Here is a 121896-nt window from a genome sequence, read left to right as displayed (position 1 = left end):
CGGCCCAAGCTGACACACCCGCGGCAAGGAGACGCGCCCGCGCCGCCACCCCCCTCTAGGAGCCTTGCGCGGGATGCTACTGCTGTAGCGGCTCCCCCTTGAGAAGCGCGGGGGGGGGGGGGACGCCGGCAGCCAGCAGCCAGCAGCCAGCCTGCTTCTCCATTGGTCGGAGGCTTCTCTTCCTTTGGCCAATCAGCACTTTCCGGGGAGGAGGCGAAGGAGACGTTCTCGGGCGGCCGCTTGTCCCGGGTAACCCTCGCCTAGGAACTTCGGGAGCAGTGGGGGCCGGCGGCTCCGATTTCGGTGGGGCCGCGCATCCGTTCTGGGTTTCAGTCAGAACCGGCGAGACCTCTGAAGGAGCTATCCAAAGCGCTGAACCCGTCCTCCAAAATAGCTCCAGCACCTTGGATAGCTCCTTCACGCTTCTGGCTGGTTCTGGCTGAAACCCGGAATGGATGCACAGCCCTACCGGAATCGGAGCCGCCAGCCGCCGCTGTTCGGAAGATGCCTTCCACGGTTCCACCCAGTCAGAGCGTCGGTCCATTTAGCCCAGTAGTGTCGAGTCGACACGCTCGAGTTTTTCCTGCTCTGCCTGGAGAGGCCGGGGATCGAACCTGAGACCTTCTGAGGAACTACTAGTTGCTGCTACGGCTAGGAAGTTGTCGGTCCGGCAGTCTATGCAAAGTACGCTCTGTGCAAAGGTGGTCGATGCCCCCTCGCCTCCCCCCCCCCGAATTTTCTCATGCCACTAGCCGGAAGAGTGGGGGAGAAGAGGCCTTTTGGCGGGGCGCGAGGCTCGCCCACCCCACTCCGGCACTCCAAAGACTCGATCTTGCACAACGCGCTTGTTTCCCCACTGAGTTCGATGGGGCTTACTGCCAGGTAAGTGCTTCCGAGCGCTTCCGAGTAAATGTGCCTAGGAACGCGCTTTCACGGGGCAATCCTATGCACGTCCATTGAATCCAACGGGGCTTGCTCCCAGGTAAATGGGCATAGGATTGTTGCAGCCTTCATTGGTCTGCGCGAAAAAGCATCTCTCAGGTGCCCTTGTTATTGTGGGTGCTGCATCACTTCCATGGATTTCGGAGGAAATCGCCTCCGTCTTGAAATATCAGCAGGAGGAGAGGAGAGAAGGAATCGAAACAAGGTTGACACAAACCGGGGTGCTCCTCAAACGCGGGAAGTGGAGGAGCCCCACTGTTGTGGGGAGTGACACAACAGTACTACAAGAGAAATCTTTTCAGAAATTAGTTCGAGAGATGGGGAAAGGGGGTTTCCTTACTTACCCCAGGGTTTGATTTATGACAACCCTCAACGTGTCTTCTGTTCAAAGCTGCTTTTTCACTTCTTCCCTAGGAAGAGCAGTTTGGTGTGTGTGTGTGTGTGTGTGTGTGTTTAACAGGACAAGAACGTTGCCCCCATCTTCATTAAATCTTGATAATAAATTTCTACACTCTGGTGTAAAAATTCTGACCTATTCTGAATCCTGACCAAACCTGGAATTCATTTGTGTATAACATAACGGGCGTTCAGGCAAGCATTCTCGCACATTTAGTGTATGTATGTGCAGACAGTGGTATTCTATGCCATGACCCCAAACTGTGATGCACCCACCAACCCCCGACCCCCCGTGGTTGCACATTCAGCAATAACGGTAAACCATCCTGGCTGCATATGTATGCTCAGGGTTCCCGACCAGGCCCTTCCTCATTAATGTTATACATGTGGCTGTTGGGGGGGGGGGGATGGCCAGGAGGAACGGTGATGTTTGAGGGTATGGGGAGTAGGCGTGATCCTACTTCCTCTGTAAACATGTGAGAGAGTTCATAACAATGGTTCGGGGCCAGGCTATCTGAAGGATCACTTCCTCCCATATGTACCTGCCCAGATCCTAAGATCATCCTCAGGGGTCCTTCTCCAGGAGCCGCTGCCAAAGGAAGTGAGGCAGGTGGTTACCAGGAAGAGGGCCTTTTCTGCTGTGGCACCACAGCTGTGGAATGAGCTCCCTAGAGAGGTTTGTCTGGTGCCTAGGTTGTTCTCCTTCCAGCGCCAGGTGAAGATCTTTGTATTTTCCCAGCATTTTAGCATCCTAATCTTTTAGCTCTGGTGTTTTAAATCTGTATTTTAAATCTCTGCATTGTTGCTAGGTTTTATTCTGGTTGTACTCTTATATTGTGGTTTTAAGCTTTCACCTTTTTATTTTTTTATGCTGCACTCTGGGGTTTTTAATTTTTGTGAACCACCCAGAGAGCTTCAGCTATTGGGCAGCAAAGAAATGAAATAAACAAACAAACATCAGAGCCATGCTGGATCATACCAAGGGTCCATCTAGTCCGGTATTCTGATCACACAGTGGCCAACCAGCTGTCAACCCAGAACCCACAAGCAGGACACAAGTGCAAAAGCACACAGACAATATACACAAACAACATATAACTAAAAACAACGTTTAACTGTCAGTCATAACTAAAGACACATCCAGGACCAAGTAAAACTTACATGCTTCCAAATGTCTGGGGAAAGAGATAGGCCTTAACCTGATGCTGAAAAGATAATTATGTTGGTGCCAGGCAGACCTCATCAGGATGCTCATTCCACAGAAGGGGGGCCACTACTGAGAAGGCCCTCTCCTTCATTGCTGCCTTCCGAGCTTCCCTTGGAGGAGGCACTCGGAGGAGGACCTGAGATGCTGAACATAGCATGTGGTTACAATATGCTGGTATTTTGGCCCTGCCCTTTTTGCCTTTGGCCCTGCCTACCACTGGAATGTGGTCCCTCCAGCTCCTCCAAAATGGAGTTATCCAATTCTATTTTCTGAAAGTTCTCCAAAATGGAATTTGCCCCTCAGGGTGAAAGAGGTTCCGCAGCACCCCTGCAGTAGTGGAAGGGAGGGGGCAAGGGTGACAACTGAGAAAGTAGAAAATAGGTGAAGCAATGGGGTCAAGGTATGCGTAGGTTTCATATTTTAGCAGGAACATAAGGACTGCCTTTCTGCATCAGGCAAAGATCCATCTGGTCAAGCGTTCTGTTCACAATAGTGGCCAGCCAGATAGCTCTGGAATCTTACAAAGCAGAGCATAGTGGTGACAGAATGCTCCGTTGGTTGTCTGCATCTAACACTCAGGGGCAGGCTGCCCATGTAACGTGGCAATTCCTTTTCCATATCATCATGCCTAAGAGCCAAACTACACATTACATGAAAGACTGGTTCTTTATATCCCACTTTTCCTCCAAGGAGTTAGAGGTAGGATACATAGTTCTCTGCCCCCTTCCCACTGTTATCCTTATAACAACCATGTGAGGTAGGCTGGGCCAAGAGATAGTTAATGACTGGCCTACTGTCACCTACTGAACTTCCTGGCAATTGGAACCCAGGTCTCTCCTAGTCCGACACTGAAGCACTGCATCACACTTGCAATGGTTTTGTTTGTTTAATGCAGCCATGCAAGGCTGGCTCAAGTCATTTTGCTGCCTGAGGAAAGCCCAAGAAGGCGCCACCTCCTGTTCCATGTTCAAAAGCTGACTGGGCTGGCAGTTGAATCTTTCTTCAGCACTGGTGATGGGACAGCATCCTCCACCGCACCTAGTTTAAGGGACACAGGGCAGGGTGCTTGCCCTGAGTCAGCTTCCTCACTTTGCCTAATGGTAGGGCCAGCCCTGCAGCCATGGAAGGGTGGCATGGCTCTGAATTTGACTGGGGCAACAGGATGCAGGAGGGGTGGGAATGTTCAACCCTTTGCCCTCATGCCATTTTCTCCATCTAAATCCCCCCTGCCCCGGCTGCTGCTATCCCCACAAAGAGGAACAAGAGAGATAATTGTAAATTAACAGCAGCTAGGGATTGGGGGAGTGGGGAGGAGAGAAAAATTAGATCTGAGAAATGGCAAGGAAGAAAGGGTTAAACGCCCCCTCCCACAGTGCTGCTGCTCTGATCAAATTTTTCCATGGGTGGTTTAAAATAAAATAAAATCCAGTCATGGGGCTCCCATATAACATGTAGTCTGGCCCTAGCAGCCCTGGATTACATATATTCCCCCTCCATGAACATGTGTAATCCAGCCTTCCCCAGCCTGGGGTGGCTGGGGAAGGATGAGCTAATTCTATTTAAAGGAGCCAGAAAGAAAGGATTTTCTGCCCCTGCCAGAAGAGGGGAGTTCTGCTTCAGAGGCAGAGGCTGAGCATCCACCCAGTCCCAGAGAGCATTGTCACCTTAAGAGGCAGGTCAGTAAGGCTCCTTTAAGATGAAGTACCTGACTCCAAGGAAGAACTCTTCAGTGTAAGGATTGTAATATGTGTCAGCTGAGCAGTGGATGGGGCGCACAAGGCCCTAGGAATATTAGCCTGCATTTTCTGTCAGCATTTTGCTGAAAATAACACTGGTTCTTATCTCCAGCTTCTTGTATTCTGATCTTAACTCATGTTTGGGTCTCTGTATTCTCACCCTTGGGCTTCTGCCCGATGCTGCCTCTGGATTCTGTTTATACTTGTCTGCCACTGGGTATGCTCGACCTTAGTTCCATCCCTGACTTATCTCTGGAAAATAGTTTGCTAGTAACAACTCTGCTTCACTCTTGGCCCGCTTAATTGACTCCTCCACTGCAATTAACTCTGTGTGTGTTTGTATAGCAAGGAACTGAACGGGAACTACGAGTGCTCCAATTTAACTTTCTGGGAATGCTCTTGAGTGTGCTCAATGTGGTTCTGACGCTTTATTGCCAATTTAAATGGCAGGCGCCAGAAATTGAGGGTTTTGAGTAGGCTTTGATTATGGGCCTTGCTGGGGCACTAGGAGCTGCCCAAGGATGCTGATGCCAATTCTGCAGAAGTGCAACAGAAAATAAAAAGTGTGTGTGTTGTGCACATGAAAGGGACAAGAGCACTTCCACATTGTGCAAATATATTACCTGTACAAGACCTAAGGCATTCCCCAACCTGGTGCCTTCCATATGTGTTGGACTGCAACTCCCATCATCCCCAGACAGCATGGCTGGAAATGATGTGAGTTGCAATTCAATACATCTGGTGGGCACCAGGTTAGGGAAGGCTGCCCTAAAAGCTTAACATTACACCTGAAATGAAATGGTTTTCAACAGCATGTATTCATTACTCCCATGCCCAACAAATGGGTTCTGAGGCCAACAAGAATAACTTAAAAGACTACATGCAATTCTTTTTCATTTACTGTAATAACACTTGATTTAGAAGCATACATGTCATTGAGAGCAGAATGCATTCTCAAGTGTTCATTCTCTATGGATTGTTAAGAAGCTACCAGGAGAAGAGAATAGGTCAAGATATATAATCCTGTTACATTAAACACCATTTTTCTCCCTTCCACTTTATTATGCTACACTTCATTTCATATCTGTATTATCTGAAGATTTGTTTTTGTTATGTTCTCTACAAGCAGTTCCTGAGACCATCTATCCTCCTACACTTTTTCCTTATCTTTGAGCCTTTAGATGGGAAATGCATTGTCCGTTTCTCTTTGCTTGCTTTTGTTTCATTTTCAACACTTCATTTTCGAAAATATCTGTGTTTCTCCCAAGCTGTTTGAAGGCTCCTCAGGCTTTGGGTGATGAATCCTTGGTACCAAAGATTAGTGCCTGCCTTTAGGGCCCAATCCATATTGAGCATCTTATGCACGTCCCACTGAAACACAAGAGACAAATGTACTTAGTGCAAGCACTTGCTGTAACTCTGTTTTGTCTCGTTACGATCAGAGGCTCAAACTATTTATATCTTTTAAAGAAAAAGTTATTGAGCTAGCTTTAGACATCAGAGCCTTCAAAATTCCAGTAAGAGCTGCTTCTTCTGTGTGTGTTTTAAAGATACACATGTCTAATTCTGCCCAGCCATACACTTTACACTAAAAGTTCTTCTTCCATACAAACCTGCCAATCAACTGAAATCACCTGTGAATAACTAAGCCTAAATCCATGTTACTTCAATAATTGCACATTCTTCCCCTGTGTTTACCCTTTCCTCTTTACTTTCCTCTGTCAAATTATTGATTGTAAGCTCCTCAGGGCAGCGATTTATCTCCAGAGTTTGCACCTGAACTTTTAATGGTGCCTAAGATCCTTTAGAGTGCAATCCTATACAGTGCAATCCTATGAATTCAGTTAGGCTTCCTCCCAAGTATGTGGATTTAGGATTGCAGCCTTAATCTGGCTTTTAGCTGCTGTTCATGTTTATTGATGTTTTGGGGTATTTTGATATTTTTTCTTACTTTTTTTTTTTTTACTGTGGCTTGCATGTTGCAAGCACAGTTTCTCAATAAATAAGAATTATCTGATGGAGCACACACGATATTTTGTACTTGGATGCACCTACTCAGGCATGAAAAGTGAAGCGACAATAGACTCTGAATTTCAAGAATTATACACTGTTCACGCAATGGCTTTATTTATTTGCAAAATGTATAGATGGCTTCATGTCTAGCAAGATTCCCGAGTGGTGAACAATAAAAAGAAAAATCAAAATACAGAATATATATTTTTTAAAAGATCAAGTTACATGTATAAAACCAATAAAAGCATGGCTGGTCATTCAGGAAATAAAAATGTATTTAGCAGGTACTGAAATCAAAACAACATTGGTGCCTACCTGACATCAGCTGGCAGGGAATTCCATAGAGAGAGAGTCAGCACACTAAAAGCTCTACTCTGAGGGGACTCCAAACGGACTGCATGACCATGCGGAACCCCCAGAGTGCCTCATCTGATGACCTCAGTGACTAGGCAGGCTGGTAAGGGAGAAGGCACTCTCTCAAATTTAAGCCACGGAAAATGTCAGATAAAGGCCAAAATCCAATATGATGGGCTAATCTTAGTGGGTTTGACCATTTAACTCTGTGTTGGATAGCAGCCATTCATCGAGTATAAGCTATTTTTATTTTATGATTTGTACCCTGCCTTTTAACACACACACCCCCCACCAAAAAAATGGCACTCAGGGCAGCTTACAGCCACAATTAAAATTGTTTTTCTGCTGAAGCTCCCAGAGTGGCTTACCAAAAGTTTAAAAGATTAAAAACACACACCCAAAGTACAATGAAACAGGAAATAGCAGCAATAGCATTCCAGCATAAACATGCATGTAAAACTAACAGCTCTAAAAGCCCTTGGCGAATGAAACCATTTTCACCTGATGTAAAAATGAGAGCAGGGATGGGTCCAGGTGACTCTCCCCTGGGGAGAGAATTCCAAAAGTGCTGTGTGCTGGGACCATAACTTAGATGGCCCTTTCTCCGGTCACCACCTGTCTGACATTCGATGGCAGGTGGACTCAGAGAAGTGCCTCAGATGAACTGTGTTCAGAAATTGACTGGGAGCCAGAATAGCTGTTTCAGAACTGGTGATACATGCTTCATTGTTAATGAGTGAGACTGACAGTTGAATCCTATGCATAGACTGAGTTCACACAACACGATAACCCACACTTAGTGGTAGAACCATGGGTTGTTTGTTGGTGGTAGAACCATGGGTAGAACAAGTGGTAGAACCATGGGTTGTTTGTTGAACTGTGGGTTATCGTGCTGTCTGAACCCAGTGTGTTTTCTGCAGGGTGGCTTATTTGTCTTGAACAAGCCACCCTGAGAACCCGTGGTTTGTTGTTGGGTTGTGAACTGTGGGTTGTTTGTAGTTAACAAAATATGGTTTCTTAGAACAGCTGGGTACAGGCAATTATATGTGGTGTATCTACCCCGGAATCCTACTGCAGCCCATGGATTCTGGGTGGCTTGTTACCCATGGCAACAAGCCACCCTGCCTGGGTTTGCGTGTCATGATAAGCTGCAGTGACCACCCACAATGGCATCCAGCACACCGCAACCCACCATGGCTTATTTAAGCCACGGTAAGTGCCAATGATCATGCAAACCGGCCCAGAGCATGTGTATGAACTGTGAGTTTAGCTGGACTAGAAGGAATAAGGAAGGGGTGCTGCAGGGCTCCAGCCAGTTGTGTGGGATTCTAATATAGGGTCAGTAGTTGTGCTACCCGGGTTGTCCATCGAACCCTGGCTATGAATTCCACAAAAGTGTTCTGTACAAGGTTATACACAGCTCGCCTACAGAACTCCTAACACTGGCCTGCACAGGGTTCTTCATAGTGCAACAAGTCAATAAAACAGGGATGGGCAACGTGCATCCCTCCACGCCATTTTGCATTGTCCCTGCCATAGTGCATAGTAAATGCATGGTACCTGAGTACAACATACGGTCTGCTTTAGGAGACTGCTTGTGTCTTTGTAAATAAACAGATATGACCGATCTCTAAACCAAACCCCTCATTTATCCAAAGGGAAGTTAACATTGTTGCGCTGTCCCTGCACTTCTTACCACTCAAGGAAGGGGGTACATGAAAGTATAAAGCAGCTTTCAGGTTGCGGCAATTCACAGGGACAGGAAAGCACATGTCCATAAGCTTCTTTGAATTAAGTAGCTACTGTTCTAGGGGCAATCACTGGAATTTTAAAAATGGCTGCCTCCTATGTTTTGGGTTGTAGTTTTTGTGATCCTCCCAGAAAGCTCCGACTATTGGGCAGGATAGAAATGAAACAATAGTACACACTGTATGAACCATATTTGCAATTTTAGAAATGGCCTATGCAAGACAAAAATGGGTTCTTCCTTGGGAAGGCAACCTTGGATTGCAACCAGGGCTTCACCGGATGTGCAGGATGTGGGGGAACAAAGAAGAAATGTTTGGAGACATTTTCAAATTATTATTCATTAAAGCTATTGAGAAGCTTTCCCAAGCCTGGAGACAAAAAACCCATATAGTTTTTTGTTCTCATTTCTATGCATTGCAAATATTTTTTACATTCCTTTATAGTTTAAAAAAATGATAGAACTTCTAATTAAATGCTGTCTTCTTAAGCATAACACAACTGCTTTCGTCTGTTGACTGGAAGCACAGCATCTCCATTTTGCTTTAATCCCCTCTTCCTGTCACGATGCATTCCTCCAACCAACTTCAGGATTACCAAGGATCTTTCAGTCACGTTGACATATATTCAAAACATCTCACTAAAATTAATCCATTCTGAATTTCCACTGCCACATATTGAATATGTATTAACTCTCAAAACCCCTCGAATCCTGGAGGCCTGATAATAATGCGTAGGTGGGGAGAATGTTTTGCTCTTTCTTAAGTACCTGTTTCTTCAGAAGCACCCTGAACAATATTAATTTTAGTCTGCAATCCTATGCATGCTCACCTCTGAGTAAGGCCCATTCAACATAGGAGGGCTCACTTCTGAGTAAACACAGTTCTGAGTCACTCTGTTCTCTGTTGTTCAGTAGGGTAGGATTCAAACCAAGGGGTTCAAATTACAGGAAAGGGGATTTTGCCAGAACATTAGAAAGAACTTCCTGATGGTATGAGCTGTTTGACAGTGGTTCAGTCTGTCTTGGAAATTGGTGGACTCTCCTTCATTAGAAATTTGTAAGCAGAGGCTGGATGGCTGCTTCTCAGGGATGCTATAGCAGCAGGACTAGATGAACTCTGAGGTCCCTTTCCAACTCCATGATTCTATGACTGGGTTCATACAACATGATAATCCACACTCAGTGGTTGAGTATGGGTTGAATGTGGGTTATCATTGAACCATGGGTTGTTGCTGAACTGTGGGTTATCGTGTTGCTGTAAAGAAATATGCAATGAGAACATAGCCACATATATGCCCACTGGGCTCGCTCTGCAGGAAGCCCTGCCGTGGCCACCATCCTGGACGACTGGTCCTACCACCAAGGATCCTCTTGCTCATGTAAGCTGCAGGGCGACACCCACAGTCTTCTTTGGTGCAGAGAAGGGAAACTATACTCCTGCCTCTGCATTTTGTTTGCTGCAGTGCCTGCCCACTGCGGCTTGAATATTCACAATGGTGGCCAGCACACATTGGTTGGTGCTGGCAATCATGCAAACTGGTTCTTTCTCTCTCGCGCTCAATGCACCCCAATTCAGTTTGCAATGACAATTCAGTTTGCTACATTCATCATCATCATAATCTAATTTATATTCAGCTTTTCCACAAAAAGTGCCCTAAGTGGCTAACAAAACAGCACTACAAAAACAAAAAACCTAACAAGACATCAATACAATAATAAACAACTCCACTAATACTAACATTATAACATTTCACACTAATTACAAAATAGGCAAAAATCAAACAGTTCAACTGTCCTGGCCCAACAATTGAAGACACTTTCAGGTAACAACACACCTTTATTTGCTAGAGAAAACTCTGCAGTGTGAGGAGTTCACTCTCTGTGCAATGAAATAAATTCCCCCTGCATGGTAGACACCACTAGTTTTTTATTAGGAAATTGATTACACAGCCACCTGATCATGTGTAGAATGCTTGTTGACTAAAAAGGAAGTCTAGTTTAACCACAAGTTCTTAAACTGTTGGCGGGCCTGTCTGGAGAATGGTGACATACAGGAAATTTCCTATTTCATAGAATCATAGAATAGTAGGGTTGGAAGGGGCCTACAAGGCCATCGAGTCCAACCCCCTGCTCAATGCAGGAATCCAAGTCAGAGCATCCCTGATTTGGCTTGTTCGCATGTAGAAACTTTTGCTGGTTAGGCAAACCGCTTTTCAGAACTTTGTAGATCTTGCATTGTTTGGAAAGAGAGGGTGGGAGGTGGTCATATACACATTCAAAAATTCCTCAGTGAAGATACCCAGGCCCAACCTTCGCTGGGCCTCAATAAGGCTTCCCTCTGGTCTATTACAGTTGGCCATAACACAATATCAATTATTATTTTTCAGTAATGAATAAACCAGAGCCGAATAAACTAAATTTTTCCTATGCATTAAGGCTTTAATAAACACTATGAACTACAAACAGCTATGCCAGGAGAACAAAGTTAAGAAAATAGCAACCAGATTTCTTATAGCTACATTCTTTCATTGAGACTATGTATTTTAAAACACCGTGCATGAGGAATACACAAAGAAGGTTTCTCCTCTAAAGGTCTGCCAGTGATGCTCTTTTTATGCCTATGTTTATCTTTGGTTTTTTGCCTTCCATGTTCCAGTCAAGATGGTGGAAACGTTTCTCACTACCTTATCAAAGATTTGATGTGTGGGTGGTTAAATGGGATATAGCTTTTCTTCCTTGAATATGCGAAGAGGACAATTCTCCTTGCACTCCCAAGTGCTTACATAACGTAGACCAGCCTGTTGTCTCAGAAAGTCTGGCCAAGTTGTTTGATATAGATCAGTATTCGTGATATTCAGCTCTTAGAATCACAGAATTGTAGGGTTGGAAGGGGCCTACAAGACCATCGAGCCAACCCCCTGCTCAGTGCAGGAATCCAGGTCAAAGCATCCCTGACAAGTGGCTGTCCAGCTTCTTCTTGAATGCCTCCAGTGTGGGAGAGCCCACTACCTCCCTAGTATTCATGCCTTATAAGCATGGAACAGGTCTTTGTTAGAATCACTTACAACCTTTATATTCCAGTTTATAAAAACATAAATCTAGCTCCTGCTACATTCTTTTAAAGGATCTGGGCTCCCTAAGTAGAAAACTTGCTGTTTTGTGATGTTACCTATGAGACTGCATGTTGATGAATCTGAATATATTAGGTTTCTATTTTTTCCTTAAAACACCTCAACAGTTTATAGCTGTCATAAATCAGATGCTTGCAATCTCTTTAAACGGCACAGATAGGTTAATATCTTTCCCACAACCAGTTCTACGGAAACATACATACGTAATAATTAATAAAAAACAAATGGCTTCTCCAGTTCTAAACAATCAAGAAGGGAAATAAAATATACTATACAAAAACAATGTGTAAGGATAACACTTCATACTTAATCTTATCATCAGAGTGATAGGCCAAAATAGGCTGGTGATGTTTGATACCAGTTCCTGTCCCACCCACAAAAAGATGGTCTTAAATCCTCTTGTTTTGAAGCATAGAATTGGCAAGAGAGTGGCTTCATGAGACATGCAGCACAAAAGAAATAAGGTTTTACACCTCTAGTTTATAAAGAAATGGCTTTTAGTTGTTTTACACATATTTTAGTTGACATTTTTATTTCCTTATTTATATAATTCTGCCAAATACATTAGGTGACATTTTCATTTTCTCACGTGTATATCATTCAGCCAATTTAAAGGGGCCTCAGAATAGGCCAGATTTCTTCTTCTTACATCCTGTTTCGTGAACTGTTAACACTACATCTCCCAGAAAGCTGTGCTTCAGCTCTGTTCAATACAGGCACCACTATACATAAGAACACAATATCTAGCCTGGCTTTCATCCATCTTAAGTCTCATCCATCATCATGCAGCACCTTGCTGGTCCAGTGTTTTAGCCTCAGGCAGTCTTTGAAGGGGTTGGTATGACAGCAGGGGATTTGCAATGGAAATTGCGGAGAAATGGTAGGGAAGGGTTTTTTTTTGTCATGAACTAGACAACAAATGTTCATGTGCTGAAGTCCTTTTTTAACATTAAAAAGCATGTTTAAGGGAAGGGAATTAATGTGTAACAATTTGTCACCTCAAAGCCATTTGCTGAGTTACAGCAGAATTACAAAAGGAACCAAAATTAATGAAAAATGTATTTAAAAGACTTGGTGCTCTCTCTTTGTTTTCAGCAAATAAATGAAATAAATTTGCTTTCAGTGAAGTTTTGTTGAATAAGGTTTCAGCCCACAAGAAACATTCAGAGCCACAATATGAAGCTGTAAAGGCAGGAGCAAAATAATGGTAGTGATGGAGCTGCTGACACAATCTAACTGCAGCTGTGCCAACAGGAAACCTAAAATAATCCCAAATATTTCCAGCCGATTTTTATCACAAGAAAGGCATAATTCTAAAGCCAGAGGTTTGGATCCATAGAACTGTGAGTGAAAAGAAAATAGTTGCTAGTTCTGTTTTGCAAACACTTGTGCAAATGCTAGCAGAGTGAATGCTAAAATAATTAAGTACTAGAGCAGGTCTCATACTTCTGCTTGTACACCTATTTGGCTTTGGCTTTACAAGCCAAACATTTTACGCATGTTTATTCAGAAGTAAACCTCACTGTATTCCATGGGGCTTGCTCCCAAGAAATTGTGCATAGGATTGCCGCTTTAGGCAGTAATTCATAGCAGTTAGTAGGGAGTATGCACCATATAATGCATAGGATTGCAATGTTAGTTTCACTTTTCTTGTGCAACGTTCTAGCACAAGGTGCCAAAGTGACTTCCACAAAACCATGTGGAAGAGTGCCTTTGCATCTCAGTCAAAAAAATGATTGGAAATGGAAATGACTGAGTTGCATTCCTATGAAATAATTAGAGCAAAGGGGTTGGTAAAATGAAATTATAAGATAAACATTTTACTAATGCTGGTGGTTCTCCAAACTCAAACCTGTGCTGAGCATGCAGGGTATCTTTCATACTGAACATAGTGCACAGTGTTGCAACAGGGCCTCTTTCATTATGGCACAATAACTGCTCTCGCTCTCGCTCTCTTTCTCTCTCTGGTGGTATGTGGTAGAGCATACATAGTGACCAGCATTCAACAATCCAAACCCTGGTGATTTTGCAAACCTGTTTTGAACCTGGATGCCGAAAGTCATTTTGGGAGGGTAACACATAGGGATGTGGAAATTGATGAAACTCAAGCTGGTTGAGGTTCTCTAAGTTCCACCTCAAAGCTTGATCTGTCTTGTGTCCCTATCAGATGTGAGCTTTCTTCTTTCCTTTTTGTGTGAAAATCAGGAAGGACTTGGGTGCACATTCAAAAATAAGCAATCTTTTCCCGTTGATCCTATCGACGGCAAGCTCAGGAATGTACAAGCTTTGACTGCCGATGTTATGAACAAGGTAAATTCTTATCATTAATGAACTGAAACAAATTTCTCATACATCGCTGGTAACATATAGGTGAATACATATTTTCCATGTTTCTTGTATTGGTGATTTCCTCTCTTATTTTTCTCACTTCAAAAAACAAACGAACAACCTTTCATTAAACCAATTTCATCGTTTCCTGTCCCTCTGCAAACCCTCAAGCTTCACAGAGCTCTGTTTATTGCTTTGGTATTAAAAAAAGAACACCACAGAGGATCAAAATATCAAGGACATCCTAGGGCGGAGTTCTTGTGCTCTCAATGTCACTCTGGCTTTTCCTCCAAAAATGACTCCTTTTCCAGCTTCTGTTCAGTACAGTTCTTTGAACGGTATGGTCCTGCTGTGACACCCATTTATTTATTTATTTATTTTCAAGTTTCCTGACTGCCTCTCGACTTCAATATTAAATATAGTATATAGATTAAATACTGAACTTTGTCTAAAAACACTTCGATGAAAAATAAATCTCACACTGAAAACCATGTCACTAAAAATAGCCACAGACAAAAATACCATGCTTGCCAGTTGAGAAGCAAGACTGAAAAAGTTTGAGCAATGAAAACGGTTTTTAATCTGATGTCTAATGTTATACAGAGTGGAACCTGGGCAGTGTCCCAGTGGAGATATTCCGTAACTGTGGCTTAATTGCTGTAAGGCTTAATTTGAGGTGGTGGTGGTGGTGGTGTAGAGAATGGCATCTGCTCAAGGATTCACCAGCTGATCTCAGCATTTATCTTGATGGCCAATGACTATTAACAACAACAACAACAACATTTCTATACCACCCCATAGCCGAAGCTCTCTGGGCGGTTTACAAAAGTTAAAACATTAAAATACAATATACAAAGTTTAAAAACCATTCACATCAAAGCATGCAGACAATGTATACAAACAACATATAATTAAAACAACTACACCATATAACTAAAAACAACTACAATTCCCCTTATCCCTAGCAGAAAGTGCCAATAGGTAGGAATTGTGGGAGTTATTTATTAATTTAGTTATTAAAAGTATTTATAAATCACTTCTCTGCCCACCAGGGCCCTCAAAGCGATGTACAATTTAAAACAACACTACAGTAAATAAAATCACAACAGATTAAAACTTTAGCAAAACCTTCTTTAAAATAAGCCAAAGCGCAACATGAAAATTCATCAAAGGCCCTGTGAAACAGTGCAGTTTTTACGGCCTGTCTACAGTTTGGTAGGGATGGAGCCAACTTGACATCCTTTGGGAGGGAGTTCCACAGCATGCTACAGAAAAGGCCCTGTCTTGTGTATCTATCAGCCTTTCCCTCTCTTGGTGGTAGTCCTTTGATGAAGATTGCAGATTACAGGCAAGTTCATATGGGAGGAGACCGTCTTTCAGCTATTTTGCCTCCAAACCATTTCGGGCTTTATAGGCCAAAGTAGCACCTTGAATTTGGCTCTGAAACAAACTGCGACACCATTGCAGATGGCAGAAGAAAGGTGATATATCGTCTCTGAAGACAGAGCTAGATGATAGCCCGGCTGCCATCTGTTATACTAGTTGTAGTTTCCAAACACGTTTCAAGGCCACTCCCACGTTGTAGTTTGACACCCATGACCCCAGGTGGAAGACAATGCTATAGCCATTTCTGAAGCCATGCAAAACCTGATGAGTGAATTTTCATGTTTTAATGTTTCTGTATGGAAAGGCTTTTGTGAATCCCGGAACTCCTCCCTTGATCTCAGTCTAGTTCTATTCATGGAAAACTCTCTAATCTGCTTCATCTGGGGAAATGTCTTGATATCTTGATGTCACATGCCATGCACACAGTGGCATTCCATGTGCAGCTTGAAGTCCTATTGGTTGCAGTGATGCAAGTGTTTTAATTCTCTAAGTGTGGAGATACCAAAGGCTGGCATCAATGGTTGGGCCCCTGCCAACCCACATCCTACCAAAGTTCCACTGACTGGAGGTGCTCCTCCTCTTCATGACTGCAACCTGCTTCTTCACCTGCCTCTCACTCTTGCCCAGACAGCAGGCATGGTGAGAAGGAGAAACAGTAGCTGCCACTGCCTACTTGCTCCCAGGCTTTCTGCCTGTCAAGCAAGCAAGTGGTAGCAATGATGAGAAAGAAGATGAGGAACAAAGTGAAAGGGCATTGCTTCCTCCATGGGGTCTCTAAATAACATTTTCCTATCCAATATCGGAAAGTGGTGTTTGGACTACACCATGTTAAAGGTGGAATAGCCCCTACCACAGTGTGGCCCTCAGTGCAGCAATTTACATTTCTTCATACATTTCCAGCCCCTAGAGCAGCCTTCCCAAACCTGCTGCCCTCCAGATATTTTTGACTTGAACTCCCAACAGACCCAGACAGCAAGGCCAATGGTCAGGAATGTTGAGAGATGTAGTCTGAACACCTGGAGGGTACTAGTTCAGGAAGACTGCCCTAGATACATATTCCTGTGGTACCGGTTTAATGTTAATAGTGTAAGGATCTTTCAGAGTGAGAGAGAGAGAGAGCGCACATGAAGGAGACCAGGCGTTAATCCACATGAATCAAGTGTTTACTGCTAGATCAGTTATGGTACCTTATGGAAATAGTTTACAAAGAGACTTCCAGTTGGAACCAATGTCGTCCTGGCAGCTTCCCATGGGCTCTTCATGGGAGCTTTCTCAAACAGCTTTTTAAAAGGTTGAAAAACTTTTTCATCTCCCCCCTGGAATTAAAAGGGGGGCAAGGCAGCATCTGGATAACATCTTGGAGAAAAGTACTCCCCCACGAGATAGCGCGGGGGGGGGGGTGGATTCCAGGATTATTTCCCCAGAGCTTTACCACCGCAAAAAGCTGTTCTGAAACGCCTATTTAATAGGAGAAAACAGGGCTGACATGTTCCATTGTAATATATGCTTTAGGAAATATCAACAACTCCTGAGGGATGATTTAGGAAATATTAACAATATTTGAGAACATCTGAGGACCTGCAAGATCTGTTTGAAGACAAACATGGCTACACCGAAGAGAAGAAAGGGGCTGGCATCACCGCCAACTCCCCCTGTACCTCCTGTGTCAAAAGTTTCGAAAACAGAAGATATAGGGGAATTATTTACTCTGATAAAGACTTAATCTTCGCAATTGACTGAACTTAATGGAGCTAAAAGGTTGGATTTAATCCAAAATTCCATCACTGCCTTGCAAGGAGCTGTGGATCTAATTAATGCATCTTGGCAAAAAATAGAGACGAAAATTAACGAGCTAGAAGACCGAGTGGCAGGGAATGAAACTACAATACAAGTTTGTTTTAAAAATGTCTCTGACAGAATTTCTCCACTGTAGGCCTTCATGCGCAGATCCAATGTACATATTATTGGGATTAAGAATCTGTCTAATGATGTAAAATTGCCTATTTTTGTGGATAAACTTTTGCATGAGATATTCCCTGTCCCATCTGATTATTTACTTGATATTGAGCTGGCTTTTCATGTGCCAATAGGGATGTACGAAAGTCACTTACCATTTCGCGGATCTGCTTCGCGGTGGGGGGGAGGCACTCCGTCCCTCTCCCCAGAATCCTCGAAAGGGGGGGAGATGCTCCGTCCCTCCCCCTGGAATCCTGCTGGGCCGGCTCCGCTCCGCGGGGATTCCGCGGAGCCGCCGGCCAGCTCTGCCCACAGCCGGACATCCGGCTGCTGGGCAGCAGGGACGCAAATGGCAGCGGCTGTACTGTACCCTGTACTTAACTGTGATAGGCTACGTAAATATTTACGTAGACTATCACAGCAAAGAAAAAAAAACGCGTACGCAAATGGCGGTGGCTATGGCCGCCGCCATTTGCATTCGCTATTTTTAGCCGTTCTAGCCTACGTAAATATTTATGTAGGCTAGAATGGCTAAAAATAGCGAATGCAAATGGTGGCCGCCATAGCCGCTGCCATTTGTATTCGCTGTACCCAGCAATGGCCGCCCCCACCACTGCCCCCGCCGCCGCCCCTGCCCCCACCGCCACCCCTGCCCCTGCCCCCCCCACTGTCGCCCCTGCTGCCCCCGCCGCCACACCTTCTGCCGCTGCTCGCCACCGCACCTTCTGCCCCTGCCCCCGCCGCACCTGCCACCCCCGCTGCCGCAGCTGCCGCCCCCGCTGACACACCTGCCACCACTGCCGCCCCTTCTGCCGCCGCCCCTGCCACACCTGCCGCCCCTGCCCCGCCCCTTCCGCCGCCGCCCCTTTCTCCACCACCACCCCTTCCGCCACTGCTGCCGCCCCCACCACACCTGCCGCCCCCACTGCTGCCCCCGCTGCTGCACCTTCCGCCGCACGTGCCGCTGCCACTGCCGAAGCCGCCACATCCGCCGCAGGTAAGCTTAGTCCCGGGGGGTTCCGCGGGGCGGGTAGGGAGGCAGGAGGCCATTCCGCCACGGATTCCGGGGGGCCGAATGCCAGTGCATTTGGCCTCACTGGAATCTGTGGCGGAATTCTCCGCCATCCCTACGTGCCAAATGCTAAAGGGACTGACTATACAATCATAGTCCAATTTGCAAAAGTCTCCACAAAGAATTATATCCTGCGTTTGGCAAGAATGGGTGGAAGCCTTTCCTGGAAACAAGATAAAGTTATGTTATTTCCAGACTACATCAAAGTAGGGATGTACGAAAGGGACTTACCTTGTCCCGCAGCTTGCTTCGCAGTGGGGGGGAGGCGCTTCGCTTCTCCCCCCGAAGTTCAGGTGAGGGGGGGGAGGCGCCCCACCTCGCCCGGCCGAAATTCAGGCTGGGGAGAAGCGCCCCGTCTCCCCGGCTGCGAAAGAAAAAGTGAAAACAAACAAACAAACCCCGTGATAGGCTACGTAACGATTAACGTAGCCTATCACGGCTAGATTTCCAAAGTCAGCCATGATAGGCTACGTTAATCGTCACGTAGCCTATCACGGGTGACTTTGGGAAAAAAAAACGCGTACACAAATGGCGGTGGCCCATGGGCGCTGCCATTTGCGTTCCTTATTTGGGCACATCTAGTCTACGTAAAGATTTACGTAGACTACGGCGAAAATAAGGGAACGCTATTTGCGTTGCCCTTATTTTCACCGTAGTCTACGTAAATCTTTACGTAGACTAGACTTGCCAAAATAAGGAACACAAATGGCGGCGCCCATGGGCCGCCGCCATTTGTGTATGCGCTTTTTTCCCCCCCCCCAAAGTCACCTGTGATAGGCTACGTGGTGATTTACGTAGCCTATCATGGCTGACTTTGGAAATCTAGCCGTGATAGGCTACATAAATCGTCACGTAGCCTATCATGGGTGTGTGTGTGTTTTTTTTTTTTGCTTTTTAATTTTGTAATGGCGGTGGTGGCAGCCGGTCAGGAGACCGGCCGCCGAACCGCCACCGGGACCCGCTGCCAAGGGGGACATTCGGCCACGGTAAGTCCCATCCGGGGGGGGGCGGGGGGCCGGCGGAGAATTTCCCCAACACTTTCAGGGGGCCGAATGCGTCGGCACTTGGCCTCCCGAAGATTCGTGGAGAAATTCTCCGCCATCCCTACATCAAAGAGGTGGCAAATAAAAGAAGGCAATCCATCAAAGCGAAAAATATGACAAAACAAATGAACTTTCAATATTACTTAAAATATCCTGCTACACTCTGCATTGTGTCTGAAGGTCAGATGAAGAAGTTTCTAAATCATGAAATGGCGGAGGCATGGCTAAATGTATAAATGCGTGAGATTTCTGTTACAACCCCATGAACTGGAATCTTTAAACGAGCTCTATTAACTGTTTATGTTTAGTCTACATGATCCAGGCTAGGTCAGAAGATAAATGATTATACATATATTCGTTTATTCTCTTTCCTCTTTCTTTCCTTTTCTTGCTTTTCTTTTTTATTTCTTTATTCCAAAATAGACATGATATGCTGTATTTAAATATATTGTTTGAGGGTGTATTGTGCACATGTATTTCTATATCTCGTATAAAATATATTACTGATTGTTGAAGGTTTATTTTAAGTTTTATTAGTATATAACACTATATTTCTTTTTAATCATTATTATTATTAAAAATAATAATATAGGCTACTGGGAATGAACTGTAGGCCTGTTTCTTTGATATAAGATTGATGATATGATATTGAAATGTAAGGTTGTTAATTAAACTGTAAGATTGTTAATGTTATAGATATAGTTTTTAAAAGAGAATTGCATCGGAGGCCGGGTATTGGAGTTTAAACTTAATCCTTTAAAGGAGAGGGGGAGGGAAATAAATTTATTTTCTTTTTCTTTACTCTGTACTTGTTTTCCTCTTTTTTTTTTTTCCTTTTCCTTTTCGTTATTCTTGTGCCCTCATAAGAATATTGTATTGCTGGGAAATTGATCAGGTTGTTGGTATTCTTGGTATTGTTTATCTCATTTATAAAGATAAAATAAATAAAAATATATTCAACAAAAAAAAAAGCAAATAGTTTACAAAGATATCAATCCAGCCAGTAAATCTTACATAGTTCTCTCCCACTGACCAAATGAATGGTGGAATGCTGGGGATATTCTTAACTCATAGTGTGTTCATAGGATGGCATGAGTACAAAGTTCAAATGGCCTAACAAACCTTATATTTATACTCTTTTCTAGAGCACAACCCTTGAGCCATTCCTCCTGTCCATGCAACAGACATTAACCAACTATGCTTGGAATAAAAGGTATATTGCTTTTTTGGATAGGTTTGTAAATGGTAAGTTCCTGGAAGTTTCCAGAAGTTCCTTGGGGTGGGGGCGGGGTGGGGGACTAAGTTAGGCATCATTGTTATCATGGCCTTGGTGTTTATCATTTAATTGGAGCCATTCTGCTGTAACTCACTCTTCCTAGACAGCATCTCATTATTTTTGGCAGTTAGTTGAAACATCTGGCAATAGCTGTCCCATCTCTGAGAAAAATGAGTTTCTTTCATGAAATGGCTCTTTTTATTTTCTTTACTGAAAATGGGTGAAGCAGGTCTTTCCGGCAAATAAAAATGGATAACACCTGCCCAGAGTTGTGTGTCTTTGTCATACTAGTTTATTTTTTAGATTAGAATGAGATGATATAGTATAGACCTATCTATATGATATGACATGACACAATACTTGTGGAAGAATTAGCTGCCTTGTTAGATTAGTGCAATCCTATGTTAATTCACCTAGAAATTAATCCCATTGTGTTCAATGGGTACTCTCTCTTCTGCATAGCCTCAAGCTGCAATCCTATAAACATTTTCCTGGGAGTAAGTACAATTGAACTCAATTGGGCTTTCTTCTGAGTAGAAATGTATATGAGATTGCACTGTAAGGAATTGTTTGCAGGAAAACTTTTTTCTTTTCTCAGAATAAAATAATAGTCCTCCCCACCTTATTTTAAGAGACCATGGTCATGAATATTGCTTTCCTAATGCAATATTGGATAGAAAAAGATTATTTGGATTATTCTGATATGTCATCTTCTAGAACTTCTTTCATTTCATTAAAATGGATGCAGTTTCAATAAAAATCACACCGTTTTTAATTTTTTTCTAGATTAACTAATTTGGAAGATTAATTGGCTCTGTACTGTCAATCTTGGAAGTGGGTTAGGTGATCATTGCATTAAAATGTATTGAGAGAATGGGAAAATCCTTTTAACTACTTGCTGCAGGGCTGTCATCCATTTGCAGACATCTTAGTTTGATTAATGAAAATTGATTATCTAGTAATCAACTAATCAATTAAATTATCTTTTTTTAAATACCTTTTATTCTATTTTTTAACTTTATAAATGAAATAAACAATACCAACAACCTAATCAATAACTACAATTTCCCAACAATACAGTATTCTTAAGAGGACACAGCAATAATGGAAAAGAAAGAGAAAACAGAAGAAGGAGAAGGAAGGAAGACAAATGAAAAAATATATTAAGAATTATTTAAAGAAATTCAATTTAAACTCCATTACATAGAAACTTCAAATCCCATTCTGCTTAAAAATTATACCTATAACATTGGCAATATTACAATTCAGTACAGAATAAATAATCAACCTAACATTTCAATATCATATCATCAGTCTTATAGCAAGAAAGCAGGCCTACAATTCATTTGCAGTAACCATATATTGCCCTTCAGCTAACATATAGTAATAAAGGTTAACAATTTAACCAGCCAAAAATCTTACTAACCAGTAATAATGGTAATAATAATTTTAAAAAGGAGATGATACATAATAATAACAAAAAATCACTAATAAATTTTATAATGTTATATAATAAAGCTTAAAATCAACCTCACAACAATCACTAATATATTTTGTACTAGATATATAAATGAGTGTATACATTGTACAGTATATCATATCCATTTTAAAAAGAAGGGATTTAAAAAAAAGAGAAAAAGAGAGAAAAAATAAAAGAGGAAAGAAAGAAAAAAACATCTCCGGCCTAGCCTGTATCTTCCAGTCTAAACATAGCCAGTTAGCAAAACATGTTTGCAGATTCCAGTTCATGGTGCTGGAACAGAAATCTCACGCAATTTTCCATTTAGCCACGCCTCTGCCATTTCATGATTTAGAAACTTCTTCATCTGACCTTCAGAAAAAATGCAAAATATAGCAGGATATTTTAAGTGATATTGTAAGTTCATTTGTTTTGCCATATTTTTCACCTTGGTAAATTGCCTTCTTTTATCCACAATTTCTTTGATGTAATCCGGAAATAGCATAACTTTATCTTGTTTCAAAAAAAGGTTCACAGCCTCTCCTGCCAAAGGCAGGATATAATTTTTTGTGGAGATTCTTGCAAATTGGACTATAATTGTATAACCAGTCTCTTTGGCATTTGACACATGGAATACCTGCTCAATATTAAGTGAATAATCAGATGGCACAGGGAGTATGTCATGCAGGAACTTATCTGCAAAAGTAGACAGATTTACATCAGTGGGTAAATATTTAATACCAATATGTACACTTGCCCTGCACGCTGACGCCTCCAGTTGAGAAATTCTGACAGAAAAATTGTTGAAAAAAGCTTGTAACGTAGTTTCATTCCCTGCCAGCCGATCTTGCAACTTGTTAACCTTCACCTCCATTTTTTTGCCAAGAAGTGTTAATTAAATCCATAGCCCCTTGCAGGCAGTGATGGAATTTTGGATGGTATCCAGCCTCTTAGCCTGTTCCGCAAATTGCAAGGACAAAGTTTTTATCAAAGCAAGTAACTCCTCTGTATCTCCACTTCTCGAAGGCTTTGCCAAGGGAGGTGTGTGTGTGGGGGGTGGAGATCCTTTTTTTTTGCCTTGGTGTAGTCATCCTTCTCTTCAAACAAATCTTGCAGATCTTAAAATATTATTGATATTTCTTAATACCGTTCCTCAGATGTTGTTGGCGTTTCTTAATCCAAAAACTACAAAGGAGCACGTCAGTCCTAGTTTCTCCTAATTAATTAGGAGGTTCAAACAGCTTTGAGCTATGATTAAGCTCTGACAGACTAGCCCCAGAGTACAGCCCCCCTGCTACCATGCCGAGAGAGCTGTTCTTCCAAAACTTCATCCAGAGCTGCTCCTGCCTCCCCTATTAATTCCAGGGGAGAGATAAAATGGTTTTTCAACCTTTTAAAAAGCTGTTTGAGATAGTGTCTCGTGGAGACCCCGCGGGATGCTGCAAGGGCAACATTGGCTCCAACCAGAAGTCTAATCAATTAAATTATCATAAACATTAATAAAAGTAAAAGCAATAGTTCTTTTTTAAAAGTATATTTTGGCTTTAAGATGATGCATTGTTTTTAGGTGAGACAGACTGTAGTTGCTTGTGGGAGCCAGGCATTCACGCATATAACACCAGTACTGTACCAGCTGTATTGGCAGTCTTTGAGCTCAGTTTAAAGTGCTGGTTTTGACGTTTAAAGCCCTAAATGTTATGGGACCAATTTTTAAGCCATAAACTGCATGAGTCTTAAGATCAGCTTCAGAGATCCTGCTTAAAGGCCAATCATCAAAATCCATCACACTGGAGGATGCTAGACTGGTGGGGACTTTTCAGTAGTGGCCTTATACTTTTGTTTTCTAAAAATACTATATCCTGTTTTTCCAAAGAATGCAAGGCAGATAACAAAGAAAAACTCTCTCTCTCTCTCTCTCCATCCACCCATCCACCTATCAATACAATATAATCAAGATACGATAAAACACTAATGCTGCATCTCAGGGGCCATAAGATATGAGGGCAGAGAGAGAGAGAGAGAGAGAGAGAGAGAGATCTGCACTCAGAGGGGAAGCCTGACCTCAGAATCCCCCACTCCTTCCAACTTCCATGGAAATCTCCACAGCTGGTTCTTCTCTGATGTTGGAATTCTGTTCCCTCCTAGTCCTCAGTCATGTGACATCCCCAAACCAGCAGTAGATCTACACCAGCCCTGGAACTGACATAGATTAATTCCCCCCCACTGAAACCAATGGGATAATTCATAACAAGAAAAGTGTGTTGGGGCAGGGTGGGGGAAAGCCCCAGAAAAAACAACCAACCAAAAATGCTGCTCTCACCTCCCTTCTGCCCTGTGGGCATGAGCCCAACAGGGCATTAGATACAGCAGTGTGTCTGTGCCTGTCTTTGGATCTCTCCAACGTGGCAGGCAGGATTATTCTGCCAGCTAACAAACCAGTCAACAAAATGTTCAGCCCTATCTTGATAGTGTGCAAAAAGATGCTTCCAGCTGCAATATAAGTCCCACTGTATTCAGCTGGGGTTTACTCCTGAGTAGATACATATAGGATTGCACTGTAAGCTATGTCTTGTCGCAAACTTGGCCTTTGCCTGGAACAGATTTAAAGAATGTACACTCTGGAGCTTTAGGCTCCAGATAAAACTTGGACTTCTGCTCGCAGGAAATATTAGGATACTTTGTGAGTGCAAAAATATGTGCCCAGTATATTTAAAGCAGTAGGGAGGGATAGGAAATAATTTTTATTCCATGGTGCTGTGCTAATTCAAGCCCTGACATTTCCTTTGAATTGATTCATTTCATGGGATCTTTGATTTCATAGGCTTTCGCTGTTCTCACACATGGTGTTTATTATAGTGGCTTTTAAAATTTTCCCACATAGGTAATTCAGATGAAAAAAGCTACCTTGAGTAGAATTCGCATTTGATTTTAAAATGGTTATCTTCAGCTTTCAATCTCACATCAATCTAACATTTGCAGGGCAGACATTCTAGACAAAAGGTATTCATAAGGCATCACTTATGAAAATACTCTTTTGTTAGCCATTTAATTTTGTTTCAGATCACAGAAGGGCCACAGTATATGTGACTGCAGCAGATGTGTATTCCCTTTCTTCTTCTTTTTTAATGCTACAATTTTTTCTCCTTTGACATAAAGTGAATTCAGAGTGCTTCAATCCTAGGTATGTTGACTAAAAAAGGAGATGATGATGATGATAATAATAAATTATGTACATTTGACTGTATACCATATTATATTAGATAAAGAAGAATTACTGTGTACTGGATAGGGACATATCCTCCTGAAGAATCCACCTTTGTAGATGTTGAGAGCTCACTTCCATGTCTTCTGCAAATGTGACTTAACACATTGCTCCTGGTTTTCCCACAAACTAATCATTGCTTTATATGTATATATAAAATATGACTTTCCCCCCACCCCACTCCAAGAAGTTTCCAAGCAAAAACACTTATCCAATTTAGCCAGAGTGAGGTGGCAGAGGGAGATGGCAGATGGATCAGTTTATATTGCAAGTGGGGGATTGAAGTTCCATTCCTGCGGGTAGCGAAGCAGCACATCAGGGTGAAACATATTACATATAGCATCTCCCTGCTGTGTTGGCTTACATGAACTACGTCATTTAGGCTGCAATCCACTGCCCACCTACTTGAGAGTAAGCCCCACTGAACTCACTGGGACTTATTTCTGAGTAGACATGTATAGGATTGCCCTGTTACGGACGTTTTTTTTTAATAGGTGGGGGCACAAAAAAATATGACCCCTGCAACTAGGGTGAACACTTATGAATCACCAAAAGAGGAAATGCATCACTAAAAAAAAAAAGGGAACATTGATTTGCATAATATTTGCATATGCATATATTTAGATAGACAGATGCAAATTTAGAAATCACTATTATAATTTAACTAGCAATACACTACATCTCGCCATAGTGTGAAAGACTGTGACCAGGTGACCTGTGTGCCTTGCTCAGTCTGCTGTCCAGGTGTGCTCGATGGGCAACTTCAAGGCCCAGCTGTTCTGTCGATGGTTCATTATCTTTAAACCAGACTATGGCAGTATCCCATGGGGCCACGCTGCCTCCACTGGCTCCGTTGCGCTTGTGGGACCCACTGCTTCTGCGATGGATCTTTTGTGCTTCTAAAAATAACCCCAGAGACAAGTGGGAATGCTCATTTCTGAATCAAGACAGGTCAGTGGAACTCCCTTCTGCGAGCTCTGCTCTCCAACCCCGTTCCAGAGACTGGCATTTCCTCCCATTTCAGGTTATTTTTCAGAACTGCAAAAGGCCTGTTGCACAAGCACGGGCACTGTAGGATACTGCCCTTGGTTGGATAGCCAGATAGGGGACACCTTCAAAACAGACACTAGTTTTCTGGTAGCCCTTCAAATAGTGAGCTGTCCTCTGTAAAAGGGGACACATGGCCAATCCTAACTGCACCCACCATCTAAAATAGGGTAGTTCAGAAATCTGTGATCTCATTGTATGTAATGAATAGAATGGCTCTTAGATCCCCATCACAAAATACATTTGCACAGTACTTTAGCCACTTCAACATGGCTTCTTCTCATTCTGAAAGGATAATATGAGAAGCTTTAGGCCACATAAGAGGAGCCCTTGCTGCTCCTCTCCATACCAATTTTTAAAAAATGGTTGACTCTTTTGCTTGTTTGCTGTTTGAATAGTTTTTATGTCTCTTATCTTGTAATTCTATTGTTATTATATTGGATTTGTCTTTTTATGATGTCATGTACATCGCCCTGGGATCCCTTGCGTGTGAACGGCAGGTTATACATTTTTAGAATAAATAACTAATAGTATTGGAGCTGAGAAATGCAGTTCATATATATGTGGGTGTATTTATATGCATGTGTTGTTACTGCTTCGATTTGTTGTTGCTCAGTACTTTTCATTTTGGCCAGTACCTTGCACTATCAGCCACACCATTTCCCAGGTATGTCTGAATTTGTTGCTATTTGTGTTGAGCCATGATGCTAGCCAACTTCGGCATTTTCTGAATTTTACAATTTGATTTGCTTTCTGAGGAGTCTGTGGCAGTAAGCCTTGAATAAGTATGAAATCACTAACAATCTGATACACAAATTCTCTGAGGCTCAGTAGATACTCTTATAGGAATGTTCTGCTCTGCTTGGTTCAGCTTTCTTGCCATGTAACTTTTAGACTACACTGGAACTGAAATAATTTAGAAGTTAGAAAAAAAGTTAATCTTCAAAGCCTGCAGTCCCTCTACCCCCAAAATGAAAATTCAGTTAGACTTTCCTACTTATGACCAGAGAGCATGCTCTAAGCTTCTATCCAACTAAGAAGAGTCATGGAACTTTTAGTACACAGAGACGAAGTGATGCTAACTGAAACTTTCAATTGGTTCTAAACCTGCCAAAGCAGTCATGTTTACTCTGTGGTAGGGAAAGAAAATGGCAAGTTTGATTTTTAAAGGAGTTCAGCACTAGAGCAGAACATGGTGTATCTACCTATTATTATTTTTGTTTGTTTTCAATACTATGAAAACTGAAACAGAACCGTTGTTTTGTTCTAAGACTTAAAATCAAAGTCAAGGCTACAAATTACACCTCAAAACAGATCACTCCCAATCTTCTTTCTTCATATTTGATCTATATTTTACATTTTGAAAAATATAGATTTTACATTTTGAAAAAGTATGGTACATATACATGCAAGTGTGTATACACTTGTATGCAAGTGTGTGTGCGCATGTAAATGTTAATCCATAATCTATAAATTATATGCAAAACAACTGCATTCAGTTAAGTTCTGCATCAGTCAGCCATAGAAATTATAGATAAAAAAGTGACTGACAACAGAGATATAAACTTAAAGGGTTGGATCTAGACTTTGAAATCTACTCTAAGGGCGCAATCCTATGGCTGCTAGACAGCAGCTAGACAGCCATAGGATTTTTCGGTTTTTGGGAACTGACCTCGAAGCCAGTGCTCCGAGGTCAGTTCCCAGAAAACTGCCTCCCTGCTCTCGCCCACACCGCCTCGTAGGAGGTGCAGTTCGTCCCCAGCTCTGCACTCAGAAGAGCAGCATGGAGCAGGGGGAAAGGGGGCGTTCCTGGGGGTGGGGAGGGGTGGGGACAGTGGAATCATTGCGATGACACTTCCTATGCTTTGTCCAGCCTCCCCCCTCCTGCTCCGTACCGCTCTGGCTAGACGGCCAAAATCAGCTGTCTAGCCAATAATGCAGGGCGCAGAGGAGAAGATCCCCTCTGTACTCTGCCTGCCTTGCATTGGATAGTCGGTCGCCTCTGAGTTTGGAGGCTGCCGACTGTCCTGATAGGATTGCTCCCTCTGATGACCAAGTATAGATCCAACTCAAAATTATTAAGTTAAACATTTCTGCTTCCATTTTCATGAGTGATACTGAGACCTCAAGAAACCTTCATTGTACTATTAGAAGTACTATTACCAATATTCACAGTTCCATTATGAAGTATGGATTCTTGGTACAGCTGAGACCTGCAGAAATGCAGAGATAGACCATAATGGGTCTTAGAACTTGTTTTCAGTACCAGTGATCACTCCTGGAAAATGGGAATAGACACAATACCTTTCAGTTCAAGGAATATGTCTTCCCAGCAGACTTCAGATACAGTCCTCATTTTTAAAATTAAGCGTTTAAGAACCCACTCTCCCTCTTTCCTTGCTGGAAGATGTTTTTCAGAAGTACATGGATATGTGCCAAAATTATGCCACTCTTCCCCAACCTGGTGCCTTTCAGATGCATTGGGTTGGCTGAGACGGTGGTAGTCATAGTTCTACACATCTGGAAGGCACTAGGTTGGGGACACAGCTGTTTAGTGCATTGAAAAATCACCCCATTATGTGTTCAGATAGAACAAAATTTCCACTGGTATTCCTTGCATGTCCAGAGCATGTCACGATTAGTTTCATTAGAGCGTTCATTTTCATGAAGGTACATGTATTATTTGAGTCATTATACACGTATTCAAATAACTAATTATACAGATTAAAATATACAAATCAGCTATGAGAAATGAGTTTGTCATAGGATTCTTAATGCTGACATGGAGTGACATTTATTTATTGCTTTTATTCTCATTGGATTGGCTTTCTTGCTGTGTTAAAATGAAAGCTGAGTAATATTTATAGGAGCAGTTAATTTGGACTTGGAAATTAGCTTTTTTCAATGAACTATCCACAGCAGGACCATATTGAATTAAAGTACCATACTTCTTTGTCTAGGAAGGAGCAAAGGACAATGAGACATTACTCCCCACCGGATTGTAGAGCTGCTGCTGGTCAAATCAAATCAAGAAGGAAAAACAGCTGATAAAACCTTTTCAGGGTTTTTATAAAGTCCTACAGCAAAATGAAGAGCAAGCCATTTAAAACAGTAGGAGGAAGTTTGCACAATATAAGCATATGAGTTTGCAGTTGCCTTATTTATGAGCTATACCATTCTCCCACGTCGAAATTGCGAACGCTGTTCTCAAATTATGGAGATGACTTATCCATCAGGCAGAGCAATCCTCAGGGCCCAAACAGACATTACTTTAAATCCTTATCTAGCAGCTAGGTCTTTTTTTACATTTACTCTAGAGTAGGTGCAGGGCCCTCTGATCTAGGTTGGAACTCTGCAGGTGGGTGGGTGGGTAGGGCTTTTAAGATCTGGATCGGGGGCCTGCACCTTGTTGTTCAATGGTTCAGTCGTGTCCGACTCTTCGTGACCCCATCGACCATAGTATGCCAGGCCTTCCTGTCCTGCGCTCTCTCCCGGAGCGTGCTCAAGTTCATATTCATTGCATCAGTGATGATATCTAGCCATCTCATCCTCTGCCGTTCCCTTCTCCTTTTGCCTTCAGTCTTTCCCAGCATCAGAGTCTTTTCCAGAGAGTTTTCTCTTCGCATTAGGTGGCCAAAATATTGGAGCTTCAGCTTCAGTATCTGTCCTTCCAATGAGCACTCAGGGTTGATTTCCTTTAGGATTGACTGATTTGACCTCCTTGCAGTCCAGGGGACTCGTAAGCATCTTCTCCAGCACCGCAGTTCGAAAGCATCAATTCTTCGGCGCTCAGCCTTCCTTATAGTCCAGCTCTCACAGCCATACATTACTACTGGGAAAACCATAGCTTTAATTAGACGGACCTTTGTAGGCAAGGTGATGTCTCTGCTTCTTACTATGCTGTCTAGGTTTGCCATAGCTTTCCTCCCAAGGAGCAAGCGTCTTTTAATTTCATGGCTACAGTCACTGTCTGCGGTGATCTTGGAGCCCAAGAAAATAAAATCTGTCACTGCTTCCATTTCTTCCCCTTCTATATGCCAGGAAGCGATAGGGCCAGATGCCATGATCTTAGTTTTTTTAATGTTGAGTTTCAAACCAGCTTTTGCACTCTCCTCTTTCACCCTCAACAAGAGGCTCTTTAGATCCTCTTTGCTTTCTGCCATTAGGGTGGTATCGTCTGCATATCGGAAGTTGTTGATAATTCTCCTGGCAATCTTAATTCCGACCTGTGATTCATCCAACGTGTGATTCGGCGTTTCTCATGATGTACTCTGCATATAAGTTAAATAAGCAGGGTGACAATATGCAGCCTTGTCGTACTCCTTTCCCAATTTTGAACCAATCGGTTGTTCCATGTGTGGTTCTGACTGTTGCTTCTTGACCCTCGTACAGGTTTCTCAGGAGACAGGTAAGGTGCTCTGGTACTCCCATCACTTTAAGAATTTGCCAGGGTTTGTTGTGATCCACACAATCAAAGGCTTTAGCGTAGTGAATGAAGCAGAAATAGACGTTTTTCTGGAATTCTCTTGCTTTCTCCATGATGCAGCGAATGTTGGCGATTTGATCTCTAGTTCCTCTGCCTCTTCTAAACCCAGCTTGTACTTCCGGTAGTTCTCGGTTCGCATACTGCTGAAGCCTAGCTTGTAGGATTTTGAGCATCACCTTGCTGGCATGTGAAATGAGCTCAATGGTGCGGTAGTTTGAACACTCTTTGGCGTTGCCCTTCTTTGGAATTGGAATGTAAACTGACCTTTTCCAGTCTTGTGGCCACTGTTGAGTGTTCCAGATTTGTTGGCATATTGAATGCAGCACTTTAACAGCATCATCTTTTAGGATTTTAAATAGCTCGGCTGGAAGACTGTCATCTCCGCTAGCTTTATTGTTACTAATGCTTCCTAAGGCCCACTTGACTTCACTCTCGAGGATGTCCGGATCAAGTTCAGTGACTGCACTATCATGGCTATCAGGGACATTAAGATCTTTCCTGTATAGTTCTTCTGTGTATTCTTGCCACCTCTTCTTAATCTCATCTGCTTCTGTTAGGTCCCTGCCTTCTTTGTCCTTTATCATGCCCGTCTTTGCACAAAACGTTCCCTTGAGATCTCCGATTTTCTTGAAGAGATCTCTAGTCTTTCCCATTCTGTTTTTTTCCCTCAATTTCTTTGCATTGTTCATTTGAGAAGGCCTTCTTGTCTCTCCTTGCTATTCTCTGGAACTCTGCATTCAGTTGGATAGATCTTCCCCTTTCTCCCTTGCTTTTCGCTTCCCTTCTTTCGTCAGCTACTTGTAAAACCTCATCAGACAGCCACTTGGCTTTCTTGCATTTCTTTTTCTTTGGGATGGATTTCGTTGCTGCTTCCTGAACAATGTTACGGACTTCTGTCCATAGTTCCTCAGGCACTCTGTCTATCAGGTCTAATCCCTGAAATCTATTCCTCACCTCCACTGTATATTCATAAGGGATATGATTTAGGTCATACCTGAATGGTTTAGTGGTTTTCCCGACGTTCTTCAATTTAAGCCGAAATTTTGCAAGAAGCAGCTCATGATCTGAGCCACAGTCAGCTCCAGGTCTTGTTTTTACTGACTGTATAGAGGTTCTCCATCTTTGGCTGCAAAGGACATAATCAATCTGATTTCGATATTGACCATCTGGTGATGTCCATGTGTAGAGTCGCCTCTTGTGCTGTTGGAAAAGGGTGTTTGCTATGATCAGCGTGTTCCCTTGGCAAAACTCTATTAGCTTTTGTCCTGCTTCATTTTGTACACCAAGGCCATGCTTGCCTGTTATCCTGGTGATTTCTTGACTTCCTACTTTAGCATTCCAATCCCCTATGATGAAGAGGACATCTTTTTTTGGTGTTAGTTCTAGAAGGTGTTGTAGGTCTTCATAGAACCGATCAACCTCAGCTTCTTCGGCCTCAGTGGTTGGGGCATAGACTTGAATTACTGTGATGTTGAATGGTTTGCCTTGGATTCGTACTGAGATCATTCTATCATTTTTGAGATTGTACCCCAGTACTGCTTTTCCCACCCTTTTGTTGACTATGAGTGCTACTCCATTTCTTCTCAGGGATTCTTGCCCACAGTAGTAGATATGATGGTCACCTGAACTAAATTCGCCCATGCCTGTCCATTTTAGTTCACTGATTCCCAAGATGTCGATGTTCAGTCTTGCCATCTCATGCTTGACCACCTCCAGCTTACCTTGATTCATTGATCTTACATCCCAGGTTCCTAAACAATATTGTTCTTTACAGCATCGTATTTTCTTTTCATTACTTTAAATCCTTATCTAGCAGCTAGGTCTTTTTCACATTTACTCTAGAGTAGGTGCAGGGCCCTCTGATCTAGATTGGAACTCTGCGGGTGGGTGGGTGGGTAGGGCTTTTAAGATCTGGATCGGGGGCCTGCACCTACTCTAGAGCAAACAAAGGAAAGCTGCAGCTGCTAGGTATGGATTAAACATTATGTTTGTTTGGGGCCTGATGGGGCCAGTGGGGAGCCATGATATGGATCTGCTGCCTCCTCCCCAACCCTGCCAGCTCCCACTGGCCAGAGTGGAAGGTGATGAGGCAGTTTTGCCAGGCAATTTCGTCTGGAGGAGCTGTGTCTTTACAATTCCCCCTTCCATTGGCAGCAGTGTGTGTGTCTGTGTGTGTGTGTGTGTTGTGTGTGAATTAGCTGTGCTGGTTCTAGGGCTAGAGTACTTGACAGGCCTGGATTGGGCCTGTCTGGGGGAACAGAATGGCTCTGGATCATGCAGGTTGAAAGCCATCCCCTCCCCATCCCGCCCAGAAAGGAGTCCATTTCAGGGCTTTCTGCCTGTTAGCACTGGGAGGAGAACCACCGACAGCTACTTTCCGCCTGCCTGGGGCTTCTGCTGCAGCACAGCCTCCTCGCCAGCAGAGAGGCTCCAGTGAATCATCCTAACCTGCTACAGCCATCAGCATTAGCAGGGGGCATTTAGGATCGTGTTCTAAGTCATGACCTTGTCCCAGCAACATACCTCTGCTCCTTCATGTTGGCTAGCACCAAGGTTAGCAAACGTGTTACTCCATTGTTCCTGCAGCAAACATGTAGCCGTATGCCTACTTGACTATAAGAAGAGCTCTGTTAGATTAGACAAAATATCAACTGGGGCTGTAGTCTCATGCCTACTTACCTGGGACTAAGCTCCATTGAATTCTTTGGGTCTTGCTTTTCAGGAGACATTGATAGGTTTGCACTGTTCATCCAGCATTCTCTTGTTGGCCACGTGCTTCCGCGAAGTTTACAAGCAAGCATGAAGGCATCAGCCTACCCTTGGTGCTTGGCCCAGCATCAGAAACACACTGCTTCTGAACATGGAAGTTTCATCTGGCTATCATGGCTAACAGCTGCTCAGCTATTAGCCATGAATTTGTCTAATTCTTCTAAAAAGCTGTCTAAACTAGTCTTCATTGTACATCTTGTGGTAGTGAGTTCTACAGAAGAATATATTGGCCAGGTTTGCATGATCAGTGGGGGAAAAGAAGCCACCATAGCTTCTTCCCCCACCCCCATGCGTGCCACTTGTGTGCCCACCATTTGCCTAATTACCCGCTACATGGAGCAGGTTATCGTGTTATCCAAACCTGGTGCGGTGCACAGCAGGGGTTACTTCTAAACCACCCCACAAACCCTACAACAAGCCATGGCTTGTTTAAAAGCCGGGTTTAGAAGCGCACCATACCAGGTTCGGACAACACATTAACCTTCCCCACTGATCATGTGAGCCATTGTTAAAAATGCTCATCCCAATTCTCTGACCAATGAGAACTGCAGGGGTGCAAGTGATCTGGTTTCATAGGCTGCTGGTTGCCTTGGAATGAGGTCACTGGGGGCTTATGGTGTTTTTGTGATGTATTGTTTATTTACACCCTCCCCCCCAAAATTCTTTTATTATTTAGGATATTTTTGGATTGCCCCTCTGCATAATGAGTGATTAAGGTGGTGTACAACAAAACAATGCAAAAAATAAAATATATAAAAATAAAAAAATAAAACATTTTTAAAACTGAGGATTAATCATATAAAGAGAGAGCGGCATTAACTATTAAAAGCATGGAGGAACAATATTTTCACCAGCCACTAAAGGACACTAAAGGGGACACTAATGTCCCTGGGGAGGGAGTTCCAAACTGGGATGCCACTACACAAAAGTGTAGTATTATGAATGCCCACCAAAGTGCAGATACAGACCCAATTAAGGACATTTGACTGAAGTACCATTCCCAGACGTTGCTCTGTACGAAAGGGGAAGGAGAGCCTGATTTCCTATTGTGTTGAGTGGAATAATACCATATGGCAAGAAGGTGAACCACCTTTTGTTTGGCTGAACCAACTGGTGGCCACCAGCAAGAGAAGGCAAAATGCATCGGAAGCTTCTTTATATTTTTGGAGCGTAAACAGGATGGTAGAGCGAGGCCAATATCAAGAAGAGAAATATAAAGTGGAGGAGGCATTGCAAAAAGGGCAAGTAGTGTACACAGGAATAAAGAAGCTGAGGATTCTTTCTGCGGCAGAGTTTGCATCCCTGAAAAAAATAACTTCTTCTACAGTGAGAACCATACTTCATCTTAAGGCAGATTAAAAGTTGGCTGATTTGACTTGGGCTCAATAGAACTCAATAGTACTGTTGGAAAGGCTCACAGCAATAGGATCTATAGTCTTCCAGGAATCCACACTACCCTAAGATCATCCTCAGGGGTCCTTCTCCGGGAGCCCCTGCCAAAGGAAGTGAAGTGGGTGGCTACCAGGAAGATGGTCTTTTTGGCTGTGGCCCCCCAGCTCTGGAATGACCTCCCTAGAGAGGTTTGCCTGGTGCCTACGTTGTTCTCATTCCGGTGCCAGGTGAAGACCTTTTTATTCTACCAGTATTTTAGCATTTTAGCTTCCTAATCTTTTAGCTGTGGTGTTTTAAATCTGTATTTTAAATCTCTGCATTGCTGCTAGGTTTTAGTCTGCTTGTACAGCTATATTGTGGTTTTAAGCTTTTATATTTCATATTGTTTTTTTATGCTGCACTCTGTAGTTTCAATTTTTGTGACCACCCAGAGAGCTTCGGCTATTGGGCGGTATAGAAATGAAACAAACAAACAAATATTCTGAGGGTTCAGTGTCTTTATGTGATGGCCCCGGTTCTAAGCTGTCTTCTTGCCACTCTTTAATACTTTGGGGCTGCTTCTTAGCATGCCTGGCAGCACCAGGCAGCATGATCAGGCAGCTGCCAACATCCCAGCACTGCTGTGCTTCCCCCTTTGTCCATGGCATCACCTCCGCTTCTGCTTCCTCCATCAGCCCTGGTGCCGCATCGTCCTCGTCTCTGCCCCTGCTCTTTGCAGGGAGATCCTGCCTGCCCATCTGTTCACTGATACTGTACTTGTATAAGGCAGAGGGACAGGCAGATGAGTGAGAAAATCCAGGGATGTTTGTTCCCCATGGCATGATGGGGGCATGCTCACGGGCCCACACATACCTGGAGCCAGGACTGACTCACAGGGCACTTCCTGGGAGTTTAGTTGGAACTGATGAAATGGGATGCACCCTTGTGGAGACTGCCTGGGTTTGTGGTCTTGGTCTTTAGGGGTCTGATGCAGGATTACTGGTTGTGTCCTGTTATAGGAATCTCCTTGCTTCCACTGTGTATGCTGTACTTGCAAGAACACCAGCAGTTTTCAATGTTCTCTCTCATTACAAGCAAACAGACCCTAAAAGAGGCCACTTCAGGAATTTCCTATTGCTTGGGAAATGGGGACCCCCTTTTATTTGTAACAGTGAATTAGTCTTCTAAAATGAGATTCAAACAATGATTACTAAACATCTGACAATCTGAATCATTGTTTTTATCAATAATTTCCCCCTGAGATGGGCATCTCTATACCAGCCTAAAAACCTATATTTAAAACGGGGCTTTCTGCTTCCATTTTAAATGCAGGATCACAACGACTCCCTTTTTCATGTGCTTCCTTTCCTCCCTCCCCTCCCCCTCCTTATCTGAGTCTTCCATTCTCTTTCATTGCTCTCTCTCCTCTTCTTGCCACTTTTCCTGTTTTCATAGAGGGAACTCAAGTGGAGCACAACGGGGTAATTTGATAGCTCATTATTTGCGATCTATTTAAAAACAGAACAAAGGGCATTTGGTGCAGGAGACGCCTTGAATGATCATAGCGTCATGTTAAAAGCCTGCAAACTTCTGTGAAGGAGACATCTCAATCACAGGATAAAAACTCCATGTGAAGGAGCCCTAAATGCTGCTTGCATTTAATGCCCCCCCCCTGCTAATTTTACCTTTCTTCTACCTCCCAATGTTATCCTAACACTTGAGGTGAAAAGTATTTAACAGGGGTGTAGCCAATCTAAGTACACCTTCTCAAAATACTGAACAAGGGTGGCATATGCTTTTCTTTGACTGTGTACTGTTCTTTGCTTTGACATGTTCTCAAGAACCCTCTGCTACAGAGGCATGATGTGCAGTGCCTCATTCAGTCCTGAAACCATCCCTTCAAACACATTTCCAGTTGCCACCCTTTATGCACCCCCCTTTTGTGATGTTTGACTCATTGTGAAAGACATGAAACAATAATGTAAAATTATACCTGGATATGCACAGTTATCAAGGAAAGAGGCGAGGGGGAAAATGTTCTTGCAAGACAATAAAATCATATTAAAGCTGCTATGCAATAAAACAGACATGGTACAAAAGTCTGAGAGCAGAACATTCAAAAACCAACAGTCCCTTATTAAAGTGGATGGGAGGGAAAATGACATTGTAGCAGCCCCTTTGAATAGCTTCCATTGTTGCACTGGATTTCTGATGGGTACTAACAGCTGTAAATCTGTACAGAGTCAAGCACCATTTAACAAGCACTGAGGAAATAGTAACAGTGCTTGTGCTTTTCATGCCGCACATCCCAGATTCAGTCCCCAGCATTTCCACGTAGTAGGACTGGGAAAGACTCCTATCTGCAACCCCAGAGAGAGCGGCTGCGAGTCAGTGTGGATAATACTGAAGTAGATGGACTTGTTTTTGACTCTGAAATAAGGCAGCTCCATCCTTGTATCTATGTCTATTGCTTTTGCAGCCACACTATGCAGAAATTGTAGAAGAAATCCTACATTAAACTTTAGGGCTTCATCCTACAAGCCTTTATGCAAGCATCACACACAGTCCATTCCACTGACTCTAACTCAGGTAGGGATGTACGAAAGTCACTTACCTTTTTGCGAATTGTGTTCGCGGGGGGGGGGGGTGGAGGTGCTCCATCCCTCCCCCCGGAACCCTCGATGGGGGGGAGGAGATCCAGTCCTCCCCCCCAGAATCCTGCCCGGCTGGCTCCGCTCCGCAGCCGGCCAGGCCCGTCAGCAGCCGGAGTTCTGGCCGCAGACGGGCTGCTGCGGACGCAAATGGTGGCCGCCGTAGCAGCCGCCATTTGCATCCAGCCAGGCAGCTGTGATAGGCTACGTAAGTATTTACACAGCCTATCACGGCTGGGCAAAAACACACACACAAAAAAACAGCGTATGCAAATGGCGGCGGCTACGGCGGCTGCTATTTGCGTTCCCTATTTTTCGCCATTTTAGCCTACATAAATATTTATGTAGGCTATTACGGCGAAAAAAAGGGGGGAACACAAATAGCGTAGTGGGCGCTATTTGTGTTCCTTTTTTTCCGCCGTAATAGCTTACGTAAATATTTATGTAGGCTAAAACGGCAGAAAAAAAAGAATGCAAATAGCTCCCACTACGTTATTTGCATTCCCCTTTTTTTCACCGTAATAGCCTACGTAAATATTTACGAAGACTAAAATGGCAAAAAATAGGGAACGCAAATGGCGGCTGACATAGCCTCCATTTGCATACACCGTTATTATATTTTTTTGCTTGGCTTGCCGTGATAGGCTACATAAATACTTACGTAGCCTATCACAGCAAAGACCAGGATGACAATGGCGGCTGTGGCAGCCGGTCGAAAGACCAGCCGCCGCTGCCGGACCCGCTGCCGGAACCACTGCCGGAGCCACTGCCTCCTGGAACATCCGCCCCAGGTAAGCCTCGTCCTGGGGGAAATCCACGGAGGTTGGCGGTGGGTGGCAGGCCGTTCTGCCATGGATTTCGGGGGGCCGAATGCCAGTGCATTCGGCCTCACTGAAATCCGTGGCGGAATTCTTCGCCATCCCTAAACTCAGGGGCAGAGCTAGCCCAACCATTAGGCGGAGTGAAGCAGCTGCCTCAGATGGCAGATGCTGGGAGGTGGCAGCACAGTGTTAGAAGAGAGAGCTGTATGCCAAGTGGCCTGCCAGTGCCCCCTAAGCTAGCTAGCTTGCCTTGGTGAAAAGCAGTGGATGTGATACACCATGGCTGCGTGATTATGATAATTCATAATCAACCCTTCAAGTCCTGTCCATATATGCATGAATGTGTGATTTCAATAAATGGGAAAAGCCCATTTAGCTTGATCCTGATCCCAAATTTCTTTTTCCATCAATAGAACTGAGATGCATACATGGGAAGTGTCAGCCACAAAGGGAACCTCAAGCTGGATTCTGTTCTTGTTGTATAATGAAGCTGCATTTACAACACAGCAAGCCCACGCCTCATTCTTATGCAAAGAGAGCAAAACTGATTTCAATTCTGAAAAGCTGAATTGTGCTTTTTCTTATGCTCCAAGACAGATGTTTTTGTGGAGCATGTTCTCTCTCTCTCTCTCTCTCTCACCCAAACAGTGAATTGCTTTGATTAAACTAGTGTTAAGCAGAATGATTGGCATCAGAATGTCTCCTCAAAGCTGGGACCTTTTCTTCTTCTTAAAGTCACATCTACGGTATCAACATAAATGGGGGGGGGGTGAGGCGGGGGGAGGCAGGGAGGGAGGGCTAGTGGAATGAAGCAAAGTAATAACTGCATTGATTTAAATGGCTTTACTCTAGATTTATATGCTTGTGATCTGGGATCAGAATTTGATTTCTGTATCTTTAAGGACAGATTTGAGGAAAATAACTTGGACAACTTAAAGTCTGTTATTCAAACCATAGGATTAGCCACATCAAATGTGGCTAATCTAATACATCTAATGACATACATACATCTAATGCATACATCTAATGACTTGGTGCAGGTGTAGCCTAGTGGTTCAGGGTGTTTTTTTAATTATCTTATGTCTGGCCTCCTTGTTCCACCTGATTGAAAAACTCACCAAGGCAGTTACTTTGTGGTGAACAGTTGGCTGCCTTAGGCTGCCTTTACATTAAAGAAAAAACCCGCAGTCCTGCCATTGTGGAGCCTTTCCACATTTACAGCGGGCTCCCAGAGATGGCGACCACCGTGATTGCTGAGAGGGGAAGTTTTTACTTTTCAAGGTTCCATAGAACTCAATGAGACAGCGCCATCTAGTAGCTGTTTTAATAGTGGAACAATCCAGCGTGTTTTAATACTTCATTATTTCCAGATCTATTTAACATGGAATAACTGGGAAATACCTCTGGATGTGCCCTGGAGGTTAACGACTTATGACCTGCAAACTTCCATGAGTGAGCAATCTCAATAGCAGCATTAAACCTCCATGTGAAGAAGCCCTTAACTGATGAGAGAGTTAAAATGATTTGGTACTGCGGAGAAGTGTACCTGGAAAGATTTTCCAAGATAAACTCAAATCATATTGATATATGGACAGAGCTACAACTCTGACTGGTCATGCAAGCATCCAGATCTGCAGTGACCATTTGAATAGGCCACTTGATGCCATTGATTTGTGGTTGTTGTTGTTTTGTGCTGTTGCAGTGAAAACAGTAGGCAGTGCCATGTTTCCTACTAACAGCTAACTCAGCTGGTGAGTGTCACCAAGACTGTAGTCCAAACTGGGCCCCTACAAAACAAAAAGGAGGTATCAGCATGACTGGGGTGGGGTGGGGGGAACCCTGATGTTTGCAGAAGTACCCTCCCAAACAATGGAATGAGGACTGAGCCTACTCAATATCCCTGCTTGGAGGGAATGGCTGGTTGGAACCCTGAACAGGGGTTTTCCTTTTAGGGGGGAGGATACACCACAACATTTTGTTACAGCATCCACTTGTCCTGTTTATTCCACTGGCTGTTCATCATTCCCCTTAAAAGAGAGGAACATGAACAGAAAGGCCCCAAAATTGTTTACTAGACTACAGTATGGCATCTAAGTCGATTCTTATTCTCCCGGTCCTCACCTTGAATAGTTTCATTGTGTGACGCTGCTATGTTGGGCAGGGAAAGAAGATGAAAACAAGTGTAGCAGTGCTAGTGGATACTGTAGCCTTGGGCTGCAGTTATATCCTTATAGCAGTGGAAGGGGCCCGTAATGGGATCTGCAGTGTGCCTTTGATTCTATGGCACATAGGAATCATAGAATAGAAGGGTTGGAAGGGGCCTACAAGGCCATCGAGTCCAACCCCTTGCTCAATGCAGGAATCCAAATCAGAGCATCCCTCCCTGACAGACGGCTGTCCAGCCTCGTCTTGAACACCTCCAGTGTGGGAGAGCCCACCGCCTCCCTAAGGAATTGGTTCCATTGTCGTACTGCTCTAACAGTCAGGACATTTTTCCTGATGTTCAGCTGGAATCTGGCTTCCTGTAACTTGAGCCCATTATTCCATGTCCTGCACTCTGGGATGATCGAGAAGAGATCCTGGCCTTTCTCTCTGCGACAACCTTTCAAGTACTTGAAGAGTAGTATCATATCTTCCTTCAGCCTTCCCTTCTCAAGGCTAAACATGCCCAGTTCTTTCAGTCTCTCCTCATAGGGCTTTGTTTCCAGTCCCCTGATCATTTTTGTTGCCCCCCTCTGAACCCTCTCCAGTTTGTCTGCATCCTTCTTAAAGTGTGGTGCCCAGAACTGAACACAGTACTCCAGATGAGGCCTAACCAGTGCTGAGTAGAGGGGAACTAGTAGTTCCCAGGATTTGGAAGCTATGCTTCTATTAATGCAGCCCAAAAGAGCATTTGCCTTTTTTGCAGCCACATCACATTGTTGGCTCATATTCCGCTTGTGATTAAGCCATTAGAGTGAAAAATAGTTAGGTACCTAGAAGCCATACACACATATATCTATTTCTGAACTTGCCGGGTTGTCTGATATTAAAGCTGCATCCTATTTATACCAACCTAGTATAAATAGGATATTAAAGCTGCCCTTTCCCCCACTACCGGAATGTGGCCCCTGAGAGCTTCTCCCAAATGGAATCCTGCCCTCTGAGAGAGGTTCAGCACCACTGCTCTGTCTGAATTTGATCCATTCATAGTCTTTCCCCCACTTCTAGGCAATAGTACAACAAACCAACAATAGCCTTCCCTAATCATCTCTGGCCCTGTTCAGGCATTCATACTCCTGCATTCCCCATCGCATGAGTGGAGGCAACAGGGGTGCACTAACTGGCCTGCTCGCCTCCATTCCTGCTGTCCAGCCTGCTGCATGCCAGAGAATGAAGGTGTGTAGAAGGGATGATGCCTGCTCTGTATTAGTAGGCTCCCTGCCTGATTAAGTACATTAATTCTGCAGCAGGGACTTCTAAGAGCCTTTCTACATGAGGCTTTTATTGTGCGCTTGTGATTGCTCACTCATGATAGTTTGTGGGTCCTTTACATGACATCCTCCTCTTCCAGGGCCTCTCTTGTGCTTTGTGGCCATTATCACATTTTTTCCCCCCTAATGAGGAAAGTGCAGTATTTTTTCTGAATGGCCTCTATAACGCCATAGAAATTTTGGGTAATTGTGCAATTCCACTATACCACAGTGCCACCTAGTGGTTGTGTAATAGAACATATAAAAAGGCAGAGAAAGAAAACCCCCAGAAAACAAAACATGTAAAGAAGCCGATCTTAACCCCCCAACGAATCCAGAAACAGAAGCCTTTGTAAAAGTGTGGGTTAAAAGCTTCATGTAGAAAAGCCCTACATTACAAGGAGGGCCTGCATATATAGACCCTGCTGCAGACATCTACTCTGCAACATGTGGAAGGTGGCGAACACACAGTAGAAGGGATGAGGCCAGCGCATCTCCATTGCCCCCTTCATGCGATGTGGAACGTGTGAGTATGAATGACTGAACAGGGCCAGTGACTTTCATGTCACCAAAAAAAGAGGCATTCATCACCAAAACAGAGGACACTGATTTGCTTTTTTAAAAAGAAGAAAAAAGAGGCATATTTTTATTTGTATGTATAGATACAAATTTAGAAATAATAATAATAATAATAATAATAATAATAATAATAATAATCCTGAACTGATTATTATGATGATTTACATTTCTATACCATCCCATAGCCAAAGCTCTCTGGGCAGTTTAAAGAAGTTAAAACATTAAAATACAATATACAGAGTTCAAAAGCCATTTACATAAAAGCACACAGACAATATACACAAGCAACATATAACTAAAAACAGCTTTGAATATATAACTAGAAACAACTTTGAACAACTTTTGAATAACTAAAGACACATCTAGGACTGTTAAAAACTCATCAAGTGCTGCCAAATGCCTGGGAAAAGAGATAGGTCTTAACCTGGCATTGAAAAGTTAACAACACTGGTGCCAGGTGGACCTCATTGTGGAGCTTGTTCCACAGATGGGGGGGGGCACCACTGAGAAGGCCCTCAACTTCTCTGGCTTCCAGTCTGTTTCCGGGCACAATTCAAAGTGCTGGCTATGACCTATAAAGCCCTATATGGCTCTGGTCCAGGTTATCTGAAAGACCGTATCTTATGAACCTGCTTGTGTCCTGAGATCTTTTGGGGAGGCCCTTCTCTCAGTCACTGGTATGTTTGGTGGGAACCCGGGAGAAGGTCTTCTCGGTGGCTGCCCCACGGCTGTGGAACACCAGGGAGGCTAGGATGGCTCCCTCCTTGATGTGTTTCCAGAGGCAGACTAAAACATTCTTGTTCCAGCAGACCTTTGGGACATAGTTGGAACCTGGGGGTAAGCTGCTAAAATGCTATTTTAAATATGCTGTTTTAATGTTTTAATATAATTTTAATTGTATTGTTGTTTAATTTATATTTTAACTTTTGTATATTTTCTCTTTTTTAAATATATTTTTTATTTATTTTATATGAATGAAATAAACAGTACCAAAATTACCAACAGCCTCATCAATGCTTCAATTTCCCAGCAATACAATATTCTGATGAGGACACCACAATAACAAAAAGAGAAGAAAAAAAGAAAAAGATAAAGGGAAAAGGGAGGAGTAAAGGAAGCGAAGAAAAAAGAAGAAAATTCCTTCCCCTCGCTCCCCCTCCCTCTCCCTCCCCCCTAACGAATTGAGTTTAAGCTCCAATACCCCCCCAGTCTCCAATGTCATTCTGTTTTAAAGACTATATCTATAACCTTAGCAATCTTACAATTTAATAAACAACCTTACATTTCTATAACATATCGTCTTATATCAAAGAAAGAGGTCTAAAATTCATTCCCAAAAGCCTAATATTATTAGTAATAATTCTATCTATCTATCTATCTATCTATCTATCTATCTATCTATCTATCTTAATATAAACTTTCAACATTCAGTAATATATTTTATACTAGATATATTATCTATTTTAAGATAAAAGGAAGAAAAAACAAGAAAAAATAAGAAATGAAAGAAAGTAAGCAAATAATTTATTTTCTGAGTTAGCCTGGATCATATAGGCTAAATAGAAACAATTAACAAAGCTTGTTTAAAGATTCCAGTTCATGGGGTTGTAACAAAATTCTCACGCTTCTTTACGTTCAGCCAAGCCTCTGCCATTTCATGATTTTGAAACTTCTTCATCTGACCTTCAGACACAATACAAAGAGTAGCAGGATATTTTAAGTAGTATTGTAAATTCATTTGTTGTGCCAAGTTCTTTGCTTTGATAAATTGCCTTCTTTTATTCACCACCTCTTTGATGTAGTCTGGAAACAACATAACTTTATCTTGTTTCCAGGAAAGGCTTCAAGCCTCTCTAGCCAGACGCAGGATAAAATTATTTGTGGAGACTTTTGCAAATTGAGCTATGATGGTGTAATCAGTCCCTTTAGCATTTGGCACACAAAATGCCTGCTCAGTATCAAGTAAATAATCAGATGGAATAGGGAGTATTTCAAGCAAAAGTTTATCCACAAAAACAAGCAATTTTACATCATTAGGCAAATTTTTAATCCCAAAAATATGTACATTGGATCTCTTCGTGAAGGCCTCCAGTTGAGAAATTCTGTCAGAGGTGTTTTTAAAATAAGTTTGTGTCATGGTTTCGTTTCCAGCCACACGGTCTTCAAGCTCATTAATTTTCAACTCCATTTTTTGCCACGACGCATTAATCAAATCTACAGCTCCTTGCAGGGCGGTGATGGAATTTTGCATTAAATCCAGCCTCTTGACTTGCTCCTTAATTGCGAAGATAAGGTCTTTATCAGCATAAATAATTCATCTATATCTTCTCTTCTTGACACAGAGGATTCGGGGGAGTAGATGCGAGCTCCTTTTTTCTCCTTGGCACAGACATGTTTCTCTCAAGCAGATCTTACAGGTCCTCAGATGTTCTCAAATATTGTTAAAATCATCCCTCAAAGGTTATTGATATTTCTTAAAGCATATATTATATGGAACACGTCAGCCCTGTTTTCTCCTATAAAATAGGAGTCTCATCACAGCTTTTTACATTGGTAAAGCTCTGGGGAGATAATCCTGGAATCCAGCCCCCCCCCCACTATCGCGTGGGAGTTACCTTTCTCCAAGATGTTGCCCAGAGCTGATGCCTTGTCCCCCCTTTCCATTCCAGGGGGGAGATGGAAAGGATTTTCAACCTTCTAAAAAGCTGTTTGAGAAAGCTCCCACGGAACCCTGTGGGAAGCTACCATAGCGACATTGGTTCCAACCAGAAGTCAACTTTTGTATATTTTCATATATTTTAATTGTATATGTTTTAATTTTTGTAAGCCGCCTTGTGTCCCAGTACTGGGAAAAAGGCGGGGTATAAATAAATATTAATAATAATAATGATGATGATGATGATGATGATGCCCTGTCCTCGTTGCCACCTTCCGAGCTTCCCTCGGAGGAGGCACCCGGGGAGTACGGATAGGTTCATTTCAGGAGAGGCATGCCATCAGGTATAATAACTAGGGACATTGAAATGGTCCTTGTCATATGACCTACCAACTACATTCAACAAATGCATGCCAGTACCGGTGCTACGGACATTCTGTCTGGAAGCCATCGGTAGGCCACTTGCGCATTGCTGAAATGCATCACCAAAAAACAGGGCAAAAGAGGAGGCAGATTTGCACAACATTTGCATATGCTAATTTATGTGGATAGATGCAAATTTAGAAACGATTAAAGAAAAATACAATATATCTCACTATAGTCGGGAACATTGTGGCTGAGTGACCTGTTTGCCTGCTCAGTCTACTGTCTAGGTGCTGTCCATGCAAGGGCAAAATCAAGGCCTCTCCTCTCCCTTCAAATGGAGAACTGTTCTCTGTAAAATGGGACACATGCCCACCCTACCAGTATTCATTCATTCCATTTCTATACCACCCAATAGCCGAAGCTCTCTGGGCGGTTCACAAGAATTAAAACGAAAAAGCACATAGTAAAACAATATAAAATATAAAAACATTAAAACCACAATATAATAAAACCAGAGTAAAGTTTTCAGTATGTCTTGAAAAATGAAGAACAGCCTTTAGGTCAGGGGTGGGCTACATGCAGCCCCCTGTCTTTTTTTTACTGCCCCCCACTGCCAGCATTGCCAAAATTCCACATCACTGTGTCAGAGGGAGGACTACAAATTAGCCCCCCTTTTAAAGGATGAAGTGGCGGTGTTCCACTGAAATGTGGCAGTGCAGTGGTGGTAAGAAGGGTCTATTTTAAAGCTAAATAGCCACTTTTTTGTTGCCACCACAACACCACAAACAACTACTTTATCCTTTAAAAAGGGGGTTATTTTGCACTTTTTCTGCACTGCGGTGTTGCTGGATTTTGGTGGCAAATTTAATGGTATGGCAACAGGGGCAGCATCCCTCCGAACCCCAGAATTGCCCCCCCCCCGCTTTAGATGATCACCAAAACCATTTTTTTTCAGGGAGTCCCCTGAATTCACACACCCCACCCCTAAGATTAAAGAAAAGTTATTACCTCTTGCATGCACCTTTTTGGTTCAGTTTTGTTTTTCTCAGGAGACCAAACTGGTAGAAGAGAACATTCCTTGTCCAGCCACTCCATTTTGCTTCCTTTAACACGTGCCTGCCCTGGTGTGGACTGCGCTATGTGATAACATCTGCAAGTGAATTACATTAATGCAGAGATGACTTCTAGATTATCATGGGGACAAAAAAAGCCCCTATTCTATAGATGGAAAAGGAGGTGGGAGAAACACTTTGTCAGAGTACAAAAAAGAAATGATTGCTCATCTCAAAGCTGGGAGTATGAAATGAATACATTTATAAGCAGTGCTGTGCTCGAGGCCACTATTATTCTTAATTATTTCTCTATTCATATAAAAAAATCACAATGAGTGAACTCAAAGCAATAATAAGGAAACTCACTCCTGCCTGCCTCAATGTATGAAATTAATCTCTCTACCCATCAGTCATTCAGAGTAGAATTCCAGGCTTCTGCTGAAGCCAATACAAGCATATCTATAGTTTGTTTCTCCTAGTTTTTATGTGGGTATAGGTCCAAATCTACTTTTGTCCTATTGAATGGAGCCACAGCTGTACTTCTACATGAAACTGCCTTCCACTCATGGATGGGCTGTTTTACACCTTGCACTACAGCATTGCATGAGAAAAGTGAAAATAATGCTGCAATTCTATGCACTCTTATCTGGGAACAATTCCTATTGAACACAGCAGGACTTACTTCCAAGCAGACATATATAGGATTCCTAGCACCAAAGGCCTCTTTAGTCCAGCATCCTGTTTCCCACAGTGGCCAACCAGATGCCTCTGAGAAGCCCACAAGCAGGACATGAAAGCCATAGCCCTCTTCTGCAGTTATTCACGAGCAACGGGTATGCAGAGTCATGTGGCCTCTGATCCTGGAGTTTGTATATAACCATCATCACTAGTAGCCATTGAGAGCCTTATCCTCCCTGAATTTGTCTCATCTCCTTTTAAAGCTGCCTAAATTAGTGGCCACCACCACATCTTTTAGTAGTAAATGCCATAATTTAACTACCTGCTGTGTGAAGAAATACTTCCTTTTGCCTACCCTGAATCTCTCACTATTCAACTTCATTGGATGATGCTGGCATCTAGTATAGTGTGAGAGGGAGGGTCTCTCCACTTTCTCTACACCATCCATGCATGCTTTTATAAATCTCTCCCCCCTTCACTAGCCTTTTTATTTAAACTAAAAAGCTCCACACATTGTAACTTTTCCTTGTTGTAAAGTTGCTCCAGTCCTCTTATCATAAAGCTTGCCCTCTCTAGCTCTACAATTTCCTACTTGAGATGCAGAACCAGAACTTTACACAGTATTCTAAATGGGTAGGACCATAGATTTATATAAAGGCATAAATGGCAGTTAATGTTCAGTCCTTTCTGTAATGATCCCTAGTGTGGAATTCACCTTTTTCATAGCTGCTGCACACTATATGCTATTTACCCACAGCCCCAAGATCCTTTTCCTGGTCAGTCACTGCCATCTCAGGCCATGTCAGTTTAAATGCAAAGCTAGGATTTGGGAGTGGAGCTGAGTGTGCATCACTGTACACTTATACTGAACCTGATTTGCCATTTTATCACCTATTCTGGAGGTGCCTTTTTGAAGCTCCTCACCCTAAATAATTTGGTGTCAGCAGGAAACTTGGCCACCTCACTATTCACCCCGAACTAGCTAAACAGCACTGGTTCCAATATAGGTCCTTTGGTGACCTTAATGTTTACATCCCTCCATTGTGAGATAACCTAGCCACGTTAGTGCACATGCTGGTAACATCCCAATTAGACTACTGCAAGGCACTTTACATGGGGCTGCCCTTGAAGACAACCCGGAAGCTGCAGCTAGTGCAAAATGTAGCAGCTAGACTGTTGACTGGAACATCACGTAAAGATCACATAACACCAGTCTTAAAGGAATTACACTGGCTGCCAATATGCTTCTGATCAGAATTCAAGGTGCTGGTGATGACATTTAAAGCCCCAAGCAGCTTGGGACCTTGATATTTGAGGGAGCACCTCTCCCTATGTATGCCTGCCCAAGGACTGAGATCTGTTAGAGGAGCCCTCCTCTGCATCCCACCAGTGCGTCCCACCAGTACACTATGGTGGGATGTGGGAGAGGGCTTTTTCTGTTGTGGCACCCTAGTTGTGGAATGCCCTCCCCTTGGAGGCCTGATTGGCACAGACGCTGCTTTCATTTTGGTGGCAAGTTAAAACATGGCTTTTTACCAAAGGCTTTGAGGGCTAATTGGATTCCCTGAGTTTGCACACTGTTTTAACTGTTTTAGATTTCAAATTGCTATTAGCTAGCTTAATGATTTGACATGTTTTAGCTATTTACATTATTTATTGCTTTATACTATTTAAATTGATTTTTACCTGTACGCCGCCCTGAGATCTTAAAGATATAAGGTGGAACACAAATATTTTAAATAAAATAAATAACCATGACTCCTACGTTTACTCAGGAGCTTTTGGTGAGGGATTTTCTCATTCATAATACTTGGAGAATCTGCACTGTCATAGTTGTACCCGCCCTGGAAAACTGCAACTAATTTTCTTTCTAACTCATCATTCTAATCATATAATTTCCTTTTTTACCCCTTCATTGGCTATTCATTACATTTGGATAATAACCCAGACATGAACTGAATTTAATTCAAAGATAAACTAGGAGATGTGCACCTTTCCTCATTTTTAACATTGTGTTGTGTCGTAAAGAATGGTTAGAGGGTGTTTGTCAGCCCTGCCAAGGACAGTACAGTGACTCCTTTACTGCCACTAATAGGGTAGTGGAACTTGGTTCCATAGCACCATATAGCAGAGCATTAAAATCATTAGCAATAAACTCAATGAAATGCCCTTGGTTAAGGTGCTCTTGATTACATTATATATCCTGGAAACCAAGAGGGCAAATTAAAAGTCAGTTGATCACTCCAGATGCAAGCCATGTGGGCCAGTAGTAATTGACCATGGCAGTCCATTCCATTGAGCAAGTATGCCAATGTTCTTTTGATAACCTTCCTTGAAAGAGAACTGCAGCAATTAAATGCTTGTTGCCTTGCATGTATGCATTGTTCCTGTAAGGTCAAAGTGGATCAACATAAATAGGCTGGATAGTTTTTATGGCACATGCATCAAAGGGTTACTGCTAACTTTCTTCTTCTTCTGCAAACAGTACCAGCACACCATGTTCTCCCTTGCTCACCAACAAGCAAAGGGAGGATGCAGAAAGCACTGCCTTGCTATGTGTTATCCAGATAGGACTGGACAATCCCCCCGGTCATCTTATGTTTTGTTCACTGCAAAAGAAAGTCACAGTATCGGCTGGCTCATGAAAAGGGGATCAGAGGGGTTTTTGAAAGGATGTGTTTTTGTGGCCAAAAGGGGTGACAAAAGGTTTGTGACTTTCATTTCATTTGGAAATCATTACCTGCAAAACGAAGGCCAAACCACACATAACATGGAAAATCCATGATTAGATCTCCTGACCTTTTGTTTTTTGAAACAAAAAGCAGCTGCAGAGGGCTCGGATTTTAATTAGAGCGCTGGACTCTTCCTTAGTTCTAAGGACTCCTCTTTAACTCCCCTACCCCAATGCTGGTTTCTAAATTGCCTCTCCTTCAAGCTGTTATTACTTAGCATCTGAGCTGAAGAACCCCCAGGCACAATACAGGTCACTTGTATTTTTCTACTATGGGCTTAAATAGGAGCTTGGGAAGGTAATTTGGATAGCAGAAATGGTACTGGGGAGAAGGGTTAAGCACCCATTCCTGAGCACCACTACTCCAATAAAAATCGGAGCTACTGCCAATTTCTTTAAAGTTAAAAAAGAAAAAGAAACTTGGGAGAGCTGATCTCCCATATCATGTGCAGTTTGGACATGACTTGGCTCTTTTTGAAGAGCTCAGTGTATAATGATTTGGGGCTTCTTCATCCCTGCCTCCTTGATTCTGATTGTTAGGTTGCCTTCTCTTATATAATTATCTCCTGGTCGCTGACAGAGAACAGTGGAAAAAAACAGTGCGTGCACTCAAGCCTATGTAATCCAGAAGAGAGCGCTGACAGTGAGAGACATGAAAGAATCAGACTGGTCATATAGATGACTTTCCACAGTCTTTGCTGTGAATTATGGAAGAGTTAGGTAGAGACAACAATAGATGTGAAAACTCACAACACAATTTGCTGTAGATTGGCGCTACAATTAATGGGCCAGTTTATACTCTACTGTGTGACATGAAGCAATGTTTCACTGTCTGTTGAACTCGGAGCATAACTATAAAAAAGAGATTGTGTTACATGGGTAGAAACATCTTTGTGTATGGTAACAGGTTTTCATTGACAATGACAGTTTTACGTTGTCTATTATTCACTTCCTCTATCCTATACATTTTTATTCCCTCGGTATAACGAGGACCCTTAATCTTTTGTCTGATGAACTGAAGTGAAAAATTTCTTATCTAATGATGCTACAAAGCAACCCAATTACCCATTACTTTCCTCTCACATTGCACAATGGAGAACTCTACAGATTGTGTAAAAACCTCCTGATAACGTTTAGCACGTTTATAGCGTCTGCCAAGTTCAAAGTACTGTGAAAACAACCAATCCTCCATAATCCTCTTTTAAGAACAGGGGAAATATTGTTCCCATTTCAAAATGGAGAAGCTGGGTAACAGAAACATCCTCCAGTCTATGCTCTCCCTCTCAATATCTTTCTGTGGCCTTGCCTTTATTTCCAGTATACACAGTGGGTTAATATCAAGTAGAAGTTGATTTAAAATGAAGTTGACCTCCCGCATAACCTTATGTCTCACATTTCAGTATTGAGAGCTAATATTTATGAATTGTCCCCAGTGGGCTGGTTCACACAGTCACCTTGTACAGATGGGAATATGTGAGGCACACACTCTTCAATGTTCCCCGAGTTCCACCTTGAAGCTCGGTCCACCTTGCTCCCCTTTTTGTTTTCCATCTGTTTTCTTTACATTTGAATTGGAAGAGTGTGTATTTTGGATACTTTGAAAGTGCACCCAAATGCACAATCTCCCCATAGACTAAAGTTTGAAAATGCTTTAAAAAATGTGCATTTAAAAAAATGTGCATTTTGAAAAGTGCAATTTTTTGAATGGGCGCACAAGTTTGGGAACATGTGAACTTTTCCTGAAAAATGTGGTCATGTTCATATTTATAGGTGCAAACGGGGCAAATTCAAATAAAAATTTATTTATTTATTTATTTAATTTCTATACCGCCCAATAGCCGAAGCTCTCTGGGCGGTTCACAAAAATTAAAACCAAACAGCACACAATAAAACAATTTAAAATATATAGAACATTAAAGCCACAATATAACAATGCAACCACAATAAAACCTAGCAGCAGTGCAGGAGTTTAAAATACAGATTTAAAACAGCAAAGCTAAAAGTTCAGAAAGCTAAAATGCTAAAAATGAAGTAAATCATAATTGTCATGCATCCCTTGGTGATGACTGTCTCCATGTGGTGGTGGACATAGTGGTGGTGGTGGTGGTATGTGTACTCAAGTGACAGGAAGCCAGATTCTGGCTGAACATCAGGAAAAACTTCCTGACTGTTAGAGCAATACGACAATGGAACCAATTACCTAGGGAGGAGGTGAGCATTCCCACACTGGAGGCATTCAAGATGAGGCTGGACAGCCATCTGTCAGGGATGTTCTGGCCTGGATTCCTGCATTGAGCAGGGAGTTGGACTTGATGGTCTTGTAGGCCCCTTCCAACCCTACTATTCTATGATTCTATGATACTCTGGTTACTCTACAGGCTAGGGGTGTAGAACCTTGGGACCAGGGACCAAATCCAGCCTTCTGGGAGGCCAAATCCTGCAACAGTGCCAATAGGGACCAGAAAAAAAAAAACAGCTGCAAGGCTGGAACCCAAAGTCGAAAAAGAAACAGCTGCACCCATTGAATTCCCAACGCATTTCAACACTTGGCTTTTATCAAGGGAAAAACTCTTGGAGATTCTTTTGGAGGATTCCCTCTCCCTTGCTTCTTCCGAAGAAGACTCCAAGAGTTTTCCCTTGCTTCTTCCGAAGTCTTCTTTGGAGGACTTTGGAATCTTACGATCACCTGATTAGGGAGCAATGTGTTCTTGAGTTTGCAGCTTGACATTTAATATATGTAACCTGTTAATGGCCATAAAAAGTATATATCATAGGATTTACTCTGCATTGATGGAACGTGTTAGAATACGCGGAGGTACCAAGGAACAATTGATCATCCAGTAGGTACTGTTTTATTATGAATAAAAGGTGACTCAACAATTGCCTTAGGTGTGGAGAGAAAAAAAGGGTAGATTTGCAGATCTGCTGTCTGTGCATTTGGGCTGGTGCTGGGTGCTGTTGAGTTGACTTACGTCATAACTGGATGTGCCATCTGCCTTGCTTAGATATTGTTGTTTTAAAATAGCCATGGCTGGAGCCCCAAAGTTGGATTGGTACCATGGAATGGGAACCTTTCACACTTTGTCCCTGCTGCAGACCTGATCAGAATACACCACCATGCCTGCTACTCACAATGGGAGGACACTTTCCACTAGTGCCAATGGGAGCTTTCCTCTCATTGTGAATAGCAGGTGCAGGGAATGGAGCTTCCAATTGGAACCATTTCAGGGACAAAGCATTAAAGACCCTCTTCCCACATTCCACGGTCTTTAGACATCATGTCTAGCTTCACCTTTTTATACATGGATGTGGGTGCAGATCCTCAGGGATCAGGTTTTACACCTGTGTGCAGACATTGATGCATATGTGGATGCATATAATGATCATGTTGGCCAGTCCTAGTTAGTGCTTAGCAGCTTTATTTCGAACTATCTGAAGTTTCTAAGCCATCTTGAAAGGTAGCCACATGTTCAGTGCATTACAGTAATCCAACCAAGAGGGTACCAGACTGTGGATAACCATCTCTGTCCAGATAGTGTCACAGCTGGTATATCATCCTAAGCTGATAAAAGGCGCTCTTAGCCACCAAGGCCACAAGTGACAATGATGGATCCAGGAGCACTTCCAAGCTGCACACCTGATCTTTCAAAGGGAGTGCAACCCACTCCAGAACAGGTTGAACACTCTTCAACTGGGCCCACTAATAGTATCTGCATTTTGTTTGGACTGAGCTTTAGTTTATTGGCCCCCCTCCAGTCCATTACCCCACTCAGTGCCTAGTCATGAACAATGTTAGTGGGGGGAAAGCTTAATTACCTGTGTGGGAATCTGAGGAATAGTTGGTCATGTAACTGGAACCCTGGAAAAGAGCTGGTCATCAGGAATGTATGTATGTATGTATTACATTTCCATACTGCCCGCCCACCAGATGTTTTGGACTACAATACCGATGGGCAGGGTTGATGGGAGTTGTAGTCTAACACATCTGGAGGGCACCAGGTTGGGGAAGGCTGGTAGGGGTAGAAGAGTGAAGAGAGACATTGCTGACGTTGAGCTTAGTTATGAGAAGGATGTAGTATGAAGTTTGGGAAAGAGTAGTGTGTTAACCATTTATGAATGGCAGTAGGCTAAACAGCTGTTCTATCAGCAGTGGTTTGCCTTCCCTACAAGGCATGCCAAGCCAGCAGAACCTCAATGCAATCCACTTTCACCTGCATTTGCTTCTACTAACCACTTTCACCTGTATTTGCTTTTAATACACAGCTACAAATACTAGCCAATACCTACACACCCCTGTATAATTCTAACAGGTCTTCTGTAATATAATGCAATAATTTGTGTGAAGCGACTGACAAGAATGCTAAATACACTGAGGAAATGCAGTGGCTGGAACACAGATAACTGGGAGGCAAGAGGCAATTATGTCTATGATTAGAAATGGCTTGCCTTGATATTTATTTATTCATTCATTCATTCATTCATTCATTCATTCATTTATTTACAGTATTTTTACCCTGCTCTTCAGCAAAAGAAAAAAAGGCTCACAATTTGTGAACCATTTAAACTCTGCCCAGGATAGGGTCTGCAGTGTGGGAAATGACCATTACCCAGGAGATCTAATTGTTCTTGAGTGCAAATTATTAGATTTTTTTTATTATTTATTTATTAGCAATATTTATATACAGCTTCCCATTCTAAACAAATGTTTTGTTAGATAATGATATCCTATTCTTTCTTTGAGAAATGATCCAGATTTGATCCCTTTGGAAAATAATGGCTTTTTTTGTGGGGGAGGGGGGTGTTAAACTGACCAGCAGCTTTAATAAATTTGGGAGGAGGAGGATTGTTGTGGTGGGAGCAAATGCCCCTTTGGGGGGAATGGGAGCATGTGCATATGCATGGTGTTTTAATTACAACAATTTTGAGATATCTTTTGGCAATGGAAAAGCCCCATGGTTCCCAAAGACAACACCGCATCAGATCCGAATGTGAGGGAATAAAATAAATGGTGTGTAGGCAGCAGCTTGGCAGCTATTCAGTTTGCTTACAATCTTGACAGCCATCTCTCCCTCCCTGACGGTGAAGCTAACGTGCCTCAGCAGTAGCAGCAGCAGTACGGACTGATTAAATCTCACTCTTCCTGTCAGGAAATTTTCGGTGATGCCTTGTCTCACAACTGCATTATGTCTCATTACAAGCCCACTCTGCTACAGAGATTGGACTTCAGTGGCCGTGTTGGAGAAAACGCCCGGTGTTGCTCTCGTTAAAGGCCCCCTCTCCATTGACAGACATGCATTTTTGGTTATCCTTTATGTTTTGGCAATAAGCACTTCAGGAACCTTTTCCTTAAGGCTACCCGCATAGCCATTTCCTTCCTAGGATCAGTTCATAGCAGTGACTGGGTTTGCACAACACGCTAACCCGCACTCAGTGGTTGAGTGTGGGTCATTGTTGAACCATAGGTTGTTTGTTGAACTGTGAGTCAGTGTGTTACCTGAAACCAGGACATTTTCCACAGGATGGCTTGTTAACCATGCAGTGTGGCTTATTTTTCTTGAACAAGCCACCTGGTTTGTTGTTGGGTGGTGGTTAACAAACCACACTGCAAGGTTGACAAAGCACCCTGCGGAAAATGTCCTGGGTTCAGACAACATGCTGACCACACCAGCACCAGGCTGGGGAAGGTTGCTCTAACCACTACACCACATGGACGTTGGGTACAACTGATAGACTGGGTTGAGAGCATATGGACAGAGCAGTTGTGGTGTAAAAACAGATGGAGAATGCTGAAATTCAGGAATCCCCATTCATAACACCTTCCTCCGGGTGTGGATAACCAAACCATTCTAGTTAGTTTACATCTAGTGTTCATGACCTGTCAATTTCTTGTTAGTTCTTGCCTCTTTACTCATCTATATTGGCTCAAAGAAAAACTTGCTTCCTGATTGCGTCATTTCACCAACCCTATTATCACCCTAGAAATCTAACAGAGCAATATAATTCCTGTCTAGAAGCCAAGAGCACTATTTCAGATTGTGTCTGGGATGTGTGTGTGTGTGTGTGTGTGTGTGCGTGTGCATGAATGTAATTCAGCAAGGTCTAAGGATCCATTCCTTAATTAATTCCTCCAAGGTTAAGCTTTGAAAAGGCAATTTGTTGTGATTTATTTTTTATGCTTTCTAATAGTTTGAATTAACAATGTTAGCACAGAATAAATGTATTCATTTATAAAGCATCAGGATATGTGCCTTGGCATGAATACCTAACACATAGGTCCATTCAATTTATGAACATTTAATTGGAATAAACCAGGGTGGCCATGTGTCCTGCCTTACAGAGGACAGTTCTCTATTTGAAGGGCTGTCAGAGGACAATCCTTTTGAAGGCATCTTTTGTTTGAAGGCCTGTCCAGTCTAAGTCCAGTTAAAAGATAAAGATAAGAAGGGAGAGCAGGGGTCTTGAAGTAGCTCATCAAATGTTAGCACTTGGACAGCAAACTGAGCAGGCCCGGAAATCACTGCGGGGTTCTTCACACAGGGGCAGAAATCCGCATCAATACCAGGGCTTCATCTGGTGTCATCATGGGATTACATCGGGCACCTTTACACAGTTATTTCTATCTCGATATATTCTGTTCCTTACCTTTTCATGGGGTGGCTACTTTTCCACAAAAAGCCATTACACGCACTGGGAGCATCGTGAAATTTCCTCCGTGGTTCCTGCCCCTTTCCCTCCCCTCTAGGGATGTACGAAAGTCACTTACCTTTTCGAAGGGTGACATTCGTGGTGGGGGGGAGGCGCTCCGTCCCTCCCCCTGAAATTCTGGCTGGGGGGGAGGCGCTCCGTCCCTCCCCCCCGAAATTCTGGCCGGCCGGCTCCACTAGTGGCCGGACATCCGGCTGCTGGCTAGCAGGGATGCAAATGGTGGCGGCCATAGCCACCGCCGTTTGCGTCCCTGCAGTCAGCCGTGATAGGCTACATAAATGTTTATGTAGCCTATCATGGCTGATTAAAAAAAAAACAAAAAAATGCGTGTACGCAAATGGCGGCGCCCATGGGCGCCGCCATTTGCATTCCTTATTTTGGCACGTCTTAGTCTACGTAAACATTTACGTAGACTAAGACGGCGAAAATAAGGGGAACGCAAATGGCGTAGCATCTACGCTATTTGCGTTCCCCTTATTTTCGCCGTCTTAGTCTACGTAAATGTTTACGTAGACTAAGACGTACCAAAATAAGGGACGCAAATGGTGGCACCCATGGGCACCGCCATATGCGTACGCGCATTTTTTTTAAAAAATCAGCTGTGATAGGCTACGTAAACATTTATGTAGCCTATCACAGTGTTTTTTAAAAATCTAGCCGTGATAGGCTATGTAAATCTTTACGTAGCCTATCACGTGTTTTTTTTTTTAACTGGAAATGGCGGTGGCGCCACCACTGAACCGCCGCCGAACCGCCGCCGAACCACCACTGGAGCCGCCGCCGCCGCCAGGAAGATCTGCCCAAGGTAAGTCCCATCCCGGGGGGGTGGCGGAGGGGTGGCAGACCGTTCTGCCACCGATTTCGGGGGGGCCGAATGCCAGCTCCCAAGTTCTGTGGCGATATTCTCTGACATCCCTACTCCCCTCACAGATTACTGGTGGTTTGGTTGTGATTGACAAGCAGTGCGAGTGGACAGCAATCTCCACTGAACTGCCCGAGCCCCACACCCACGGGCACTGGTTTCCTGGTGAAGTGCTGGAATGCTGTCATGCTGGCCATTCTGTGATGTGGAGTAAGCAGCTGAAGCTGGGAGCAAAAGTCAGTGCATTATATTTGGTCATGGCATGGTGGCAAGCTGGCATGGCAGCAAGCTGGCTGTTCAGTACACCGGCACGCCCACTACCCCAATGTCACTGCCATCGTCATCATGACCGTGTCCCCAACAAGCCCCAACAAAGAGGGTTTTTCACGCTACGGGAGAAGTACACAGGTAGGCCACGGTGCTCCTGTTGCGCAGACTGAACAAAACACTGCATTTTTTCCTGTTTGGGGATAACATGGGATAGGCAGGGGGAAATGGTGGGGAAATCACTAAAGGATTACGATGTCATGTAATGGACCCGCAAACTTCCTTCAGTGGCCAATCATGAATTTGCGCTAAATTGCAGGTGTAGAGAATGTGCAGAGTCACTTTCTTCCCTGTTAAGGTGAGATGTATTGTATTTCTATTTAAATTATCACTGTTAGTTCTGTACTTGCATCTGTACATATTAGCACATGCAAATTTTGTGCAAACTTCTGCCTTCTTTTCTGGGTTGATGTATTTCCTCTTTTTTTTGCTAGGATGGAAATGGCTGCCCTAGAAGAAACCTCATTGAATTTGGTGAGACTGACCTGGGCAAACATGCATAGTAATATGAGGCATCTTCTGTTAAGCTGTAACAGTGCATCATAAAATGTGCTCGACACTACCCTGTGGCTACACATTGCAGTGGCAAGATGGGTAATGGTAGACAAAAGACATGCTGTGGAAAGCTTTTACTGTTACTGCTTTTCTCATTGAGGAACCTATGATAAGCTTTTGAAGAACCCCAGCACAGGTTCCCTATGAACACAGCTGGAAAACCGCAGTCAAGACACCCTCCTCACCCCCCACTGCCCCAGAAAAAGATTCAGCAGTGAGTAAAAAGATGTAGCCAAAAATATAAGAAATGAAACTGCAAGGTATATTTTCCTCTGCAGTACTATTTGCACAGAAGATAATAGATAAATTCTGTTAGGCTGGGGACAGTGTTAAAAATGAGTAAGCTGGTTTGATGGCAGGAAGCCCTTTTTCTGGGAACCCCTGTGTAAGGTTTCTGCATGAAAATAAAGATAAGTGTTTTAAGTTTGCTGATAGGATACAAGTAGAAAGCCTTGTTTACAAGTTCAGCATTATTTTAGTTGGATGAGAAAGAGATGTAACAGGAAAATTAACTTTTATTAGTTCCCCCCACCCCTTCATAATTTGTTTTCCAGCCATTTTCTATCAAGGTACAGAAATCAATAGTGGCACATTGATAGAACCCAGATTGGTCTGAAGCTCTACCAGTATCCTAGCAGTCAAGTGTGATGTATTTAATTCATGGAGCACTTATTACTTTCAAGCTTTGCTTGTCAACAGGGAAAAATACGGATGTGAAATGCAATCAAGCAGCTCTGAATAGAACAGACAAATCTTTCAGCATGTTTATTCCCTTTGGTTTAGGTTACCTTTCCTTTGTCCTTGTTCTTATACCTTTCTGCCAGTTATATAAGTATAATAGGATCAGCATAGGAAGTGGCAGCTGCTTACTTATGGGATCCAAGTATGTCTGCCAAAATGGGGATCTATGGTTTAGAGGATAGAAACTTGACTTGGAGCTGGGCTCACTTCCCTCCTTCCTTTCCCCATTCCCATAAGCCCGGAGCTTCAGCAATTCCTATAATAGGAAGGGTTAGTGATGTACCTTACAGGGTTGTTGTGTAAATAAACCCAATAAAATTGGAAAGCAATAAAATGGTAAACACTTTGCAATTAAAGTAAATAGCAAGCACTATGATCTATCAAATTGCAGATGACAGGATCAAAAATCTATGTATATCTGGACGAATGTTTGTATACCAGGACTAATCATAATGAAAAGTCTGAAAATAGTGAAATAATAATGGGATTGCTTTTGTCAGCATTTCACACTGACAGAGCATGCCTGTACTGGGTGATGGGCAGCAGGGGAGGGGGGAGATATGCCACCATATCATATGCATACTCAGTCTGGGGGGTGGGGTGGAGAACATACAACACAGAAAATCTAAAATGGCATAAAAATGACTGACACACTCATAGCGTCCCTGAAAATGCCACCAGTACCCACCAATCAGGATATGTGCCAGTGACAACGCCCATGTGCTGTCCACAAATGGGAGCACATCAATCCACACAGGCCAAGCCAGGAGCATGTCTGCCATATCACCATACCCTCAACACAGAAGAAAAATAGAAGAGTAGATAGTGGCCAGAGTCACAGCTATTGGTGCCTTGTGGCACTGTCTAGTAAAGCAGGCAAGATGCACAAACATGCTCAGGAATTGGCTGGTTCAAACCTTGCCCTGCAGCCCCCATCCACCCATGAAAGAAAGTCATACAACGAGGCAGAAGCAACAAGCAAAGGAACACCATAGTACAGTCTGTGAAATAGTCACAAACATGCTCAAGCATTCACTGGTTCAAGTCCACCCAGGGATTTTCCTCCCCCTTCTCAGTACCCATTGCTTACTGAAAGGGGATGCCCACTACAGTTGCAGAGACACATGAACATATGCACACATGCGCTCTAAGGGGAAAACATTGTATACCTTTCCTGTGCCTTGATATTGGCTACGAAGGTCTGGGACAAAAGAGGGGGGTCTGGGGAGAAGTGGACAAGGACAACATGAGTCTCAAGCATCAGACGTCTCACCAAGGGAATGTGTCTCATCCCCTGGGCTACAAACCATGCAAGAAGTATCCCCCTATCCCTCTGGGATGGGGAGTGGTGTGCCCCTTCTGTGATCACCATGCTCTTCCTGGCATGACTGCCTGATCCATGTCATGTAATAAAGGGGGTGGGGGAAAGGATGGGAGCACCAAAAACTGAAGGAAGCAAAAGGAGAGGCAAGGTCTCAAAACAAATCTATACCAATTAGTAGGAATCCTTGTAAAACACCAAAGAGTCCAGTGTGTTTTGGTTAATGATAACCTTCTTCAGGGGAATTAGAAAAACATAACAACAAATGAGTTAACCATTGTATAGTATTTATACATAAAGTTATTATAATAATTCTATTATAGCTGGTGCCTATGTTTATAATCATTTGTATTATAGTTCAGTGTGAACTGAGGCATCTGAGGCATTACTCTTGGGCACTTTCATAAGTTAGGTATGAATATTTTGAATTATTAAAACACATTTTAAGAACAGAAATAAGAACTTTGTAAAACAAGGCTGATATAGTATCATAGAATAGTAGGGCTGGAAGGGGCCTATAAGACCATTGAGTCCAACCCATGTTTCACAGGCCAGGTGGCAGCACATGGCAGCTTCGGACAGCTACCAAGGCTCTGGTTTCCAGCAGGGCGCACCACTGAAGCTTGATTTAGGGCTCCCTTTAATTCCTTCCACTCTCCCTGCAGTCTGACCAGCAACAGGCAGCTGGGTCTGGGAGCAACCACTTTGATTTTTCTCTGGATGCTGTTGTGCTCATGCCCTACTCGTGGCTTCCTGGTTGACAGCTGGTTGGCCACAGTGTGAACAGAACGCTGGACTAGATGGACCCTTGGTCTGATCCAGCATGGCTCTTCTTATCATAGAATCATAGAATAGTAGGGTTGGAAGGGGCCTACAAGGCTATCGAGTCCAACCCCCTGCTCAATGCAGGAATCCAAGTCAGAGCATCCCTGACAGATGGCTGTCCAGCCTTGACTTGAAGGCCTCCAGTGTGGGAGAGCCCACCACCTCCCTAGGTCATTGGTTTCATTGTCGTATTGCTCTAACAGTCAGGAAGTTTTTCCTGATGTTTAGCCGGAATTTGGCTTCCTGTAACTTGAGACCATTATTCCATGTCCTGCACCCTGGGATGATCGAGAAGAGATCCTGGCCTTCCTCTCTGTGACAACCTTTCAAGTACTTGAAGAGTGCTATCAGATCTCCCCTCAGTCTTCTCTTCTCAAGGCTAAACATGCCCCGTTCTTTCAGTCTCTCTTCATAGGGCTTTGTTTCCAGTCCCCTGATCATCTTTGTTGCCCTCCTCTGAACCCTCTCCAGTTTGTCTGCATCCTTCTTAAAGTGTGACGCCCAGAACTGGACACAGTACTCCAGATGAGGTCTAACCAGTGCTGAGGAGAGTGGAACTAGTACTTCCCGGGATTTGGAAACTATGCTTCTATTAATGCAGCCCAAAATGGCATTTGTATTTTTTGCAGCCACATCACATTGTTGGCTCATATTCAGCTTGTGAGCGACAACAATTCCAAGATCCTTCTCGCTTGTAGTGTTGTTGAGCCATGTATCCCCCATCTTGTAACTGTGCATTTGGTTTCTTTTTCCTAGGTGCAGAACTTGGCATTTATCCCTATTAAACGTCATTCTGTTGTTTTCTGCTCAGCGCTCCAGTCACTTTGAATTTTGTTTCTGTCTTCCAGGATATTAGCTATCCCACCCAATTCTGTGCCATCTGCAAATTTGATCAGCATTCCCTGCACCTCCTCCTCCAAGTCATTAATAAAAATGTTGACGAGCACTGGGCCCAGGACTGAGCCCTGCGGTACCCCACCCGTTAGTGAAGGTCCCCTTAATAAGCACTCTTTGAGTCTGATTCTGTAGCCAACTGTGGATCCACCTAATCCTTGCTTCATCTAGCCCCCTTTGAGCTAGTTTGCTCATCAGGATATCATGGGGCACTTTGTCGAAAGCTTTGCTGAAGTCAAAGTATATTATGTCTACAGCATTCCCATGGTCCACAAGGGAGGTTACTTGATCAAAAAATGAGATTAGATTCATCTGGCAGGATTTGTTCTTGACACATCCATGTTGGCTTGGAGTAATCACTGCATTGTTTTCAAGGTGCTTACAGGCTGATTGCTTTATGAACTGCTCCAGAATTTTCCCAGGGATTGATGTCAGACTGATTGGTCTGTAGTTCCCAGGTTCCTCCTTTTTGCCCTTTTTGAAGATAGAGGCAACATTAGCCCTCCTCCAGTCATCTGCCACTTCACCCGTCCTCCATGATTTCTCAAAGAGAATAGACAGTGTTTCTGAAAGTTCTTCTGCCAGTTGCTTTATTACTCTAGGACGCAGTTCATCTGGCCCTGGAGATTTGAACTCATTCAAAGTAAATAGGTGTTCCTTGACCATATGCCTATCGATCTCAAGCTGCAATCCTGCCCCTTCGGCCTGTACTTCACCTTTCTCAGGGCGGGTCATAAACCCTCTTTTGGGAGAAGACTGAGCCAAAGTAGGAATTGAGCACCTCTGTCTTTTCTTTGTCATCTGTTATCATTTTGCCATCCTTTATTAATAGCTGAACAACCATTTCTTTCCTCTGTCTTTTACTATGCACGTAGCTGAAGAAAGCCTTTTTGTTGCTTTTAGCATCCCTCGCTAACCTCAGCTCGTTCTCAGCTTTAGCCTTCCTGACGCCATCCCTGCAATTCTGTGCTACCTGCCTGTACTCTTCCTTTGTTGCTTCGCCTTCTTTCCACTTCCTATATGTGTCCTTTTTTGTTTTCAGGTCATCTCTAAGCTTTTTGTGAAGCCACACTGGCTTCTTCTGTTGTCTTCCACCTTTTCTTCTTGTTGGAATTGTTTGTGATTGTGCCTTGAGAATTCCTTTTTTAAAAGCTCCTACCCATCTTGGACTCCTTTTCTCATTAGAGTCGCTTGCCATGGGACCTCACTTATCATTGTTCTGAGTTTATTAAAATCAGCTTTCCTAAAATCCAGGGTGCACGTTTGACTACACTCGGCTTTTCCTTCCCTTAGAACCAAGAACTCAAGTACAACATGGTCACTTTCCCCCAGAGTTCCTGTAACTGCTACTTTATCCACTAAGTCATCTCTGTTGGTTAGGATCAAGTCAAGGATAGCCGATCTTCTAGTTCCTTCCTCTACTTTCTGTAGGAGGAAGTTATCCGCCACACAAGTCAGGAATTTCCTGGAGGGGCCATGTTTTGCAGAATTTGTCTCCCAACAAATATCAGGGAAATTGAAGTCCCCCATTACTACTACATCATGCTTCCTTGAAACATTGGCTATTTGCTTTTCAAAAGTTTCATCCTTGTCTTCTCCTTGATTGGGTGGCTGGTAGTAGACTCAGACCACCAGGTTCCTTTTATTCTTTGCTCCATCTATTTTGATCCAGATGCTCTCGATGGGGCTACCAAGCTCATCCTCCTGTATTTCTGTGCAGAGATATGTATTTTTCACATACAGTGCAACCCCACCTCCCTTTCTGTTCCTCCTGTTCTTTTTGAACAAGTTATATCCTTCAACTGCGGTATTCCAGTCATGGGAGTCATCCCACCAAGTCTATTATACCTATCAAGTCGTAATTTCCCTCTTGTATTAAGAGTTCAAGTTTGTTCTGTTTGTTTCCCATACTCTGGGCATTAGTATATAGACATTGAAGACCATGTGCTTCATAATCTGGCTTTCTTCCTACATGTCTGAAGACTATTATTGGGCGCTATTAGAGCTGTTCTCTAATGAGCCTTCGTCCATTGTTACCCCTAACTTTACATCTCCCTTCCCCATAAGATTCAGTTTAAAGCCCTCCTGATGAAGTTCTTCATGCTGTGGCCAAACACATTCTTCCCTTCCTTTGTGAGGTGCAACCCGTCCCTTTCCAACAGCCCATCTTCCAGGAAGTATAGCTCATGGTCCCAGAATCCAAATCTCACTCATTGGCACCACCTTCGTAGCCAGTCATTCACCCAGAGTATTTTTCGTTCCCTTTCTATCCCTCTTCTAACTACTGGAAGGATGGATGAGAAAACTATCTGGGCCCCAAAGTTCTTGAGTTTCCTTCCCAAAGCTTCAAAGTCTGACGTGATTTCTTCGTAGCTCCGCTTGGCGGTGTCATTTGTTGCCACATGGATAAGAAGAAAGGGATACCTGTCAGTGGGCTTTATGAGTGCAGGCAGCCTTTCAGTCACATCTCTAATCTGTCCTCCCGGAAGACAACATACCTGGCGAGTCCATGGGTCTTTGTGACATACTTGGGTTTCGATCCCACGCAGCAAGGAGTCTCCCACTACTACTACTACTCTTCTCTTCTTCTTGTTGTAAGCCTGGGTTTCATCGCCCCTGCTTGACTGACCTTCAGCCTCTTGCTCACTCTCATGCAGGTTCCCTGTGATTCTTCCTCTGCAGGCTGTCCTCCAGTCTCACCCTCAAGTACCTGGAATCGGTTCCACAGCTCCACTGCTTTCACTGGTGCAGAGTGGCGTCTAGTTCTTCTTCTCCTAACTGTCACCCTTTTCCAAGGAGTATCCTCTACTCCATTTTTCCTCACGTCAGCATTTCCCACTTCTGCCTCAGCTTGCTGTTGCTCTTCAAGCTTCTGGTCTTCCCTTTGCTGCTGTAGTTCCCCCATTCTGTCCAAGAACTCTTTGTGTTCTCTTATTCCCCAGGGGGTTGACAGTCGCCGCTCCAGTCCTCTTACTTTTTCTTCCAGCAGCATGGTCAACTTGCACTTGTTGCAGGTGTAGCCCATGTTGTTCTCAGGCAAGAAAACAAACATTGCACACACCTTGCAGGTCACCACCACTGGAGAGTCTTGTCCTTCCATTGCCTCTTTTCCCTTTTTGTGTCTAGCTTTGTGATTGTTCTAGACTAGCCTGTGCCTGTTCCTCTACTCAGTAGAGGTTAAAAGCAGAGTCCCACTGGTGTGGAAGTGTGTGTTACGAGATAAATAAATGAAAAAAATGTTTGTTAAAAAAGAAGAAAAAATGTTAGGGCCTCCCCCTTGACCTCCCCTGCCGAACCCCCCTGTCCAACTCCTGTTTGCTCCCCCTGTCCACTCGCTCTGGTCGCTCGCTCTCTGGGAGCTTGCTTGCTTCTATAGTCCCTGGACCAGCTGGAGCAGCTTGCTCTGCTCTGCTGTGCTCTGCTCAGCTGGGAGGTGGGAAACAGACTGAAGCTTCCTGCCCACTTAGCTGCTGGGAGTACTCAGGCCACACACACCCAATTCAGCTGGAGCTCTCAGGAGCACCTGGTGAGCTCACAGCCACTCTATGTTCTTCTTAAAGACATTACATTGGGGAGCGCTGTGGGAACCTAAAATGGTGGATCCCAGCCATACTGCCCTGATTCTTCAGAGTGCTGCTGCTGCCATGTTAGTCTGCCAATGCCCCTGACATAACAAGGGCCCCCACCAGAGGGCACTTTGGTGAGGGCCCCTCAAACCTGCAGCCAGTGCTCATGTTTCAATGCAAATTCACAAGTGCAGAGGGAGGAGCTTAGTGGAAGCTAAGTAGAGTTGAATGGGATCCATTCTGGGGGGCCGTTATATTTGTATATATTAATTGATATGTATAGATGGAAATTCAGAAATAGTTACTATACTTTAGATAGAAATAGAAGACTGCTCACCCTGTTGGGGAGGTCTGTGACCTGTGTGCCCAATCAGTTCAAGCACTAATGTTGATGGGCAACTTCAAGGCTCAAGCTCTCCCTTCTTAAGGTTTCGTATCTTTAAATTGGACTTGGTATGGTCAGCCATTCAAACAGAGGACTGCCCTAGTAGGACACATGGCCACTCCAGATGAATTGGAGTTCAAATTTTAATTGGCAAATCCTCCCAATTCTTAGGATGTTCATATGTTCTCCGAAATAACGCCTACTTGGGGGTTGTGTGCTAAGCACAGGACTCTTCGATGCTATGTTGTTTTGTTTCATTTGTTTGGTGAGTTTACTTTTCCACTTGTGAAGATTGTACTCAGTGGCATAAACAAATGTACTGAGCTTGAAGCCAGATAGTTTGAAACAACAGCATCAAAAGAGGCGTGAACTTCTCACCCATTCATAGGTTGTTCATTTTATAGGCTATTAGTGTTCATTTACATGGCAACCCTATTAACAAGCAGCCCTAAATCACAATTCCAAGATTTTCCTCTCTTGCCCTCCCCACTTTCTTTCTTTGAGGACAGCTGAGCTCTGTTTTGCTTTACATGGAGAAGACACTCTAGACTTCCCTCCCCACCCAAATCAATCTGACAAAATCCCAAAGGGCTCCCATATGTCCCATGGCAGCTTAGTGAAGTTAATGGGCAGGAGGGAAGAAAAGCAAAAGAGGGGTGGGGTGGGGTGGGGTGGGGTGGGGTGGAAGTCTTTTCTCTAAACTGCTTCTTCCAACTTTTTAATCCTGATTTATCTGATATATTCAATGGGTGTGCAGTTTAGCTGTCCAACATCAAATGCATGCCTTCTATAAATGCTGGGATTTGGCTTCCCACCCCCTGCCAAGATACCGCCACAGACACAGAGGCCTTTTCCCTTTCTGTTTCCTCCCTGCAGAAAATACATTTTAGCAAGTCAATAGTGAGATGTACCATATGCTCTGAAGCAAGCAAGCAGGCAAAGTCATCCTCTGTCATGCCCGTATTTGTTTAGCACTTAAGTCTGATTTGCTCTTAACTGAGTAATTTTCTTTCAGGGGAAGGTGTTTTTTTTTAAGGGTGGAGGGTGCTAGCTAAATATTAATATGCCAATGATTTCAAAAGGCTATTTAGAAGTGTAAAGTCCCAAAGGAAAATGTGATGATTGATGCATATTTGCTATGAAGCAGATTTCTTTTCCTACAGTACTCAGAAAGGAGCTTTAAATGGGGAAACCGAAATGAAGCAGAAACGAAAGAGAAGAATTCTTATAAACAATAACAGAAAAGGGGCAGAGAAAATAATTGAATGATACTGCAGTGATGAATGGTTAAAAAGGACAGTAAAGCAGGGGAAATCTGACATTTAAACCCAGGCTCTTAGCCGGTGCCCATGGCAACTTCAGTGATGAGATGGTAAAAACTATTCTATCCTTTGATTGCTTTCAAGGATAATCCTCCCCCACTTTCTTTCCTGGCAACCATGACAGATTCCCCCCCCCCACACACACACACTGCCACCCCGCCCTCCTTTGAGGATGGTGCAGGACTTTCATAATGACACTGATAAATAACAAAATGTTAATGTCTTTTTGGACAGCTTCTTGGGAAATCTGATCTCCTTTGGCCACATTTTCACACATCCCTACAACAGGCCGTCATGCACTCTTCCTGTTGAGACATGCAGGTATTTCTGAGCATTTACTATCTAGGGTTTATGCCATTCTGAGATTCTCTAAATGGCATCAGGCATTAAATAAAATTCATGTAAAGGAAACCAGCCTCAGTTGTTCTGTCTAGCTCAGCATGTGGCATTCACGCTTTCTAAATTTAAATAAGGTTCCCATCTGTCTTGTCATGCGACAATCTCAGGCAATGGTATAAGAAGCAGAGGAGAGAGAGAATAAGCAGTACATGGACGCACATCTATACGCTTCTGCTTTACTAGCTGTTTTATAATTTTGTGCCCAATACAAACCTTGAAATATGTTGTCTTGTTGACTATAAAGGGGCTTCAGTGTGTATTCTGCTACCCTTCTATCTAGGGAAGGGAAATTTTTACCACTAAATGCTGAATTGCTATCTTTTCTACACAGCTCATATACTACTCACCACATCCCCAAATCAGAATCTCCTTAAAATGTTCCTTCCCTCACATTTTGTGGCTAGCTATTCCCCAAAACACTAGCACCAGATCCATCTGCCCCTCCTGACTGAAGGGCCCACAGTTCAGTGGTAGAGCACATGCTTTGCATGCAAAAGGTCCCATGTTCAATCCCCAACATCTCCGGGTAGGTTTATTTAGGAAAGAATCCTGCCTAAAACCCTGGAGAGCTGCTGCCAGTCAGTGTAGACAATACTGAGCTAGATGGGCCCATGGTCTAACTCAGGATAAGGCAGCTTCCTATGTTCTTGCCTTCTGAAAGTGTTGATTCACCAACTGACTTCCCACCTATAGGGTTTGAACTATCTACTGCTATCACTAACCTAGCAAACACCGTGTTGTGTAGCACAAAAGGGGAAACATGACTTGGGTCTCACCAAAGGTGCATGCAAAACCCTACTAAAGATGGTTTTGAGACTGATCTCACAGGGACAGCACAGCCGGTAAGATGACAGGAAGGCAAAGGAATCAGGAGGTGAAGGAACAGAGTCGTTCCCTCCCCTTGGTCTGCATTGGAAAGAGGGCTGGTGGGGTTGAATTGTGTGAGAGACAGAGTTGACTGCAGGGAGGAATTTGTGTTACGTGGGACAGTGATGGTTGGCTCTGGGACAGTGATGGTTGGCTCCAACATGAGTCTGTTATCAGAATGGGGGACGAGGGGAACATGCTGCAGAGGCTTACAGGCCAGTGCCAGCGAGGTAGCACTGGAAAAGGACTCAAGACATGCACAGGGCCTGCTAACTAGTTGAGCTACATTGGGGTTCAGGGCTCCTTTCATCCCAAGGGCTGAATTCCATTTGGGGAAGCTGTCGGGGGCCACATCCCAGTGGTGGGCACAACCAAAGGTAAAAGCCTTAGAAGACGCATTTAGAACTTTTAGAAGAGGCGAAAACACACACAAAAGCTGGGAAGCCACCAAACTATGGTGCTCAGGGGAAAGGGGTGGGCCAGAGGAAGGGTATGTGACCATCTGGGGAAGTGTTAAGGGTTGGACTGGGATTCCACTGTAGGGTGGCCATGTGTCCTATTTTATAGAGGACAGTACTCTGTTTGAAGGTGTCCTCTCTTTGAAGGGATTTCCAGTCTATGGGCTCCTTCACACGGAGCTTTTATCCTGCGATTGAGATCGCTCCTTCATGGAAGGTTGCGGGCTCTTTACATGATGCCGTGCCCCTGCCATGACTCTCCAGGCCATCTCCTGCACTAAATGCCCTTTGTTCCATTTTTAAATAGATCGTAGATAATGAGCTATCAAATTACCCCATTGTGTTCCGCTTCAGTTTCCTCTGTGAAAAGAGTTTGAGCAGCAAGAAGAGGGGTGAGATGAGATCAATGAAAGATAATGGAAGACTCAGATATGGGGAGAAGGAGGGGGGAAGAAGAGGGGGGAAAGGGAGCATGTTTAAAGAGAGTCAGTTGTGATCCTGCATTTAAAACGGCAGCAGAAAGCCCCATTTTAAATGCAGGATTTTAGGCTGGCGTCGAGATGCTCTATGTCCAATTTAAAGGTAGAGAACTTTAAGAAGGGAGCACAGAGTTGCCCGTCAACAGTTAGCACCTGGACAGCAGGCTGAAGAGGCAGGCACACAGGTCACCTGGTCACAATGTTCCACAGTATGGTGAGATGTACTATATTTCTATTTAAATTATAATTATTCCTAAATGTGCATCCATATAAATTATGACAAACACATTTTATGCAAATCTGTGTTGCCGTCTCTCCTCTTTTTGGGTGATGCAATTCTTCTTTTGGGTCTTCCCTACAGGTGTGCCAGATTTGACCTGTGTGCCTGAGATTCAACATTCCTGATCTGCATCTTTATTCCACTACCTCCCACCTTCTGGTGTAATGAAGCATCTGAGTCACCAGATTACGCCCAGGCAGGAATGTTCATTTTGGCTCATTGGTAATGATTTACTCGAGAAGCCTCCACATTCTTAAAAAAAAGAAAGAAGATTAAATATTAAATCAAATGGATCAATATCCATCATGGGACTACACTAGCCTAGCCAGACAGCTGAACTTTAATCTATTGCCTCAGAAAAATGCTTAGGAAAGGGAGTAAGCAAGTACACAAAACCACATCTCCTAAATGTCCTGAGGTTAATAACATGACTTTTATCCTTGGAGCAATTCACTGTTATATAAATGATCCATCTCAGTCAAGCTTGCATTTGGAACACTGCAGTGCACTTTGACACTGGATTTACAAAATTTGCGATTGCGATGGACCTGGCCTGTATTGCCATAGTTTCTACAGTTTGGCCAACTTGACATTACTACTGTTGTTGTTCAGTCATTCAGTCGTGTCCGACTCTTCGTGACCCCGTGGACCATAGCATGGCAGGCCTTCCTGTCCTGCGCTCTCTCCCAGAGTGTGCTCAAGTTCATATTCATTGCATCAGTGATGCTATCTAGCCATCTCATCCTCTGTCGTCCCCTTCTCCTTTTGCCTTCAGTCTTTCCCAGCATCACGGTCTTTTCCAGAGAGTTTTCTCTTTGCATTAGGTGGCCAAAATATTTGAGCTTCAGCTTCAGTATCTGTCCTTCCAATGAACACTCAGGGGTGATTTCCTTTAGGATGGACTGATTGGACCTCCTTGCAGTCCAGGGGACTCGTAAGAGTCTTCTTCAGCACCACAGTTCGAAAGCATCAATTCTTCGGCGCTCAGCCTTCCTTATAGTCCAGCTCTCACAGCCATACATTACTACTGGGAAAACCATAGCTTTGATTAGACGGACCTTTGTCGGCAAGGTGATGTCTCTGCTTCTTACTATGCTGTCTAGGTTGGCCATAGCTTTCCTCCCAAGGAGCAAGCGTCTTTTAATTTCATGGCTACAGTCACCATCTGCGGTGATCTTGGAGCCCAAGAAAGTAAAATCTGTCACTGCTTCCATTTCTTCCCCTTCTATATGCCAGGAAGTGATGGGGCCAGATGCCATGATCTTAGTTTTTTTAATGTTGAGTTTCAAACCAGCTTTTGCACTCTCCTCTTTCACCCTCAACAAGAGGCTCTTGAGATCCTCTTCGCTTTCTGCCATTAGGGTGGTATCGTCTGCATATCGGAGGTTGTTGATAATTCTCCCAGCAATCTTAATTCCGACCTGTGATTCATCCAACCCGGCGTTTCTCATGATGTACTCTGCATATAAGTTAAATAAGCAGGGTGACAATATGCAGCCTTGTCGTACTCCTTTCCCAGTTTTGAACCAATCGGTTGTTCCATGTCTGGTTCTTACTGTTGCTTCTTGACCCTCGTACAGGTTTCTCAGGAGACAGGTACGGTGGTCTGGTACTTACTACTACTTATTACTACTGTAGGTTCCATTTTAAAATGTGAGGGGGAATATGAGCAACGCAGACAGATTCTGCCTCTAGGCAACAAATGGAAGGAAGTGGCCAGTCTCAAGGAGGTTGGGGGGGTGGAATCCTATCATCTGTGGAATTCCAAATTTAAATGCTATCACAAGGCAGAAACTAGTTACCAATAAGTCAGCCTCCACAACAGAGAATGGAAACTTCCCATTCACAGAAACTTCCCTGATTGTTACCAGCTATCACCAGTCCCTGCCATCTTGTACAGTATTGATGAACCCATGTCATCAGGGGGATGGATAACTTTGCCAGTGCTACAGGGCTTAGATTTTAGAGGTGAGCCTGAATCTTTTTCTCTGTGTGTACATTTTTCTGACAGCTGGATTGGCTGAAAGCTTAGCAGCCATGTGGCTGAAATGGACTTTGACTTTTGGAAATGGCCTAAATATCTGCCATTTGGCTTCTTTCCTCTCAGGATTGTCTTCATCAGCAGCTATTCCACCTAAAGCAGCATGTCACCCCCCTCCCCTCAAAAATAAAGGTGAGGGGAAGAATTCAGGGACATCTGGGGGAAGGTGTGAGCAAAAGTTCGTGGACTTTCAAGCAAAGAAAAATTGTATGATTTACTATTTTAGTTAGACATCTTTCTTTTCCTTTTCCTTTACTTTTAAAAAGAAGCCATGGTTTGGTTGAACATCCATCAGTGTTGCTACTACATGCTTGGAAATGAGGCTACTAATGGCCCTGGAAATAATGCTACATGATGAGGTAGCATTGTTACCATGGTCACTGTATAGAAAAAAGATGGCTGTCCCATGTAAGTAAAAAAGAAAGAAAGAAAGAGATAAAAAAGGATAAAGGAAAGCATGACAGTAACCATTTTGGCCTACAGCCCCCACCAGACCTAGCCACCATAGCCATTGGTGAGGGATCATGGGAGTTGTAGACCAAAACATTTGGAGGGCCACAAGTTGCCCATCTATGCTCTAGGATGTCATCAGACCACTAGTATCTCTTGCTTATTTGTTGTTATTGCTTATAGCTTTATTAAGTTTAACTATTTTTTTTATATAAACACAAGAAACCATATAAAAGAAAGAGTCAGCAGAAAGGGAGCAAATTACCGGTGCCTGATCACACCGTAGAAAAGAAAAGAGTCATTTTCTTGTGTACTTGTGAAGTACAGGCTGAAGGGGCAATTTGAGATTGACAGACATATGGTCAAGGAACACCTAATTACTTTGAGTGAGTTCAAATCACCAGGGCCAGATGAACTGCATCCTAGAGTAATAAAGGAAGTGGCAGAAGAACTCTCAGAACCGCTGTCTATTCTCTTTGAGAAATCCTGGAGGATGAGTGCAGTGGCAGATGACTGGAAGAGGGCTAATGTTGCCTCTATCTTCAAAAAGGGCAAAAAGGAGGAACCTGGGAACTACAGACCAGTCAGTCTGACATCAATCCCAGGGAAAATTCTGGAGCAGATTATAAAGCAATCCATCTGTAAGCGCCTTGAAAACAATGCAGTGTTTACTCCAAGCCAACATGGATTTGTCAAGAACAAATCCTGCCAGATGAATCTGATCTCATTTTTTTTTTTTTTTAATCAGGTAACCTCCATTGTGGACTGTGGGAATGCTGTGGACATAATATACCTTGCTTTCGACAAAGTGCCCCATGATATCCTGATGAGCAAACTAGCTCAAAGTGGGATAGATTAAACAACCATCACGTGGATCCACAGTTGGCTACAGAATTGGACTCAAAGAGAAGCACTCTTGATCAAGAGGATCTTTTCAAACTGGGGAGAGGTAATGAGTGGGCTACCGCAGGGCTCAATCCTGAGCCCAGTGCTCTTCAACATTTTTATTAATGACTTGTAGGAGGAGGTGCAGGGAATGCTGATCAAATCTGATCAAATCTGCAGATGACACAAAATTGGGCAGGATAGATAATACCCTGGAAGACAGAAACAAAATTCAAAATGATCTAGGCTGGAGCACTGGGCAGAAAACAACAGAATGACATTTAAGAGGATAGATGCCAAGTTCTGAACCTAGGAAAAAGAAACCAAATGCACAGTTACAAGATGGGGGATACTTGGCTCAACAACACTACCAGCGAGAAGGATCTTGGAATTGTTGTAGATCACAAGCTGAATATGAGCCAACAACGTGATGTGGCTGCAAAAAAGGAAAATGCTATGTTGGGCTGCATTAATAGAAGTATAGCTTCCAAATCCCATGAAGTATTAGTTCCCCTCTACCCAGCACTGGTTAGGCCTCATCTTGAGTACTGCGTCTAGTTCTGGGCACCACACTTTAAGAAGGATGCAGACAAACTGGAGAGGGTTCAGAGAAGGGCAACGAAGATGATCAGGGGACTGGAAACAAAGCCCTATGAAGAGAGACTGAAAGAACTGGGCATGTTTAGCCTTGAGAAGAGAAGACTGAGGGGAGATCTGATAGCGCTCTTCGAGTACTTGAAAGGTTGTCACAGAGAGGAAGGCCAGGATCTCTTCTTGATAATCCCAGAGTGCAGGACATGGAATAATGGGCTCAAGTTACAGGAAGCCAGATTCTGGCTGAACATCAGGAAAAACTTCCTGACAGTTAGAGCAATACGACAATGGAACCAATGACCTAGGGAGGTGGTGGGCTCTCCCACACTGGAGGCCTTCAAGTCAAGGCTGGACAGCCATCTGTCAGGGATGCTCTGACTTGGATTCCTGCATTGAGCAGGGGATTGGAGTCAATGGTCTTGCCCTTCCAACCCTACTATTCTATGATTCTAGCAAATAGTTATTATTATTCATGGTTAATACCATTTTATACATATATTTCTATCTGTGCACCCCAAATGGCTAAATAGGTATCAAGCTGTTGATGTCTCCAATATGCTGTGCATTTGTGAACAGAGTTCATGGAGAGATCTTCTATCCAGCTGTGGATTAATGAGGATGGATTTTCCTCTTTCCAATACTGAAGAATGAACTTATTTGCCACTAGCAGAACCTGCAATATCAATTTCCGTGGTCCGTTTGTATATCATAATATTAAAACATGTGGACATACCACATACTTAAGTATGCACATACCAAATACTCTTAAGTATATGCACATTAACAATTTAAGAGAATTTCCAGAGGGGTAGCCATACTAGTCTGTTGCAACAAAAACACCAGAGTTTTGTGTCACCTTAAAACCTAACAAATTTACTATGGTGTAAGCTTTTTGTCCATTACTCTCTATTTAAGCAGATGCATGAAGCGGTAACCTGAGTTACAGGTATATATTACATATGGTGTTGGTGGTGTTGGAATCATAAACAGTGAGGTCGGAGGGAAATGGAATGTAGAATGTTTAGGTAGTGACAATCACATTACTAACAGTGGCCCTTCACAAAGCAGTAGTTGCTGAGAACACAAACTTCTTGGCATTGGGTAAGCCAATTATCATATGTACTGTGATAAAAAGCCTTTATCCTGATTCAAGCTGCCGGAGGTAGAACTGAACCTCTTGTTGAAATGTAACTCAGCTGCCTCTCATTCTAATATCCCTCTGAAATTTCTTTGCTGCATAATCGCCACTTTAAGGTCAGTGGCAGAGTGTCCTGGGAGGCTGAAATATTCTCTCACAGTGAGAACAAATGAATACACACACACTCTCTCTGGTTAATTTGTGTTGCTTCAGATTTTCCAGAAAGTGGCTAATGGTCCCCTGTGAGGATCTGGCACTATCTTTCTCACCACTCTCCATGACTATAGCAATTTCCAGTTACCTCAAATGCTGAAATATTTGTTCTGGTGCCAGATCAGCCTGGGGATTGTATACTTTACAGTGTCTCTACAAGTGTGACAACGTTATAGCTTATCTTTGCTCCATGGCCTTGTCATTTCTGGTTTAAGACACCCAGGTGTGGGCTGCTCATCAGTCTTTTCCAGTCTCATCAGCATCAGGACCTCCCATAGGAATTCATCTTCATAACATTATATTCAGGTTAGTAGCCAGGAAAATGAAGCGTTTCATTACTTCGGCTCAAGCCAGTACTATGATACATCATGCAAGGAGCCTGCACAACATGCAGCTCACCAAGCTGATCACAGTTCATGAGTCATGTAGCATGGCCCATAAGGGCTTGTTAAACTCTTGTTTTAGCTGCCTAGCTGGAACTCCAACAAAGCACTTGGCAAATCATCATATGTATCCAATAGGACAAGTTTGGCTTGATGGGTCTCAAGTTGTGCAGGCCTGGCCCACACCAAGACCATTTCTGTGGTCCAGCAGAGCAGGTATTCCAAAAGAAAATAATCATCAGAAGAATGATCAAGTCCATGAAAGAAACGTTTATTTTTAAAGAAGGGATGGGAAAGAGTCAGGGAAAATGGGAACAAATAGCCTGGAGAAAGCAGATGGTGTGGTGGCTGTGATGGCCCATCAGAAATGTATCATTTCAGCTGGAATACAAACAAAGATGTCTCAATGTTGCTAATACTCATCATACACAACTCTAACTGGGTTGCAAGAATATGCATGCTTTGTTATTATTTGCTCAGGCTCCTTTGGTCTTATTTAACAGTTACAAATGACCAAGCTGTGGTAAATGAGCTTAGTTGTGTTACTAATGTTTCATGTAGTAATCGTAGCAGTTAGTAGTTGTTGGGAGAAAGGTTTGACAGAACTGTATTTCTCTCACTATCAGAATAAATGCTGCATAAATATGTGGCCAAAACCTACCTGCACTTACTTACAAGCATACTCTGCTGACATCAGGGCCTTTTACTTGTGGGTAGGAACTTATAGGATCAGATCATCTGACATATGTTGTTTTTATGCTAGTCATTCCTAAAGTTTTAAAGTAGGATAATCTGTTGCAAATAATTTAAGCTAACAGACATGAGAAGATGACTGGGCCCAGAATATTCTTGGGTGTCGTCAGCCCCTCTAAATAATCCAGCCCGCCTTTGCATTGCTGTGTAATTATAACCTTTACTCTGAGAGCATTTCTACACAAGCGATTTATTGCATGCTCATGTCTGGCCACTTGCAGAAGTTTCCAGGCCCTTTATATGACGTTGTCAACCTCCAGGATGTCTCCTGCACTTTCTCCCCTTTATTCCGCTTTCAAAAAGATTGGAGATAAAGCGACAAGGGATGTTAATCCATTCTATCAGCTGTGTGTCATGATGGCAAGGCACTATTTTCACATCACCATCTAGTGGCTGTAAAATGAAACATATAGAAACATATAGAGCTTGCCAAAGAAGGACTTTCCTTGATTCAAACCACATGTCCGCCTGTGTAAAGGAACTGGTCATAACCCTGCAAAGAATCCAGAAGCAGAAGCCCTGGTAATGCTCCAGGATAAAAAGCTCAGTCTGGAGAAGCCCTGAAAGATGGAATTACTCAAATTAGAAACTTGGAGACCCTGGGTTGGATCCAAAGGTGTCCTTCCATTCATGGCAATAATCCTCCTAGGAATTCAGGGGCCAAGAAGGGGACCTTCACTCACAATAATGGGGAGGAGATATTTGCTGATTGCCCCTCTCCCCTGCAGCCACCCACACCCCCTATCTAGGGATGCTGGAGAAATTTGAGATGGATTCAAATGAGCTTGGATTTCTAAGAACCTGACCTGTGGAATCTGCTGTGGAGCAATCCCCTCAGGCTGTGCAGAGTCCATGGAATTTCAGTTGATTTTTTTTACTTTCCCAAAATTTATGCATATAAATCTGTAGAAAAAAAAGTTTCTGCTGAGGAAATGTTGAATGGAATGGGGGACAATACACTAAATGTTACATACTGAGGTAAATTATGTAAATATTTACGTAATTATTTCCATATTTTCCCACATGATGAAAAAAAATATTCTCATCCCTCTGTGGGTGGATGATGGAATGAAAGGTGCCTGACAATTCACAAAACACAGATGGAGCGGGTTTTACACAGTCCATGCATCCCTACCCCATCAAACTGTTGCAGATTTGGTGGCAGGGGAGAAGTACAACAGGAAGGGGGAAATCAGCAAAAATTGCTTGCCTGTTTCTGTCATTGGTGCTGGGAGCACCCTGGGAGTTGAACACCAATCACAGGAGTTTGACTGCAACCCAGTATCTCTAGCTGTACGTACCTGAATCTGAAAGGAGTGGCTTGCAAAAAAGAAAACCAAAAAAGGATGCCTTGTACATCTGATTTGTAGTTGGTGGACATGGTGCATTTTCAGGCTGCAAATACTCCAACAATCCACACAAAGCAGAGAAATGGCCTTTGACATCTCATGTTGGAGCTGGGCACAGAACGTGATTGACAAAGAGACAAAGCCATTCAAAAACTAAAAGCTTCTGCATGAAGAGGGATCCCAAAAGATAAAACAGCAGAATATGTAGAGTTAAAAACTGTACTCTCTGAGGCAACCCAATGCAGTGCTCCACAGCATCCAAAGCCTGGCTTCACCCAGGAGGTGTTCACGATGCTGGCTCCTTCTCCTGCCTGTTAAAAAAAAGGCTCGTTGAGGTGCAGTAAGCAGTCTCACTGGACACCCGGCAGCCACCCAGGAATTTTATCACTTCTGTCCAGTCTCAAATCAGCAGAGTGCCACAGCTGACTAATCTCCTACAATTGCCAACTCAGTGACCCCCTGAATAACACCGGGGAAGCAAGTATGCGTGAACTCCAGCTTTGACGGTGTGTAGCACTCTGAATAGCCTTTCCCAATACTTTCAAGCCTGGCTGCAGATATTTGTTAGATTTCCTAGTGGAAGGTTCTGACTGACACCTGGATTAAAATGAAACTTGCTGTTACACTTTATTTTCCTCTTCCTTAATTACAACCCACCCCTGCTGTGCTGCTTACACATCATTCTGGGGTGGTTGTTTGTTAAACGCTCTCTCCCTCAGATGCGCTCGCTCCTTCTCTACTCTGATTTGGTTTACGCACATGGTAACTTGACAGGTGAGATCTGCTCCTCCTAACTATCCCAGATCTAGGTCTAGGGCAGTGGTTTTCAAGGTTTCAAAATCCAATGTAAGTCCTACTATCTACTAAATAGGACTTATGTTGAATTTTACACAAGCTTTGTACCTTCAGGGAACCCTTTCCACTAGAGCTGTGCACGGTCCACAGACCCCCCGATCTGCTTCGGATGCCACTTTGGATCCTATGAACTGACCCCTATCCACTTCAGATTGATTCAGACCCCCTCCACTTCGACTCAGATCCAAATCTGAAGTGAGATTCAGATATCTGGACCACCCGTTTTGGGCGTTTTCCCATTGACTTGCATGGGAAAACACAAATGGTCATAACTTTTTTTTTTTTTTTTTACTTTTTACGATACAGGCATGAAATTTGGGGACCTCTCCACCCACCTAGAGAAGAGGCCACCGGCAAAATTTCAGACAGTTTTGCCCTGTGTTTTTTTGTGCTTTTGTTGTTTATTCGGTCAGTCGCTTCCGACTCTTCATGACTTCATGGACCAGCCCACGCCAGAGCTTCCTGTCGGCTGTCGCCACCCCCAGCTCCCCCAAGGTCGAGTCCGTCACCTCCAGAATATCATCCATCCATCTTGCCCTTGGTCGGCCCCTCTTCCTTTTGCCTTCCACTTTCCCTAGCATCAGCATCTTCTCCAGGGTATCCTGTCTTCTCATGATGTGGCCAAAGTACTTCAGTTTTGCCTTTAATATCATTCCCTCAAGTGAGCAGTCTGGCTTTATTTCCTGGAGTACGGACTGGTTTGATCTTCTTGCAGTCCAAGGCACTCAGAATTTTCCTCCAGCACCACAGTTCAAAAGCATCTATTTTCCTTCGCTCAGCTTTCCTTATGGTCCAGCTCTCGCAACGATAGGTTACTACGGGGAATACCATTGCTTTAACTATGCAGACCTTTGTTGTCAGTGTGATGTCTCTGCTCTCCACTATTTGATCAAGATTTGTCATTGCTGTCCTCCCAAGAAGTAAACGTCTTCTGATTTCCTGGCTGCAGTCAGCATCTGCAGTAATCTTTGCACCTAGAAAGACAAAGTCTGTCACTGCCTCCACGTTTTCTCCCTCTATTTGCCAGTTATCAATCAAGCTGGTTGCCATAATCTTGGTTTTTTTGAGGTTTAACTGCAACCCAGCTTTTGCACTTTCTTCTTTCACCTTCATCATGAGGTGCCTCAGCTCCTCCTCGCTTTCAGCCATCAAAGTGGTATCATCTGCATATCTGAGATTGTTAATGTTTCTTCCAGTGATTTTAACTCCAGCCTTGGCTTCATCAAGCCCAGCACGTCGCATGATGTGTTCTGCATACAGGTTGAATAGGTAGGGTGAGAGTATACAACCCTGCCGTACTCCTTTCCCAATCTTAAACCACTCCGTTGTTCCATGGTCTGTTCTTACCGTTGCTACTTGGTCACTATACAGATTCCTCAGGAGGCAGACAAGATGACTTGGTATCCCCATACCACCAAGAACTTGCCACAATTTGTGATGATCCACACAGTCAAAGGCTTTAGAATAGTCAATAAAACAGAAATAGATGTTTTTCTGAAACTCCCTGGCTTTCTCCATTATCCAGAGGATATTGGCAATTTGGTCTCTAGTTCCTCTGCCTTTTCTAAACCCAGCTTGTACATCTGGCAATTCTCGTTCCATGAATTGCTGGAGTCTACCTTGCAAGATCTTGAGCATTACCTTACTGGCATGTGAAATAAGTGCCACTGTTCGATAGTTTGAACATTCTTTGGTGCTTCCCTTTTTTGGTACGGGGATATAAGTTGATCTTTTCCAATCTGTTGGCCATTCTTGTTTTTTCCAAATTTGCTGGCATATGGCATGCATCACCTTGACAGCATCATCTTGCAAGATTTTAAACAGTTCAGCTGGGATACCATCATCTCCTGCTGCCTTGTTATTAGTAATGCTTCTTAAGGGCCATTCAACTTCACTCTTCAGGATGTCTGGCTCTAGCTCACTAACCACACCGTCAAATCTATCCCCGATATTATTATCCTTCCTATACAGATCTTCCATATATTCTTGCCACCTTTTCTTGATCTCTTCTGCTTCTGTTAGGTCCTTGCCATCTTTGTTTTTGATCATACCCATTTTTGCCTGGAATTTACCTCCGATGTTTCTAATTTTCTGGAAGAGGTCTCTTGTCCTTCCTATTCTATTATCTTCTTCTGCTTCTGCACATTGCTTGTTTAAAAATAATTCCTTACCACTTCTGGCTAACCTCTGGAATTTTGCATTTAATTGGGCATATCTCCCCCTATCACTGTTGCCTTTTGCTCTCCTTCTTTCTTGGGCTGCTTCCAGTGTCTCAGCAGACAGCCATCTTGCCTTCTTGATTTTCTTTTTCTTTGGGATGTTTTTTGTTGCCACCTCCTGAACAATGTTGCAATGTCCATAGTTCTTCCGGGACCCTATGTACTAAATCTAGTCCCTTAAATCTATTCTTCACCTCCACTGCATATTCATGAGGAATATTTGTGAGCTCATATCTAACTGATCTGTGGGTCTTCCCTATTCTCTTTAGTCTGATTCTAAATTGTGGAAGAAGAAGTTCGTGATCTGAACTACAATCAGCTCCAGGTCTTGTTTTTACTGACTGCATAGATGTCTGCCACCTTTGGCTACAAAGGATGTAGTCAATCTGATTTCGGTGTCGACTGTCTGGTGAAGTCCATGGGTGAAGTCGTCTCTTAGGTTGTTGGAAGAAAGTGTTTGTTATGCACAGTGAGTTGTCTTGGCAAAATTCTATCAGCCTATGTCCTGCTTCATTTTGTTCTCCCAGACCATGCTTGCCTGTAATTCCAGGTGTCGTTTGACTACCCACCTTAGCATTCCAGTCTCCTGTAATGAAAATAACATCTTTTTTGATGTACTATCCAGTAGGTGCTGCAGATCCTCATAGAACTGATCTGCTTCTTCAGCATCTGTGGTTGGGGCATATATTTGGATCACTGTGATGTTAAATGGCTTACCCTGAATTCGAATTGAGATCATTCTGTCATTTTTTGGATTGTATCCAAGCACTGCTTTAGCCACTTTATTATTAATTATGAAGGCTACTCCATTTCTTCTGTGGTCCTCTTGTCCACAGTAGTAGATCTGGTGGTCATTTGATGTGAAGTGGCCCATTCCAGTCCATTTCAGTTCACTGACACCCAAAATGTCTATATTTAATCTTGACATCTCCCCAATAACCACATCCAATTTGCCCTGGCTCATAGATCTTACATTCCAGGTTCCTATGGTGTGTGCTAGGTTTTTGTGCTAGGTGGAGTTAAAATCTGCTGTTTTCCACAGAAACTGTCAAAGTAAAGAGCTGTACTTCTCCCTGTTTCCATGCACGCATATGAAACCTGGCCCCCTCCCAGCCCCCCTTGAGAGCATCTCACCCACCAAAGTTCAGGTAGTTTGGCCCACTGGCTTGTGTGCAATGAGCTGGTGAAATTTTATTTTTTCCACAAAAACTCCCAAAGCAAAGAGCTATAACTTCTCCCTGTTTCCACAGATGTGCATGAAACCTTGGTCCCTCCCAGGCCCCCTCAAGGGCATCCCACCCACCAAAGTCCAGGCAGTCTGGCCCACTGGCTTATGTGCAAGGCGCAGGTTGAATTTGATATTCCCAGAAACTCAGACCAAACTCAGAAGGGAAACTGTGTTGAAGCAGAGGTCACTGACTATCCCTAATCTCTGCTGCACATTTCTTTGAAGTGCAAAACAACCCTTATTCAGAAGAATCACTGGCTCAGCCTCTCTATGGCAGAGTTGGCAGAGAATTTCTCCACAAATCTTCGGGAGGCCGAATGCCGACGCATTCGGCCCCCCGGAAGTGTTGGGGAAATTCTCCGCCACCCCCCCCCGGGATGGGACTTACCTTTGGCGAATGTCCCTCTCGGCGGCGGGTCCCAGCGGCGGTTCAGCGGCGTTTCGTCGGGGGCGGGGGCAGCGGCCGGTCTCCCGACCGGCTGCCGCCTAGGGATGGCGGAGAATTTCTCCCTGAAACTTCGGGGGGCCAAGCGCCAACGTGTTCGGCCCCCCGAACAAGTTTTGGGGAGAAATTCTCCGCCCCCCCCCCGGGATGGGACTTACCTTTGCCGAATGTCCTCCCGGCGGCGGGTCCGGCCGACGGTTCGGCGGGTGTTCGTGCGGGGCGGGAGCAGCAGCCGGTCTTTCGACCAGCTGCCGCCGCCGCCACCGTTGCAATAAAAGAAAAAAAAATAAAAACGCCCCCGTGATAGGCTACGTGACGATTAACGTAGCCTATCACGGCTAGATCTGCAAAGTCAGCTGTGATAGGCTACGTAAATTGTCACGTAGCCTATCATGGGTGACTTTAAAAAAAAAAAAAAGCGCGTACGGATAATGGCGGCCCCCATAGGGAGCCGCCATTCCCATTCCTTATTTGGTCGCTGTAGTCTATGTAAAGATTTACGTAGACTGCGGCGAAAATAAGGGCAATGCTATTTGCGTTGCCCTTATTTTCGCCGTAGTCTACGTAAAGATTTATGTAGACTACAGCGACCAAATAAGGAACGCGAATGGCGGCTCCCTATGGGGGCCGCCATTTGCGTACGCGCTTTTTTTTTTTAAAGTCACCCGTGATAGGCTACGTGACGATTGACGTAGCCTATCACGGCTGACTTTGCATATCTAGCCGTGATAGGCTACGTTAATCGTCACGTAGCCTATCACGGGGGCGTTTGTTTTTTTTTAAACTTTGGAGTTTGTGGCCGGGCGGGGCGAGGCGAGGCGCCTCCTCCCCGGCCTGAATTTCAGCCGGGCGAGGCGGGAAGCCTCCCCCCCCGGCCTGAACTTCGCGGGGGAAGCAGCGATGCGCCTCCCCCCCACCGCAAACAAGCTTCGAGGACAGGTAAGTGACTTTTGTCCACCCCTACTGCCGCTGCTGCCATTGCAAAAAAAAAAAGTAAAGTAAAAAAACCCACACACCCGTGATAGGCTATGTAACGATTTACGTAGCCTATCACGGCTAGATTTCCAAAGTCAGCCGTGATAGGCTACGTAAATCGTCACGTAGCCTATCACGGCTGACTTTGGGGGAAAAAAAGCGCATACGCAAATTTCGGCGCCCCATGGGCGCCGCCATTTGCATTCCTTATTTTGGCACGTCTAGTCTACGTAAAGATTTACGTAGACTACGGCGAAAATAAGGGCACGCTATTTGCTTTGCCCTTATTTTCGCCATAGTCTACATAAATCTTTACGTAGACTAGACGTGCCAAAATAAGGAATGCAAATGGCGGTCCCCATGGGAGCCGCCATTTGCGTACGCACTTTTTTTTTTTCAAAGTCACCCGTGATAGGCTACGTGACGATTTACATAGCGTATCACAGCTGACTTTGGAAATCTAGCCATGATAGGCTACGTAAATCATTACGTAGCCTATCACGGGTGTGTGTGTGTGTGTGTTTTACTTTTTTTTTCGCGGCCGGGTAGACGGGGCGCTCCTACCCGGCCTGAATTTCGGCCGGGCGAGGTGGGGTGCCTCCCCCCCCTCGCCTGAACTTCAGGGGGAGTAGCGAAGTGCCTCCCCCCCACCGCGAAGCAAGCTGCGGGACGAGGTAAGTCCCTTTCGTCCATCCCTACTCTATGGCTGAATACACACATTACCTGCCAGGAAGGCTGGAAGAGGTTATTTATTATCTGCTTTTGTTTATTTCTAGCACACACTAAATGGGTATTTTGAATGTATCTTGAATGAACACAGTCAGTGCCTATCCCAGAAGGGCCACTGATTTTTGAACATTGGAAACCTCCACCTGATGGACCCATACGTCCCGCAGCCCATCTCCTCCATGGTGGCCTGCCTAAGCCTCTTGGGGGTGAGAGACGGAGAGCTTGCAGGAGTTCCAGAGGCACTATTAGCTTTCTGCTTGCCCCTGCTGGCCTGCTGGGATGTGGGGGCCTCTTCCCCGAGCAAGACCAATTGTGCAAGAGCAGGCTGCTGGTGTCCAGTGAGACTGCTCACTGCACCTTGACTAGCCTTTTTTTTTTTAACAGGCAGGAGAAGGGGCTGGGCACAGACCGTGATTGCTCAGTAGTGCCCTGGCTGTTTTCCCCTGCCCAGAGATGCCTTACAGCGGGTGCAGACGGCAGTGCTGGGATCGGCTCCCAACTCAAAGTGGTCCCACACAATGCTGTCCTGATGTTTCGGGGGGGAGGAGATGCAGACTGCCTGCCTTGAGTCTTGGGGCACACCACATGAGCGGGGTGGAACAATGGAAGAGGGGTCGGGTGCTGGAGCCTCTGCCTGCTGCTCCTCCTCCAGCACACCCTGGAGGATCGCCCTCCACCATGCTGAGGACGTCAGACACCTCTGACCTAACGTCCATCAGCGGGCTCCCCTCTTCCACTGCAGAAGGAGGTGCTGCTCCGCCTTGGGCAAGAGTGCGACTAGTGCACCTGCCTATACCAGCTTCCTCGAACAGTGACCTCTGGGCACTGCAACTGGTCTCTGCACTCTGCTGCCCAGTGCACCGGGATGCATGATTTGGACTAGGGGACAGACAGCTTGCCTAACGGTGCTGCTGCTGACAGCAGCACCACGCCCACCTCTGCCCCTGCCAATACCCGAAGATGCCTCATATTGCGCTGGATGGCTTTGCCACACAGTGGAGTGTTACTGGAACAAGAAGATAATTAATATAAATACTATGTGTCTCATGCTTTTTCAACACCGTCTTGAAATTTGGATGTATAGTATTTGTGGAACAACAACCGAGCACACACATAGATACAGATACAGACACACAAGAGATAAAGAAAAGCAGAACTACCTAAGCAAATGACGGGTGTCTTTATTTTATTGTTTTTTATGTCATATTCTTTTATGGAAGGCAGGGTAACTTCAAGAAATACAGGGCGACAGCGCAGGTGGTAACAGCCAAATCAAACCCTTAAAAAAAACTTCTTTAATTTCTGTTTTAGGAGGATCAATACAGAGAAGACACAGACAGTGCACTTCAGCATGGGGGATGAGGGACACAAGCACTACACACATAGGCTGCTATAATATGCCTTTCTTTAAGAAAAAGAAAAAACTAAATGCTTGAATATGACTAAAGGGGGGCATGTACAGATCTCAAAGTTTGTTTTTGAAAATCATAATAAGACTGGTTTTGTAAAAATCTAAAAGTGACAGAGTTGACTGACAAAAATGACAAGGAAATCGAACGGAGGAAGCAGAAATAAGGGTCGATGTTATGCAACAAACGCAGCCTTTTCCTGAGTCCACAATCAAGATAAACAAACAAACACAGGAATGGTGGGGAGGGGAGAGTGTAGCAGCAACTAGCAAGGAAAAGCTATGTTAGTTTGAAAAATATGGAAAGGAGACTGATGAATCTAATCAAATAGAAATAACAAATGAATTGGAGGTTGAAAGAAATAGAAGGCAGCTTGAAGAGGTGCTGCAAAAGACACCATCCCAGTGGGGACGGACGATCAAGGAGCAAGGGAAGGGAACACTCCCAGTATAACCAAGCTGTTTCCTTTTAATTTAAATTTTGAGGAAAGCCTAATGGCAATCAAAATCAAATAAATTGAAGGAGCAACTCCTAGGAATGCACATGCATGTGCGTGCGCATGCGCGCATACACACACACACACAATTATCTACCCACACCAGCCCTCTCTCCCAAAGACACAGCTAGCACAATAACCGAACATAGCTTTTCGCCCAAGTATATACAGTCAGGGGCAGAAATATTGGAGCAAGGATAACTGTTTTGGCAGTTGGCCTCTGTACTCCACCACGTTGAAGTTGAAAGGAAACACATCCAGATAGGAGTGAAGTCAGGACTTCCAGCTGTAATTCAAGGGGTGTGACAGAAGTGGGGCACTAACCATTCAGGAAGGACAGCCACTGGCATACACACACACCCATCATTGGTGGCTCATAAGTAATGGAACGAATGGGTGACAAGCAGCTGCATGGCCAGGTGTGGCCTGTTTCCTGGGTACCCCATGACCAATCAAGCAGATAAAAGGCCTGGAGGTGGTTCTGAGTGTTACATTTGTATTTGGTAGCTGTTCACTGGAACTCCCAACATGAGGTCCAAAGAGGTGTCCATGCGAGTGAAGGAGGCCATCATTAGGCTGAGGAAACAACATAAACCCATCAGAGAGATAGCAAAAACACTGAGTGGCCAACACAACACTTTGGAACATCCTGAAAAAGAAGGAATTAACTGGCAAGCTCAGCAACAGCAAAAGGCCTGGAAGACGACGGAAGACAACTAAAGTGGATAACCGCAGAATTCCGCTCATGGTGAAGAGGAACCCTTTCACAACATCTAGCCAGGTCAAAAATGCTCTGTCAGGGGGCCCTAGCCGGCCTCTTTCAGTCTACTACAGTAGCCAACTCCAGACACAGACAAAGGATTCTTTTCAAGGCTTTATTTGTTTTACAACTTTATCACCAGCGACTAAGCTATGAACAGCAGAGTAACCTATGCCTTGGGTTGGAAACAGTTGGTCCCCATTTGAACGAGAATCACTTGCAGACCCTGAACTTATGGGCTAGGGAGAGTCCCTCCCCTTTTCCCTTGGGTCCTCTGGACGCAACCGTTGCTTGCACGCCAAAAAGGCGCTACGTCTCCTTTCTGCACCCTCCATAGCTCATCGCTCTTTGCGTCTGTGTCAAGCATCCAGCCAGCTCTCCTCCCACACTCTTTCATTCCCAGTACCGCTATCTATGTCTGGAATGCCGGCAGGAGGAATATCTGCCAGCTGCAGGGCCTGGGAGGGATGAGCATGCTCCTCTCCCACGGACAGCTGTTCCTTCTCAGAATCAGAACTGCTCTGAGGTTCTATGGGCTCAGTGTCCACCCTGACACGCTCTTGTGGAGGTAGGCATGTCATTGTAAAATCTATAGTCAAGAGACGGCTTTATGAATGTGAATACAGAGGCTTCACCACAAGGTGCAAACCACTGGTAACGCTCAAGAACTGAAAGGCCAGATTAGCCTTTGCCAGCAAACACCTAAAAAAGCCTACCCAGTTCTGGAATAAGATTCTTTGGACTGATGAGACCAAGATTAACTTGTATCAGAATGGTGGAAAGAGAAAAGTATGGAGAAGGAAAGGAACGGCTCATGATCCAAAGCATACCACATCATCTGTCAAACATGGTGGAGGCAGTGTTATGGCATGGGCATGTATGGCTGCCAATGGAACTGGGTCACTGGTGTTTACTGATGACCTGACTGCTGATAAAAGCAGCAGGACAAATTCTGAAGTGTATAGGGCTATATTTTCTGCTCAGAGTCAGCCAAATGCTGCCAAACTGATAGGACGCCGCTTCATATTGCAGATGGATCATGACCCAAAACATACAGCAAAAGCTACCCAAGAGTTTCTCCAGGCAAAGAAGTGGGATGTTCTTCAATGGCCAAGTCAGTCACCTGATCTCCACCCAATAGAGCATGCTTGTCACTTACTGAAGACAAGACTGAAGGCAGAAAGACTGAAGGCAGCTGCAGTAAAGGCCTGGCAAAGCATCTCGAGGGAGGAAACTCAGCATTTGCTCATGTCCATGGGTTCCAGTTCTCAGGCAGTCATTGACTGCAAAGGATTTTCATCCAGGTATTAAAGGCGATCCTTCAGTTTGAAATGATGTTGGTTTGTTCCATTACTTATGAGCCACCAACGATGGGAGTATGTGTATGCCACTGGTTGTACATCCTGAATGGGTAGTGCCCCACTTTTGTCAAACCCCTTGAATTACAGCTGAAAGTCCTGACTTTGCTCCCATCTGGGTGTGTTTCCTTTCAACTTCAATGTGGTGGTGTACAGAGGCCAAATGCCAAAACAGTTATCCTTGCTCCAATATTTGTGGCCCTGACTGTATACCCCCTTCCTCCACCACTCTCTCTAATTGGAGACTGCTGGCATCAGTTCTAGCTGAGAGTTCCTATTCACCAAAGCACACTCCCTCCTCCTCCTGCGCTTGCCTTCCACTGCCCCCCGCCTTCCTGCATTTGCTCACCTTCCCCCTCCCTCCCTTCCTCCTCCTCCTCCCCCTCTGCATGAGTGTTGAGAAGTTGATACATTTTGGAGACAGCCTGTCTGGACTGCTCAGGCATTAAGTAGAGCTCTGAATATATGAGGCAGAGGAGGCGCTTCATGAGGGGGGCACTTCACCCCAGGGTGCCTTGGTACTGCTCTGACCCACCTCGTATCATGAGGATTTTGCTCTGAATCAGCCTGCTTTGCCTTGTTATTCAGGCTTAGGGATGTCAGAGAATTCCGCCACGGATCTTGGTGAGGCCGAATGCGAGTGCATTCAGCCTCCCGAACTCCATGGCGGAATGGCCTGCCACCCCCCCGCGGATCCCCCCGCCCCCCCACGGAACCCCCCCGGGACGAGATTCACCTGGGGTAGATCTTCTGACCGGCTGCCGCCGCCGCCATTTCCAGGCTTGTGTAAAAAAAAAAAAAAAAAAGACATGATAGGCTACGTAAAGATTTACGTAGCCTATCATGGCTAGGTTTAAAAAAAAAAAAAGACATGATAGGCTAAGTAAATCTTTACGTAGCCTATCATGGTTGGGTGGGTTAAAAACAAAACCAAACCGCGTACGCAAATGGCGGTGGCTACAGCCGCTGCCATTTGCGTTCCTTCTTTTTACTGTCTTAATCTACGTAAATATTTACGTAGACTATGACAGCAAAAATAAAGGGGAAATAGCGTAGCTGGCACTATTTGCGTCCCGTTTTGATTCGCCGTTTTAGCCTACGTAAAGATATACGTAGGCTAAAATGGTGAATCAAAAAGGGACGCAAATAGCGCCCGCTATGCTATTTGCATTCCCCTTTATTTTCACCATCATAGTCTACGTAAATATTTATGTAGATTAAGATGGCCAAAAAGAAGGAACGCAAATGGCGGTGGCCATAGCCACCGCCATTTGCATACGCGCTTTTTTTTTTTTTTTTTACCCAGAGCCCTCCACGGCCGGAAATCCAGCTGCGGACAGCTCTGGCCTGGCCGGGCCTGGCCGGCTGCTCCATGGAGCTGCCGCAGAGCACAGCCGGCCATTCGAGGATTCCGGTTGGGAGGAATGGAGCACCTCCCCCCCGGCCAGGATTCCACGGGGAGGGACAGAACACCTCCCCCCCACCATCAACTTAATCCATGGAATGTAAGTCACTTTCGTACATCCCTGTAAGGCTTTGGAACAAGGCGGTGCACAGCCCTACTTTCCACACCAACTCATCCACCAATGAACACCAGGACATGTTGCAGATGATTCTGAGGGAATGTTATAAGTAGGCTGACCATATTTCCTTGAGACAAAAATGGGATATTGGGATGACAAAAACGGGATGGGTTTTTTTTATTATAGCAGAGAGTTCCACTGTAATAAAAAAAATAGCTAACAGCCTGTTGAACCGAAATATGAGTCTGAAAAATCTGAATCAAACTGAATGTAGGGCAGAAAGAATCTCTATGGGTGGAATGATGGTAGAAATAAGAGTAAGACTCACCCTCCTGGCTCCCACACGCTGAATGGGGCTTAGCGACCGCCTCTTGAATTCCCCGCCACTGCAGTCAAGCAAGGGGGCGGTGTCTGATCGTCATTAGCTCAAGAAGCCTGGCCCTGGCTGGATAAAGTAAATGGAACTTCCTCTTTCATCACACTAGTAGTTTTACTGCATGCATTGATTAGCATAGAGCCTTATGATAAACGCATTCAGTTTTTTTTACAAAAAATTAAAAACGGGACAAAATTGACATTTATATTAAGACGACAGGACGATCGGGAAATATGAAAAAAACGGTATTGTCCCATTTAAAACAGTACGTATGGTCAGCCTAGTTATAAGGCATGAAACTCATTGGCCAGAAATGCTGTGCCTTACTGGCACCCTTTGAATACATTCTAGATTATGCCCAAGGGCAGAATCCAACAGGATGCTTCTGTTCCCACCAATCATTTTCTGGCCTGCTGATTCCCTTCCACAAGCAGTGGGTCCTGCCAATTGCATTAAGCACATGGAACCCACTGCTTGTTGTTGTTGTTGTTCAGTCGTTCAGTTGTGTCCGACTCTTCGTGACCCCATGGACCATAGCACGCCAGGCCTTCCTGTCCTGCGCTCTCTCCCGGAGCGTGCTCAAGTTCATATTCATTGCATCGGTGATGCTATCTAGCCATCTCATCCTCTGCCGTCCCCTTCTCCTTTTGCCTTCAGTCTTTCCCAGCATCAGGGTCTTTTCCAGGGACTTTTCTCTTCGCATTAGGTGGCCAAAATATTGGAGCTTCAGCTTCATTATCTGTCCTTCCAATGAGCAGTCAGGGTTGATTTCCTTTAGGATGGACTGATTTGACCTCCTTGCAGTCCAGGGGACTCGTAAGAGACTTCTCCAGCACCACAGTTCAAAAGCATCAATTCTTCGGCGCTCAGCCTTCCTTATAGTCCAGCTCTCACAGCCATACATTACTACTGGGAAAACCATAGCTTTGATTAGACGGACCTTTGTTGGCAAGGTGATGTCTCTGCTTCTTACTGTGCTGTCTAGGTTTGCCATAGCTTTCCTCCCAAGGAGCAAGCGTCTTTTAATTTCATGGCTACAGTCACCGTCTGCAGTGATCTTGGAGCCCAAGAAAGTAAAATCTGTCACTGCTTCCATTTCTTCCCCTTCTATATGCCAGGAAGTGATGGAGCCACATGCCATGATCTTAGTTTTTTTAATGTTGAGTTTCAAACCAGCTTTTGCACTCTCCTCTTTCACCCTCAACAAGAGGCTCTTGAGATCCTCAAGTGAAATTTAGTGCTTCTTAGGAGAAGCCCCCAAAGGAGTGGAAATGCTAGTTTCTAGAAGGAGGCAGGTCAGGGGAGCTCTCGTTTATGAGCTCTGCTGACCTACTGCCTTCCAGAAATGAGCGTTTCCGCTAATTTCAGGTTGCCCCAGAAGTGCTAAATCACCATTGCGCCAGCTGTTTCCCACACTGAAGGGGAAAGCAAACTGTGATGGGCAGATTCTCTTTCAGGTGCTCTTCCTAGTCTTCTCTTTGAGAAACCCCTGACAAGCTTTTAACCCCAATGTCCCCCAGAATAAAGTTTGAAAACCGCTGGTCTAGGACCATGGAGCTAAAAGGAAATGCTGCATGCAAAGTTTGCTGTATTTTCAGATTTAAAATACATGTTTTGAGATATTTATAGTTATTCATTAAAAATTGGGAGAAATTATAATATTTTATTAATGTTCATATTATAAGGATCAGCACTTTTTATAGGGATGCGTCTAATATGCTGTGTTTTGCATTGTGTCCTATGCATTGGAATTTCCATAACGATGCCCAAGCTGGATGAGGCTTTTATATTCTTTGCAATTTATAGCATCCAACAAATTGCAACGAAATCATAATATATACTAATGGCATCCTCAGGGGCTGAGTTATTATTGTGGTTATGTAGCTACTATGGGGCTCCTGAAAAATGAGAGGAAAGTATCAACAAACTCAGGGTAACCCCAGAATTTGCATAAGTAGGAAAAATCCTTAAGATACAAAAGCCAAAGGGGGTAAGCCCCCATAAAACAACCCAATGACGACAAAGCATGCTCAGTGGCCACAGATTGCTAATTGTCTAGGGGGGTAGTGAGCGGATGGAAAATTAGAGAGAGGGGGGTAATGAAATGCAGTATCCTGAAAGAAGGCAAGTCTGTCTGTCTGTCTGTCTGCAACACTGAACACTGAATGGATACAAGATGTTGTTGCAGGTGCTTCTTGTTAACTTATTTAGGGTGCAGTCCTATGCATGTTTAGACAGAACAAAGTCCTACAACTCCCAGCATTCCCCAGCCAGCATGTCTAAATATGCATAGGATTGTGCCCTTAATTCAGAACATTAGACATTAAGAACTTTCATCAGTTATTTAATGATTAGGAGCAAGACTTTCATTTCTGAGGGATGGAAATCCAAGTTCTATTGCAAAATTGGAATAATACAGCCACATATCCATCCCCAAACCCAAAATAATTGCTGAAAACAATGAGATCAAAGGTTAAAAGTGGGAATGCTGAATTTCAAAATTTAAATGTTTGTTTATTTATTTAGTACCCTGCCTTTCTACCAAAAATGGCACTCAAGGCAGCTTATAATCACTGATGAAAACAACAAGCAAATTCATTAAAATGCAATTAAAAACAATTAAAAACATAATAACAGCAGAGTACAAACAGCATTTAGCTCAACAGACTTGCTTACATACCAAAGGCCCACTGGAATAAACTGGTCTTTGCCTGCCGGCGGGAGGACAGCACAAAGGTAGTGGACCTCATCTCCCTCGGCAGGGAGTTCCACTTTGCTTTCCTTAGACATGGAAAACCCATATACAAATGTGAATAGTGACAAGTTGTGTGAGTGTTGTTGTTGTTTATAAAATGCATTTTAACATAGTATGGCTGTTTCCAATTGATTCTCCTAAAGGTTTCCATAAAATGAATTCTACCTTGATTGAGGTCTTCTCCCAGTCCTGGAAGTCAAGCTTTCTTGGTCCTCTTACCTATTTTTCTACCAAGCCAGGAACCTGATAATTAGGGCTGTGTACCACTTCAGCCCGTGGCCCAAAGCCCAAGTCAAAGCGGGCTGCTTCAGGTCACTTTGAGCCCCTTCCAAGGTGAGGTGGAGGAGGCACAAAGTGACCCAGAGTGGGTTGGGGGCTCTCCAAAGCACCTTGGTGCGCTTTGGACCTTTGGCACCCCCAGCTCAGCCGCGCCGGTGCCTCCAGATCCTTACCTGAGAGCCGCCCATTACTGTTGCTGCCACCACCCCTCCGCCGTCGCGTCTGTTGCCACCGCCTCCACTGCTGTCATCGCCTTCACTGCCACTGGCTCCATCGCTGCCACCACCATCACCACCGCCACCGCCTCCACCACCATTGCTGCTGCTCTCATCACTGCCACCAGCTCCTGAGGCCTGGACGCACGTGGGCTCTTATTGCAGGGAGTCGCCATTTTTACAATGACAGCTTCCTGCAGTAAGAGCTGGCGCATGTCCAGGCCTCAGGAGCTGGTGGTGGCGATGACGGCAGAGGCAGCAGTGAGGGAGGAGGAGGCAGCAATGGAGGAGAAGGCAGTGATGGAGGAGGAGGAGGAGGCAGTGAAGGAGGAGGAGGCAGTGGCAAGGTAAGGAGCTGGGGGGATGCGTCGGGGCATCAGGAGGGGCCCGAAGTGGGATTTGGCAATCCGAATCCCACTTCGGGTTCAGGACCGAGTCAGGCTGCCCCCCCCAATCAGCCCGAGCCGAATTGGGCCCACCTCCAAAGCCACAAAGCGGCTTCTGAGTTGGATCAGGGGGTCCATGCACAGCCCTACTGATAATCCCATCCAAAGGGATCTGGAAATTGTTGGGTAGAAGAGAGGAAGTTGATGACTGAAGACCTGTGTATACTTTTTTTGTTGCCCATGAGGGGCTCAAATATATGGAAGATGGCCACTATCCTTTATGGATTTTTTTGATACTACTCATGAAAAAGAACCTTGGTCAGTTTGGCACCCTCTGCCACTTTTCTACATGTGTACTGAGGTTTTGCGTGTATCAAAATCTCAAAGAAGAACCATCTATCCTCTATGTGTCCAGAGTGCAGCCTATGTGATACAGCTGTCCTTCCCCTTTGGGTTGTTGATATTGGCCATCTCCCCTCAAGTGGATTGTACATTACAAATGGAAAACAAATGGAGCCATGTTGCAAATAATAAATTAAAAAGCTGGTGAGAAATGGCCTAGTCCTAAGCAAGTTATATACTGTATATGCAGTGGGTGTTTAAAAAACAAAACAAACAAAACTAAGTATAACTATAGGAAGAACTAAAGCAGCCACTACAAGTACCGGATAAAATGGAAGAAGATGCCATCTTCAAATGAAACATGACAGATTACTATTCGGTATATTTCTATGCTGCACTGATTACCACTATGTGCTGAAGGCATCTTATGCTGCGATTATGTCACATCACAACTGGTATTGCAGATCCCATAAAGTAGTTCAGATCCCAAATGAACTCACTGGGAGGAACAATTCTGCAAAATCACCAGATGAACGTCCTCATTTCCTCTATAGTTCTTGCAAGCATATTTATTAGGGGATGAGACACAATCACAGCACAAGATGATGATTCTGTCAGAAGTGCGGATACGGTAATTTTGATCCTTGCAGTTCAGAGATGGAGGATGCTTCACTCAGCACATACTGGTCCTTTTTTGGTCCATAGTTGGGTTCCCACAATGCACGTAGAGGGTCTCCTAAGGAATATAACACTAGCCATGAATATGTCAAATGCTACAGCAGGCAACTATGGGTAATTGAAGTTGCCACCTCTACATGTCCCCAGAAGCACCTCAAAACTGTACATATCCTCTTTCCTACCCAAATTAATATGGAAAGCAGACAGGTCTGCATTCTTGCCCCTGTCAGCAGAAAAGAAAGACACCATTGCTTTGTAATTTTCCTGAGCGTGTAGTTGTTGATGGCAACTACTTAATCTTCATCTATTTGTTACACCTCAGTGTTACTTCTTTATAGACCACTTTGGTAAACATTCCCCAAACAGCTTCACTGATTTTTATGTTTCAGAACTGATTTATAAGCTCAGTGTATGTTCACTCTTTATGGGTTTTTTTTCGCCCTTAAAACAAGAGGAAGAAAATAATGTTCCAAGCCTGAATGCTTTACTTCTTAGGCTTTTTCCTCACCCAGGACAGGGCCAAAGTCATTTCAAGTTAAACAGAACATATAGATTTAAAGAGAGACAATAGCAAACCAGTACACACTACTTCTGATACAACAGAAATTATGTTGTTTTAGGAAATGGTGTCCTTGCTGATATTTCCGCATTTGTTGCTTGGCAAAGTAACCTGTTACCCTTTATTAATTTTTTTTCCTGTGGGATCAATGGAAAGAATCCCCTATTTCTTTATTATATAAGTCCATTTTCTTATTTTTCGTACATGCCACTGAAGACTGACTTGCTGTTTCATTGCCACTTTTTCAGAAGCATTACACATACAAACAGGATGACGGATAGAATGCTAGGGACTGGGGGAAGAAGTAGGGTACTGGAAAAGAATGCCATACTCTACCCCTCTCCCTTCACCAGCTGCCAGAGAGCTTCGGCTCTTGGGCAGTATAGAAATGAAATGAATGAATGAATGAATGAATGAATAAATAAATAAATATTGATGGGGCTTTAGCTAGTTTGAAATCATGACTGCTAAATTATGGAATATAGGAAACTGCCTTATACTCAGCTAGAGCATGGGTCCATCTAGCTCAGTATTGTCTACGGTGCAGACCCAAATATTAGTTTTCTGAAAACTTAGGTTGAATTCTTTTCAATTATAAAAAGGGACAGACTTTATATTGTCTACCATTTTCCATCACACTATACCGCAGGGATAGGGAACCTTTTTAGATCTTAGGGATGGATTCCATCTTGGAGAAGCTCTTGGGGGGCACATTCCTTGGTGGGCAGGGCCAAAAGCAAAGTAGGTGGGTCTACAGGTAAATACAGGCAGGCTGAACCTCCCCCCATTCCTTTATTACCAATGTGTAGTAGGAAGCATGTCTACTCAGAAGTAAGCAGGAAAGAATCACTCAGCAGCACTTTGAAATAGCATGCCAAACACCAAGCTTCTGCATGTCTACTCAGAAGTAAGCATGAGCATCAGGGGTGTTGCTAGGTTCTTAAAAGATCTGGGGCACAGCCCCATAACAAAAATTTGCATATATATATATATATATGTGTGTGTGTGTGTGTCTAAGCACACGTCTAATGTGTGTGGGTGTGTGTGCATGCAGTGTGCTTGTGTGTGTGTATAGATTACATACATAAGAAGTGTGCATTGACACCCCCCCTTCAACTCAGACCACGATTCAGCATTTTTGAAAACATCCCGCTTCTGCTTGGGTTAATTTGTAGTCAGACCACTTCAGCTCAGCATCAAACCTGAGTCAATGTTTGGAAAAATGAGTCTTTATGTTTCCTGTTGACTACCATTGGAAATTAGAAAAAAAAGTGACTTTTTTCCCTCTTGGTTAGAACTGGATGATAATTTCAGGCATAGTAGCCCCCTAGAAAGAGATTATACCTGCCCAATGTAAAAAAAAAAAAAAATTGGTGCAGGGTTTATATTTTGATTTTCTTTTAAAGGGAACTGCCAATAACATTTTAATTACTTGGAAGAAGTGGATAGAAATTTCAGGATTCATTGCCCCATCAAAGGAGATCACGTCTGCCAAATTTCAGAATGATAGCCACAAGGGTTTTTGTGCAAGGGTGGCCCTGACATTTTGAGGTCTCCAAAGGAGGACATACTTATCTCCCTATGTTCCTTGTGGAACATTGTTCTGAAAATTACAGACAGCCTAGAGTTGTCCCTAAGTAAGAAACCAGCAAAAGTTTCAGAAGGATAGGTGCAGCAGTTCATATGGAAGGGGAGTTCTCCAATTTGGGGGAGGGAGTGATTTGCTTTCCATTCCATTCACCCCTTCCCCAACAGTTTTTGGGTAAATTTGTATGAAAATGCACAGGTCATTAGAGGTGTCCCCCAGGCAAGAAACTTGCAAAGTTCCTGAAGGATATACATGCATGCAAATTTAGAATGACTAGAATTTATTTACATTTCACCAATGTTAGCAGCAGGGGAACATGGGTGGGAAGGTGCTATTGCACTCATGTCCTGCTTGTGCATTTCCTATGGGCATCTGGTTGGCCACTGTGTGAACAGAATGCTGGACTAAATGGACCTTGGTCTGATGCAGCACGGTTCTCCTTATGTTCTTAAATATAGAGTGCCTCTGAGCGTGTGCAGAACATTTTTCTTTCACCACTGAGCACTTACATTCTCCCCCTACCAATTCTATTCCCCTCCATCTCAAAACAGATGTCTTGCTTTGTGCAAATTCTGTCTACCTCCTCCTTGTTATGCACAAGCTCTCATTGTATCTTCCTCCCCGTAACTTCCTTTGTGCCAAGTCTTCACCAGGATTCAGCCAATGAGTCTGTTTTCAAAACTAGGGCTAAGTTATGGAGAAACTCTGAGCATGTACTAAGTGCCTTTCCCTCACCACTGAAGCTAGAGTTCATGCAACCCCCCCCCCCGCAAACCCACAAATGACAAAACATGCATAACACTGAGCTGAAAGGGTAGTCAATTCATTAGACAGAATTGGGTAGGCACTGTATTAAGCTTGCAGTACCATGCTCACAACTCAGGACTTTTTTCTGAGTAAACATGCAGAACATCAAGGTGCAAACCTCCCTGCAAAAGTAACTTGTGCTGGAATCCTATGCACACTTTCCTGAGGGTAAGCCTCATTAGACTTAATGGGACTTCTCAGTAGGCATACATAGGATTGCATAAATTAGCAATATTTATCTCCCCTCCACTTAAAAAACAAACAAGAAATTCCTATTTTTTCAATTAACGCTTTCTGTTCATAGGGACATAGAAAGTTGCCCTATACTGAGTCAGACCCTGAGTCCATCTAGTGCAGAATTGTTGACACTGACTGGCGGCAGCAGCTCTCCAAGGTTTCAGGCAGGATTCTTTTGTAGCCCTACCTGGAGATGCTGGGGATTGAACCTGGGCCCTTCTGCATGCCAAGCATGTGCTCTGCCACTGAGCTACAGCCCTTCCTGTTGCTGGGTAATGGCAACTGACAAACAAAACAGCCCCAGATTTGTTTCTCTGTGAGTGACCATGTGAACCCACTCTTCTCAAAGACTTGAGTGAGAAGGAGAAAAACCAACCCTCTTGTCTATTTGTATAAAGTCAAATACAGCTCAGAACTTCTCTTGCCCACCAAAGAGAATTCTCTTTAAGAATTCCCCAAGATATGCTCTGGGTGGAATAAAGAAGAGACAGGAAGAAAGAACAGGATAGGGGAGGGAAGAAGAAAAGAAGAATGGTGACTGGAAATGTGAGATTACCTACACCAGAGATTAGGCATAGTGAACTCCTAATGGTCACATTAAACACCTTCTGATTAGGATCTCTAATCCCCTGGGTGGCTTGACAGTTTTTACTTTTTGTTTTTGACTTTGAGAAAAGGAAACTTTACACATAGCTAGCGCAAAAGCCACTGGATCTAACTGTCTGAAATTTGGTAGGTTCAGTCAGATCCATAGGGCCTGCCAGGTCTCCAAATTCCATGAATTTATGTGGAAGCCCCCCAAAATATAGCTCTTTGCTTTGACACATTTTCTTGAAAATAGCAAATTCTACCTGTGATTAGCTCAAATCCCACTGGACCTAACTGCCTGAAATTTGGTATATTCACTCAGCTGCATGGGGGCTACCAAGACTCCAAATTTCATGAATTTATTATACAAACTCAAAATGTTATGGCCATTTTTATTTTCCAATGCAAGTCAATAGGAAAACGTAAAAAAAAAAAAAAAGCAATTAGGACAGCTCAAAAGATCCGGGGCACAGCTCAAAAGATCTGGGGCCCATGCCCTGGTGACCCTCCCTAACGATGCCCCTGGTGAGCATCATGTCTACTCACTAGTAAACAAGGCACATTTCTGCATGTCCCCTCTCAAATAAGAAGGGCAAGCTTCTGCAGGACAAGGCTCAGAAGGAAGCAGGACTCAATCACTGAGCAGCTGTTTTGAGGATTATTTTGAGTCAGAAGTCTGCTTGCGCATCCTACATACTCACAAGTAAGCAGGGCAGGCTTCTACATGACTACTCAGGAGGAAGCCGGACTGAATCACTCAACAACTTCCTGGCTTTCTGCCCCACAGGGAAATGCTCTTATCTCCTGTTGTCAGCTGATCAGCAGGACAAGGCTGTTCATGTCTTTCTCAGAGCTAACCAGGGGAAAGCACTTATCTTTGGTCAGCTGATGATTGGACATAAGAGCATTTCGCCCTGTGGCAGAGGGGCCAGAAGCTGCCAGACTGGATGGTGAACCCCTGAAGGCCTTATCAGGCCAGTGGTGTGGTGGTTTCCCATCTCTGCTCTACCGCTTGTATGTTGCATAGCAATTTGAAACACAAATGCTGCAATAATCCTGTCATACGTTGCTTCTTTTTTTCTAGGATCAAACAGGCTAGCAAAAAAAGGGCATAGCTTGATTCTTACAAATAACCATTTGATAAAATTAGCTCATCTTGTTATCTTCTGATGTGTTCAATTATTCCTTATTGAGATAAACACCAGCAAATAGATAAGGAGTGACTGAAGTGCCCTACTTATCCCACTTTTTTTTTAGTACCTCTCAGCAAGAGGAAGGTATAAATAGAACTTTACTTTGTATGATAATATATAATGTTTCAGCATATAGTGTAAACAATGCTTCATACGTGCGCATGCATACGCACTCGTACTTGTGTGTGTGGGGGAGAGAACATTAAGGGAGAATTAATTCCCTTTAGTGTTTACTGCAGGGAGTAGTCAAATAAAACAATGTAGCTTAAGATAAAATTAATGTGGATAATTTGTGAATTTTAACATTTTTAAATCATTAATCCTGTATTAAGATTAACCAAACTGATCTGGGAAGTATATGATATTGCACAATGAATGACATATCTAGGGCAAATTCTGAAAACGCTGAGGTGAGTTAAGTTTTGGACAGCCATCACTTTCTCCTAAAAACTTCCATAGATTTCAGTAAAGCTAGTCTGCAGTAACTGGTTAGAGGAGCCCATGAAATGTCCTATGATAATATGGCTAGACTTAAGCACTCTTCAGTCCCATGGATTTCAGCTGCAGAGATTTAAGCACATGCTCTTCAATTAAACTCCAAGTAAAAGGTTTAACTTTGACTGGATCGTGGCTGCTATATTAATCTTTTAGCCCTAGAATTGGGCTGTTCACATGACACAATAGCCCACCATGTGTTATTAACTCATGGCGAGGCTGCTGTGCCTGTGGCCACCATTTTGAATATGCAATCCCTGTTTGGGAATTGTCATGCTCTTTGAACCTGGCAAATGTGGATTATTCAGGGGTTAAACAATCCTTGCATAACTGAAAGTCTGTTTTATGGTTATGTGAGGCCTGGTTAATCCTTGCATAACCCACACTTGCTGGGTTTGCATGACATGACAACCTCTGAGTGGAGGTTGGATATGCAACCTGGCACCATGATAACCCACAATGTGCTGCAGCATGTAATCCAAACCTGGTCAATGGGCCAGTTTGCCTGTCATGACAAGGCACTGTGGGTTAATTAACTCTCAGGGCACTGAGGCATGTGCCAGCTGCCATTTTGAATATGCAAGACCCAGCTGGTGGTTGTTGTGGCTTGTCGTTTCATGTGAACCTGGGTCTGCAAGGGTTAAACAACCCTTTCATAACCCTAAAACAGATGTGAATTATGTGAGTGTTGTATAACCATCTCACAACCTCTGCCACCTGGGTTTGCATGACATAACAAACCACAGCTGGGGCTTACATATTTAAAATGGCCATTAATTAACCCATGGTGGCTTGTTGTGATGTGTGAACCCGGTCAATATCTCTTCACTGCATCTGGCCTTACTGCAGAAGATATAGGACAGATATGCATGCCTGAAATTATATCTTCAGGAAGGGTGTCTAAGGGACTGAGTCAATGAAGCTGAGTACAAAAGGAAGTACTTCACAGCACATAGCTAAACTATAGATTTTGCTACTACAAGATAGAGGGCCTGTTCACATGTGCACAGGGGGAGAGTGGTTAGGGTAACTATGGGGGTTAGCGACACAAAGACATGCCGGCCCATCACACAACTGAGAACCATGCGGCACGACATGATTCTGCTACCCCCCCCTCCATACTTACCTGGAGAACTTACCGGGGTGGTTAGCACATGTCCCAGTGTCCTCCTCAGTGCAAAGAGGCTCCCAGCAGCTGGTCTGGCAGCCAAAATGGTCACGTGACTATAGAAAAATTCTGTGGTGGCTACAGCATTGCTTGCAATGGCAGATGCTCTAGCTGGCGGACTCTGTGGTCATGGCCTGGAAGTCCTCTGGAGCCCATTTTAACCACCAGGGAGCCCTCCAGATGACACGGTAAGCCACCCTGGGCCCTCTTAACCCTGGGTTAGTGGGGGTGGCTTACTAACAATGTGAAACATAGTCCTCCCACCCCACAACACTCTAAGCCACCATGGGTAGCAAAAAAAAGCCTAACTACCATAGTTTAGCGTTACGTGTGAACAGGGCCAGTGTGATAGCCCTGTTCGCTTTAAAGGGGGATTAGAGAAATTCATGAAGGATAATGCTATCTATGGCTACTACTCATGATGGTAATATATTACCTCCAGTATCAGAAGCAATATGCCTCTGTATACCAGTTGCTGAGAACACAAGTGGGAATGTCCTATTGCATTCATGTCCTGTTGTGGGCTTCCCATATTCATCTGGTTGGCCATTGTGGGAACAGAATGTTGGACTACATAGGCCTTAGGTCTAACCCAGCATTGCTTTTCTTAGGTTCTTATGTTGGTGTAAATGGAGCTGCAGAAATCACAAAACTCTATCAATATTTCTCCACATTTCTGCATAGAAATCTGATTATTCTCAACTTCTTCATATAGAATGGATTTCACCTTGGCTTTCACTAAAATGGATTTCATTAAAGTCAAGTTACAAGTGAGCATCTTCCCCCCCCCCCGCCCCATTTCTGGAGAGAGTAGAATAACACAAATGATTGCAGCATTTCATTTTGATTATTATAACTGCTGGTTAATTGCTTTTCCAAAATAATTTTTCAAAATAAATTTGTTTCTTTTTAACCACGAACCATAATTTCCCACTAAATTGCATATTAATCCAGAAAGACTTAGGTAAAAATCCCGCCCCTCCCTGCCTAAACACTCTTCATAATTTAGTGTATGTTTCAACCTCTATTTCAGCTTCTTTTCTATAGTGATTTCTACACAGGATGCATAGTTCAGACAATTCTTACTGTATATCTTTTCTTTTTTCTTTTTCTAGGCTAGAACACTACTCCCCAATATCTAGTTTTCTGTGTGGCTTCATGATGGAAATGCCCCAGGTACCACCTATTTATGGGTGGTTTGCCCAAGTATGGAAATGGCTTATAATGGTCACAATGCATAGTGCCAAATACGATGTATCCTAATTTCAAGGCTAATTTATTGGTGAAATAGTTCTCGTGCACTTAAAGGGGGATGCATAACAGGTCTGCTAAACTCAATCCTATATTTGAATTGTGATTTGTAATATATTGTGTGCGTTATCCTAAATTTGATCTCTGGTGATTCTGAAACAAGACTATTTAAGTGCACATTTAGCAGTTATGTTTGAACTGAGTGCTTAATATTGGTCGATGTATTGCTCTTTTGTTGCTGAGAAATCTTCAGATAACACTTACATGAGCTTCCACCTACAATCCAAAGTGGTACAATTGAGAAGAAGGTTTACCTGCTTTTTGTAAGAACTAGGTCTAAGGGCCAAAGCAGACATTACTCTAAAGCTGTATCTAGCAGCAATGTCTCTCCCTGCCTCCATTTTTACCCTTGGGTAGGTGGAGAGGTCTGATCTGGATTGGGACCCTAACATGGGGATTGGGTGGTTTGTTTTTAAAGATCCAGATCAGGCTCCCTGCTCCGACTCTAGAGTAAAAATGAAGAAAAGTTTAGTTGCTAGATATGGATTTAAAGTAATGTCTCTATTGTTCCTAAGGCTACAATCCAAAGCACATTTACATGGGAGTAAGCCCCATTGAATTTAGTGGCACTTACTTCTGAGTAGATATGTACAGGATTAAACAGTAAGAATGCTTTTTACAGAACGCTGGTTGGTCTGGGTTGAACTTTCCAGGACTATATCATGTTCTTTGCTTATTAATATCCCATTCAAGGGGCTCAGGGGAATGTACGAGGTCCCTGCTTTCATCCTTACACCTGTTGCAGAATTTTACCCTTCTGCTGGGCTCAGCCAGGGAACAAACACTAACTTTTGTTTGAGCAGATGTTTACTACCAGAACACCAAGGTGTGGTGCAGTCAAGAGTTGCAAATGTGGCCCCTCAGGACTGGATCCAGAACTATAGGCAACTTTGGTATTTATACAAACAAATAAACAAGGCACATGACACAAGTTTTGGTCAGTATTTGGCAGAGTGCTGAGTCAAGGGGCTACAAACTTCCTTCAGAGGAAGTTTTCCGGTTTCCAGAGACAAGGGCCCTGCTAGGCATTGTGACTCATGTGAAGTAAGTTAATCAGACAGTAAGTTAATCAGCCACTGTCCTCTTTCCTGCGTGGCTCTCGGCACCTCAGAAACACATTCCCATGCTAACAATGCAAGTAGTATTTTTCCACTTCAAACAAATAGGAAGATGAAGGATAGGTAGAGAATCAGCCTTGAGGAAAAGAGCAGAGAAAACTGGGGATTAAGTTAAGAAAGGTTTAATCTGAAAAGGGGCATAGCATTTAAGATCAGCAGAGATATAGTATGGGGAAGAAGAGGGACAAATGTTAGGGAAGTTGGTTGGGAGTAGAGATGGTAATGGAATCTGCCTCAACTGAATTCTGTCCCAGATTTTGCAGTTCTGTTCTTCAGGAATGGTTTCTGAACAAAAGTTGGCAGGCTAGAATCTGGAAAATTTACGAACTTTTCTGGGGGAAAAATGAACTGCTAAAACTTTGAAACGGGTGTTCTTTTGATTTGTGAAATTAAGCAATGCTGTAATTATGACTCGGAATGTCCAGCCAGAATTAAACTAGGGCAGAACTGAACCATATTGCAAGCCTGGTATGTTCAGTAATGGAACAGGATACTCTGTTCTGCTCATCCCTAGTCAAGCGATGTGAAGACTAAAAGACGTGGTGGCCTGAAGAAAGATGTGTAATGGAGATATACAGCAAGGAGGAGTGAAAGAGTAAGCAGGCCTAGTCCAAAACTTTACATTGAGTGTTGGGTCAAGAATTACAGAAACAAAGATCAATTAGAGACAGTGATGTGCTGACCGGGGGCAAGGCTGTCAAATGGGCAAGGGAACATTAGATCTAGAGTTTATACTGTACCTTTAAGAGTTACACAGAAGGGGGATTCTGCCAGCTGGGGTTCTGCTGTGACTGCAGCATTGCAATTAGAGCTGTGCAGACATTGTTTCTCAACAGTCTCCACCCCAGTTGTGGGCAGATAAATTGCAGGGACAATTTCACCAAATTTCTGCAGGGGGAGAAGGAATTCTCAACAATTTCCCACAGATCGGGTTCACCACTGGCAGGGGTTGTAGCACAGCTTTTTATTTTTTATTTTTCTGTAACAGTTTTTGATTTTTTTTGTATCGCCTCTGCAAGTGGCAAACAGCATCAACTGTGCTGGTAGGCTGGCCCCCAATTTGCATCCACCACAATGCAGGTGTGAGGGGAGCAGTAATGTGTCCAGTCCAGGAAGAGAGGGAGCTGGTGCTGTGACAAAAGCTGCCCTCTAATTTCCTGAAAGTTTTCTTCCCCCATTGTTCTGCCTCATTCTCAGGGCATTTTATAATGTATTTTTGTGGTGTTTTTGAGCTTACTGAATCACTGCAAGGCGGCCGAGACTGCTGTGCATATGTTCTTTCTATTACACATCTCTTGGGAATGGGGGAGAAATTACCTCATGATGTCTTTCCCTGGGCTCTTATTGAAGTGTGGGAAGCCAAGGAGGCTATAGGCTGCCGGAGAGGACAATGAAAAACAGGATACTTGGGCACACTCCTCAGCCACCTCCCTGATGGGATTTATTTGGTATAGCTGGCTCCTGTTAGAAGGCACCTAGCAGAGAAAAAAGAAAAGGCAGATCAGAATGAGTATTCAGCAGTCCCAGATGCATGCAAAAGCCTTAAAAAAAAAAGAGAGAGACCACACCTTTCTTTAGTGAAGAAAGAAAACAGTTTTACTCACAAGTATTCTTGCACATAAGATGCAGGTATCACATAGGGTTTCAAAAGGAGGTTGTTCAGTCCCTTTTCTGTTCCATTACACAGGCAGGAGTGAGAGCAAACACATGTGTTCCCAGCAATGGAGGAAGGCAGAGAGGTGAGGGGAAGAGCAGGAAACTGTAGGCTATAGAGATCCTAAGGTTACCTATGCCCATGCATTAACTAACTAACTGCAACCCTGCCCCCTTCCTTTAGTTTGCAGATGAGGTTGCACTATTCCCAACACTCCCAAGTAAGGTAAAGCACAAGAAACCCAAGCCCAGCCCATGAGAATTTCTCCGAGTTCTTTACTCACCGTTGAATGTGCTAACACCCAGATGGCTGGGCCTGAAGCCCCCCCACTCCTCCATGAGAATCCAGGAGAAGGAGGAGAGTGCGGGGTATGACCTGAGGGATGCTAGACTGCGGCGCAGAGTGAAGTGGGAAAAGTTAGAGGCAGAGCTCAGACGGTCGACCCAGTTGGCAATATGTGAGGGTCGATGTAGGGCAGCATCACTGGAAGGGAGGGGTTTCCCTCCCGAAGTTATTCTAGTCAGCAAGTCCCTGTTCAAACTGCTGGCATCATCGTAGCTCCCGTTTTGATCCTCTGTTAACAGTCCTTTGTAGCCTGAGAGTCTTCAAGGATTTGCATCTGCAATGAACCTTTTGATAGTGAATTAAAGGCATGAGACTGAAGCCTCTCTTCTTGTGTGGGTGCATGAGGAAGGTGGGGGCCAAGGGAATGTGACAGGTAGGGATGTCAGAGAATTCTGTGACAGATCTCAGCCCCCCGAAATCCATCGCGGAACGGCCTGCCCCCCCGCCCACCACAGATCCCCTCCAGGACGAGACTTAACTGGGGCGGATGTTCCGGATGGCGGCAGCTTCGGCGGCGGCTGGTCTTCCGACCGGTAGGGGTGGACGAAAGGCACTTACCTGTCATCGAAGCTTGTTCGTGGTGGGGGGGAGGCGCTTCGCTGCTCCCCCCATGAAGTTCAGGCCGGGGGGGGAGGCTTCCTGCCTCGCCCGGCCACGAACTCCATTGTTTAAAAAAAAACAAAAAAACGCCCCTGTGATAGGCTACGTGACGATTAACGTAGCCTATCACGGCTAGATCTGCAAAGTCAGCCGTGATAGGCTACGTTAATCGTCACGTAGCCTATCACGGGTGACTTAAAAAAAAAAAAAAAAAGCGCGTACGCTAATGGTGGCCCCCATAGGGAGCCGCCATTCGCGTTCCTTATTTGGTTGCTGTAGTCTACGTAAATGTTTATGTAGACTACGGCGAAAATAAGGGCAACGCAAATAGTGTTGCCCTTATTTTCACCGTAGACTACGTAAATCTTTACGTAGACTACAGCGACCAAATAAGGAACGGGAATGGCGGCTCCCTATTGGGGCCGCCATTATCCGTAAGCGCTTTTTTTTTTTAAAGTCACCCGTGATAGGCTACGTGACGATTTACGTAGCCTATCACGGCTGACTTTGCAAATCTAGCCGTGATAGGCTACGTTAATCGTCACGTAGCCTATCACGGGGGCATTTTTTTTTCTTTTATTGGAATGGTGGTGGCGGCAGCCGGTCAAAAGACCGGCTGCCACTCCCGCCCCGCTCGAACACCCGCCGAACCGCCGGCCGGACCCGCCACCGGGAGGGACATTCGGCGAAGGTAAGTCCCGTCCCGGGGGGGGTGCAGGGGGTGGGGTGGGTGCGGAGGATTTCTCCCCAAAACTTGTTCGGGGGGCCGAACACGTTGGCGCTTGGCCCCCCGAAGTTTCGGGGAGAAATTCTCCGCCATCCCTACCGACCGGCTGCCGCCGCCGCCATTTACAGTCTGTGTGTGTGTGTGTGTTTTCCCCCCATAGATGTGATAGGCTACGTAAAGACTTATGTAGCCTATCACGTCTGGGTTAAAAAAAAAAACGCATACGCAAATGGTGGCGGCTACGGTCGCCGCCATTTGCATTCCTTATTTTTCTTCGTCTTAGTCTATGTCAATATTTACGTAGACTAAGACGAAGAAAAGAAAGGGGAACGCAAATAGTGCCCACTACGCTATATGTGTTCCCCTTTCTTTTCTTCGTCTTAGTCTACGTAAATATTGACGTAGACTAAGACGAAGAAAAATAAGGAATGCAAATGGCAGCAGCTGTAGCCGCCACCATTTGCGTACGCGTTTTTTTTTTTTTTAACCCAGAGCCCTCCGCAGCCAGAAATCCAGCTGTTGACGGCCCTGGCCTGGGCCTGGCCAGCTGCTCCGCGCAGCTGCCACGGAGTACAGCCGGCCATCTAGGATTCCGGGGGGAGGACCGGATCGCCTCCCCCCCTGTCGAGGATTCCAGGGGGAGGAATGGAACACCTCCCCCTCCATGAACAGAATGCAGAAATGTAAGTGACTTTCATACATCCCTAGTGACAGGCAGCTTTTTATCTCACAGATGGAGTTATACAGTTGAGTTTTGCAGCACCTTTCCTAATGGGAATTTTCCATTGGTTTTCAGTTCACTGCTGAAAGAGTTAATGTTCAGTTTTGCTTTAGGCAAAATGTTTTTATTTCATTGACAACTTGACTACTCCTCTCCACAAAACAAATCTCCAAAGAGATTGGAAAAACAACATATGATAAATTCTGACTAATCGCATAGCATTTTACAGAGAAGTCTTAAAAAAAGAAGAAGTCTAGCAGCCAGTATTCAATTTGTGTCTTGGGGGGGTTTTTTATAACAAAAAAATTTCTTTAACAATTTTCGACAACAAATGAAGCTTTGTTTTTAATACATTTTTGTGAGTAAAATTTCAAGTTATGGGAGAAGTGTTCTTTTTAAAGGAGTATATGTTTTGGGGGCGGGTGACATACCTGAGAGTGTTTAGTAAAAACTTTGACCTCACAGTAGATTTGATTATACTTATTGAAATAGCTGCAAACATTCAGCAACATTTACCCTCTGGATAAAAGGCTATGGAGGTGCTTAAAGGAAATGGGCGTTTTGTGCCCATCCGCATGAACTGACGTGCATCTTCCTGCCCAAATCAGAGTCAGCATCTAGAGATCAGGGAGAGTGGTTTGAAATTCTAAGTGCACTTAACAAAATTATAAAAAGAGCATTCCCAACTAGGGTGGTCATATTCAAAGTTGGAGAACATTTAAGGGTGCAATCCTATGCATGTCTACACAGCAAAAAGTTCTACAACTCCCAGCATGCTGTCTAAACAAGCACAAAATTGTGCCCCAAGGGAGCAATCCTATGTCCACTAGACACTGTCTACAGGGCCATGGGATTTTTTGGTTTCTGCTGGGAACCAAGGGTGGAGCCAGGACTCCCAACATGGCTCCCAGAAGCTGGGCTCTCCGCCCCTGCCCCCACACCCTCATACCCAGCACAGTTCTCTGCACTGGCTATGTCTCTGCACTTGGAAATGCAGCACAGAGATGGGGAAAAGGGGGCAATCCCAGGAGCAGGGAGGGGAGGAGACCGCTGAAGCCGCTTTACCGAACTTTCTATGTGCCACACAGCCTCCTTCTCTCCCCCTTCCTAAAGTTGCAGTTAGACAGCCAAAATTGGCTGTCTAGCCAAACATGCAGGGTGGCCGTAGCATGGAGGAGATACGATTGCACCCTAAATCTCTCAGTGCAGTGGAGATAAGGTAGCTACAGTTTCTCCTGCCTGTTCCCTCCCTGACCCAGTCATTCACACCCTGATCTATAATTATAGCTCACCAAGAGTAGAAAAACAATGGGGGTAAACTAGAGAAAATACTAACACAGGCAGCTGCCTTAGACTGATCAGACCATTTGTTGATATAGCCCATTATTGTCGACAGTGACTGGCAGCAGCTCTCCAGGGGAGTGTTTCCAAAAGAGATTTACCCAAAGCTGGCTACGTTTGGAGGTCATTAGGGATATATGAGGTCGTGGCCATCCAGCAGCCATGGAGCTTATCAGGCAAACCTGGAGCTTATCAGGCAAACCCAGATTTCCTGAGACTGCTTAAAGTCCAATTCTTTTCCTTAAGTTGGGCTCTCTCCGGTATAGTTGCGGTGGGCCCCAACCCCTGCGTTTAGCTCAGGTATGCCAGCCCTGTCCAGGGTGTGTCTTTCACCATGACCCCGGTCAAGGGGTGTTTCCTGTGTGTTTCCCATCCCTGCACAAACCAATTAGGGTCTACTCAGAAGTAACTCCCATTGTGGTCAATGAGGCTTCTCCCCTGAATGCCCACATCAGAACCTACAGGGAAACCCCTCAATTGAAATGGTACAGTTTAAAGCCCAAATTCCCCAAGTGCTGTAAAGTGCTCTCTTGAGGCTCCAATTCTCCACTGTTTGGTTTATTGCCTTAGGAAGTAACAATCTCACACCTTCATTATAGAGATCCTGCTGGGCAGCATCGGGTTAGACAGGGGGCTGGTTTCCCATCCCTGTGTTCTCCCCCCTTTCCCAGCACAAGCATATGTGTGTCTACTCAGAAGTAACTCCCATTGTGCTCAATGTGGCTTGTCCCCTGAATGTCCACATCAGACCCCCCTCAACTGAAATGGCACAGTTTAAAGCCCAATTCCCTTAGTGCTGTAAAGCCCTTTACCAAACCTCTGATTCTCCATTGTTTGGTTTATTACCTTAAGAAGTAACTACTTTAACTCTTTGTTATAGAGATCCTGCACATCTTTGGGTTATAATGGGGGCTGGTTTCCGGTCTTTGGGTTTACTGCTCTCTTTCCCACAACAAACCCATTAATGTCTCCTCAGAAGTCACTCCCATTGTGCTGAATGAGGCTTGCCCTCTGAATGCCCACATCAGAATTTACAGAGATCCCACTGAGTTTAAAGCACAAATTCCCTGAAGCCTGGCTGTAAAGTGCTTTACTGAACCTGCCATTCTCGGTGGCTTGGTTTATTGCCTTAGGAAGTAACTACTTCACACCCTCGTTATAGAGATCCTGCAGTTTGAAAGGGGGCTGGTTTCCCATTCCTGTGTCCCCTACTCTTTCCCAACACAGGGCATATGTGTGTCTACTAAGAAGTAACTCCCATTGTACTCAGTGAGGCTTGCTCCTGAAATGCAGGTTAATCTGGAGTTTCAGGGGAAAGGAGAAAGGGGGTGGAAGCCTCTCCTATTGGCTGAGCAGCCCCTGCCGGTCAGATGAGGTTCACTCCAACCCCCGCCCCCACCAGGAAGTATGTTCTGTGAAGCGATTTTTACTGCTGTGGAGCAGTCGCTTGTAGAGCCCTGCATGGACCAAAGTGCAGCAAAGCTGATTCCTTTAAAAAAAATCTGGTACTCCTCCATTTGCTTCTCCTTCCACTGTCATGGAGACATGGTCCAGGTTTTCAGGCAGGTTTCTTTCCTACCTGTACTTGGAGATGCCAGAATTGAACTTGGGACCTTGTGAATGCAAAGCAGGTGCTTAACCACTGAGTAACAGCCCCTCCACAACATATACGTATATTGTTTTATAAATAGGTACAGCTTATGTGATTTAGGGTGCAATCCTATGGGGATAGGTGGCCGACTGCCTATCCAAAGCAGGGCAGGAGAAGCACAGAGGGGGTCACTCCTGTCCAATATTCAGAGTTCTCTGGTTGGTGTTCAGGCAATTAAAACACTAACTCCTATTGATGAAACATTGACTAACAACACTGGATTCTTCAGCCAAAGGGATGGTTGGTCAGCAGTGGGTTGAAAACCAACATCCAGAAAAATGGGACTTCTCTTCATCTCTTATTCTTGTGGTGCAGTAGGTGAAATAACCCCATATGATCCAAGCCTGAGAATCTCAGTAACCTGATATGTACCTGCATAGGGAACACAAAAGGTTTTGTGTGTGTGTGTGTGTGTGTTATTTATTTATTTTATTTATTTATTAAATTTATTAATCGCCCATCTGGCCAGTCTCCCAGCCACTCTGAGTGATGTACAACAATAAAAACAGTTTATACAATAAAATTCAACATTAAAAACATCACATTTCTAAAATTACCCTAGCCCACCCAAATGCCTACCTGAACAACCATGTTTTTAATGCATGGCAGAAGCTTATTAAAGAGGGGGCATGGTGGAGTTCCCTAGGGAGGGAGTTCCACAGAGTGGGGGCCACCACAGAGAAGGACCTCTCCCTCGTCCTCACCAGCCTAGCTGTCCTGGCTGATGAGACAGAGAGAAGGCCATCTGAGGCTGATCTTGTTGAGCGGCCTATCTGGTGTTGCTGGAGGTGCTCCTTGAGATAGGCTGGGCCGGAACCATATAGGGTTTTAGAGGTCAAAACCAACACCTTGAATTTGGTCCAGAAAACAACTGGTAGCCAGTGCAGCTCCTTCAGCACTGAAGTGATGTGATCTCGCCAGTGGCTGCCTTTAATCAGGCAAGCCGCCGCATTCTGTACCAGCTGCAGCTTCCGAACCGTCTTCAAGGGTATCCCCACGTAGAGCGCATTACAATAGTCTAAACGAGAGGAGACCAGGGCATGTACTACCGATGGGAGCAGATGGTCGGGAAGGCAGGGGCGCAGCTGCCATATCAGATGGAGTTGGTACAGCGCTGTCTGGCTCACAGCTGACACCTGAGCCTCCATGGACAGCTGGGAGTCTAAGATGACCCCCAAGCTGCGGACCTGGTCTTTCAAGGGTAACCGTACCCCATTCAACACCAGGTCAACATCCCCCAGCCTCCTCTTGTCTCCCACCAAAAGTACCTCGGTGATGCCAGGGTTCAGCTTCAGCTTATTCCTCCCCACCCAGCCACTCACCGTCTCCAGACATTTGGACAAGGATTCTACGGCCAACCTTGGCGAGAGGTAGAGCTGCGTGTCATCCGCATACTGATGACACCGCACCCCAAACCTCCTGATGATAGCCCCCAGTGGCTTCACATAGATATTAAATAGCATCAGGGAGAGGATGGAACCCTGTGGCACCCCACAAGTGAGTGGCCACGGGTCCGAAACCTCCTCTCCCAGTGCTACGCTCTGGTACGTGCCGGAGAGGAAGGACTGGAACCACTGTAATACGGTGTCTCCAATGCCCAACCCCTCCAGGAGGTCCAGGAGGATACCGTGGTCAATGGTATCAAAAGCTGCTGAGAGATTGAGGAGAACAAGGAAGGCACATTTGCCCCTATCCAGAGGCCTCCTCATATCATCCACAAAGGCGACCAAAGCCATTTCTGTCCCATGCCCAAGCCTGAAGCCCGACTGAAATGGGTCTAGATAATCAGTTTCTTCCAAGTGTGCCTTCAACTGCATCGCCACCACCCACTCAATCACCTTGCGTGTGTGTAATCATGGTGTAAATCATGAAATGACTGAGCTTGACCATCTGGTGAAAACGCATATGGATGGCATGAATTTAGGTAATAGCTAATCTTGCAGGTTAGCAGGTCTCAGGAAGGCAAAATGGCAGTGGTGTTTGTGTGTTTGTGTGTTTAACTTACTTGATTTATATCTCACCCTTCCTCACAAAGAGCCCAGGACAGTCAACAACCTATATAAAACATGGTACATCACATAAATAACATTTAAATCATGACTCTAAAATTACAAATATATAATAAAATACAATAAAACCATCAACTCAATCAATCAATCAGTCAATCAATAAACAAGTAAGAGTTCTTGGCTACACCTCCCAAAGCCTGCACAAATAAACGGGTCTTTAAACTGGTGCATAAATGACAACAGTATGGGGGACACTGAAATCTCTTGTGGAAGGGAGCTCCAGAGCTGGGTGCCACCACTAAAAAGACCCTGCCACATGTGGTAGTCACATGGGATGCATTTCTCAAAAGCACCACAAACAAAGCCTACCCAGCTGATGATCTTAAATCATGGGATGGTTGAGGAGAATCAACAGGGTAGCACTCCCCCATCTCTCTCCTGAAGAAAGTCATCAACAAGGGTGACCAAGGCTGTTTCAGTGCCACGTCCAGGCTTGAACCAGACTGAAATTGGTCTCTCTCTTTCGCTCTCTGTATATGTTCTTGCCTAATGAATAGCTATGACTTAAGTGTCTGGCAGCATAACATCTCTTTCAGAGTCTGCAAAGGGAATGGAATAATGTTTTATTTTGTAATGTGAAAAGCTGACACAGAGCTGTCAGACGTTTCAGCTCAGCTAATCTTCTGTAGAAAGTGCAGTGCTGTTTGGCTTCTGCCTTTCCCAGAAGTTTATTGATTAGATGTTTGGCAGAGAAACAAGTGACATCACTGCTGCAAGGTTGTTGGTTGCAAAGTAAAATTAGTGTTCCAAGCACCCAAGTGAAAATATGGATGCTCATAAGCTAACTTTATTCATATAATCATAAGATAGAACTGAGAACATTTGCCCGGGAGCTTCAAAACACACCGTCTGGTGTATGACACAAGGGATTGCACCAAGACTGTAGTCAGCTTTGAAAAAAATGTTTGCAAACACCAGTATTAATTTTATCATCATCAAGATAGGTCGCTCATTGATGAAGTAGCCTCTTTTCTTCTGAGTGCATCTGACAACCCACTGTTTAATTGAATAGAACTAATGCAGCTCAATGTGTCTTGAGTACAGGAGTATGTAACAGCTTCTTGAACATTTAAATGGACTATGTCAGGGCAGTAACAAATATTGTACTACATTAGCATGATTAATGCCATTTGTTATTTACAGCTACAGGCAGGGAAAAATCTCCTTCTAGTTGCACATGATACTTCCCTAGCTTTTATTATCTGAACCTTATTTAACATCCTTTGTCTCCCCTTACTCTGAGAAATGGTGCTAATTTGTCAATGGCACGTTTGCACAATCTCCATGTTGAATAAGAGGCTAGTAAAAACCAAATTTCATACATCATGCAACTTTTTAATAATGGATTTCATTAGCTTATTGTCCCCCCACCCCCAACTAATGGATTGTGCCAATTTACTAGTATACCTAGACACCTGCCAAAGTAAGTTATACAGTACTCTGTTTGTTAAAGTTGCATCTGTGAGAACATAGGGGAGCAAGAACGGATAGATTGACAGGTAATAACAAAATCTATCTTTATGGATTTGGCTTTCTAGATTACTGTGAATGGACCTGTCACTGAGTAATAATGAGTGCTTATGGATTTTAGTAAAATAACATTATGGTGCCTTGATGCCTGGAAATCTTTTCCCCCTGTCTTTGGGAGGTGGTACTCTTCAGTTAGTAGGAGAAGGCAAATATGTTTTGGATTTAGGGAGACACTGACAAAGCTGAGAGAGTTTTTCATTGGCTGAATGTGAAGCACCTTAGGGTACAGATGCTTTTGGGAAACCTAATGGAGGATTAGTGATTGTGCTCCTTGCTTTTAGGCACCTGCTTGCTTCTAAGAGGCTCTCCTTGTATATTGGCAAACAAACAAATTACAAAGACACCAAATATCTCCAGTATGGTCTCTCAGCCAAAGGAAGTTAAACTCTGCCATGCTTCCCTCTTCTAGATTCTTCTACTAGGAGAAGATTTGGATTTGTAAAAGATGCAACTGAGACACAACAGAGGGAGCAGGAAGCAAAATCTAATGTCACTTCGGGCTTTTCTATACAAGGCTATTAATCCAGTGCATCTAGTTTGACTTTGAGGGTTCAAAGTTCCTACTCAAAGCTCCTGATTGATTTTCAGGATGAACACCCATCACTACTACCAGCTGCACAGTCTTTGCCACTACACTGAATGAGTTCTCATGTTATAAGTTGCACATAAATGTAGCTTGCAAATAAAATGTATTAGTATTTTAGTTTTTGGGAAACCACTACCTATCTAAGGCACTGTGGTGCAGTGGCTAGAGATCTGGACTAAGACCAAGGTTCAGATCCTGCTCACTAGGAGATTTTGAGCCAGTCACACACTCTCAGTGCCAAAAACGGACATTACTTTAAATCCATTTGTTTCATGGGAGCATTTCTACACGAGGCTGTTAATCTGCTGTATCTACTTTTGGTTTCGTCACAGAACTGAGATCCAAGCACTACACATAGTGTGTTTCCTTTCCTGCATTTCTGTTACATAACCTCTAGGTGGCACTAGAGCAAATACCCAAGTAGAAACAGTGTTTTCTTTTCACCATTATAAATAATAACCCATTTTCCCTGCTCTAAAAAAAACTCACGCAAAGTTCTTTTTACAAACAGAAGCAAAACTTAGAGGGTCATGATGTCATCTAAAGAACCTGTAAACAACTCTGAGTAGGGAATGATGAGCACACAATAAATGCCTCATGTAGAAAAGCTGATAGTTCTCAGGAAGAATTAGAAATATAGATCCAAGGAGTTTTGTTTATTACATCCCATTTTTAAGACAATTTATACACCCCCTCCCATGAAATTGGTGAAGGAACAAAGAAAGGAGGGGGCAAATAATAGTCATTTGCCCTTTACCCATCTCCCAATTGTCTTAGTGGTTTAGGGAGCAATCCTATGGCCGCTAGACAGCGGCTAGATGGCCATAAGATATGTTGTTTTCCGGGAACCGACCTCCCCCCCCACTTCTGTGCTGCCTCGGAGGCAACGTGGAACAGCCCCATCCTCCACACTTGCAAGAGGAGCACAGAATGGCCAAAAAGGGGCATGTCTGGGGGCATTCTGGGTTGGGGAGGGTGGAAATGCCTATATGACACATTCAATGTGTTGCACAGCAGCCTCCTGCCCCGCTCAGCCCTCCTGTGGCTAGACAGCCGCAATCGGCTGTCTAACTGATAAAGCAGGGCAGGAGAAGCGCGGAGGGAATGATCCCCTCTGTGCTTCTCCTGCCCCGCATTGGATAGATGGTCGCCTCCGAGTTCGGAGATGGTTGCCTATTTGGATAGGATTTCACCCTTAGCCGCCTTTTATGCCTGTACTAATTGTTGGAGGAGGGGATTTGGGTTATAGGATGTTTCTCTTGAGTCGAACCCCCCCACACCCTGAAGCACTTCAGTGGCAAAGTAGGCATAAGGCCCACCCATCTGCACGATCACTTTGGCAGCAAGGGGAGGCTAAGCCCAGTCCTCAATATATCTCCATCCCTGAGACTATCACTGGGAGGAGTTAACTGGGCCAATGGATACACCTCCCTGAATGGGCTAAGGACTATCACCTTGCATTGCCTCTGCTGCCTAAGGGGACTTCATACACACAACTGTTGTCCATGGTGGTGTTGGGAGATGGGGATCATTCTGACCCCACTATCTTTCTGAAACGGAAGTGGGTCTCTACCATTCATAGCGACCTTCTCCTACTCTGCACCCCCCCCCCCAGTTTTGTGCCTTCATTCTCCAAGTACAGACAGTGAAGTATTCAAATAGATAGATATTTTCGAGACCAAGACCCTGAATTCAATTCCAGCAGGAAAAATGCTCCGCATTAAAACCTTGTAATCACTGCCCCTTGCTAACTTACAGGCTGTACCCAGGAGCAAAACAACAGCATAATTGAAGTCAGCTGAAAATCAATATTGGCTTGAATCTTGGTCTCTGTGGACCTAGTTGCAGGATAGCTTGTTGCTCCCCTGATTTTTTTGTTACCTGGAATACTTGAACAAACACTTACAGTCATTATTGTTTGTTCGTTGGTATTTTTTGTTTTTGTTTCTTGTTTTTTTTTTGGTGCCTTGTTTGTCTGCCCCTCTGAGAGACCATTGAAGTAGCTTCTCAAAAATGGTGAAACAATAATAACTTTCTAAATGAAGTTTTGGAGGATTTTCCCCCCAGTACATTTTATGTCATCAGCTGGGTTTTGTGTTTTTTTTTGGAGGGTGAAAGCTGTTTTAATTGACATCTCGTTTTTGCTTTTCGATGCTAGGTGAATGGCTGATTGTTGTATATGTTGTTATGGTTATTTATTTGTTTATCTTGTACCCTGCCTTTCTGCCAAGAATGGGACTCGAGACAGCTTACAATCGCTAATAAAACTAGATAAAAACAATAAATAATAATAATTTATTCCTCCATTGACATCTCAGCAGTGGGACACCCGGCCACACCCCCTTTTAGGCACTGCTCAGCTGTTTCCCACTGATCAGTTGATTAGAATGGAGGGGGTGGTTTGAACCTCCCCTCCCTGCAATAGTTCCCCCACACTGCTCAGCTGATCAGTGGGAAACAGCTCACCAGTGGGGATAAGGGTGATGCAGAGGGGGCAGATCCAAGAAGAGGGGTGGGGTCTGGGAGGAGAGGCTACTGTCAGGATTCCTTTAGCCCCCACTTTATTTCAACGCTGAAGACAAACACAGTAGGCTTCAGTCTACAGCTTATAATCCAATTACTTCACAGGGTATACAGATGCAAATTCTTTGAAGGGAAAGGCAGTCTCACTAGCCTAACTTAAGGCGGGGAGGAACCTCTCTCCCATGAGGCTTCTGAGTGCAGCTTCTCACACAAGGCCAATCGGGTAGACTGTCTAAGCCCCCCCCCCGCCTTCTCTCTCTTTGCTCTGCATCTGTGCCTGGCATCTATTAAATCAGACTCTCCACCCCCCTCCTTCTGTTCGCTGTCTCTCACAGGGGTGTGTGAAGAGGAACCCTCATCCTCAGCCAGCCGGGCATTTGTAACCTGAGAAGCTGGCCCAGTCATGTCTGGACTATCCTGGGAAAACACCTCCCCCATGTCTGGCAGTTCTCCTTCAGAATCTGAATTGCTATCCCACTCCCTGTGCTCAGAAGCAACATTGACAGCTGGAGAGCTAAATGTGGGCACACACACACACGAGTGGCATGTAGCCCATGGGCTGGAGTTTCCTCACTCCTAAATAGGGCCCTTACTTTGAGGGTCATATTTAAAGGCATTTTTATGAAAATGGAAATGATGTCCTTTTCCCACTGGAGAAATAAGATTCATTTTGACTGCTATGTATCAATGTGCAGCGGCTTTCTCTGCATATGATTTTTTCACTTCAGTTCGGGGTTCTTCACTTTGATTGTCACTAAGCTATTCATTGCTTACTTCACACATGCACCTTCAGTTGCTTTTTAGAATAGTGTTTACAACTGTATAGATATTTCCCCGAAGTTTTACTCTGACAAATTCATAAGATATACACTCGACAATTTCTCTTAGGCCTCATGTGACTAATGATGAACACTAACCATTTCTGTAGCATTATTGATTCGGTTGCACATTCTCACAGATATTGTGGAGTAGCTTTAAAGAAATCCTGTGTGGATTTTTCTTTTTCTTTTTTTTTGCTTGATTCCTTACAAGCAAAAATACCCTTATATGCCTGTCAGCTTATGACCTGATTCTACATATCTGTATTAAATTCAGATTCCTAGTCTGATCCTGTTCCTGCTTTACTTGGAATGTAAATCCCACTGTGTTCAATGGGGTTTACTCCCAGGTAAGTCTGATGCTGCAGTCCTAAACACACCTACGAGGAAGTAAGACCACATAGTCACAGTGGGACTTAAACATTCTTTAAATACAGCAGAAGCAGAAAACCAGTTAGGGAGGCGATTGAACTGTTGGATGGCAAGGGAGTTAAAGAGGTGCGAAAAGAAGATAAGGAGATTGTAGAGAACCAGCTGCACATCTGCTGGTTCTGTTGTGCTTATGGGACCCACTGCTAGCGCAACAGGAATGAGCACTTCCAAAAGGAACCCCAGAAATGAGTGGAAACTGTACATGGCTGCTGTGAAAAAGGCAAATTTCATGCTAGGGATCATTAGGATAGGAAGCAAAACTAAAACTGTAAACATTGCAAAAAGGATATTGTAGAGTTGGCAAAGGTGTAGAAAAGGCCATCCTAAATGATCATGGGGCTGGAGCAATTTCCCTGTAGAAAATGATCCTATGTTGTGGATGTCATTTCTGGAATTATTTCTGAGGGAGGCCTGCCTATGTTCCAACTGTACAGCGATAAACAGTTTTTGTTTTTTTTTTAAATAGTGTCAGCTTTAGTTATCTTTTATGAGAAAGCATTGTATTTTAGCATCACCCAATTATCCTCTGCTCTAAAGATAATTTAATCGCTGTAATTGAGTGTTGCTTGAATTTTAATATTGATGGCTGTGATTTATATTTGTTGTGCTAGAATGGCTGTTTTTAGCAAAGTGGATTTTTTTTATTATTATTACTTTAAACCACCTAGAGCATTTTTTGATTAAGTGGGGTTTGAATGTACTAAATCGATTCATATTAGCTCTTTGTTTTCTCCATTCATGGGAGTTTTTGACTTACTTGGTAACAGTTAAAGAGTCATAATTCTATTTTTAGGAATAACATGGGCCTGCAGGACAGCACCAGTCCTGTGAGCTTGGTTTAAGGCTTGTTGAACCTGCATTTGCATATAATTCAATTTCCAGGACATATAGGGTCCTTCTGAAGATCAGTTTCCAAATGGAACTCACTAGGATGACAGGGTTTGAATGGAGCCTGATACCAGCATTTCTGATTGCGAGTCTATAATGCTAGGTAAAATAGACTAGTGTCATGCCAGACAAAGGCACTGCACTGGAAAATGCATGTTCCTCATGACCTTAGAGGAGAGAAATTGAGAGATTTTATGGTTTATGGAGGACTTGTAGGATATGATCAATTGACCATATTGTCTATTAGTATTTTTTTGGAGTTTGGAGAATGGGAAGGATCAGGCATTTGCTACAGAATATTTCTTCACTATTGGATCATATAGTAAGTGGTATATAAAGTTATTAAATAATAATAATTATACAACAACAATGTCCTCTGTATGCTATCATGGGTGTAACAGAGTTTTCACAATTTTGAGAAGGAGTTGGTGGTTTTTCTGCTTGATAACATTCCATTTCCTTGGAAGTGCATCCTTTGGATAAGCTGTACCTGTTTCTTTGATTCTGGTGTGGTTTTGCTATGGACTGACTTAGTGTATTCTCTAATTCCTCCTTTTCTACATCAAGGGCTTGTATGTTCCAGCAGGACAGCTAAAGTGCTAAGTCTGACACAAGTTTGGTTATTGCTCATGCACTTATATGCTCCCAGCCACAGATCTACATTCACATACATCTACATCTGATGACTGGTGACCAGACCTCTCTTATGCCATTACAGACCCACCAAGTGGCTCAAACTTTATTTTATCATGTCCTAGAGCAGCCTTCCAATGTCAAAATGGCTATGAGAATGGATATTGCAGTCTCTTCAGCCATTAAGACTCATGAATGTTTCTGCTGAGGAATACTCTTCAGATTAACATTAATAAAGGCACAATCCTATTCAGATAGGCGGCTGCCTCTGAACTTGGAGGCGACCACCTATCCAAAGCAGGGCAGGAGAAGCACGGAGGGGATCGTTCCCTCCTCCCTTCTCCTGCCCTGCATTTTCTGCTAGTCTGCTGATTGCAGCTGTCTAGCCGTGGGAGGGCAGAGCAGGGGAGGAGGCTGCTGTATGACACATAGGATGTGTCATACAGGCATTTCTGCTGTCCCCACCCCAGAATGCCCCCAGACACACCCCTTTTCAGCTGCTCCACACTCCTCTTGCAAGCGTGGAGGACGGGGCTGTTCTGAGCTGCCTCCGAGGCAGCACAGAAGTGGGGGCAAGTCAGTTCTCTGGGAACCGACCTTGGAGTGCCCACTCCAAGGTCTGTTCCCAGAAAACCAGATATCCTATGGCTGTCTAGCTGCTGACTAGCGGCCATAGGATTGCTCCCTAAAGATGTTTAATAATGAGATGATGATAACCATTTAAAAATAGGTGCTGACTCACATTTAACTGAAGTTCTGATCACTTGACAAATATTACTGAAGCTATAAAACTTACATTTGTATGATGAAGAATTGCAGATGTCCATCTGTCTTCTCTTTTCTGATGTAATAATGGCAAAAGACTCATCTTTATTAGGAATTGTATAAGGGAAAGGCAAGTAATTTGGAGCTATGCTATTACTAGGGGTGGATCAACCTGTCAATTTCACTTTCTCTTACATCCATTAAAAAAAATCTCCAGTTTTTTCTGTCATGTTTATGAAGAAATCTGCAAATGTTGGTTTTTTCTTATTTCCTCGTTGGTTAAAAACCAAAGGGAAACACAATTGTCACCCGTCTATACCAGCCAATTTAATATGTACAGCTATACCCTTCATGGAGAGGACCATGTTGTTCCTGCCTGCCATATACAGTAGCTGTGAAAGATGAGGAGCATCTCAGAAAAAAAGAGATGGCAACTCTAATTCAGCACCATAAACATGGTTGAATACACAGGGATTCAAAGCCAGACATTGAAGACTTAAGCACTCAAAGCCCTCTGCCTGGCTGGACAAATCTGTCAGTTTCACTTTCTTCCTCATTCCCTTTTTTTTTTTTTTAATCAAAGTTCTTTCCATCGGGTTTATGGAGAAATTTGTGAATGTTGGTAAGTTCTTATCAGAAAATGAACCAGACAAAATTCTCACCCATCCCTAGCCATTACAAATCTAAAATATAAGCTACTCTTTCCATGGAGATTCAAAGAAGCTACTACGAGCTTTTCTACATGAGGCATTTATTGTGGTG

General features: G+C 43.9%; 1 long non-coding RNA gene across 2 annotated transcripts; it reads left to right on the top strand.

Annotated features, from left to right (window-relative positions):
* Positions 1 to 489: 489 nt before the first annotated feature.
* On the top strand, positions 490 to 81559 carry LOC146343830 (uncharacterized). 2 transcript variants are annotated; one of them, XR_014792045.1, is made up of 6 exons: positions 490 to 882; positions 20457 to 20524; positions 58296 to 58335; positions 70035 to 70175; positions 75490 to 75580; positions 81103 to 81559. It is a non-coding gene; the product is annotated as an uncharacterized LOC146343830 (long non-coding RNA). The 2 variants fall into 2 exon arrangements; XR_014792044.1 differs by lacking the exons at positions 75490 to 75580; positions 81103 to 81559 and adding an exon at positions 73193 to 74808.
* The last annotated feature ends 40337 nt before the right edge of the window (positions 81560 to 121896 follow it).

This window comes from Heloderma suspectum, chromosome 5 (genome assembly GCF_057233095.1).
Source record: "Heloderma suspectum isolate Gila_16-S chromosome 5, 16-S_ref, whole genome shotgun sequence".
Taxonomy (NCBI): domain Eukaryota; kingdom Metazoa; phylum Chordata; class Lepidosauria; order Squamata; family Helodermatidae; genus Heloderma; species Heloderma suspectum.
The sequence above is the reverse complement of the archived record's forward strand: the minus strand, read 5'-3'. Positions and strand labels throughout refer to the sequence as shown.